A 109,077-nucleotide genomic window follows, 5' to 3' on the forward strand; every position below is an offset into this window, starting at 1 on the left:
CACCCTAACCCTTCAAATAAAAAAATTAACCCTAACCACTAAAATAAAAAAATTCCCCCTAAACCCAAAAATAAACAACCTTAGCCCTAACCCCAACAAATAAAAAATAAGGCCTAACCCTACCCCATACAATTATAAAATTAACCCTAACCCTAAAATAAAAAACTTAGCCCTAACCATAAAATAAAAAGAACTTAGCCCTCACCCTTCAAATAAAAAACTAAGACAAAATACTTAGACACTAACGTTTCTAACTAACGATCAACACCAATGTCACTCAACCTCGATTGATCCACTCCATTTATTTCAACTTCTAAATGTAATTTTATTTCATTAGAAGCACACATTCAACAAAAAGTAACTGACGATTTCATTGAAGACCAACAAGTAAATACATTGAACAAAACCTAAAGCAATACAAGTCAGGCATGTAACATACATAAATCAATTAAATGAATTACTCCCACGGTCAGATTGCATTGGACATCGACGCCTATTGTGCCCTTCAGCTCCACATCTACTACATTTTTGTCGGTGGTCAGATGGTTCGACCCAATCCATCTCATTCCTTATCCTTGTTGATTTTGGCCGACCTTTCGCACGAATTGTAGTTGGGTCAGGGATTAGTGTCCATGCCTCATCAGAAGGAGGAATTGCCGCTTCATTCCCAAGAGGCCACCACTGTGCGGAGTATGCTTTTAAGATGTGCTCATTGGTGTAAACAACATCTATATATTGGTAGTAGTTCATGCTCACGTAACCACAAGCTGCAATAATGTGTGAACATGGATAGTGAAGCGCAGAATACCTTCCGCATTGACAGTAATGGCCATTCAAGTTAACTGCCCATTTTTGTCCGCCACGTTGCGTTATAGGATTGAAGGTCTCCTCTACTTCAAACCTTGTCGAGTGGATATCATACACGCGAACGATGTGCGAACAAGCTTGTTCTTGATTTTTCCTAAGTTCTGTAACAAGCTTAGAACAATAAACTTGGCCTTCTCTTAATTGTCTTTGGGCTTGGCGACCACGATCAATAAAGTACTTTCGGCACCTACTATATGTTGACTTCACCAACGCTGTTATTGGAATGCTGCGACAATCTTTCAACACCTTATTCACACATTCTGATAAGTTGGTTGTCATGTGACCATATCGTCGTCCAGATGTATCGTAAGCCATGCTCCATTTTTCCTTTGAGATTCGATCAATCCATCTTGCTATAGCTGGACTCAATTGACGAAATTTTTCTAAGTTTTGATCAAACACATGCTTGCAAGGAGTGTACGCTGCATCAAATTTGTTATCATCAACAGTTGTACGTAGACATGAAACTCAAATTAAATTAATGTATAAAATAAACCTTACCCAATTTCTTGAACATCTCTTTTTGTTTCGCGTTGTTGAATTTGCGATTGAAATTGCTGGCTATGTGTCGGACGCAGTACACATGATAGCCGTGGGGAGGTTGCCAACCAAGTGCTTCATTAGCGACAGCAGACTTTATACTCGCGTGACGATCAGATATTAGACAAATTCCATTCTTATCTGTGACGTGTTCACGCAAGTGGGCCAAAAACCATGACCATGCTGTTAGCGTCTCGCCTTCGACCACGGCGAATGCTAGAGGAAGAACACCACCATTTCCATCTTGCGATGTGGCCATTAATAGGGTCCCACGGTATTTTCCGTATAAATGTGTGCCGTCAACTTGTATGATTGGCTTACAGTACTTAAAAGCCTCCTTGCATTGACCAAATGTCCAAAATACTCTATGAAATTGACGATGTTCGCGACTCACCCTATTGCCAACAATAAAATCGTCATGTAGTATTTGAAAGTAAGAGCCAGGAGAATGATTTTGCATGTGTGTTAGCCATGACGAGAGTTTCGCATACGACTCTTCCCAATCGCCATATTCAATTGCAATCGCCTTTTGTTTGGCCATCCATGCTTTTCTGTATGAAACCTTATAGGAAAATTCACTATTTATCCTTTCTTGAATCAAAGAAATTTTTATTGATGGATCTTCTCTGATCATGCCTGTAATTCAAATAAGTAAATAAAATTACAAATTAAAATAACAAATAACACAAAAGTAGGATACTATGAACATAAAAAACGTACCTACTACGCAAGTCGCAATTAAATTTGAATCAAGCTTCTCATGGTCTTGTGTCATAGTCATATTTAGACATGTGTGCGGTCCACCCCATTGTGTCACTTTCCATGCATCAGTTTTTTTGGATAAAATTGCCCTCATATAAAAAGGGCAAGGAGACTCTTCGGTGTTGTTGGGGCAACAAACGATATATTTGTGTGATTTCGTTTCAACAACCTTAAAACTTTGATGCACCTTCATCACATATTGTTTGAGTGCATTTTTGACTGCATCTTTACTGTCAAAATCCATGCCAACATATAATTCTTGTCCAACATTAAAAGTCGTTGGCATGTCTAGACCACAAATGTCCTCCTCGTCCGGATGACTCCAGTTGATATTATTATAATGGCTAGCATCATTCCAAAATGGATTTTGAATTTCTGGTACACCTAATAATTTATAAAATAAAATCACGTCAACAAACTACTCCTATTTAATTACCATTAAATACAATTCTCATAAAAAGATAGATGTATTCAACTAATTTTGTATTTCACAAACATTTACCTTCGCTTGGGTGAACAATTGAAACTGGTTCAACGATGTCAGTGACTTCATCGTCTGTATGAGATATTCCATCATCACTATCATCTTCATCGAAAGACTCTTCAACGTATGAGTTAGATGCAAGATAATCATCATCATCATCATCATCATCTTCATCAACATGTAAATTGCTTATATTTTTTGGCAGTTCCGACTCATAATGAGATACATTACGTCCACATGACGTAACAGAATTTGCAGCATGAAACATAGAACCACCAGCAACATCCTTTTCTACGTACAACTCTAGAACTGACATTTGTTGTTGTTGTTGAAAACTTTCGATCATAGTTTCAACATCTTCGTCATCACAAATTTGCAACGCAACATATTTTCCTGAAACTAAAAATCTACAACTTATAGTAGAAATAATTTCATTATTTTCTAACTTTACCTTATCTCCAATTTTTTTTTTCAAAGCATTGAAACTAATTCCGCGTTTAATCTGAATGGCCTTTTTACTGCCTTCAAATATTACACCATCATTGTCTTCAAATACTCTTCCGTTGAAATACAACACTGTAATAATTGAATTCATGATATACCTACATCAACAAAATTCAAAATAAATAATCATAACAACAGTCTTTTTAAAATAAATAAGTGTATCTGCTTGCTGCATCTACTAAACTTAAACTTGGGATACAAATTAAAATAAGTAAACATTATTAAAAAATTACTTCAACGTAAAAAACCTAATTACAAATTGGCTTAAACTTCACGTGTTAAAATTTGTTTCTAAATAAAACAATTATTACTTCAATTAACTATTTTGTGAATCATAAAAATAAAAAAATTTATTTGCTTCTTCTAGTAAACTTAAATAAACATTGAGACGTCATTCTAACAAAAAAAAAACAAAATTACTCATACGTCAAATTAAATAATTCAAAAAAAATTCCTTCAAAAACTTAAAGACTCACATATAATATTTATAACCGGAAGGGTCACAAGTCAAATTTCTTCTAAGCCACAAAAACCATGAACAAAGAGGATTACAAATAATTAGTCATACTAATTTTAAAAAAAAAATTCTAATTAAAAAAAATTCACTTAAACTTTACCTTCAAATTTTAGTCTAACAAATCAAATTATTATTTCAATTAAATATTTGTCAATGATACAAATATAAACTATTTATTTGCTTGCTCTATTAAACTTAAACTACACATTCATACTTTATTCTAAAAAAAATTAATCTAATTAAATAATTTATGAAAAATTCTTCAACTTTACCAAAAATTTCAGACACAAAATAAAAGGATTATAAATGAAAGGATTACACTTAAAAAAATTTTAGACGGAACATAATTAAAATTACAATTTTTTACACGGAACATAATTAAAATTACAAATTTTTTATTAACTTATACTATATTTTATAATTAAAATTACAATTTTTTTGTTGTTAACTTATACTATATTTTATCACAAGTAAAATGAAACTTCGTTTTTAACTCTAAACAAACCAGAAAATAGTTAAGAAATAGCATCTAATTAGTTTTTGTCTTAAATTAAATTATATTTCAAATAATACCAAAACAATTCTATATGTCAAATACGGAAATTAAATTCATTCACAAAAACAGTTAAAAAAAGGCTTACAAATAATTACTGCTAATAATTTCTAAATTAAAAATCTAATTTACAAAATTAATGCAATTTGACCTCCAAATTTTATTACTTCAAAATAAAAAATTTATACATGACAAATAAACAAAACTAAATAAGACTTATTTAAATAAATATAAAATACTTACTATACAATCAGCAAATTTCAAACTTCAAACGAACCTCTTTCTTCCTCTCTTCAGTTTCTTACTCTCTTTCAGTATGAAATTTTGCAAGTATTCAATGTCATTGCAAGTGTTCTATTTAAACAAAATTTACAAGAAGAAAGCTGAAGCTATCTCTTAATTTACACGCCATTAAACTGTATGCATGTGAATATGGTGTAGCATCTCTGAACCCCTAACCTGTGAACATTTACAGCTAGTTATAAGCCCTATTTCAGACCTTATGTTTAGTCTCATCATGAACAAGGAGAGCATGCGCAACCTACAGCTAGCTTTGAACCCTATTTCAGACCTTATGTTTAGTCTCATCATGAACAAGAAGAGCATCTGCAACTTCATACGTTGAGTATCATGCAACTGCTTTATTTAAACAAAATTTACAACAACAAAGCAATGCATGTGCCTCTTAATGAACAGCGCCAATCCCGCCAGAAGGGCTAGCGGCACCAGTCAACAGGGAGCATCTCGCCAATGCTAACGGCGAGATTGCCCTTGCCCTATCTCGCCATCACGGTCAGCGAGTCCCAGCCTCTCTCCACCTATATCGCCACTACCAGTAACGATACCAGCCTCTCTCCACCTTTGCCGCCATTGGCAATGGCGGGTTACACCCAAGAACAGACCCCCTCCGTCATTAGTTTTAAAACAAACCCCAATCCGTAAATAGTTTTTAAAATAAGCCCCCTTACGTAAATTTGCCTGCCAACTTGCACTGAGTTTATACGAACGAAGTCTCTGAAGTTTACTCATTGCTTATCGATGTTTGGCCAAAAAAACTAAGAATTTGCATTAAATATTAAAAGATAATAATAAATCTTTAGTATATTGTCCAATTCCAAGGTGCCTACTTAAAAGAAATACAATTTTAGACGTATATTGATTGTTAAAATTTTCTTTTATACTTTTAATTTATCATAAAATTTATTAAAGAGGATGCTTACTCGTTCTCTAGACAAAAAGATCGAATATATTCTTTAACCTATTAACAATATAATTTATATTTATTGATGGAGTTAAAAAATATTACTTGAACTACGAGTACGTAGTGTGATTAGATATAATCACACCACTCCACCACTTTAAAACATTTAATTCTATAAATATTTCTGAAATAAAATTTAAATTTACTTCCACAATGTTATTAATTATTAAAATAACTAATTTAATTTTTTTTAATGAATTAGTTATTTTTTATTAAAAAAACAGGAGATAGTATAAAATTCATATTCGATCCAAGGAATCTTGAAATCCAAAGAAATCAGCAACAATTTTTTTTATAAAAAAAAAAGAAGGAAAAAAGTCTCAAAATAAATAAATAAAACAAATATGTGATTTCTAAAACTTTCAAAAGAAAAAGTAGCACAAACCTAAATACTCCCTTGAACTTAAAAGATAGTTTTAAAGAATAAGTTTCAACATTAGTAGGTTAAGGCAGAGCAAGTTGACCCTTGACCTTGAAAAATATGACTGCTAGCTAGCCGCAACATAACTCCAACAATAATGGGCAGGGAACCAGAAGTTCCAAATTTCTTGCATGTGCCATCCTTGTTGAGAAGGAGATCAGACGATTCTATTATTACCATTTCACATCTTAAGAAACCTTCAAGGTTCATTTTCAATAATTGAATATTATTGCTATCAAACTGGTACCACACACAAGTGGAGATGTTATTGTGCCCAATAATATGATTCACTGAATCAAGGTAAGGAAAAAAAAATTAATGTTTCAATCTCAAAATCCGTAAACATCGTTAGGACTCCTATATATAAGATATTATTCATTTAAGTACTCAATGACCGTCATAATTTTATCATGGTAAAAAACATCTTCATAGATTAAAAGGAAAAAATATTAATAAATAACACATGACATTAACTCTTAAGTAACTGAGACTATACAACTTATAAGAAAATAATTATTAGAGTGAAATTGTCACGGAAATAATTATAAAACATTTAATACTAAAAAAATGTTTATTCAGCTATTTTAAAGATAAAATCATTTTTTAAAAAAGAAACTCGAAATAATAAGATGACTATAATTCATTGCACCGAAATCATTAATAGCTACTGATGGTTATCGACCATGACAAATGCTACGAATCTTCTTGCACAACATTTGAATATTTAGCTTCACCCTTGTTGAATACTTGCTAGTTGGTAGTAAAGTTGCTACAGACATTTCTACGCGTTAGTCGTTGTTTTCTTGAAGAATTCTTAAGAGAGAGATAGTGTGACATACCATTCTTTATCCTTCCTCCAGACAAATAATGTGTTTTTCACGTAGTGCCGTGAAAAGACGGGATGTGTTTTTCTCTATATTTACCCATGTTATTTTTTTTTTCTATTTTAAGGTTTTTTGTTTTTTGTACTGCATAACGACATGACAGAAGAAAATCCAATTTGAAAAAAGAAAAAAAAAATCCCTTTAACCCCATGTAGTTATGTACAATGTAGAACGAAAATATATAACCTCCCATTTTTATTATATCTGCAAAGCAAAGCTTAAGAATGATACGGAGAGTGGGTTGAAGCCAGCTCACTGCAACTTCAAGTAAATGCAACTAATGCAATTGGAAGAAGATTCGAAAATTGGAATTGCTCAAAAGTCTTTGCCTTCCATCGATCTAACTGTTGATAATTGGCTGAGAAGTGACCTATTATTCACGCTGCAAATTAATGCCACCCCATAATATTATTTTATAGTATCTCACTCTTCTCTTATTTTACTTTTCAATGCAGTAAATTGTTATGTATTTAAAATTTCTCTTTTAGACATTTCTTCTGTGAATGAAGGATATTTTCGTCTTCTTAGAAAGTAAAAGGACCTGACGCTTTAAAGGCTCGTTCCAAAATGACGGCATTGTAGCCGTTTAAAAAAAAAAATCAAATTTACAGATATTTTTATTCTTTAATGAGATACTAAAATATTTATTCTAATTTTACTCTGTAATAAATAATTTTGTTTTAAGAGATTCGATAATATTTTTATTTAAATTAAGATAGCGGATAAAGATATTTTAATAAAATTGTTTCCTAATAAAATACTTGTTCTCTTAGTTTTTGTGAAAAAAATCTTAAAGTCATTATGTGAGGAAGGAGTAATAACTTAAATATGCTTTTAACAAATTGCAATGTTTCACCGTTTCTTGAATTCGTTAATCAATGAACCAGAGCAAGGTAATGAGGTAATCTATTATGAGATTTAAGTTTACGAACATATACTATGTTTTATACTTATTTTTTTGACAGCATGTTATATATATATATATATATATATATATATATATATATATATATATATATATATATATATATATATATATTCAAAAATGTGGAAATCCGCAAATGGGCATTCACATTCTGCCTGCTACAATGCTACTCCTATTTAAGCAACCAAATGATCAATAATGCGTATGCAGTACATATTCCCGATGTGAAAGTGGGAACTGTGTGAGATTCATCTGTCGACCATGGCAAGAAATGTCTACGCATACATATAATTTTATTGGGAACCAAAGTATATGCTTATATGTAGTGGATCGGTGATATGATTTTGATTTGGTTCGAATGTGTCAGTAATTATTCAATGGGGCATCTAGTTTGATATGGAAATTGGTGTTCAACAGATGCAGAGTACCTATGAATTAATAATGATCATTCACCACCCATCGCCTAATTAAAGGCAAGCAATATATTGATGTCCCTGCTTAATTATACAAATTTAGAAGGGAATTTACTTATAATTATTATTAATAGTTATATTAAATTTGTCCAGCTACTGGACACATGCCGACCGTTATCCAAGGTTTCAGTCATTTTTTTCCTTCACTCTCTCTGCTGAGTTTTGTTGCTCCTGAGTGACCAAGGATGCAATACACGCGGGTCACTTCCTAGTATTTATAAATATAACTATTTTTATCTAATTAATCAATATCATTTTGTTATTGAAAAAACAGAATGATATACTCGTCCTACATTAATAAGGAGTAAAATTTAAAATATAACACTAGTGATTAAGGACATTATTTGATTATATAAGTATTTGAATAATTATTATTTGATGTTTGATTAGCACATATCGATCTTTTAGTTAGTATTTGAATATTTATAATTTTTTTTTAAAATAAAACTTAAAGATATCGAGATATTTATAAAAAATCCTCTAGATATTTCAACCATTTTTTAAAAACATTTTCAAAATTTATATTACTTTATTATTCAACTTGTGAACCAGTCCATTAACCCATAGGATGATAAGAATGACCACAAAAATGATCATCACGATAATCACTAAGTGAACTGAACATAAAACCAAATAAAAAAAAGTCTATTTGTGGTTAAAAAAAAATTAGGTTTAATTCTTACATAATATATTATTAGAGACAGATAAAGAACTTCAAGTGAAATTAAGCATTAAACAAAAATTAGTCTAGACAAGATTCGAAGAATCGAAACTTATAAAAATATCTAAAAGTTTCGCCGAGAAATAAAAAATCTTAATTACTATACTTAATATAAAAAAAAGATAACCTCAGTAAAAAAAACTTACAAAAAATATTCCCAATCAAGGAATTTTTGGTAGGAATACTAAGTAATAACCAACAAAAATAAAATTGTCACAAAATATCTATTAATCATTGTTATCAAATAAGGTGTCAGACTAAAATTCAAAGTTTTATATAATTTAAAATTAAGATTAAGATAGAATATATAAATAAAAACAATCCGGCTCAAATTTATTTGTGGAAAAGAATAAACAAAGGTTAACCAAAGTACCAAATGTTTTAAATAATTGTTTTTTTTTTTAAATAACTGTTTAGTTGAACTGTAAGTCTGTAACACTGTAGTCAACGAAATGCTGGGTCACCTTTGACTTAGTAGCAACAATGATTTGCAAAAGGCCGGTGGGGTCAATTTGAAGTGCATTCCACCTGGTGTGTAGTGTGTACTGATTAAAGATTAGAACAGCAACTATTTGCAGAGACGCACGCCCATATCCATATGCGTGCCCTAGATCAATAATACTGTTCTTGTTCAGATAAGCCTAGTTGACATCTCCTTCTACTGCTAGAAACCCTGTTTAAGATAATCATTTCTGTTTTCCTGATCCTTTCCAATTTACAATGTTTATGTCTATCTAACTAACATTAATTACAAATTAAATTGTTTACACTGAATTGAAGGTGCTTCATAAGTACCAAAAGATTTCCATTTATTTAATTTATCGGTTTAGAGGACATGAATATTGATATAAAAATATGAGGACATGCATATTCATATAAAAATATGATAAGAAGGTATTTAAGTTAGTTGGTTGAATAACTTATCTAACTATTATAAATCTTGTCTGATATTGTGTTTAATTACTATAAATAAAAAAAATTAAAAATATATTGGTATAAAAAATACGAGAAAAATGATTATGCTTTGATATTGTAAAAAAAGTTTACAAAGTCATTAAATTATAATTTATTTATGATAAACTTATCAATTTTTAAAATAATTATCTTAAAATAATTTAAATAATATTTATAGTTGAATGACATTATAGATTATTCACGCCATGGCTTGATTCGACGGATTTTTTTTTCATAATGACGACATTATAGCTTGATATTATTGGATTTACAAATTAGAAAACGAATTAATGTAAAAGTAATATTATCTTAATAAACTTTTTTTGTGTGTGTGTACAAGACAGCACTAATGTTTCTAGAATTATATTATCTTATACAAATTATCCAGAGCTTCCATTACTAGGCCAGTCGTAAAGAGTTTTCTGTTTTAAATAAGCTTAATAACTATTTTAAAATAATAATTTAAAAATATATATATATTAAAATTCGTTTGAAACCTATCTAGATATAAATTAAGGGAGACTTATGCCATGTTGATGTTCATGAATGAACTTACAGACTTCAAGTATATCACGTAGCAGCCTTTATACTAATTAATACCCAATTCATTTAAATCGATAATGGAAAACGTATAGATAATTTCTACCCAAAAGTCATCCACGTAAGGCACGTTTTTTAGGCCTGGAGACCACAATTTTATAAGGTTTTGCTCACGACTCTGTCATACTCAAAACTAAAACCATATCTAATTTTATATTTTGTTAGGCTCATAATGGCAGGGCCTAGCCATCCCAATGAATTCGAGGCCTCAATAGTCCAATATTAAGCCTTCCCATTCACAACATGGTCACATTCCCGTAGCTACTACGTGTCGTTCTTTGTTTTGTAGTCTTTTTTTGTTTTTTAATTGAGAATCTTCCAAAATAAAAAATAGCTGACTAGAAGAAAACTTTCGGTGTCATATCATATCATGCAGCTGGCTAGGCTTCTTGTGAATCATTGAATCCTTTCTCTCCCAAACCAACTCCAACATATCTTGCAGCAGTTTACAAAGTGATATTCAAATTTCTTAAATAAGAGTCCCAATGACCCATGTGTCTACTTTATCAAACCCCTTTTTTAGTGGTGGAGGTTTGCCTTTGCCTAAGGAGGGTCCTAGTTTGGTTTCTGAGCTAAGAATATTAGTTTCATTAATTCTTGGAAGTTCAATTCAATCCAAAATTGAAAACTCCCAACAAGAGGGCCAAGAAGAAAATAGACATTTTCTCACTAGAGAACATCAAGATGTTGATATAGATTTATAGGAATTGAAGTGTCTACGTAACATCTTTAACTAGAGTGTTTTCTTCTCCTTGATGGGTTTTTACTCCGTTAACGAAAAAAGTTTGGCTCCTTGCGTGTAATGTTCTATTATTGAAATAGATTAATTAATAGATAAAAATCTGTTTAAAAAAAAAAAGCTAAAAATATAATATTTAATCATTATATTATAAAAGTGAAATATAATTACATTGAAGAAAAAGACGATTCATTGTCTTAATTTTAATCGACGACAAACAAGACAATGTAAAAGAAAATAAGCGTGATAAGTGTTAATATAAGAATATGTAAGTTATACCGTGTCGTTTAAGGTAACATGTTTACATTCCTTTGATAAATAACATGTTGTACATCTTGTGAAGAATTGCCCTAATTAAGTCCATATGCGATTCTAGTGCCAAGGCCTTATCATCATAAAACCAATTTCATTTTAGGAATATTATCTTAAGAGGAAACAAAACAAATAGCTAATGAGAAGCTTAAAAAAAATGACAATCTCCGATATTATATCTTAAATTAAAAAAGAAAAATATTATATTATTTATGATCTTTTTTTGTGTTTTTCTATAATTTTATAATAAATATTTTTTATTTTAATTTCTTAAATAATATCGTAAGGGCAATGATTAGCCAAATAAAAAATATAACATTCATTTTCGAGAAATATTTATTTACTTTAGATTTATGCCAAGTCTAGAGAAATAAAAGGATATTTAATTGTGTTTTTATTTTTTTGTCTTTACAAAATTTACACATTATTTTCAATTGTTTTTTGTTTTAAAAGGTTCTATGTTTTAAAAGAATTATACAAAAATGGAGGAAAAAAACAAAAAAAAGGTTGTTTTTAATGTTTCATATACAAATCTTTAAAGACAGGAAACTGACCGGAAACATGGTAACAATTTCATAATAAAAGAATAAAAATAGAAAATAGAAGCACATATAAACATCTCCTAAAAACCACTTTACTAAACATCTGTAAATAAAACTAGAATAAAATAAAAATAATGAGGTACAGTGGATCTTCTTTTCTTTTCTTTTTTTCTCATTTGCAAGTATTTAAAAGAAGTAAATAGTGTATAATGTAAAATATTTTTACATTTTCTTCCAAATATAAATTATAATGTGCAATAAATCTGTTTTTAATTTTTATAATAATTATATTAAAAATTATAATTTAAATTGATAGTAGTCAAATTGACCTCTGTTTTGGTATTCATTTTATCATTGTTGTTGACGAAACAAGACACGTGGCAACGGATAGTGGATCTCGCCATTGTTATTGGCGAAACAAGACACATGGTAGTGAATTTTGTCACTCTTGTTGGCGAAACATAACAGAAACAGGACAGAAGCCGGACACTATATTTCATCATTTTTGTGGTGAAATACTTTCAGAGTACTATAAGCTTAAAATGGTGGTAACTTTTAATAGAAATGTTCGTTTGAGGACCGTAATATGTTAAAATGCTCGAAATTGAAAGAGGAATCCCCTGACAAATTTCTAAAGGGGATTTGGTCAACTGATTTTTCCAAAAATAAGATTTAAGATTCGACCACCCATTTTTTTAATCTTAAATCCTATTTTTTAGCTACCACCCATTTTTTTAATCTTAAATCCTATTTTTTTAACTATTTAGAGACATTTTTTGGAAAAATGTACTACCCGTATGCATGATTGTATAAAAAGTTTTTATATTTTTATTTAATCATAAACTGTTATTAATAATAAATTTATTTTTTAATAATAATTTTTTATCATAATATTGAACAATTTTTCTGATTATAATTTTTTGTTAAAAAATCTGATTAAAATCTTTTATTTTAAATATGTTTATTTCACCTACAGAATTTAAAATCTTATTTAAAGAGATCAAATTGTTTTATTCAAACTGAGATGTTAATTTATACTAATTACATTAATGATAATTTGTATTAATTGACCTATATAGAAATAAAGCTCAAATATTTATCTCTCTCAAAAAGTATTTGTTAAAAAATTAAACACGTCAAAATGTTAAAAAAACATAATGTTTGATATATTCTAATATTCATTTTACAAAATAATACTTAATGTGTTTTTTTTTATGTTTTACTAACAAGTTACAAAGTTGATAGTAATTCTTTTTTTCTTAATTTGTTGCAGTTAATAGTTGATAAAAATTCAGGATAAAATAGAAGTAGATAGAAATAGAAGAAATGCGCTTTTTCTCATCCAGTACACCAAAAAAAGGAAATTTGAAGAAGGGAGAAGGGTAGTTTGGTGATGTAAAAGTGGTAGTGGATTAAGTGATGATACGTGGCAGAGAGATAGGAATAGAGGACGAGAAGTCTGTAAAAAGGTGTCAGTGGAATTAAAACGGTTCTTTTATTATTATGTTATGTGCAGCCCACAGCTTTGTTAAACTGAAAGCCGTTGGATCGCAATTCTAAGGGCTCAGGCTCAGCGTCCCCCTCCATTCAGCTTAACTAACCCAACTTAACCCTCCCCTCTCACTCAATTTTCACCTTTTGCTGTTGCATCCCTGCCCTATCTTATTCAAATACTTCCTCATTTACAATCTTTCTTTTTCTTTTCCTCCTTTCCTTTTTTATTCAGAACTATTACTCCTCAAAAGTTTAGATTCTAGCGCTTTAATTAATTTACTGATCAAGATTTCACACACAAGGTAATCACTAATTACTTCTCAATTACACTTTTGAGGAGTGGATTTTCAAAGCAAATTTAACTGTTTTATACCTTAATCAAATGATAAAAAAAATTACCTTCATCCTTTTCAGCACTAATCTCAATTAATGACTGTGCATAGAAAAAAAAAACAATGTACAATAAGAGACGATAATAACAAAGAGGCGCAAACAAAATCAAGAATCAAGGGGCCACCAATACAATTCCACAAAGTAAATACCCCAACTAGAAAATATCGCGAATCTTTGGCTACACTCCATAGCCAAGTGTTTCAAAAGTCTATATATACATAGCTCGAGTAAAGCTAGGTTTGCCAAACCAAAGAGCCGAACCCGGCCTTTAGGGAAAAAAAGAAGAAAAAAAAAATCCCTTCTCTTTTTGTTTCCCTCTCTTCTCTCTTCCATGGAAAAAATGGCGGCAGCTTCTAGAAAACCAAGAAGCGCAGTAATTGGATCCCTTTCTTCAACCCCTAGGTTCTGCAACTCTCACTCTACATCATCATCTTCTTCTTCCTCAGCTTTCGCTTCTTCCACCTCCAGCTTCACCTCTCGCTCCTCCTCCTTCTTTCACCGCTCTTGCTCTCCAACACGTGTCAACCTCTACGGTTCCACCGCTCCCTCCGTCCGGTTCTCCCTCGACCGTTCGGTCTCTCCGAACCGCTCCATCTCGGTGGCGCCGCGAACCGGCGCTTCAAGGCAAAGCAGTAGCCCGCACCACCAGCAGAAGCGGACCTGCATGTGCTCGCCTACGACGCACCCTGGCTCCTTCCGTTGCAGCCTCCACAAGAAGAGCCACGCTCCGGCGCCGTACTCGCCGCACCGCCTCAACGCGCGCAGATCCGCGATGACGAACTCGCTCGTGAGAATTCGCGGCGTCGAAGGAGATCTCGTGAAGCGAGCTCTCGCCGCGTTGATTCGACCTTCCTCGCACCAGCAGAGAAGGCGAGGAGACTTTTACCCGAGGCCTAGCAGGCTCTCCGTTATGTCCATGGCAGAGAGAGGTCATTTGAATTGAACTACTTCCCCTACCTCTACCGTTTCCGGCCACCGCGGACGGCGACGAAAACGGCGGCGACGGATCCAACCGAACTGGTTTGAGATCTAATGGATGCGCGGACGGTTTCCAAATCCAAGCGAAAACTGATTATGTGCTTCGTCTCTGTGTTTGCGTGTGTCTGTGTGTATATAATACAGAACTTATATATTCAGTTGCAGCCATTGATGGCCATTCTTGGAGCTTCTGGACCTAATTTTATGGAAAACGATTTTGATTAAAATTTAAAAACAAATAACTAATCCTCAATTAAAATTCAAAACTATATTCAGTCAAAATTTTGGTTCATTACAAATGTTCCACTTCGTTCAATTTTTTCAGTTCAATTTCAATGTCACGTCTCTTTTTTATTTCTTCTATAGTTTTCGTTTTTCTTTTTTAAGTTTTTATCTTCTCGTCGTGACGTGGCGTTTGTCATAAACTTTTCCGTGGTATCCGTTCGTCAACTTTGCCTTGTATTTATTTGTTGTGCGTTTTTTCGTAATCGTGTGTATTTCTCCGTATTTTTCACTGATATATTCCGTATTTTTCACTGATATATTTTCGTGTGTATTTGTTTACTTGGTGAGATACGTTTACAACACGTATTAATTCTTTTTAGTTTGATTTAATTATTTGTTGTTTTTATGCTATTAATAATTGTTTCTAGTGTTTGTTTTGCAGGGAATATATCTTTGGTGGCAACTGGCAAGTGGGGGGGCCAACACGGGACACGATAACGCATAACGGGATTGGTTGGATCCAACTCCAAGAACAGGATAAAGCTTTGTTAAGATTAGAGTGCAAGACACAATGTTTATCATCATCAATATAATCATATAATGATGCACCATTATTGCTGATGGAGTCTCTGGTAATGACGATAGAGACCCGTTTCCATTCCATGCCATAGACTGGATGAAAATTGAAATGATGAATGGCAGTGGCGTGAATATATATTTGTGGAATGTGACGTCCGGCATCAGAATTAGGATAGATAATGACTTGACCCTCAAAAGAAGAAAAACATTATGGCATGAATACTTCACACGGTACTTTACAGTTAAATGGAAATTAAAGTTAATGTTATAAATTTAATATCAAGATTTTCAAAAAATATAACTTATTTTTAAGTTATTCATTGAATATTATAACTTCATAATATAATAAAATAATTTCAAAAATTTAATGGTAGAGTTAATTTGTTATAATTTTTGTATATTCAATAATTAAATTTAAATTTTTTATCTTTCAATAATCAATTCATCACTATCTCACACTTTTTAAGGGTCAAAATAAATATTTAAAATTAAAATTAAACTTTTAAATTTTGTGGGGTCTAAAATATAAAACCTCACCAAAATGTTTGACAATTCAAATTATTATTTTTTATAAAAAAATACAAATATTAAAGTAAAATTATTAATAGTGGATTGTTATAATGAACTATACATTAATACAAATTTAATATAAATTTATTAGTCTTTTTTATATTTTAAACTATGTTTTTGATATTTATATAATTTGTGAAACACACATTTATAACATATTGTATAAACAGCATGACATACTGGTTGCTATGATTAATGACTAAACTTTTATAATTTAATAGTTATAAGATTCCATACGACTGTGTATATAATAGATAAAGAGTTGAAATTTAGTGCAGAGTTGAAATAGTATAAAAGAAAGTATCATCAGATTATGCAATGGCAAAACTTTTTCACTCTAATAAAAAAAGTTGAACTGATTTTAAAATAAAATATACTATATAAGTTATTGATAATACAAAAAATTATATGATGTTAGTAGTACTTAATAGTTAATACTATATTAAAATCCCACACAAATAACAACTTGGCCTAAGTTTGTGAAAAAATGGAGAACAAAGACTGGAATTTGAAGTTTGAAAGGGGTGGGGTTGGGGAACGGCCCTTGAGATGCACAGGGGGCCCTTAAGTCAATCGGTTAATATTATCTTGAATATATATATTATGTGTATATTATATGTAGGTTTGAAATGATTAGTAAGTGCGAGTAACATAAATTGTAGATTGGTGACGCATATTGCTGCGCCAGTCTTCTACGGCAATGTGAAGGCTTTCATATTCATCTAATTCAACTAGGCGCGTAATATACTTAATGCTGGTTTCTACAAACGCTTTCAACTAACTAGAGCAAGAAAGCAAGCCCATGCTTTTGCACGGCGAAACAACCATCAACTGTGATTGGACTTTTGAGTGCTCCACAGAAAAACAAAATACAATATATTGTAGGCGGAAAGACATTGCATTTGGGATTCATATCTGTTATGATAAGCAAAGATCTACGATTTTAATTAGTTTAAAGGTTTTTATATTATTAATTTAATCAGTATGAATAGCTATGTATTAGTATAAGATAAGATTATGTATGATAAAATTGACCATATAAGATAAGATTTTCCATGTTCAATTTAATCTTTGTATTTAATTTTAAAAAATAGGAATTACGTACATCCATCTCACTTAAAAAAATAAGTTAAAGTTTTAAATCTGTAATTTATCAAATATGGAACTCTCGTTTACTCTACTTAAATAATATTTTGAAATTATTAAATATACATTCTTTTAATTTAAGCTTATCAAAATTAACTTGAGACAAACTGAGTTGGTAAGGTAAAAGTAAAACGGCTCTTGAACCCAATACATAGAAGATAACCCGTAACTGAGTTCTCAGCCCAATAATTACTCACCATTCACCATAGTTATACGAAATTAGGACGTATTCGCAAGAAAAAGAACAACGAGGGCCCCCATTATTATAGATTCACAGCACTATACCATAATAATAAAGTTATAAAACTTGCAGTGGGCAAGGAAGTGAACGAACAAAAGTGGATAAGCTGATAATGTTGAAGCTCTCGAATGCGACGTGACTTTATGGACCAACGCTTTTGTTTCCTTCTATTGTTACCACTTCTGGCTATTTGTCGTTCAACTTCAACATCGGTTCTATATCTACACTATACATGTCGTCAACTTTTTCTTTAGTACTGTTTCCAAATATGAGAAATGTCCTCATATATTCATTAACTGGGACGCTGGTAATCAAATAATCGCGATTAAAGAGAAAATTCTAGCAAAATGAATAGATGATTTTTCGTTTTTCATACCATTCCAATTTATAACTCGTGAGTGATTAATTTCTTGCAAATGTTAAAAGATAGAAGGATACATTTAGTGGCAGATTATAGTATCTTAAACACGATTTTTTCTAAAGAAGGATATATTTGAGAGAGAGAAAAAATAAAATTGCATGTTTAATGGATAAATCCTTATACTTTATCTATATTTTCAAAAAGGTCCTTATGATACTATAATGTAAACTAATGACATGTCGCGAGCAAAAGCAAAGTTATACTAAAAAATAAAACATAAAGACTTTGCTAATAATTTAAACTTAAAAGAATTTATATAAAAAATAATATAAATTCATTTCCTTTTTTATTTATCCTTTTGTATGTTATAATTGTTATGCCATGAAATCACATGCCACTACTTAAAGTGTTTATTGTATTTAAGTAACATTGGACTTGTTGGGCGAACATGAGATGGCCCTTGACCCTTCTAAGTTTTAACAACTCCAGATATTTTATAGGGTGAAAACTAGGAGCACTAATTACTAGAGTTGTCATTGTTCAGAATTATAAGATTTTGGGAACCCTTGTCAGGAAGGCAGTACACAACGTGAAGGCCATTTCTCCACGAGCAATAGAGCAAGATGCTCTTGTACAATAATTGAGATTTAATCGCATCTTAATCTGCTGCATGCCTGCTTTGACATGAAACTAATTAACAAACTATTTATCATATGGGAAAAATTGTTGATATAAGTAATTAAACACTTCATACTTAGAACTTAGATTCTTTAATCAGAATTTGAGATTTAACATCCAGCTTGAGTACAAGAATATAGAATTACAACTGAAAATATCATTTTATTTTAAAATAGACCGACAAATTAGGTGCCAACTAAAAAAATCTCAATAGTTACACCAAAGAAAAAAAAAACTAATTGTTCTACCATGCTTTGAGTAGAAGGCATAAACTCAATTTTCCATTCCATCGGAGTGGGACTCCTATGTGGCTGTGTCAAGAAATTTCAGTATAGATGTTATTGTTTGTTTGTTACATGAGAGAATTGAAACCATAAACGCATTAGTTTTGGTTTGGTCAGAGAAAGTTTACAAAGCAACGGTGGAGTGGGTCCCACTCTTAGGAGGGCCCTTATGTATTTGTGTTTGGGATTTCATGGTTCACTACGTGGCAATGGCATGTGCAGATACCGGTTAAGTCCGCGGGGTGCTTGATGTTTGGATGTGAAGACGGTGTTTCTGTCTTCTTATATTCTTGGGCATATGATTGCATAGAACAAGAGATAGGGATAAGAAGATTTTTCCCCCATCAAAATAGCAACAGATTGTAGAGATATGGAACAAGAGATGTGGTTTTTCAGATGTGTTCTTTGACTTAGAAGCCACTTCTATGTAATAATTGTCATAACTTAGCATGGTTTTGATTTGGGAATATCTAATTGATAGTTGTTAATAGTGTTTTTTGGTTTGGTTTCAACTAATGTTTATGTAGAAAGTCATTCAATTCAAATTTTATGTTTTTGATTCGGTCGATTATTTGATTTTTCAAAGACCATGTCTACTAAATAAAACATTAGGATCTAAATTATAAATCACTTAATAAAAAAATATAAAACACTATGGTTGAGAGAAGAAACTCTATTAAAATTTTACAGAGTATTTATTTAAAAATTTAAGTTTTTTTTTACCAAAGTAATCTTAAATTTTATAAATATAAGAAATGTTCATATACATTTTTTTATGTCATTAATTTTTTATGATTAATTTTTATCAAAAATCATTGATTAATTCACCTATTATGAGATTTCTTTTTCTAATTATGTTTTTTTATCAACAATACTCAAGTTAAAGATTTTGTTTTAGAAATTCAAATATAGTCTTATTCGACAATGTAATATAGGTGATCATACAGAAATTTAACAAAACACACAACAAGATGTTATTTTTCTTGTAGACATAATTTAAATAATAAGACCTAGAATAATTTCATAAGAATTTACCTATATAAATAAATTAATTTAGAAAAGGAAATTAAAATAATAAAACGTAACTTATATAATAAGATTATGGGAAAAATAAACAGATATAGTAATTTCATAATATTTTCTTAAATAAGTACAAGTGGTATGATAATTTTATAAATAAAATTACAAGTGCATATAAATTTGATTTAGGCTATCGTGAATCAGTTTTCAAAATTACATCTGCAATTTCACTCGGTCTACTAAAAAGTTTTGGTTATTTAAATTTTAATTTTTAATTTTTTCAGTTTTACAATTTTTTTTTTTTTTGTAATTTGTATTAAGCTAGATCGATTGTCAACACCTCCATTTAACGTTTCACAAATATGTCTGTTCAATTCGTGAAACTTTTCTTGGAACATTTTTATATTAGTAGTATTATCTAGTATGGTAACATTTTCTGTTTCTAATTACAAACGTTGAAACCAAATAAACCTTGAACTTGAAGTATATATGTTCGCATTAATTTAGAAAAACCGCTGCTACTACTTAGGCCAGGGTAGAAGGTGCAGGAGATGGATCATTCCAAAATTTTGGGTCCAAGAAATCATAAGCCCAAGATTGTTTTTGTTTTGGACCTGGATTTTTGAAACACAGACTTGGGCTATTTCAAGACAAAAAACAAAACCCTTTTACTTATTTGAAACCTGGGGTGTTTAATATCGAGACGGCTTCTAATATGGGGAAGCAAAGTAGGTTGTGTACCATAAGAAAGTGTCTTTGACTCTCAGATTTTATATTTTCAGTAGAGAAACTTTTAAAAGAACTTATGACTTGTATTCAACATAATTTATTCATAGGGGCAGCAGACCGTGTCTCATCCGTAACTAATTGTTTTTAGAAAACAATAGTACCAATTAGTTAGAGACAAAGAGATGAACAAAAGTTGAAAGAGTCTCGATATTTTTTTAATAATTTTAATATAATTTTATTTTCTTACAAAATGGATCTAGTCATAAAATGAAACTTAACAAAGTTGGAGAAGACATGAAGTACACATGGATTCTTAAATTAATTGTTATTATTTTGTAAAGAGATACCCTACAGATGAGACCACTTAATCTTTGCTCATGACTTGCAATGCAAAATCCATCCAAGGGCAAAAAAAACTTTAATATGATACATAACCTACTTCACTTTCCTATGCTAGAAGCCGTCTTACCAAAACAATATATTTATTGGTTTGCAACACCCTTTGTTTTATGAATACTACAATGGGGTTGCATTGAAAATTAGGAGGAGCACCTCAATTAAAAAACAATCACTTTTGATTGTTTAGCCGGCACTACTTAGAATTTTCCCGACGGTGGTTTCCAGTTTAGGTGACAACCGTTAGCTGAAAAAGACTGAAGTCTACTGAGAATTTGTATCTGTAGGATAAATTTTTTACAAGTTTTTGCACAACAAATATTGGAAGATAATAATAGAAGAGTGTGTGTTAAAATGATTAGTGTAATGGAAAAGGATAAAAAAATATGAATAATGTAAAACAAATCTAATTATAATAAAATTTACCTTCTAAATATTTTAAAAAATGGGTATTGTATGTTCCCGAACATGTGGTAAAAAGTAATTTAAAGCATTTAATAAGATGCATTTAATATTTTTTGGGTGTATACATTTAATACTTTTATAACGTGTGTGACCATTGACCACACAATTGAAATTCCTGGCCTTTGGGCCTCCACTGAGAGAAATAAAAAACAATTGAAATTCCTTAAAAAATAATATAAGCACTTTACTTGCATATTCTTTGTTTGATTTTTCAGACTACCTTCTTACCCAAAATATGAAAAGAAAAAGAAAAGTGCTAAAATGAAAATCCCTCTAACATCATTTTTTGTTTCTTTTTCCCTCTGACGCATGAATTTTGTAATCGTACCAAATATCACACAGTTAAATATTCTGAGTCCCTTACACTGTCTAATTACATTAGTGTAGGTCTTTCTCCATTGTCACAAAAAAACCAATATGTAAAACGATTTTTTTTTTTAGGTTAACAAGTAATGCTGTATTTTTTTTTACGTAAGTAATTCTTTTTAGATTTATTGTCATAAGATTATAATATATTTTAAATTAAATTAAAGATGGTACACTCCATTCACTTTAAAGATAAATTTACTTCCAAAAATTTTTATTAAGAAAAATAAAATTTTCCGTTTGCTTTGTAAGTGATTAAGAAATACATTAGTGAAGTTTGAAATAACAAGGATGATAAGGTAGTTCCCGAACTACCTTATCATCCTTGTTCGAGTATGGAGTTGGACTTCTTATGCGAGTAGTCTAATGTTAATCTTACAGCTGAACATAAATTTTATTTTAGAAAAATTTAAGAGAACTTTATGTTTAGATCGTTTTTGTATTTAATTATTTTTAAAAATTATAATCGGACCGACAAAGAGTTGATAGTGTTTATTATTCAAATCTGTATAATCAAACATTATATAATAATCTCAATAAACAAAATAGGTTTTAATAATAAATAACTTTTCGAAACTTATAATTAAAAATTAAAATTAATTTTTGGTTAACTTTTATTTTCTTATTTCATACAGTATCTAATAATCTATTAATTTAAATACAAAAATAATTAATACAAATAATTTCGTAAATTATTTACCTTGTTAGATTATAGGTTGACATATAATTGGAAATTATTAATTTTTTAATATTATATTTAAAATTATATTTTTAAGATGATTTTTGATTTATTAATAAGACAAAAGTCTTTACACTGACAGGATATTGAAATAAAACTCTAATTTCATTTTTTTATAAGTTTACTGAAAAATGATCTTGTAAAATAATCAAAACTATATATATATATATATATATATATATATATATATATATAATATTTAAATATACAACTTATAGAAATTGTCACTAACATTCTTTATTTTTTAATCCAATCTGAATACATTTGATTAGAATAAATACCAATGGAATGCAGGAATGAAACTTCCTTGGCGTAGTGGCCCAAAAAATTGAAAACAAAGTGTGTCACGACAAGGGCGTAGTGTGTCAATATAATGTTACCTTCTCTTTATTAATAGTATTGTCGTCATTATAAAAATAAAAAAAAATCTACTCACTACGTACTTTATTCAAATGATTTTGTACAGAAAATAGACATAAAATTTACTAATTTCAGACTCGTCAACTCAACATCTATAAATAACAGAAGCCAAACCTATGCAGGTTTGATATCTTCTTTCTTTCTTTCTGTTGCTCAAATTAAATCATACTAATATGGATGTTGAAGTATGTTCATGCGAAAATATGCCTCTCAACCACTTAAAACACTATTGATCCACGCCACCACAAAAGCATCCTAAAATCACCATACACATCACACGGAACGGACTAGTATTTGCCCAAAAAGCCAAGAAACGAAACTAGACATAGGAGACACCCAGACATTTCGGTACTGACACAAATTAACAAATGCTAGTTTGAAAGGAAGGTGCATCTCACGAACACCATATTATGAGAAAGCTCCACACTTTTGTTCGCATGCCAATTAGTACACCAAATTTAAGAAAAAGACTGTATTTTTAAAATCGACACAAGCCTTCTCAAAAATACATTTATCACATATAATTTATTTATTTTTTGCCTTTATTTGGAAGTCTTGGCACGTTTTTGCAAGTAGGCTAAAAGTAAATGGTTGGTCCGTCCACAGTAACCACACAAACTTTATTTCTGTTCTGACTCTAAAACTGATTGATTCTGACCCTTTGCCTTGATTCCTCATTTTGTGAAGCCAAGGTGAGTTTTTTTTTTTTTTTTTTGTTAAAGGTGAGTTTGAACACAAGTGAGGGAAATAAAAAATGTTGCGAGTGAAGGGAGGGAAGAGACCACCTTGGGTGGGACTTGGAGCTGCAGTGTGGGTTCAGATTGCTTCAGGAAATGGTTACTGTTTCCCTCTCTATTCCCATTCCTTGAAATCCGTTTTGGGTTTCAACCAGAGCCAGATTACCCTTCTTGGTGTTGCCAATGATATTGGTGAGAATGTTGGCATTCTTCCCGGACTCGCCTGCAACAAGTTTCCTCCTTGGCTCATTCTCTTCATCGGTGCTCTCTTTTCTTTCCTTGGTTTTGGTGTTCTCTGGCTTGCTATCACCAAAACACTTGATTCTCTTCCTTTCATCTTGGTAACTTCATCTCATCAAATTTTCTGTCTTTTTCTTCTTTCTGGGAGCATAGATTTGATTCTGTTCTTTTTATTGGTTGTTGGGTATTTAATATCTTATAGACAAACTTGATCTGAGATAAAATCAAAGGAATTATGTTGGACCAGGACTTGTTATTCGAGAATAATTGTAGTATGAGTATCAAACATTTTCAAACTTGTGTGAAATTTAGAATCCTTGTTATTATTATTATTATTATTATCATCGTTATTATTATTATTATTATTTCTTCATTCATATTTTTTTTTTCATTGTATTTTTGATTCATTTAGTAATGGCTATTAATAGTATTGTTTGTTAAGCTGTACATGGAGTTGAAAGGGCCTAGTTAATTATCACCTCTTTCTATCTATGGTGTTACAGCTATGGTTTGCACTTGCTGTTGCTACCAACAGTTGTGCATGGTTATCTACTGCTATTCTTGTCACCAACATGAGAAATTTCCCTGTCAGTAGAGGCACAGTTGCAGGAATCCTGAAAGGTTATTCGGGACTCAGTGCTGCAGTTTTTACTCAAATTTACAGCGTGGTTTTTCACAATTCTTCATCCAAGTTCCTTTTGTTTCTTGCCATTGGTATTCCTGCTTTATGCTTCAGTACCATGTTTCTTGTTCGGCCTTGTACTCCTGCTTCTGGTGATGATTCTGCTGAAAAGGGGCATTTTTTGTTTATCCAAGGTGCTAGTGTGGCCATGGGTTTATATATTCTTGCTACAACTCTACTTGACAACTTTATCCACATAAGGGACAGTGTTTCATATGCTTTGTTGGCTGTGATGATTCTTCTTCTCTTGGCTCCACTTGTTATCCCTATAAAGATGACACTGTGTCCCAGAAAAGCCTCTAGCACAGAAATTCCTGAGGAACATGTTGGATCTACAGACTATTTGGTTCAAGATGGCAAAGACAACGTAGAGCCATTGCTATCATCTTCATCAGCTAGTGGTCTTGGAAGTTTTAATGATGTGGTGGATGGTTCAGCTGAGGTGGCTATGCTTCTTGCTGAGGGTGAGGGAGCAGTGAGGAAGAAGAGAAGGCCCAAAAGAGGGGAAGATTTTAAGTTTACTGAGGCTCTAGTTAAGGCAGATTACTGGTTACTATTTTTTGTTTACTTTGTTGGTGTTGGAACTGGGGTTACTGTACTTAATAATTTGGCTCAAATAGGCATTGCACAAGGTATGGAAGATACCACAATCTTGCTGTCACTTTTCAGTTTTTTCAATTTTGTGGGTCGGCTTGGTGGAGGAGTTGTTTCAGAATATTTTGTCAGGTAATTAATTATGTTTGGTAAAGTTAAGATTTTGCTCTCGCGCTCATATCAGTTAAAATCTTTAAGAGATCAGTGTAATCATTTCGGATAATTGGATGCCATGGTACTTTGACTAGCACTTGTTATTTGCACACTACAGTGGTTACTCCTAACATATCTAATGTGAAAGTCAATTGTGTTTAAGTGTTTGTTTATTTTGAGATTTTTCAATCAATAAGAAAATCATCTTCAAGATAATTATTTGATGCTAGTGTAATAGGTCTTTATACGCATTTACTATTTGTTCTTGGTTTGATTACTCATTTAGGCTTTACATTTGTACAATCACTACATTTAAGTCATGACATCTAACAATTAATCGTTTTAGTCCTGACACATTTTTTAATCATTTTTAGTCTCTACTCATACAGCTGTAATCTGTTTTAGTTCCTTCAATTTTGGACAACAAAGACTAAAAATTGTGTGCAATAAATAGAGTAAGTATAAGCATCAAATCAGTAACTAAAACCTTCATTCTTATTCTTGTCATCTAAAAATTAATTGATGTATGAATAAAGTTCAATTGTTTTGACAATTCGCAGGACAAAAACGATTCCAAGGACAATTTGGATGACATGCACGCAGATAATTATGATCTTCTTGTACCTTGTGTTTGCCTATGCTATCAAAGGAACCCTTTATCCTGCAATTGCAGTTCTTGGTATCTGCTACGGCGTGCAATTTTCCATAGTGATTCCCACTGTTTCGGAGCTTTTTGGTTTGAAAGACTTCGGTCTATTGAGCAACTTCATGGCTTTGGGGAACCCACTTGGTGCATTTCTTTTCTCTGCTCTTCTAGCAGGACATATATACGACAATGAGGCAGCAAAACAACACGGTGTAGGCCTCATTGCTTCAAGTGTTGCATGCATGGGTCCAAATTGTTTCAAGCTAACTTTTTTTACTCTGGCTGGTGTCTGTATTGCGGGAACCATCTCCAGCATTATCTTGACTATTAGAATTAAGCCCGTGTACCAAATGCTTTATGCTGGGGGTTCTTTTAAGCTACCTCAAACTTCAGGCCACTAAAAAGTAGTGAAGTTGAATAACACAAACAAATAAAGCAGATCACTCCTTGGTTTCTTTTCTAGACAACCCTGTTTTGTTTATCTGCTATTTCCTGGTCTTCCAATATATGCTACATGGCTGATCAACAATCTGTTAGTCAAGGAATGTTGGCTTCGTAGGTGTGACCATGTTGGTTTAGTTAGTATATAACTCGGTTCAGAATTTTGGAATTTTACCTTTAGAATGCTTGTTTTAGCATGCATGTTGGGATATAATGCTGACCACTGAAAAGTGATAAAGGTAAATGATCTGATACGTGTGATCTGTATACACACATGGTTGTAGGGGAATTAATCTATCAGGTGCTTGGAACTATCACATATTTTAATATATGTGATGATAATGATACAATTAATGAGCTTATTAGCTATTATTAAATGTATGATTTTGGTTTTAATTTGTTGAAGTCTGAAAGTGATCTTTGGACTGTAGTCTCAATTCTTTTGAATGCATAGCATAGCTTCCCCCGCCCCTCCCAGAAAAAAAAATAATTAACTACTGTAGCTCAATTTTTATGTGTTTATCACTATATTTTTTCTTCCTATTCCTTCATCTATTCACCAAAAGACATACACCGTCTTAATATAAATAAACTTAATTGCTGTTCATCGACATCTGGGATTGTTACTTTATAATATGATATTAGGACCTCGTAATGCCGTTGTCAAAAAATAATAATGTATAAACCAGTGGCTGTAGAATAAATACAAGAAAGTGTTGCAGCAAAACATGACATTTCATATCATAGTTGCTAGATGTTACGTTCCTATTATGATATTATCTATAAAATTTAAAAAATTAAAGGTGTAAGCGTCACTCACCAAAAAAGAAATGACAAAACAAAATCAAGTTGGTTTGAGATCTTGGAACAGTGAAGGCCAGAGGGTGTGATCATCATCATCAAAATCAAAATCAGCTTTGGGCTTGTTATAAGGACTGTAACCCATTGGGCTCTCAGTTTCAGCCCTTGCTGCATCCGAAGGCCGTGGCAGTCTCGGGCTTCTATTCTCAACCAACACTCTTGGATCCAGAGGCCCAGACACTCTTGGACTCTTAGTTGTGGCCACAAATCTTGCATCCAAAGGCCCAGGCATTAAAGGGGTTCTACTATTAGTACTATTCATCATCATCATTCTCTCATGCATTCTTCCATCAAGTGGTCCAGATAGCTTCAAGGCCCTGCTGTGGACCATTTTCTCATGATGCATTCTACCACCATATTCCAAAGGTCCTGAAAGTGCTATGGTTCTGCTTCTATATATAGGAGGCACAGGGAAAGGCTTCTCTTTTTTTTCTTCCTTAAGTTCCTCACTCCCTTGTTGTTGCTTCCTCACAAGTGACCCTTTTAATTTCCCTTGATGGTACCAACTAATCTCATGTGGTGGTGGTGGTAGTGGTGGCGGCACTGACACATTCACCATGGAGCATGGCATGTGTTTGACTGCATGATGATCATGAGAAACAACAAACTTGTTCATGCACTTCCTTAGGCACTTTTTGATGACCCCAGAGAGCTTCTTATTGGGCCGTGCTGCTCCTCCTCCTTCTTGTTTCTTCACAAGCTTGAGAATCTCTAGCCTGTGCTTGGCAATTGAGATTCCCATGCTCTGAAGAAACTCGTGGTTGAAGTAGCAAGCATCTTCCAATTGGAGCTCGTTGCGGGCAAAGGTGAGGCCATAGTCGTAGATTAAGGAAGGTTCAAGAGTGGTTCTGGATAGCCAAGAGAACCAGTCCATGGATGATGATGATGATGATGGGGTTGTGCCAATATGGTAGGATATGCTAAGGTTTGAAGTGGTCATTGTGATTTATAAGGTATAAAGATATATAGATAAGGAGGTGTGGACATTGAGATGTGAGAATCAGTGCATAAATGATAAATGTGGTCGGTACGTGGGCTATTTATTTTTGGTTTTTTCAGACCATTTGCACTACCTTCCTTTTTTTTTTTAAAAAAAAGATGATGAAATTTGGATGGTAGTTGAGATTGAGAGTGACAACAGCCAATAAATTTGTTACGTGGAATTTTTCGGCATATTATAGTAAGGAAGGTTCACGGGTATTAGATAGTATGGGTTATGAGAATATTACAAAAAGCCAAAAAGGTTCAAATCCTCAAAGTTAGAACCTATTGCAGACATAATATTATATAGGAAACAACTAACCACCAGTTAGCACTAGGAAGTAAAATATGAATTGGGATAAAAATACTACTATCAAATAAGAGTGTGTCCTTGTGGTGCTTGATCACGTTAGATTAGGACAGTGCAGCACTTAAAGAGTGAGTAGCATGGATTAAATTAAGTTAAAGGAATCGAGGGCCCATGAAATGGGTTCATGGGAAGTAGTTAAGGCAAATCAAATTGGTAACCAACCTACTACCTATTTTTCCGATCATAGTCTAAGAAAAAAGTCCAAATGACCCACACCTTGAATTTTCGAGCCTAGTAATTAGTAGCACATACCTGCCGCTTTAATTAGAAAACAGTAATGAATGTATACTAGAAAAACAAGAGGGGAAGAGAAGCCATATAAATTGACATGGAATAAATATAATAACTGTTTCGGTAAGCATCCCATGTAGGTCTTGGCGATGATGTAATACTGCAATGCAATGAAGTAATTTTGTTCAATGAAGTCACAATTGGTGGGGCAATTCAATTCAATTGTCCTTGTTCCAAATACATACATAATTGATGAGAGAAGATGAGATGGTGGTAAAATTACTGTAGCAAAACCAATGGCGTCCAATTATTTCAGAAGCCAAAGAACACGGCAAGTTACCTGCAGAGTATGCAGTTTACATCCTCTGGTTTGGTTCAAATCAATGTTGTGCTGCACATGCCACAGTCCTTAACAAAAATGAGAAAGATTTCCGCTCTTGAATGAGAACACTTCTATTTTTGGTCTTAGAAAAAATTATTGTCATTTTATGAAGTTTAATCAATAAAAAATTCATCAGCACAAATTTCATATACTCTGATTATAAAATAGAATTTAATTAGAATTTACCCACTTGCTGAATTTTATAATAACAACTTCAAAAATGATTTTTTATTAGTTCAATAGTTGATAATCTGAAAATCTTTTATGCTTGATAAAATATGGCTTATAAGTTATAACTTAAACAAATTATCAAAAGAAACTGAATTAGACTCAATAAAATGTGGCTTATGACTTAACAAATTATCAAAAGAAGCTGAACTACAAACTATTGCATGGTCTTAATTTAATCATGGTCGTCACAGTTGTGTCAGTAGCCTTGGATCCATTCACCTAAGCACCATCTACATTGATTTCCTTCAAAGTTCTAACTAAGCCATGGTTGGTCTATGGTTCTGATTTGTAAATTTTATGCCTTAGCTGGAGTTGACAGTGAACTACATATCAACGTGGCCGAATCCAACTGATATCCCGTGAGATATTAAATGGTATATTGATTGTTTGGGTCTGGATCAAAATTGCAAAGGGGGGGGGGGGGGGGCGAGGGAGGTGCGCAGTACTAGTACTAGTAGTTCCTTTAATCTTGACCTATACTATGGTGCATATTTTACTAACTCATACTTTCGGCATTATAATTTTTTTAAAACAAAATAACAAGTAAAATCTACCAAAATTTATGATTTTTAAAAAAATTATTTAATAATAAGAAGTGTATTAAAAACAATGTGTTATGAGCATTTTACTAGGATTATTAAGTATTTAAATAATTACCTGTTGGTGTTTATTATATATCAATTTTTTCTTAGTATTTGAATATTTATAATTTATTGATATCAAAAGTTAGAGATATTTAGTTATTTTTGTTGACTATAATATATATTGATACGAATTTATTTTCATGAGAAGTATTAATTAATTTTTATTAAAGATCATGAACACATACAATATGAGTTATTCTTTTCCAACAAAGTTTATTTCATATCTAAAAGTTCATCATAAATCAAATTTTAAGTTGTTAATAGTTATTTTAATTTATGCAACCCACTCTGCTCTATGTAACTTATCTCTCTGTCTGTCACCTGTTTATAAATATTGTGTTCTCCCACTTTCACATTAATCTCAACTCAACTTTACGATGTTTTCTTGGGGCAGAAGATTCCAACTCTCTCTACGGCATAGCATAAGGCCGTTTGGCAGCCAATCACAAGCCTCCACGTCATCATCATCTTCTTCTTCTTTCAGCTCCTTTGGTGGGTCCGGACATGGTGACAAGAGGGTCAGAGACTTTGAGGTCTTTCTTAGATCAATCACTTCTGGGGTTGTGATTGTTAGCTCCACCTTAGGCTATTGGTATTGGTCATCTTTGTCTTCTCCTGGTGCCAATTCTCTTCAGTCATTTGCTGATGATGATTATGCTAACGAGGAGGATCAGCTCCAACAAAACGATGAAAACAAACCCAAGTTCCTCTTCAATGGTACATACCCTCCTTTTCTCCCATCACTTACGTCGCATGTAGCCTGCTTTATTACATTTATTTTGTGATTTTAGTGCTTTCAATTTCTATTTGCAATGCTGAATGTTTTTCTCTTAATTTAGCCTTCAATAAATTTTCATAGGCATCATGGAATTGTTAGGTTGGATAGAATAGAAGTTGGTTTTAACCTATCATTCAAATACTCTCAAAAAAAAAAAACTATCATTCAACTATGGGTTGACATGTAACTGAAAAATATTGCCTCAAGTAATAATTACTTAAAAAGTTATATCTGTACTGAATTTTAATTGGTTGATATTGTAAAATTTTAGTGTATCAAAATTAAACTTATAGAACTTTGCATTACAGAAATATTGAGGATATAGACTAATAGACATAGGATTTTTGTAGTTTAATTGTTACTTTATTTGCTTTGTTGCAAATATTTAGATTTGTTGCATGTGTTCTCATTTGATGCAGATGGCTATAGAAGAAGAGTATTCTTCAATTATGAAAAACGAATTCGCTTGCAGAGCCCCCCTGAAAAGGTAATCAATTTGTCATTATGTATTTGTATAATGATCAGCCATGTTGTTTCTATAGCTTCATTAAAGAGAAGCAAATTGTTACTATGGGATATTCACCATGTTTAAGTGCAGGTTTTCCAGTACTTTGCCTCTGTTCGATCCCCTAGTGGTGAGGTTTTTATGACACCTGCCGATTTGATGCGTGCCATTGTTCCTGTCTTTCCTCCTTCTGAATCAAATCGTGTTAGAGAGGGTTTCCTAAGAGGGGAACTGGTTCCTGGCGAGTTGCAGTGTGAACCTTCAAAAAATTTTATGCTCTTTGACACTAACAATGATGGACTCATTTCCTTTGTTGAGTGAGTGTTTGTTGTCCTTTTTATTTGCTTAAAACTTTTCTGTCATGTCACACATTGTTTCTGAGTTCAAGTGCTATGTAATTTGGATAACAAAAACTATTCTTTCTCGACACCACACCAGGTACATCTTTTTTGTTACTCTCCTCAGCATACCAGAGTCCAGTTTTTCAGTGGCTTTTAAAATGTTTGATATTGACAACAACGGGTAGGATTCTTCTCCTTTCCTTCCAGAACATGTCATAAGCTGTATTTACTAATTACATGAAGCCTTGGCCTTCAATTTCGTTGATGGGATTTGAAATGAGCTTCGGCCTGTTGTGCTGTGTGTCATCAATGATTCTTTTGGCAATGTATATACACATGCTAGTGAAATTCATGATTCTTTTGGCAATGTAAACACACACGCTAGTGAAATTGTTCATCATTTAGATATGGATGTTTCTATAATGAACAAATGATTTTCTTCACTATTATTTAGTTAAAGAATCAAATGTAAACGTCTATCTTTTGGCTACATCACTACAACGAGTTTTCAATTGCTCATACTCTAAAAGTTCAACCATATTAACTGTTTAAGCTAATTTAATATGACATGCTCCGTATAAAACATAGCACATAACGAGTTGAATGTGTTAGACACTTCAGACATCAATTGGAACAGACATGAAGACAGACAAATGTATACAAGATTTAGTTACAACTTACAATATCAACCGGATTGCAGAAATGGATTAAGATTACTAGTCAGATCTGTCTGTATAAAAATTTGGATTTTTGTTTTAGGTTTTTGGACTTCTGAATATTTTAAAAAAGAGTTTGTCAACAGGGAAATAGTAAAGCAAGAATTCAAGAAAATGATGGCCTTGATGAGATCACAAAACAGACAAGGGGCTAATCACAGAGATGGACGACGCCTTGGCGTTACAGCTTCTATAGAAAATGGGGGTCTCTTGGAGTATTTTTTGGCAAAGAAGGAAATAAATGCTTACAGCATGAAAGATTTGTTCAATTCTTAAGACAGCTACATGATGAGGTATGTGAGTTTCCCGTATGCTGTCTTAGAAATGTTTTAATGGTGTCCTAAGTGTTGGAGTGGTAAGTGAGGGTGAAGTCTGGCATTAAGTAAGAATAGACATGTTGAGTAACATATAAAAGGGAAGAACTAGTAAATCAAATGCTTTAAGATTTTGAATTAGATATTGTGTAAAGTTTACTTGTGTGATTTGTTTGTCGCCCATTTATGGAAATCTCTCTATGTTTATCCCTCGTATTCTGTAACAATAAGACCCAATCATCTAGGTAGCAACTAGAATTCTTTCGGCTGAAAATTCTACTCAACTTCACCAAAATATGTTGAAAACTTTGTGAAATTTTTAGTTTGAATCAATGTAATTATGCATCCTTAAAGATTGCAAAAATCTTTTGTGATTAACATTACACTGCTCTTATAATTTAATTTACAGATCTTGAGGTTAGAGTTTTCCCATTATGACTACAATAAAAAAGGAACCATTTCAGCCAAAGATTTTGCCCTGTCCTTGGTTGCATCCGCAGACATCAATCACATAAACAAACTATTGGATAGGGTCGAAGAATTAAACAGTGTCCAGAACCTAAGAGACAAAAGAATTACATTCAAGGAGTTTCAAGATTTTGCAGAATTACGCAAGAAGTTGCACTCCTTCTCTCTGGCCATATTCAGTTATGGAAAAGTTAATGGGGTCTTGACAAAATCTGATTTTCAGAGAGCAGCATCACAGGTACTAATACCTCCCTCCCTATGCCAAACTAAACGTACACCATTTCTAATCCATGATTAATTTCTTACGGTATTATATTTCTATTCATGCAGGTGTGTGGCGTCTGTATTTCAGATGAAGTGGTTGACATAATCTTTCATGTGTTTGATGCAAACCGTGATGGAAGCTTAAGTGCAAGCGAGTTTGTGAGAGTTGTACAAAGAAGGGAAAACAACAATTCATCACGTCATGGTGGCTTCGGGGGTTTAATATCCTGCTGGTGGAACTGTGTAAAAAACTGTTCATCAGCTAAGCTTCAATTTTGATGGAATACGTTCATAAGTATCCATATTGTTTTACTGTAATGAATTCAGCCATATACAACATCATTTAGGGAAACAGGCAGAAGATTCATTCCCGTAGCAGTGGAGATTTGTTGTCTAATATTTTGGTGGCCAAGTCTTCATGTATGAATATCTGTACATACTCACTCCAGCTACCTTAAATGTTAATTCTCGCCTTTCATAGAATCATAGCTTTAGTTTTATTTTGCCATCCTACAGTGTTGACACTTTATTTTTATTCAAGTGTTAATACTTGTAATATGACTTTATACTGAGTAGATTAAGTATGAGAAATTTAATTATATCTGGCTCTTTCTACATTTTTTTTTCCCTAGGTGAATGTCAGTGTGTAAATTCATTACACCTTTCATGTAAAAAGGGGGACACCTTTTTTTTTTGGACGGCAAAAATAACTAGACAAATCCCAGACAAATTCTCCCATTTGAAATAAAGCGATTGGATCTTTCTTATAACTCGGTAAGAATAATTGGAATTTAGTTTCATTGCAGATTTCTTTCTACTCAAACACTTTAATCATGTGAATTTTTCTACCTAACTCTAATGCATACACCTTTGTCATTCAAAGGAAATTTTTTGATAACTTGCTCCTTACTTATTAACTAGCAGTTTCAGAAAAAAAATCCTAGGATATGACAAAATGCTACTACATAATGGAACTGATGGCCATAGATGGTTTTCAAACAAGTTCACCAATGAAACACCCACTAGTTCTTCCAACATTCATTAATTCATTTTCTCAAGCTCAACCTACTCAAATGCAAAGCAAGTGCATCTCTCACCCTAACAGCACTCTCATCCTCCACTCCATCAAACGAAGGAAGCCCCTCTTCCTTTTCCACCCCTTCATCCGGCATTGCCTCATTGAACTTGAGAACAAAATTATGCAATAAGCAACCAGCAACAAGCACAAAGGGCAAATGCTCAACACAGTCCCGCTTCCACTTCCTGGAAGCCGCGAGAAGCCGCCAGCTGGCACGAAGCCTCGCAAACGCATCCCCAAGCAACCCCATCGCATTGTCATGCGCAGTATTGAAGGCCCTCTCAGCGGAACCAAAACTATCTTCCTCGTTCACTCTATTATAAGGCGTCAAAAGCCAAGGCAAAAGGGGAAAACAAGAATCGCCCAGAATATACTGCGGAATCAAACAACCCTCGCTGAGATTATAAGACGGCCCATTCAACAATTCCTTGGATTCTTCAACCTCACGATAAAGCTTAGTCTCACGCAAAATTGTTTCGGGTTTCATGGTACTTGGCCACCCTGCTGAGACGTCCAGGAACCTTCCTTCGGAATCCACCAAGGCTTGAACCATTAAAGCTCCATTTTCACCCAATAATGAATCGTCGATTTTGAACCTAGCGAATCCTAAAACCCCGAAACAGTTGGGGAGGGAGCTGAACCCGAACCCCACCACGACCCTCTGGGAGTCGGTGCGGAGCTCGAAGAGGTGGCCGAGGTTGTCAGCGAGGGCCTTACAGACGGCGAAGAAGGCGCGGCAGGCGTCCGCCGGGGAGATGGCGAAGCGGCGGGAGACGGCGGGGTAGGGGGCGGCGTGGGCGAGGCGGAAGAGGGCGGCGGCGAGGACGCAGTCGGGGGCGATGTGGGGGAAGGAGGGGGCGAGGGAGGGGGAGAGGAGGTGGAGGAGATGGGAGAAGGTGGGCTTCAACATGCGGAAGGCGTGGAGCCATTGGGAATCGGAGACGGAGCGGAAGCGGCTGAACCAGGAGTCACGGTGCGGCGGAGAGAGAGGCGGAGAGGGAGAGTGGGAGATGATGGATGAGATTAGGGATTCGAGACGGAGGGATTGGGAAGGGAGGAGAACAAGGTCGTTTTGGGAGAGGAAGGACTCTGCTGAGTGTGTTACTCGCCAAATCAAAGCGGCCACGTTTTGGCTTTGGTTTACATTGTGATTCTGGGGTTTCTTCTTGGGCTTGCGCTTTTTGGCCATGCCAGAGGGTGTGGTTTTGTGTTGCCAATGCTGATTTCTTCACTGTTGAAAATGTAGGGATCACAAAACATATAAGGTGAACGACTTCGTCATGTGATTTACTGTGGATCATTAACTTTTAACCATTAGATTTATCAATAAAATCATTAAATAAATTTGCTGATTTGTGTAAAGCAAAAAGTAGTTTGGAAGGAAAATACTTGGGACATTAGACTGGAGAGACTAGTTGAATGCTACTTGGGTAAAGCCAAAAATGACTAATGTAAACAATATTTGTATCTTTAAAGAAGTAGTAAAACTTAATGGATTATAAAGAACTGAAGTCTTTGTGAAAAAAACAAATCAATATAAAATCTTTGTGTTATTGTGTTTTATATCGTTGTGAGACATGATACATGGAGAAGAAGACTTTACATAGAAGAACCTTTGAAGATACAAGAAGGCACCAACAATCTACATAAATTATTCTTGTAAAGTTTCTTGAAATTCTTATAAAGATACAAAGTTCTCAAAATACCTTCTATACCTTGAGAGAAAAGATTAAAAGTGTTGAGTGATATATTTGTCTATAAGACAATCATATATTTTAGTCAGTGTGCAATCTTCTAACAAATTTTCTTGATTTTTTTAAACCCAATAGTGAATTGGTAGGATAAAAAATACTAAGTTTGAGTTAGAGCTTACAAGTGTAAGAGTCAAAAGTGATAGTAAAGAATACTTGTAACTTTGATAAGTTAATCGAACCTTAGTGATTGCTAAAAACTGAACATGGTCTCAAGTTTGAGACAAACCAATATAATTCTTTGTGTACTTCTCTCGTTTGCTTTAACTCACAAAGGATTTGAATTTTTTATAGATTTTATATCCTGTTTTGTTTTACAAAGAAAACTAATTTTATCTCTAAGTATTTTAGGACTTTTTACATCAAACGATAAATGTGCTGTTTGTTTTAGATAAGTTTTTAAATTTCTAAAAACACAATTTCAAAAAACGTTATTGATAACTACGAAATTGCAATTAATTTAATAGTCAATTTTGGCTACGAATGATTGCAATTTCTTCACTTTATTGTTGCTTTTTATAAAATAATGAAGAAATTAATATCTTTGCAGTTTTTTATTAGCAGAACTCAAAAGAAGCAGATTTTAAGTGCTTTAGAGGAAAATTAAGGGAAAATGTGAAGAAAAAGTTGAAAATTGAGACAGTTCGCTTAGCGCAAAAGACAGGCCTAGCGTGTCTCTTCGCTTAACGGTCAGCTCACACTTAAAGCGAAGAAAGCCCACGAAGAAGCCTTAAGGCAAGCTTAGCGTGAAAGCCCGCGCTAAGCACAATGTCACCTGGAAATTAAGTTACCTTAGGCCTATAAAAGAAGTAAGAAGCAAAGGAGAAATACACACCAAGACATCGAGACTTAGAGCTATCTATTTAATGCAATGCCAATTTTTATTATTTTTTTTTCTGTATTTTATTGTTACTGTATGACCTGATCATCCATGCATTGATTTTAGGGGTTATAAATTGGGAAATGGTAATTTCTAAAGAAATGGGAAATGACATCTAAACAATTCATTGCTAGGTATAGAGTGATTTTGTTTTGCCCCTGCGTACATCTTCATACTTCATGCAATTTACTATTTTATCCTTGCAAAGGGATTTGAGTGAGAGAATAGATAAATTTGGTCTTCATCATGAGGAATCAGGGTTGAGTGTCTTAGTATATGTGGGTGGAAATTAGAAAAAACATTAGATAGAGAAAAATCATCAATATTGTATCAAGGGTAGTTAGACATGCTAGTCCTAACATATTTTAAATTCTGAATTTATCTTTAAGCATTATTATCTTTATCTTTTATATTTCTTATCTTTTATTCTAATTTTTTATCTCTTTAAATTTTTTATCTTATCTCCTAATCTTCTATTTTAAATTTCTTATCCTTCTTATCTCTTACTTTCTTTAAATTTTACATTTAAATTTCTTATCTTTTACTTGTAAATTGAGTTTTCATCAATCTAAGTACAAGCAAAGTCTATGTGAATTTGATACTCGGACTTCTGAGTACTTTACTATTTTGGACAAATTGATACACTTGTCAAGTAACATTTCAAAAAATGCTAGAAGCTACTAAGAAACTTAAAAAAAAAACTTGTTTACCAAATAATTAAATGAACTTTTCAACTAGTAAAAAAAGTTAAAAATTAACTGAAATGTCTTGCCGAACGTAATCATAGTAACATGACCTTTTTACGTGGGAGCGAGAGGAATAAATATGAATAATTAAATTTTATCAAGAATGGTCAAGATTGAAACATACTAGTACAAGTTATGTAAGTTTTTTGAAAAGTCATATGAATTTTTTAAAGTAATCACATGATATCAAATCTTAACCATTTATGTATGGTTTAGGAATTATGGTCTAGACTGACTTCTCTCACTCTTATATAAAATTGACTTTTTCACTAGATATGTTCTATATACTTATTAACATATTTGGTAAAAGCGTGAAAGGTAATAAAGTAATTTTTTTTATATTTTAATGATAACTAGTTGTGTAAGAAAGGCTACACCTAATTGGCATATTCTTCACATATAAATAAAGGATTCCTAGCATAGAACTATAAGTGTTAGTGATAAGTCACTCCTTACAACTTCACATTCCACACTTGACATTGTTTGTGGGGGTAAATAGATTAATTCATGGTGAAATTGAAGATTGGGGGAATGTGGATCGGGATTCTAGAGGTGGAACTTGAGACATGGTCGATCCGTATGTTAAGGGAAGAGGTTGCCAAACGATCAAATTGCAACCCTAACTCTGTCAATTTGATATGCGCTGGCAAGATTCTCAAGGATGGTGATGGTCAACACAATTTGACCCAATTAGGTATCAAGAATAACGCCAAGATTCTTGCCACTCGTATCTGTGTCGAACAAGGCAAAGCTATCAAACAAGAGATCATGGCCGAGGAAGAACACTCTCACAAACTTGCTAGGGTCAAGTAAGTCTTTTTATTTTTTTGTACTATCTAAATTTTTCTTGCTAGGTTTTCTTGGTTTGGTTCAATGCAATGAACCCAACCACTCAATCTAAATTAATTAAATTGGTTCAATTTTTTCTTTGATTAAGTTTGACATAAACCAAAATCTAGTCGAATTTGACAAGATTTGATCTCTGTTGATTTAGATCTGACAAGATTTGATCTCTGTTGATTTAGATCTGACAAGATTTGACCTCTGTTGGTTTAGATCCAGCAAAACTTGATCTCTATTCATCTAGATCTGACAAGATTTGATATCTTTTGGTTTAGATCTAACAAAGTTTGATCTTTATTTTTTTGGCATAGGGTTTATGTTTCATAAACCAATCCCCAAACACTTTATCTAATTGTTCCTTTTTTTAATATTTATTTATTTATTCCTTTTGCTTTGTTATTTTTTTCTTTTAAATTTTCCCAATAAGATCTAAATTAGATTTAAAATAATTTTAAATTTTGATTTTGGATTGAGGATTGAGGATTTTTTAAAAATAATTTTTATTATATTATTGGAGCCAATAAACCCAAATTGAACCAACCTATCCTTGATCAAATTTGTTTGGTTTGGATTGATGGAAAAGTTTATCAAAATCATGCCAAACTAAAACTTCTTGTTAGTTCAATTTTCATTCTCGTATTAAATTGAGTAAAACCAACCTATGAACATTCATATAATCCTTTTTTTATTTTTCATTTTTGATAGTGATTAAATCCCAAGTACTTCAATTTGAGTAAATTAAATTTAAATAAGATAGAACCTATTTTATTAATTAGAAAAATTAAAATTTCAAATCTAAATTAAAAAGAAATAAACTCCTTACAAAAATATTTCGTAAATTATTGACTAAATTGTAGTTTTGGTTCCCTTTGATGTTTGATTCACGATTTTGGTCCCTTTATTCTTTTGTGATTTTAGTCCTTACATTTTTAAAAATTTACAAATTTGGTTCAATCATCAATTTTTCATGTTTATTTTTTTATATATTTTAATCAATTAAATCATTTCTTGATGATATCTTAAATAAATATGTTAGATCCAAAGTTCAAATGGACCAAAATAAAAGAGAAAAATGTATGCAAATTGAATGATTAGACCAAAATTGTGAATTTTCTAAAATGTGAGGACTAAAATTACAAAATAAATAAATAACGGGACCACATTCACAGACCAAGAATTATAAGAGAGTCAAATTTATAATTTAACCTAATTTATTTTACTCATTTGTAAAACTAAAATCTAAGGCTAGGTGTTAACTAGATTTTTTTTTCAACTTAAAAGTTACTTTAAAGTATGGTTTGTAAGAACTTTTCTTTAAGCTCAAAAGAAAGTAGTTGTTCCTCAAGTTGGTACCATCAAGGTCATCACATCCAAACTATAGTCTACTTTGCACTCGATGAATCATCATGATTTTGTCCTTAAATGGAGCCTTGGTGGGTTAAGGGAGAATGAAATTTATAAACTATCTTTGGCCTTACTTCATAAGTGATGTGTACTAAAACAAGCCCCCCAATCAAAGTCAAAGGACAAGACTAGCATGGACTCTTCTTCTAATGTCAATATATTGACCTCAAGTATGTTAGTATAGTTAGTGTCATCACATCTTAAGTATTTTTTTATTTTGATGGGATGTCACAATTTTGTTCTTAAAAGATGTCTTGTGAGTTAAGATAAAAGTGCATTTATAAATTAGATTGGTCTTGATTCCTAAGTCATGTATAACTTTTTGGTATGTTAGAATAATAATGAAAGAAAGATAAAAGAGTGAGAAAGAAGCAAGTTAAATCTATAATATCAAGTAAATTTGATCTGAATTATTTAAATTAATAATATTTATTTTATCTATATTAAGTATAGATGTGTTTTATAAAAAATTATATAATAATATTTTCTTACTCTATTTCTGTCAATCACATTGTGCACATCCATCATATAACTTGCTAAATCTCATTTTTATTTTTTTCTCTTAGTGTTAAAATTTGTTATACAGCTAGTTTAAATAATATTTATCTATTAATTAAGGATTATACACAAAACTTATAAATAAAATAAATTTCATTGTTTTAATTTTAAATGTTTTCTAAATATAAAAATATTTTTTGAATAATTTTTACTTCATACATGATAATAGATTTCTAAATTAACCCACTTTCATTAGTGAATATATTCTAGACATAATGTTCCTTCCTCCTTAATCAAGAATTTGACAATATATAATATTTATCGTAACTCAATTATATTTCATTTTATTTTAAAATCATTTTGAATTTTGGCGCAACCAACCCACTTTTTTTTTCAAGTTTATCCACAATATCTAATGATTGATAAATTATGGGGAATTTATATATTGGCTAGCATCTCTGTAATATTTAATCTCAAACGCAGTGCTTAAACAATGATAAATATATCTTTTACTGTCTCTACCATTTTCATAGCCAAGTAGTTTGATGAGCAAGAAAGAACATTTGATTTTTTTTTCTCCATTAATTTTGCTCTAAAGCTTAGTTGCATCTTACAAACAGGGCAGCTGCCATTGCAGTGGCCAAAAGGCATGTAGATGATCTATTACCTATCGAAAACTTCACCACAGAAGTTGAAGGTCAAATGGGGAAGAAAATAAAATTAGCCTCCGAGACTGATCATCAGAGGTATTCATCCTTGTCCATGTCATGAGCAAGCTTTGTATATATATATTTAAATTAATTAGAATATATTAGACATTTAAATTTTTTCTACATTGTTATTCATAAGTTTTCATTTGATTAAAAAACAAAATTCATAAAGTTTTCATATAGGATAAGATTATTGATGTGTGGTAAACTTTTAATTTATTTATTTATTTATAATATAAAAATCTTTCTATCATAATTAAACTCTATATTTTCACTAACCAATTGATTTGACATAAATAAATAATATGTAATCAAATCGTTCGAATATTATTTAAATTCAGCAAAAATCAAACTTTATTTATTCCAACCAAATTTTAAATTAATTTTTCCTTTTGTCAACATGTTAAGACCCAAAAAAAAAAACTATATTTTCACTATTCTTATGGTGCTGCATTTGACATTGGCAGGGCCATAATGACGGGATTGGTGTTAGAGGCAAATGGAAAGCGTCTAATTCGACAGGGAAAGTATAAAGATGCATTAGAAGTTCTAAGCATGGCAGAGGTCAGTTCCTGATGAGTGAATGAATTACATTTGTTGCAAATGTGTTTTTCAAAGTCCTAAACACATCACATCACTTTGTTTTTCAAAGTCTAGAGGACTTTTAAAAACTCATTTACTCTCTCTATGTGTTGCTGTGGCAGAGAGCTCCTGAAGCCACACTTCATGACCTCCTCTATCTTATCATGTTTTGATTTTTCTTTTTTCCAGAAAATGATTATTTTAATTTTTAGCTATGAAGTTAGGTCATAGGTGTTACACTTAACATGATATTGCAGTTGTTTCCTTATTGTTATTATTTGACATGATAAACTCACAAAGTCAAGACCTGATTTCATTTGCAGGAAACATTCTCTCTTTGTGATGATTCTGACACCCTTGAGGTGAGTTTAAAATCATGGTAGCAAACTCGTGTAAACTTATTCATCATAAAAAGAAAAGAAAGAGTCGCGTAAACCTCTTCACTTCCAGAAGGATAATTTGTTAAAAGTAGTGACACTAAACTCTAATAAGATGTAGGCCTATAGGAATAGGCTATTGGTAAGAGCTTTGACTAACTTTTTATAAGGTCATAGATTCAAAGCTTGCCACTGCCATTGTGGGGAAAAAAAAAATCCTCTGGTAAGGTGCTTCTTAGACTTGAATGAATTGTGTACCTTTGCTCTCTCAAGATTATAAGAATGATTCCTAACGTATTTTTCTCATGGTGTAAATTTGAACCAATTTATGGCTTTCTGTCCATTCAGCTTATTGACATCATTCCGATAATGCAAATAAACATGGTGTGGTGCTACTTTATGATGCAAGACATCAGTTCGTTATCAGAGGCAGGAAAACTTCTTGCAAAGGCTAGGGAAGGACTTGAAGATGCTTATGGGAAGCATGCTCTACGCGCCAGACTTTTAAAAAGTGGTTGCTTTCTAGAACTTGCATGGTGAGTTCTTACTCCTTTCTTGCACTGCACTATTAGGATTTTTTTTTGTTGAATAATATTTGGACTTTGTATAAAGGCATTTGAGACTGGAGCTGCTCGAAGGAGTGGTGGCCTATTATAGTGGTCAATTGGATACAGCAAGAGAAGCACTGCTTTCTGCACAAGCAAAATTTGAAAAGGTTAATAGAGCTGAGAAAGCATATTGTGATTCAATATGAGTAAAAACAAGTATATGTATCATATCTATTTAAAATTTGCTAGTTCCGAGAAAAAAGTAAAATTAGTGAAGCCCAAGCTGCAAGAGAATTAAAAAGCTAACATTAAATTGTGAGGATTTAAGCATAACATGTATTCTGCTTGGTCTACTTGGAGACAACTTACTTCTTTCTCTAATGCAGTTGCAAGTATCTGATGAAGATCTGTCGCTCGTAATGAGCATGGGCTTCACCAAATGTGATGCCAAGAGGGCATTGAAAATGAATCTACAAAACATTCAAGCTGCAGTCAATTTCCTGATTGAGGAAAATGCAGAAAAAGATCAAAAGCAGAAGGAAAGAGAAAGTGAAATCCGGTAGGTGACACTTGATCTTTTATTTACTGACTTCTATTCTCTTTTTGTATTCATGAGAAATTCTAAATAGCTTCCTCACCCAGGAAGCAGAAACCTGTAGATCTACAAAGATTGAACGAGCTGGAATCTGTTGGGTGAGTATCATTTTGGTCTTGTTTCTACTACTTTGTGATTTATAATAAAGTCATTGCCTTGTAGGATTAGAACTTGTTACTACGTAGTTAGTAGTAATTACTAACTACATGTCATTCTCTATAACTTATATATATATATATATATATATATATATATATATATATATATATATATATATATATATTGTGACATATGTTGTTGCACAACATTTATAAGGTTGGCACAATGGTTGCATTTCTTCTTGTAAATTGGTGCCAAATGATAATGAATAATGATCCATGACCATGAAATTGCTCCACAGAACATACTATATATTAGCTAGTCAAACTTTATGACGTTGATTCTATCAGGTTTGAGAAGGACATTGCAGCTGAAGCTCTCCGAAGAAACGGAAATGTTTTTCAGAAAGCGCTGAATGATTTGACACATCCAGAAACTTTTTCTGCTTTACAGGTTACAACTCACTGTTATATATTAATTTGTCTTACTGAAAGTTTGATATAATAATTTAAACAATGTTATCTATCATTACTGACTCACACCAACATGAAGGCTTATATCGAGTCAGAGAAAGGGAAGATAGTTGAAGAGATAAGAACTTCTGCAGCTCTTGCTGCTACTGAGGCTGACCCCAACATAATACAATTTGAAACAATGGGAGGAAGAATGACGACAGCACGTGTGAGTCGTGTGACAGACGCCAACATGCAACGTGAAGTAAATCCAAGTGGCGGTGCAAGTTCATCATCCTCTTCTTTACCACCTCAGATTAATGCTTTTGTTTGTGATCTTCAAGATCCATCTAATAAGAGTGAAGCACAAAAGAGAGATGTAGAGATGGAAGATGAACTTTCTGCAGATATAGCTGAATCATCAGATGCTTTGGCTGACTATGACATCGAAGTGGACATAGAAGGGGCAGCTATAACTGAGTACTTGTCTTTGGTGGAGACAGCAGCAGGTGGCAGAAGGAAAGAGGAAGAAGAAAACTATTCTGTTGAGTGATTATCTTTTTGTTAATGTAATAAGCAACATGGTATATGATACTTTTGATCACTTGGTGGGTGATTTATGACAGGGGAATGGAGCCTTGAAAACTTTTTTTTTTTATAATAATTTTGTGAAACCTGGAAGCTCATTTGATCCAACTCATTTGAGAATTAAGATAAGAGAATGAAAGCTCATTCGTGGAAGTTGACTTTCTAAGTTTATTTCATACATTTCTTACTAAACTTAACTTCCATTTTTTGAAATGCAACACAGGGACATTGTCTCTCTGGTTATTAATTTGCAGCGCATGGGGTCAAATCTAATAGATAAATGTTATTATTATAAAAAATGTGATCGATTAATCATATTACATAATTAAATATATTCTTATTTTTTGTTGAAATATATTTTCACATTAAAAATTAATTTCATAATTTTTTTTTTAAAAAGAAGAAAAATAAACCTCCTTGAATAATGTATTTCCTGCTTAATATGTATGAGTTTAGAAGAAAAAAATTGATCAAATGAGTTTATATTGATTTTTTTAAAAAAAATCGACTGAGCTTTTTTAATATAGTTATAAATTCAAAAAAGAATGTTATTTAATTGTAAAAAATATATGGAAATTGTTGTGATGATATTGATAGGTTAGCTAATTATATGGAATTCATGAGGCAGGGTCTTGTATTAAGGAACCTTTCTTTAGAAAGAGATTTGATCTTCTTAGTCATAGCTTTTTATTGATTGTGAGTTTGGTTTGGGCCATGTCTGTTTCTTCTGTTACTCTGCTCTAGAGTGTACGCGCACACGACACACGACACACGACACACGACACCCACAAGTATAAGAAAACAAATTCCCCACTCTCTCCTCTTGAGCTGAAACAAAACCTCATCCATGGCTTCTCTTCTCCGCTTCAACGGCGTCTCCCTCTTTCCCTTACCTTCCCAACCCACACGTGACCCCATCCTCCCCAAACCGTCACGCCTCGTAACGGTGCGCGCGGAGGTGAAAGAGACCTCCGCACCCGCCGCCGCCACATCCTCCGACGAAAAGATCCGCGAAATCCTCCGCAACCGTGACTACGACAAGAAATTCGGGTTCAGCGTGGAGATCGAGTCCTTGACGATCCCAAAAGGGCTCTCAAAAGAAACCATTGGTCTGATCTCGTCCCTGAAGGAGGAGCCCCACTGGATGCTCGAATTCCGCCTGAAGGCCTTGGATAAATTCCTCTCCATGAAGGAACCCACGTGGTCTGACAACACTTACCCTCCCATCGACCTCCAGAATATCTGCTACTACTCCGCCCCCAAGAATAAACCCTCTCTTCAATCCCTCGACGACGCTGACCCCGAGCTTCTCCGCTACTTCGAGAAGCTCGGCGTCCCCCTCAACGAGCAGAAGCGCCTCGCCAACGTCGCCGTCGACGCCGTCCTCGACAGCGTCTCAATCGCCACAACGCACCGCAAAACCCTAGAAAAGGCCGGCGTTATATTCTGCTCCATCTCCGAGGCCATTAAGGAATATCCTGATTTGGTGAAAAAGTATTTGGGGAAAGTTGTCCCGTCAGACGACAACTACTACGCCGCGTTGAACGCTGCGGTCTTCAGCGACGGGTCGTTTTGCTACATTCCTAAAGACACCAAGTGTCCTATGCAGATTTCGACTTACTTCAGAATCAACGCGTTGGAGACAGGACAGTTTGAGAGGACTTTGATTGTCGCCGACGATCGGAGCTCTGTGGAGTATTTGGAAGGCTGCACCGCGCCTTCCTACGATCGGAACCAGCTCCATGCCGCGGTGGTGGAGTTGTATTGCGGCGAGGGGGCGGAGATTAAGTACTCCACGGTGCAGAATTGGTACGCTGGGGACGAAGAAGGGAAGGGTGGGGTTTACAATTTCGTGACCAAGAGAGGGTTGTGTGGTGGTGCAGGTTCGAAGATATCGTGGACGCAGGTGGAGACGGGTTCGGCGATCACGTGGAAGTACCCGAGTGTTGTGCTGGAAGGAGATGGTAGTGTTGGGGAGTTCTATTCTGTGGCTTTGACGAATAACTATCAGCAGGCGGATACCGGGACCAAGATGATACACAAAGGGAAGAACACGAGGAGTAGGATTATATCCAAAGGAATATCGGTTGGGCATTCCAGGAACTGTTATAGAGGGCTTGTTCAGGTTCTGTCCAAGGCTGACAATGCCCGAAACTCGTCACAGTGTGATTCTATGCTTATTGGTGACAATGCTGCTGCAAATACCTATCCTTATATCCAGGTTTTTTTTTTTTTACTTTTCTTGTTTATCCTTCTGGACTCATTCTAGGTACCTTGTTTTGACAAACAAAAAAATATGGCATTGTGTGATCTATGTAGGCTTTTGTTGCTGCTCTTGTTTTACAAACAACGATAGAATAGGAATGTGGGAATGCAACCCTGTTTGCATAAGCTTCTCCAAAAGCATTTCTAGCATAAGAAAATAAATTAAATAAGCTTCTCCGTAGGCTAAAATTAGCTTATGCATAAGTTAAAAGTGTTTGTGAACATCAAAGAGGAGGTCATCAATATTATGGAGTTATTCTGTCTTTTCAAAAGCATTCTTTTGCAATTTCTCTACCTGACTTAATCTCCTTACTCCCTGGTTTTCTTTTTTCTGTATTTTCTCCCTGCTTCTCTGTCCCTAATGTCCAGAAAATTGCCATGATAGATACTTTTGTTGTGCTCATGGAATCACACTTATTTTACAGGTGAAAAATCCAACCGCAAGAATTGAACATGAAGCTAGTACATCCAAAATTGGAGAAGATCAATTGTTTTATTTTCAACAAAGGGGAATAGACTATGAAAAGGCAATGGCTGCTATGATCTCTGGATTTTGCCGTGATGTGTTTAATGAGCTTCCTGATGAATTTGGTTCCGAAGTGAACCAACTCATGAGCTTGAAGCTTGAGGGATCAGTAGGTTAAACAGCATATCACTATTTGGAATTTACTCAGGCCATTTGTTCTTGAAATTGTCCAAGTCCTTAGAGGTAGTGTATTCGAAAGGATGTGTACATGTTGTATATAGATACTGTCTTCAACTGTACCGCAAAAGTGGCCTGAAACATTACCAGTTTTGAATCTTAATAAACAATCAATGTCATCCTATAATTTTGTTTGTCGATTTACTCTTGATTTATATTCATGTATCCCTATAATTGCATGCTTTGATTCAGTTATTTCTGGATAAGTAATTGTTTATTTTTAAAGCTCTCTCAAGAAGGTAACAGAAATGCTGTTGTCATCAGAAGGTAAATGAGAATCTGACACCCATACATACTTATCATGAACTACATATTGCAATTCACACCCTGGTGTTGTTAGGTGCACCCAGCATTTTTTAAAAATGTCAAAACTGCTCCTGCATTTTCTTCGCATTTGTGATGCGTGTGCGTGAGGATGGTCTGTAAATCTTATGGATCAACTTGATTCGTAAAAGGCTTACAAATTAAGTTAATCCCTATGTTGATATTAAGCTCATACGGATCAACTTGATCTGTAAAAGGCATATAAATCAAGTTGATCCGTATGCCTTTTACGGATCAACTTAAAGGTTTACAGATTAAAGATATTTCAGTCTTTTCCCTTTAAGTGTTGGGTGCACCAACAATAATGTTAGGTGCACCTAGCATCACCCTTCACACCCCCACCTTCCATCCAACAAAAGTCATTGGTAAAATTTTCTTTCATTCAACAATCAACACTAGTCCTTAAACCCAATTGAAGGTTAGCGTGGACTACCTGGCCCAATGCGGGTTGTTATTCCATCCAATTTAACCCATTTTAACATAACCAATTCTCATGATAAAAAAAAATATTTCTCATTTAATACACCTCTCACACACCTGCCCTGCTGCTCACCTAGAGGCGCACACGGCACGGTCATCTAGATATAAAGTTTGTGTTGGGTTTTACACTTTTACTATTCTTTTATTTAATTATAAAAATTAGTAAGTTATTGAATATATTAAAAGACAAGAGTTTAATTTAAAATTTATTTAATGTTACGATAAAAGACAATCCTAAATTATTCGCATCTTTAATAAGACGACCATAATTTAAACTCTCAAAAGAAACAATCCTAGGAAAAAAACAACACTTTCAACTCTGACGCAGACCAAATTGCAAGTCCTCATAAACAAAAAATAAAAAACCTCAACGACGAGTTCAAGGCTTAATAATCCTAATTGATAGTGGCTTCATCATGAGTGCAATTCATTTTGCTTGTAAAAATGCCTGCAACCTTCAGAGATCACGAGGTAGTGGACGGAACGTATGAGAATAATGCTACTTTTGATGCTATTTTATTTTTGTTATAAACGAGAACTTTGATGTTTGACCTATTGTGTAGAGAGAATCTAAGCGAAAGAAAAAAAAAGACGTGTTCTCACTTGAATGAGTGATGAAATTTTTGGCCATGAAGGAAGGAAGGAAGGAAATTAGTACAATATTGTTAAGCATGATGCTTGCATGAACACGGTAATACACTAATTACATATTTATTTACCAAATAATTTTTCATATGGAACACTTCTCTATGTTGAACCCATCGACATAATTAACTGTCACTACTAAAATGTGCCTTTGAGACGCAGTTTTGAAAGTGGGTCCTTCGATATAGAAGTATCAGAACGGTTTTGGTTAATACACTCCCAAGCTATCCTGGACTGCACCTACACATAGAGGAAAAATACAGCTATTATTATACAAGAATGTATGGTGTTACAACTGCAAGTACTAAATAATAATCTAAGAAGCCACAATGATAATAATATAGTGAATGAAAAAGTTTTACACTGATAATATATTGATCATTAAACTTTTATTTTATCTGAATATTGATTATTTTGTCTTGGTTTAATCTAGTTATGTGTCAAATAGAAAGATTGAATTTTCGTTTTTGTGAGATTCCTTGCTTGAGATTTTCATTTATAAATAAAAAAAACTTAATTATTTCCTATCTCCACCTTTATATAAGCAATTTTAAGCAACAAGAATCTTCTGTAGCAGAAAAACTGCAGAATGTAGAGTTTTATAAAAGATTACTTGTAGTGTAGTTCTCCTGATTCTTTCTTTTTTCTAACTGTAGGAAGTAGGAAGGTGTAGAGCTACCAAGAATCAAGAATTAGAACTTAAGTCATTACTTTAGGGGCAAGCAAGCATTGCCTCACAAATGCGGTTTGCGGTGGCACAACACAACACCAACATATATAGTAATTACCAGATACTTCAATTCCTTTATCTTTTTTCCTCACTTCACGTGGTTTTTTCTACTTTTCCTATCCTCCCCTCTCAATGGCAAAATGTAAGGTGTGGGTTGGGTCCATTGAAAAATTATCTACCAAGTAGTAGTACCAACCAATCTCTCTCTTCTTCTTTTTGCCACTGCTAAATATTTATAAAATTTAATAAAAAGGAGATGAAGCAATTTGAGAAAGCGTTGGTGTCCACTAATCACCAACGTGTTGGCAATGTCAACCAAGAATGTACAATTTGTTTATAAAAAAAGTGCGGAAATTTTGTTACTTTTTTTTATTAGAATTTAGAATGATGTGTTATGTTTGTTAAATTTAATTTTTGTATGGGTGGGTAATTCTATCATTTTGTCTTTTGTTTTTATTTATTTTATCTCCCTTGCCATCTGTCTATGTCACAATGGCTTCGTTGTGAACATATTTCATTATTCTTTTTACATTCATTTTCATTTAAAATAACCCGCACACAATTTCGTTTATTAGTTGAAATAGGACCGTAACGGTTTAATACTAATAATACTAATCTTTTCAATTTAATGATGGTTGATGCTTTAATAATTCAACTATCTAATAGCCTTTATTTTATTTTTTTTTGAAGAAATCTAGTAGCCTTCTTATACTATACTATTACCTACAAATGTGACAAATTGAGTGTCTCTAGATGATGTAACAGTCATATTTTTGTCTGAAAATCATACCAAAATTAGATGAGAACCACGTGAAATCATTATTGCTAATTAAATTGAATGAGAAAAAGAACAATCGTACACTTTATGTGAAAGTCTAACTTATGTTGTTGTCGCTTCCCATGATTATGAAGCTGGTCAATTAATGGTTAATTCATTAACACATAGGAATATAGAATGGGACCCGCCAGATAATAACACTAATAATAAATATAAATAAAGAAAAAGAAAAATATATTGCCATGGGATTTCTCATTTCAGAATCTAGTTAAGAAACTCGCGTTATGTGATTTTTCTCAAATGCTTTTTGTGGCGTTAACGTCAAGGATATGAAAAAGCATTCTTCCACGTTACAGAAGAACAACACCACTTGGTTTTCTTCCATTCCAAACTTCCTTGCTGCTTCGTCGTGTTTGCGTTTTCCTTGCAAAGTTTGAAGCTTTTTCCCATAATTTGTCACCCAGATAAGTTTGTTTCTCTTCCCAAATTCTGGGGTTTTGTTTTCACCTTTGAATCCCAGTTGGGTTGTCCATTTCCGATGCCCCTCTCTGAAATAGTATTTGTTTTAGCATAAACAAATCCTAATTGAGAGAGAAGGACACGTTTGTGTTGAATGTGTGGAATCTTCTTCAGTGGCACCACTTTGAGATTTTGAACTTGTTTGAATTAAAGATTTTGTGCTTGAACTTTCACCTGGGTTTCATGTTGGCTATGTTTTATGTATGAAGCTGGTCAGCTTGGTTATAATAAAATGCTTGTTTGTTGTTATCTTGTCCATCATTTCCTTGGTTTTTGGGTACTTCCATGTTAGTTATATCTCAAGTTCTTTCATGTGAAATTGTCTGCATATTTCCTTTTCTTGTTGGAAGGCCTTGTAATTGGTTATCTTGTGCTCTTGGTTTGTCTGGAATAAATTTTGAGTAGTGTGGTGTAAGAGATTCGTGGTTGTTTGGATTAGTTTCTTTACTGTTGGATTGAAAATGGGAAAGAAAAAGAAGCAAGTAGGAGAAATAGAGGAGGATGGTAAAGTTGGAGATAGCAGCCCCAGAGCATACGATAATGATACTATGGTGTTTATATCCATGTCTCAAGAATTGAAGAATGAGGGGAACAAGCTGTTCCAAAAGAGGGATCTTGAAGGAGCTATACTGAAATATGAAAATGCCCTCAAGTTGCTTCCCAAAAATCATATTGATGTGTCCTATCTGCGGAGCAACATGGCTGCATGTTACATGCAGATGGGACTCAGTGAGTTCCCAAGGGCAATTCATGAATGTGATTTGGCTCTTCAAGTGACACCGAAATATAGTAAAGCTCTGTTGAAGAGGGCAAGGTGCTATGAGGCTTTAAATAGGCCAGATTTAGCTCTGAGGGATGCCAGCACTGTTGTGAAGATGGAGCCAAATAATGTCATGGCATTGGAGATCTCAGAAAAGGTGAAAAGTGCACTTGAGGAGAAAGGATTGAGGGTAAACGATACAATAATTGAGTTGCCTCCAGATTATGTTGAACCTCCTGATGCTTTGCCTCCAGAAAAGGTATCGAAAGAGAAGAGGCGGAAGAAGAAGAAGAGCAATAAAGAGGAAGAGAAGGCTCCTGATGACAAAATTCTAGAAAAGCAAACCGAGGAGAAATTTGAGGAGAAGAAGGCTGAGGGCAGTATTGTAGTCGTAGAGAAGAAGATCAACACGTCCAAGAAGAAGAAGGCCAAGGGAAAAACTAATGAGAAGAAGACTGATATTAAGGAAGTTATAGAGGAAAGAAGTAATGGTAGAAGGAATCATGTTCCTAAGAAATCCGCTAAATTTATTTTTGGTGATGATATAAGATGTGCTGAACTGCCAATTAATTGTAGCCTTTTCCAGTTAAGAGAAGTTATTCAGGACCGATTCCCTAGCCTGGGAGCTGTTCTTGTCAAATACAGGGACCAAGAAGGCGATTTGGTCACAATTACTTCTGATGATGAATTAAGATGGGCTGAAGCAGGATCTAATGGTTCTATCCGACTGTACATAGTAGAAGCTACTCCTGAGCAGGATCCACTTTTTGAGAAATTTAAAGTGAAGGAGGTGGAAGTGGTTGGCGTTAACATCGCACCTGAGAATGGTTGTGTAGGAAAGGCAAAGGAAATTATTAGCTCTTCTTGCATTGAGGATTGGATAATTCAGTTTTCCAAACTGTTCAAGAACCATGTTGGGTTTGAATCTGACAGATATTTGGATTTCCATGAACTTGGGATGAAGCTCTATTCTGAGGCTTTGGAGGAGACGGTTACAAGCGAAGAAGCACAAGGCCTATTTGACATTGCAGGAGATAAGTTCCAAGAGATGACTGCTCTTGCATTGTTCAACTGGGGAAATGTGCATATGTCTAGGGTAAGGAAGAAAGTATATGTCACGGAAGATTCTTCTAAAGAACATCTTTGTGAACAAATCAAAAGTTCATATGAATGCGCACTGGAAGAATATGCAAAAGCGGGAGAAAAATATGCAGCAGCCATTAAAATTAAGTCAGATTTTCATGAAGGCTTCCTGGCACTAGGGCTGCAGCAGTTTGAGCAAGCAAAACTTTCTTGGTATCATGCACTTAGTAGTAATGCAGATTTACTTACATGGCCTTCCACTGAGGTTCTTCATCTTTACAACAATGCTGAAGAAAATATGGAAAAAGGAATGCAGATATGGAAAGAATCAGAAAAGCAGAACTTGAGTAAGACATCTAATTCAAATGATGTTAGATTGCATTTGCAGAACATGGGGTTGGATGGGCTTTTTAAAAATATATCCTTAGATGAACTTGCAGCACAGGAGGCACATATGGGGTCTCAAATAAATCTCCTATGGGGTACCATGCTATATGAACGCTCATTTGTGGAGTTCAAATTAGGGCTACCGATATGGCATGAATCTCTAGAAGTTGCAGTTGAGAAGTTTGAACTTGCAGGAGCTTCTCAAACAGATATAGCTGTAATTTTGAAGAACCACTGTTCAAATAATACTGCGGTAGATGGTATGTATTCAAGATAATTAGAAACTTTTTAGCTATGTAGATATAATGATATATACTCATATATGCTAACTTTTTCACTGACAGGTCTTGCCTTCAAAATTGATGAAATAGTACAGGCATGGAATGAGATGTACAAAGCTAAAAAGTGGCAGAGTGCAGTTCCATCATTTCGTTTGGAACCCTTATTTAGAAGGCGAGTTTCAAAAACTTATCATGCCTTTGAGCTTGCATGAGTGCATATTTTTCTTCAAGTACTTGAAGAGTGACAGAGCCAACAGTCACTTAGGCTGCTTCTGTGCCTGAGATGCTGTCGTCAGAAGGTAACTGAGAATCTGACACCCATACTAATAACATTCATTTTATTGATGTTCTTTAAGTAGTAGATCATTTGGTTGTCTAAAACATTTAATAATCTGCTTGATTAATTTACTTATATATTTATTTGTGTAGTAAGAGTTTATGACTGCATCATGCAAAAGTGTCTTACAGATTTGAGTATTCATAAGTAGATTTAGAAAATGTTGGCAGCTGCCTAAAATGTTTTGCTGTTAATGGTTTCAACTTTTACTTGCTTTCTGCAAATTCATTTTAAAATGCACAAGCTTCTCAGTATTTCCATTGCTTGGTAGCAGTAGAGAATGGTTGAAAAAGAGTTTAAGATGCTATTTCTAATAAATATGCTCTTCAAGCAAAATATAAGTCTTAATGATTCTAGAAAGTAATATATGAAATGTTTTAATGCAGCCTTCAATAGAACTACTTTTACTTTCATTAGAACTAATGAATATGTTTATAATCCAAAACCAAGTCTTCTCTGGGGATATATAAAAATATATGGTTCCATTTTGTTTCAGAAAACATTTTCTATTTTTATATAAAATTTTATTTTCATTTTCTAAAATATGTCATCATTTTCAAGTTTTCATATTTAGAAACATGTTTGTTTGCTATTATTTCGGTTTTCATTTCGTGTGGGAGGATGAGTGACTGGTGTCTACTGTGAAAGCCAATTAGAAATGAAATCCAAAATATTGCAGTTCACACCCCACCTTCCATCCAACAAAAGCCATTGAAAGCCAATTAGAAATGAAGTCCAAAATGTTGCAGTTCACACCCCACCTTCCATCCAACAAAAGCCATTGATGAGATTTTCATTAATTCAACGTTATACATATCCGTAACCCAATTGAACCAATCCTCTGCAATTACCAAAAGCCAAATTGACCACCTTCGTGTTAACTGATAGTCTATAAGCATTCAATAGCTACAATAATTGTTCAAATACTACAAATTCCAGTTAATCATCACCAATGTAGCGACTTTTCCAATAAAAAATATCCAGCATCTTTTCGGAACAATTGAGAACACCATTGAAAAAGGAGAAATACCCAACATTACACATTTATAGCTCTTATAACCATCACCTTCATGTGTCTTTCTCGACTTAGTGGAACCATGACACATCTTTGTAGCCATTGAAATTTGTAGCTACCATCACCATTGCAAATGGTGACTATTTTAGATTTGTCTTATCTTCTAATGAATCATATCTGCATTATTTAGATGTTTTTAACATGAATATATACTGCCAATTTGTACTGTTGTCATTGTTTATGACTCTATTTGTCTTGGTAGAGGGACCGATTATTAAATAGCTAGATTATTGAAGTTCTCTGATCTGGACCTCTAAAATTCCATTATGTTTGTTGATATCATGTTCACTACTCCACTGCAACTTAATGCTCACAAAATCTACATGACTGTCATTGCTTTATTATATTATTTACCCTCGAGTTCTTTCTGTATAGTCATCCATGATCTTTGATGACAACCTTGGTTTGTCTATGCTGCAGGTTATTCTTGCTACTTTTATGAATTTGGGTTCAACAATATACTTAAAAACACCTTTTAAATAGAGACGTCTCTGTTTAAGTTGCTACTTTTATGAATTCTGTTTAAGTTGCACATCCCATAATGTGTTGGGGTCTACAATTAAACTCAAGTGCTCAAAACGTCGTAACTGTGGCTTACTGTAAAGATTTCAAACGCAATAGAAGCACCTTGTGAGAATATTTGAGTCCATGACTAAACAATAAGTCTCTCCCTTTTAGAACACCTTACGGTTTTACCCAAAAATACATGCAATGTATTGAAGCATAGTTGTGAAACTAAGTGACATGCAACTTGCTTAAGTCCTTAGTAAGGATGCGGCTAAAAGACTGGCATCAAGAGTAATTGATTTTGACAGGATAAAAGAACAAACACGCCACATAACAAGTAATAATGTTATTTGTGCTCACTTGTAACTTCTAACATTTCTTTTATTTTGCTGTGCTAAACAAAATGAGAAAATAAGTCATGCATGAAAGTGTAAAACAATTACAGCATTATTCAATCACAACATATCATATATAATAAGTTTATTGACTTTTTAGATGATTACTTTCAAAGACATGCAAATTCAGGAACTAAATTTTATTTTTTTTCATCTTTCAAGAACTAATGTCATGAATTACACTTTCAAGGGCAAAATTTGATTTTTACCCGAAACAAAACCCCAAAATAGGGTTTGCATGCAGGAGCCGCTGCTCTAACTGTTTACCACACCGCAAATATTATTTTTCTTTTTTTTCTTTAAGGCAAATATGATTTCTAAAACATGGTCCTTATTCATGAGCAAACAGCACAATAAAAAGCCAGTCAACGGGAACAACTCTATTCTCAGTCAAATACAATTCATTACTATACGAACATAATAATGAGCACCATCACTCTGGTCCAAACATCTTTATTACACTTACATTATGCACATACTTTAGATAGCCCCACCAGGCATATTTACCCAGAGGAGAAAGGGAGAAAGAAAAAGATTTATGTACAATTTTTCTTAGACGGGGAAATACAAACATGCAAAATAAAGCATAATTACATTCTTGCATGCCATTTTTATGTACATTTTTTTATCCAAACAGTAGCCATAAATATGTACAGAGAATTGTTCAACAGGCAGATAACAGAATTCTCTTATTCTCCTGATTTATTCTGGCCGAAAGCTTATCAAATTTGGAAGATCAGTTGACTGAAGCTTCTTAATTTCAGAAGCAGTAACCTTGCAAGACTCCAAGGTAAGAGTGCGTAAATTCTTCAAAGGCTTCAAATACCGTAGTCCTTCATTGGTTATACGAGAATTTGAAACATTTAGCGACCTCAGTGCTGTCATTCCTGTATTCAGATATAAAGATATACAAACATGTGTTAACCAAAGCAGAACAAACTTTTACTTGATCCAATTACAGGGCAAGGGGAGGAATTAAAAACCGATACAAAAATATAATATTCTCCATCCAATTTTTATTTTCTGATTATCCGAGTTTCAAGGGGTATATAAAGTATTGAAGGCAAGCAAAAAAATACCAGATATCAATTCCAAAGTTTTATCCGTTAAGTTGCAATTCTGGGACAGGTTTAGCTGTGTCAGGGAGACAATCTCTCTGATATTTTTTACACCGGCATCAGTTAATCCTCCGCCACATATTTCAAGGGATTGCAAGATCTTGAACGCTGCAAGATGGAGAACAAAAGAGGAACTAAAATTTAAGCCAGCCTTGGGCACAAGGTTATGTAAAAACCCATATTTCCCTATTATTTCAATCAGTGATAATTTCTTACAATACACTAAACAAAAGAAAAAAAAGTTACTGTTGAATGGGTTTCCAAGTAGTACTGCCTCTATATATTGTGTTTTGTATTGGGCCATTACTCATTACACCGTTTGCTCTAAAGTATAGGCATAACGAAATAAACATGAATTTATTGCTGATTTCAGTAAGTTAAATGATGACATTATGATAACTAAAAGAATAGACTTTAAAATCAAAATTTCCATTCGATTTACATCAATTCTAGAGTCAAACATGTAAAGTAAGATTGTCATCATAGTCTACAGACAGAAACTACTTGTAGAAGTAAGGTAGCTTGGTTTGGCACCACTTGTTTGTCCAGTTCAGAAGTTTTAGATTTTTCATATAACAAAAATATACAATAAAGAACAGAAGCATACTATATAGCTTCATTTATTCTCACGAGTCTGGACTAATTATAACATTTTCATGAAAAAATCAAAGTGTGTGACCCAATACCTATATGATAAACAATTGAACACCAAATATCCTAAAAAGTAGACTATGACTATGCAGTTATATCTTACAAGTTAACCCCTATTATGACTGATGCATTCCCATTTCAAATTGCATAAAGTCATACACCAAAAAGGCAAAAAGGAAATCAACTGCAGTCTAAAATTGATATATACGTACATCGTAAAAATGTAGTTCCATTGTCTGAAATGCGTGCTCCAAAGAGATCCAATGCTATCAATCCACTCAGACCTGCTAAAGACGAGCCAATCAGACAGCTAGAATTGAAGCTATATAAGCAAAATCAATTACAGCTTGCACAGACATTCATGTCAATATGGACAATCAAACAGTAAAAAAAATATCTTATAGCTGGCACCTAATAGAAAAGGAACATGATCCTGGACAGCTCAGGGTAAACACAATATATGATTGGTTTGATGCAGTTTTGGATTTGAATTCATTGTATACACAGGGAGTGTCAAATTAAAACCTTTATTTCAATCAACAATCTAAATCAAAGATCTAATGTTGCAACTTGCAATATGTTGTGGGTGGCACCATGCCTTGGCAAGGTCTAGGTATCAGACTCGGATTAAACAGTAAAGATTGCTGATAGGTTTAAGCAGAAGAATTGCACCTCGGCAAGAACTAATGTTGATGACAGCACACGACTAGGTACTACCCTCTATGCATACACAAAACTGTTCATATGACAAAAGTAATGATTTTTATTTTTCTTAAAAATAATACCTCAGGTGAATCCACATAAAAGAGGGGGAAAAAAGCTTAATTGTACTTTTAGTTCCTCAACTATAGCTAATGCATGCTTTTGGTCCTCCAATAATTTTGAGTGAATTTAATCTCAATTTTTTAATTATTTCAATTAAGTCCCTATGTCACTTTCCTTTTACTTAAAACTCTCAAATTCTCCTTTTTCACTCAAAATCTTCACAAGTTGAATTAAATAAACCATTTTCAACATTCTTTTGCTCCAACCTCACCAACTAAAATGTCAAATTTCACCAAAAAATAAAAGAAATCCAAAATTTTCCTCTTAAATTATTCCATGTCCTAAATCCATCATAAATCCCCAACTGTTTGGAAAAAACTTGGGAAACTAAAATCACCATGTCTAAACTAGAGGGGGGGAAAGTGTAGTTAAGCCCGAAGAAAATAGTTGATACATGAATGCACACATCCTTACTAGTAAGATTTGCAAGTCCAGCATCGGTAATCTGTCGGGCATCCAGATTAAGTGATTTAAGTTGTGTCAATCCTGACAGCCTTTTCAGGCCATGATCAGTTACTGTGGTGAATGACAAATTTAAATCCTCCAGCTTTTTTAAACCTGGATAAAAGCAAGAACCAGATAATCAACACATGCATTTTATGTATTGCCTTGTCTGTAAAGGTCTCTAACAACACAATGTGTCTGCGTGTTTTTGTAGATGTAACTACAAAACATCCACAAACAATATTCAGAATTAGACAGTATTTAGTTTAAGGAAAGTAGTCCTGGATTGGTAACAGGCAGCAACCTCATCTTAGCACTGTGGGGATAGATTGGTAACATACTAACATAGAGATCGCTAAAAATAAAAAAATAAAATAAAACTTATATTTGGGTAACTCAAAGGGCTTTCTGAAATTTATCTTCCAACATATTATACAACAGTCTGAAATATAACAATAATGGTATATTAAAAGATACAATGTCGATTTTTTAGTACTTCAATATTTTCTAGCTGTGAAACATAACCAATAAATATAGTAACATATCAAAGATCTAATTAGAACTCGTCTTCCAATAAACTCACAGTAATTATAGAGTTTATATTTTTATTTGATAACCATACACAAGATTGTGTCACAAACCTGATATATGACGCAGCCCGCTGTTCCCAATGTCAGTGTCAGACAACACTAGACTTTTCAAGAGAGTGAGACCTGAAAGACCAAATAACTACAAATTTCATACCATAGCTGATACTTCAAATCAAATTATTTGATTCCTAAAATCTCAAATTTTCATAACAATCAGAATATTTTCCCCTTCAGAAAGCATTATGATAAACAAATTAATTAAATTAAAAGAAAAATTATTAGAAAAACTGAATTAAAAGCACCAGACCAAGCATCATGCATATCTACATTCTAAACACAATGTCAAGGCTAAATGCGGGCTTAAATTCCCATGATAATTTTGTAAATCTAATTCAAATATTCCAGTTTATGCCAAATTCCATATGGCTCTATTCCATCTCAATTTTTACTGCCTCATAAGATATGAGGTCTTGAATCATCAAAGTATAAAGGTATAAAGCCTCAATGCCTCATGTCATATATCCCGAAGCACAGATCAAGATAACATTGAAAAAAGTATAACAGATCTGTATAAACTTTGAACAATGTAATGGACATTTAAATCTGCCAAGAGGAAAAGGTAAAATCTAGTGCAAACCTGTCAAATTAGCAAGCCCGTCATCACCTATCCTGCAATAATCCAGATTCAAATACTCCAAATTCGTTAAGCCTGCAAAAAGAAAAAAAGATTAACAATATAAAGGATAATTGGAAAATATAGAACAGTGAACAAGTTGCGTGCATGATGATTGATGATTGTCAATGCCCCAGCTTGTGAAGTATATAACTAGTTTTATCCCAGAAGTGCTTAAGAATGTTTGAGGCAAACAATAATAGTGGCAATAATTTTCCATGAACAGTGAAGAGATATTTGAGGCTAACACTAGACTTTCATACTTTTGTATTTATTTACAATACATTTACTTCAAAAATTGCATTAATTCATTTAACATTATCAGTGTTTGAAGGACTCTTAAAGAGAATTTATAATGTATAAAATGTTTCCTACCTCTCCTTTATGTCTATAACAGCTAGGATATTTTGCAGATAGAAAAGAAGCATGTAAAATTATTGAAAGTAAATGGATTTAAAAAACAAAGGTAAAAGTCCATCTCAAACATGTTTTCAACATCTGAAAAGTGGAGAAGAAATTAAAGAGACAAATCCACACAAGTATTGTAAAAATCAAGAGTCTTCTTAATTTAGGGAAGCAGCATGTGGATAAAATAGTCACTCTTGTGAGATATTGATGTCCCAAGTACCTTTCAGATGAACTAAACATGCGTCTGTGATCCTGTTAAAAGCCAGGCTCAACCTCTTCAAGTTTTTAAGTCCTGCAGGAAAGGGAGTGCATGCTATAAAACCAAGAATCCAGTGATTTGCCATCCTTAGAACAACAAGTAAGAACATGAAACCATAAGTCCTCAAGTTTGGTCATTATAAATCAAGAGTTACCAGAAATTTTCTCAAATCCATCGTCAGAGAGACCACATCTGTTGAGATTTAAGCATGCCAGGGAAGCTAAGGCTGTACAAAAAAAAAATATATATATATATATATATATATATATATGATTAAAGAACTAATTAGGAAAATTTTAGGCACTGGAATAATAAGCAAATAGGAGTTTCTAAGTTCAAACATAGTCTTTGCCACTTTAGCACCATTTGATTGCGTGTTGGACTATTCAAATCCTTAATTTTCCAAATAAAAATGACAGAAAGCTTATGTATTATAGAATGACTTCCAGAACAAACAAAATTGCTGTCTAAATTAAGAATAATTAAAATGAAATGACACTTCAAAGAATAAAATCAGAATTTATTTTTACCATGAATAAACTCTAAACATGCAGCAGTAATATTGCATCCTTCAACATTTAATGTGGTAAGCATCTTCAAACCTGTAAACCAGAAAGGAATACCCAGGTAATGTATACTGCAGAAAACAAAACAACATAATACATAAAGCAAACTATGTTATGAACTTATTACATATACTAAACCTCTATTTTGATAAAAGTAAGAGAATAATATTTTCATTTGAGAGTGGACATTGACAACTAGAGATATGCTCGTGTCATAATCATGTGCATAAAATAGCAGCAGAAGTTATAGTCATCTTAATAGACTTGTAACGGATGATAAACACTGGAAAAATACCTCTTAAATAGGTAATTCCAATATCAGTAATACTGCTGTTGGAAATTTGTAACTCCTTCAAATTTATAAGCTCTGAAACATTATAGCCAACAGTCAGCTCAAAAAGATCATGACATAGCTTCCTGATTCTAAAGTAAGAAAGAACTGATAAATGAAGGAATTGATTTTTTTTTTTTGCTCAGCCAAAATATAATATATTCATTAAAGAGTACCAGAGGTACTAATCAAACAGATTTTAGAATACAATTGATTTAAGTTGCAAAATCACATGTTCCAGTATAAACTCAATTAAGAAAAATAGGATCAACCTTAATACCACCATCTTATTGCCAATTCATTTTTTTATTGTTTTTGGGGGGCGGGGGGGTTGCAAAAGCACACAAATACAAATAGTTGTACACAGACAGACATAACTCAGAGCACTTGTAAAGGACTTACATTTACCTCAACCCAAGACAACAACAAAAAAAAAGTTCCTAGGTTTTTTTGTATAAGAAATTTACCCCCAATCAGGAAGGCTTCCTAACTCAGAGTGCTTCTAAAGGATTTACATTTACCTCAACCCAAGGAGACAAGTAGGGGCTTAAACCAGGAAATTGTCAAATGCAAAAACCTTGTCTTGCTCATTCAACCAACCCCTTGGGGTTAAAGTTTTTAGAAGTCTAAACCAAAGATTTCATCAGAAATAGTAACCCCAAACCCAAAAGACGCATCAATGAATATTAGAGTATTATTTTGGTAAATACACAAGACAAAATATTGTGGCATGTGCAGTTAAGTGGTTGTCTAGTGCATTTCTTTATCACCGGACATATAGCAGATGGGTTTTTGTTTACTATTTTACTTTTATAGATTGGGCAGCCCTAAAAAAGGAAAGCAACCAAAAAATTAGAAAGTGAGTCAAATTTGGAGAACAATGTTCCCCAAACTAGTTCTTGGTTTAGGCATCCTATTACCCAAGTAGGAATAAAGATCAATGCAAGTAAGACACTGGATATCATATATGTCATACAAAAGCCAAGTTCAGATAATTAACTCATGAATGAGACACAATAATTCTTCCTTTTTACAACACAAATAAACCTGAAATGCAATAACTAAGATAAAAATCATACCATTTTATGATCATTACCTGAGATAGACTTCATGTCTGAATCCATAACACATTTACAGCATCCAATATTAAGATACTCAAGCTTTTTCAAACCTGCATTTAAACAAAAACCAAAGGAAATTTAATCTATAATGTACAAATTCCATAATTAAGTTTCTATAAAATGGCACTCTAAGCAGAATAGCATCTGAAAAATATCTAAATAATGAGTCCCTTAAAGAAGCCAATGAATGTGGCTCGACTGGTAGGATCAAACAGCCTTGACTCAAAGGTCCAGGGATCAATTCCTGTTGGTAGCCCTTCATTGGTAAGTCATTTTCATCCTCCATTGGCAAGCCCTATCATTGGCCTACGGCAGTGCGTTAAAATTAAATTGTGTTCATTTTCAAGTTCAGTGCAAAGCAACACAGAGCTGTGTCAGTTTTATTATGTATTTTACATGGTTTTGGTTGCCTACTGTGGAACCACCACCAAACCAAACACCCCATATGTCAGGCCACCCAATCAGCCATTCATACCTAACTATATATTAACAATTTTGTTTCAGATCACCAGATGTGAGATTGGTTTATACAAAATTACAAATATCAACTACAATAGGAATAAGATAACTTCTTGCATATAAATGAGCAAGAAATCAAGGATAGAAACCTTTAAGATGAACAAATCCACCATGAATATCTGAACACCTCTCAAGGTCCAACTTCTCCAAATTAAATAAGTTGGAGAAAGCACGCATTCCATCAGGTTTGACAGTGCTGCTCTTCCTGATGCTCAAGGAAGTCAAGTTTGAAAGACCTACACATAATTGGCATTGATTGTTTATGTTAATCAAACAGGACTCTTTAACCTTTAGCAAGTTAAACCTACTACGTTTGATGTCTCAGAACAAATAATGTTATTATTGTATTGATTGCGCATAATTCCAATTTTACACAATGTTCAATTAGGTTCATGTCAAAACTGAATTTCCTTATTTCCATTCATTTTACAACAATTATATGGAAAAATAAAAATAATTGATCCCTATGAATAATTCTGCACAGAATGCTACACACTGCCACAAGCAATGACAAAAAAAAGGACAGAGAAAATTTACATAACTAAAATCAGCCTTTGAAAAAGTTTCACTAGAACAAGACATTTAACGTTAATATCTTGAAGACACACCCTAGCTGTGCCTGTGTCAAATAACTTAATATTCAGCAATGCAATCAGATATACTTTTGTAGGCGAGCACAAGGTAGCAGTTTAAATGAGGCTGAAAAGTATAACAGGTATAAGTCTCAATTACTTTTGAATAGATCATGAAAAAATCAATCAGAATCATTTGATAATTAAGGTGAATTCTATTCAAACATGAATGAATTTCTCCATTTTTCTTGTGTAAGAAACACCAAAATCTTTCTGAAAGCACAATAGAGTAGTTGTTTAAGAAAAAGAGAAAGATAAAAACAGCAATACAAGACTCATAGTTTTTATACATTAACCTCAGCACAAAGCCCCACCAATCTAATTTGAATCATTTGTATGATCTTCCTATGTTTGTAAAATAATAGACGCATTCTGGTGAGAAAAAATTAACCATAAGAATAGTAACTGTACCACTAATGTGCTTAAGCCCATATTCTGAAAATTGGTCACAAAAATTGAGAGTCAATGCTTGAAGATTTGAGCAATCCTTTAGGAATCGCAGTCCGTTATCTGTCACCTGAGAACCAGAAACATCAACTGAAAGTAAAGACAACCCTTGTGAAGAGATGACATCCATCCAATCATCGCTCACTCCCACATATTCGCCTAAATCAATATCCTGCCATGTGCAGAAGACATGTCAGATAAGAATTGAATACTCAAATCTAGGCAACACTTGTAACTTGAGCAATACTAAAATTTTAGTACGGTACCTGAAGAGCACAATCTCTAAAAGCCTCGAGTGACAGTTGGGTCAGGCAGTGAGAATCAACCAATTCATTGAAGATCTGCTGGCTTATGTCTCTTGGAAGAATCGAAAATGAATTGTACTTATGAAAATCCTGTTATAACGCAAAACATGTGGATCAAGCAAGCAACCATGTGAAAAGAGAAATAGCCAAAGCGAAACAAGTAACAAAGGTGGCAAAAAGATGCACCTCACGCATCTTGTTTATGCACAAATCCATGAGGGAGGGGCATGTTCCCCCTCCGGCACAATGATTGGGCTTAGCACGTAAACTTCTGGCCCTCATCCATTTTGTGCTGCCACTCCTACAATACCTCCCCGAGACTCCTCTGTGTAATTCATCTTCCACAACATGCTCATGCTCATCTCTCTTCCTAGAACAGATGCCCCCCATCACTTAATTTGATCATATACAAAATGATTGTGTTGTTGAACTGAACTGCATGAACGAATAAAATAAACAACTGTAGTTCAAGTTTAGGGGAAAAGATCATTGCGGAATTAATCGTGTTGATCAAACAATTAGAATAGCAGTACCACAAAATACTCATAGTAACAAACAAAAAGAAAAAAACACCTTATTTATATACAGTGGCCACCAAGTTCGATTACGGAAAGATAGAACAAGTTCCGTACGATCAAGATGATTCCTTCATCCGTTGAAGAAAAAAAACTAAGGATAAAGCGAGAAATGAAAAAAGAAAAGGTGGAGTGACGAAGTGAAGAAGAAGGAGGCAGTGAAAGCGGAGATAAGAATAGGGTGGGGTCATTCTCAACCATGCGGGTCCCACGTCCGCCACTTCCGCCACTTCCGCTCTCTTCTGTTGGATCTTCCTCCCTTCCAAATCCTATTTTCTAACAATAGTCTTATACTTGCAGACCCAACAAATAATTAAAAAATTATACACGTAAAATAATTTATATAATATTATATCTTATGTTTATTTATCTTCTTTATTTTATTATTTGTCATATTTTAAAATTTAAACTTATCTTTATTTTTATTTTTTCTTTTAGTTGTATATTTTATTATGTAGGTATAATTTATCTATAACTTACAACTATGAATTATTAAATATTAATATAAATAACATTAGTAATAAATTAATATTAATAATTATATACTATTTTATATTATTCATTTATTAATTTATATTGTAATATATACTAATAGATTATAAATGAAATAAGCTACAAACCTTAATAATATTATGTTCGATAAATCATTTGAAATTTTTTAAACACCACTTAAAAGTGATATTTTTTAAAATGTTAACTTTTAATTTTTTATATTTTCTTCTATTTTCATCCTAATATAATTATCAAATTTTCTTATTATTTTTTAAAAATAAATTATAATTTTATTAGTTTTATATTATTTTATATTTTTTAACTATTTCAATAATTAATTTTATCAAATATTTATAATTTAATAAATTATTTTTTAAACTTTTTAAGTTAGTTTTTCAACTATTTTTACTAACATAATCTTATTCTCTCTTTTCCTCGTATAAATGGTGATGACGAGGGCTGGTATGGATAGTAATATCTCATATTGATTGATATTTTGTCACCAATTCTCATGAGAAATTGTTGAGTGTATATCATGAATTTTATAAAATTCCATCTATAGTGGGTGATAAAATAAACTTTATTGAACTAATTATTTAATATTTTTTTTGGGGGGATATGTTCATGAATTCTATAAGATTTTATGTTCTTGTCACATATTTTTTCATATGAAAAGTGATATTGTATTGAAAATTAAATATTTTAAGATAAGAGATAATCTGGTGGATTTGTCAAAAAAAAAATTAAAGGAAATTGTCACTTGAAAAAAAGTTAAGGGATGATTTATAAAGGTGATTTGTCTCTCCAACATATTTTTATTGTTTTTGTTATTATCGGGGACAAACTAGTTAAAGGAATTTGATGGAATAATACATTTTTGCTGAATATATTATTATTTAATTATAAATTATTATTTGCACTAAATTTATTATTTTTCATAATAATTATTTATGTTCATAGTTATACTTATTCTTGACGGGTTAGTATTTTTTTTACATTAACATTACATAAATATTAAACTCTAAATTACTTTATTGTAAATTTATTTTAAATCAAACTTTCATAAATTAAATTTATTACAAACAGTCAAACTTACACTGATCTCACAAGCGTACACCAGATTCGAGATGCGGTCACTTCTAAGTTCTAACGCAAGAATGTCACCTTCAAACATTTATTATGGAAATTTTTCTTAAAAAATTGTATTTATTTTTCCTACCAAGGATGACGAAACCAAATTTGGGATTTGGATTTGGATTTGTATCCAAATTCAATGAATGATGAACGATATATCAAATCCGCTTTTTCTGGCTCTAAAAAATGTCTCACTGCGTAATCTACACTACACTGCAAAGTGCAAAGTGTAATGGCTCTGAGAGGTAAAACTTTCAAACTCCTTATTATGTTTGGCTCCTTCTAGTTTGGTGCATGCTTAAAATGTTTGATTCTTTTATTTATATAAATGATAGATGAATTGTTCTTCGTTGACATAAATAATTTCGTTTTTTGTATTCTTTTGAACAAATCAATGACAATTTTAAAGCTGAAAACATCACAATTTTACTTGGTGAAAACCGATCAAATTTTTCTATCAAATAAAATCTTGACAACGTCATTCTTTGTCAATATGATCAAATTGGTAACGAGATCATTATAACTTGTCATTTTCTCCATGAGTCGTACAATTTGAAATTGTGTCCGTTTTTTTTCTTCTGTTTCTCTTTATTATAATTGGAAAAATACCGTATGGATAATTATAGGAAAAAATAAATAGTTATTGTCAACTTAGTTAAATTTATTCAATTATGTTATGGCATTTACATCAAAAACAAAAAACTAGGTAAAAGGAATGATTTCCAAATATATTCCTAAAATCACGGGATTAAATTATATTTGTATTGTCGTCTACACACACAAAAATACAAAAGATTTATACACTATAAATGCATATATTATTTGTTTTTAATTATTAGAATAAACTTTTCAGTTTTCACAAGTTTTTTTAAAAGGAGGGGGTAGGAATTTTTTTTTTTCTTCAAAAGGAATGAAAACAACAGCAAGAAGCCATACATAAACTACAGATCGCTTTAACTTTTTTGCTAATAACTCAGGCCTGCGGAGCAATGGCAAATGTTTGCTCATATCAAGCAACAGTAAAAAGTCACCTTCATACTTCATTATGCTTGAAATCTTAATCAACTAAACTTCATTAAGTTTCTTGTATAAATAATTATTAATTTGTGATTGAGCAGGTTTACACGCACGACTAAGTAATCTAACTTATATAACTTATACATTTACGACAAATTTCATTGAGACTTTACCTCAAAAAATTAATAATAATCGATCGATGGAGTTTAATCATTAAGAATGCGTGTAATGCACGTTAGGATATTATTAAACATTTTCTTTCACATAAACGTGAAAAAATGGCCCATTAAAAGTTAAATTGAGCGTGCCCCTAAAAAACAAACAAAGACAAATATTAACTTGTGCTATTAGGATCTTAGGAGATGAAGGAAAAAATACAAATATTTTTATTGGAAAACAAAAATTGTTATTTATGATTTTTTTAACGTTTTTTTTATAATTTACACAATCGATATTTTTTATTTTAATTTCTTAATTAATACATACACGGGTGAGTGAAATTCAAAACAAATCAAAAGAAATAGTTAATAATCCCTCTATTTTATCTGAAATATAGAAATTGAAGTTCGTGGAGCCTATACCGGTGGAGATATGTCCAAGAGTACCTTTAATTCTATAACCAAATTTAATTTCATAGTTATAAAGTGTGGACTCATTTTTCTGTGACAAGTAACATATCTATCCGAATTAAAATAGGGACAAAACTTAAATGTAATTATATATATATATATATATATATATATATATATATATATATATATATATTACTATTAATTTTAATTAAAATTGGAATTTAATCTCTTAATTTTAGTATACATTTTTTTACGCAGATTAGCGAAAATAATTTTAATTGAAAAACTGCACCAACATCTATATGTTCGCATCTAAATATCCTTAAATATCTTCTCACATATGGAAACAATGACCGTTCACCTCTCATTGTCTTTTCCTTCTACTCGCGGTCATGGTTTCTCATCATTCACCTCTATTCGTCATTTTTTTTTATTTTTTATATTAGAAGTAGCTTTCAAAACAAATCAAATTATAATTCAACAAAAAAAAATCAAATTATAATTTTCCAAATCAATTTTAACTTTTGTAAGTTCAAAATAGCAAATAAATCAGGAAATTCGGAACAACATTAAAATGTGTAAAAATAAGCTGACCTTAAAAAGGAAAAACTCCGTTAGTTTCTAACTCTGTTTTGTTTTGTTTTCCTTCATTTTCTTCATGTTTCTTCTTCTTGATTTTTAATACTTCTTTAAACTAATGTTTAACCCCACTTTTTATTAAGGAGGAAAAAAAGCTTTTAATAAATGAAGTCAAATATTACTTTATATGTACTGATTTAATTTCATAAACTTTCGAGTACAAAATTAATGTCAAGTAATTGTTTGATGAAATAAGGAATTTAGTGTTTTTAAATAAAGCAAGATAAAATATTAGTATTGATATTAATTTTAAAAAATAATAATAAAATGTTGATATTATCCACTTCTTAGATATCTATCATTGAAAGGAATAAATTGACAATAGCGATCACCAAAAGCAGATAATAATGTATATTAATATTGTAACAAAATGGCCAGCAATAGTATATAGAGACACATCGCAAAAATAAATGTTGTATGACAAAAAATTTTATGGTTAAATTACTCTTGAGTTCTTATAATTTCATCAAATTTTTAACTAAAATTTTATATTCTAGAAATTTTTAATATAATCTCCATATTGGAAAAAAAAACACCACTCACTTATAAATATTATAATTTCATTAGTTTCCATCAAATTATAAGAGCTTATTAAAAAATTTGAAAAAAACTTAAATTTTTGTAACAAATAATAACATAATTGAATATGCTTTTATATTATAAAATAGAATATATATATATATATATATATATATATATATATATATATATATATATATATATATATATATATATAACTTGTGAGACATATATATACTGAAAATTATCAAATGAAATAACTTTAGCCTTTAATTTTATTATTTATGTATATTTGTAAGGTTAAGTTTAGTTGTTCTCATACAAAAATGACTTATATACTAGATATTTTTCACATATGAAGATATATCTAATGAGAATGTTAATTTTATGATAGTGGGTGAATTAAATTCAAACCATATAATATACAAATATATAATATACAAATGATTAAAATTTAATATTATGTGACTCTAAAAAAATCAGGAATTCTTTTTAAAATAGTGTGATTCTTTTTTCAAAAAACAAACTCACATGACTTGTGTTTAATTTTGACTATTTTGAAAAAGACTATTAGTCAATATTAATTTCTTTTACTTTTAGGTAAAAAGTCTCTCACTAAATATAAGTTACATGTGTAAAAGTAAAAAGTCTCTCACTAAATATAAGTTACATGTGTGTTTGTGTAACATAAACAATTGATACTAAGTGTTAAACTTTTTCACTTAATAATTTTCTCTAGAATATGAAGTTAATCAATCTTATCACTGAATGCAAAGTTCTTATAAAGTAATTTGAGTTTATAAAATTTCGAGCAGATAATAAACTAATTGATACTTCATTCCTTATTTATAATCAAAATTTATTTGAATTTTTAAAAAATATATTATCCGTCAAATTATTATCATTTAATGAAATATTAAATAAATTTAAAAATTTTATAATAATTGTTAACTACATCAATAAGAAATTTTAATTTAACAATAGAATTAATAAAATTTAATATGTAAGAAAATTTATTAAAAAGAATAAGTTGTACCAGTATATATATATATATATATATTTGTTTCATCCGCACACTAGCAAGTAGCAACCGCCATAGGAAGGAAGGGGGGCGGGACCTCTAGGCTCTAGCAAATACATTCGAATTTCATACATAGATTTCAAGGCTTATCATCTTTAAAATGCAACTTAAATTAGTTACAAAAAGTAGAAAGAAAAAACGATAAGAGGACGACTAAATGTAACAGCACAAAATTGCACATGGGGGTGTGGTAGAAAAGAGCCACAATAAATTGAATTAACGTAAACCAACCCAGATGTGTGCCTATGTTACATTACAGGTTAGGTTCAAACACCAGACATGTATGTAAATATCATGATGAGGCTGTAACAGATCTGTTCCGTCCAAGGCCAAGACCCAAGCCCAAGGGAACGTTGTCATTTCTGGTTTTGCCATGGTTATTATGGCTACAATGCGAAGAATGAACATGACCATTAATATGACCATGATGTATTTTGGAGTTGGTACTGTTGGAATTGGAATCCACATTAATAGCATGATGGCCATTTCCATTGCCTCTTGCATATTCAGTATGGGTGTGCGAGTCTCCATTTGCCAAGTTCGAGCTTCTTGCCATATGCATCATTCCTATACCCTCCTCTGAGTTACCTAATTCTTCAATGCACTCAACGTCTTCGTTGTAACCATTGATCAAGAAATCAGAACAGTTCTTCTTGATACCATGATCATATGGGTTTCTAAATCTACCACCTGGACCTCTGAGGTAACTATACCGCATTGCATTTGCCATTTCATTTGTTGTAATATTGCGTGATATCTGCGTTATGAAAGACAAAGTAGAAGAAAAAAAAACACGTGCTTCAGATCAGAGGAGAGAATTTCTTGTGCATAAAAGAAAAAAACAAATAAGATCTTCTAAGACATACCTGACTAGCCTGCACAACTGTCAAAGTAAACACACCAAAGAAGAGGAAAAAATCGGCTATTAGAAATGATATTGCACCAATGTGATTGTTAGCAACATACTGAATCCATGCCCCAAATGAATGAGGTGCAAGTGGATCAGTTAACACTCCTGCACGAAGAAATTTATTTTTCATCAGCAGTATAAATTGCAGTAAAATGAACAATGTAACTCAGTAACTCTTATGTCTCAGCAGACACATACTTGTAAGACAAACTCCACCAGTAACCAACATTGCCAGAACTTCAAGAACAAGAAAAACAAAGAAATCCCATTTGTTCTTCTGCAATCATAAAGTGAAACAAAATCAGGTTAAATCAAATCAGATTAATAAGTCAAAAAAATAATAATTGCTTGACCAAAATTAATGATAATGAGAAAACATGGGAGTAAGCAGGATTAGTAACCATCATCATAACTCTAACGACAAAGTAGGACAAGATTAATAATCTAACCTTACAAATATTATTAGCCAATCCTACAGATATGATGTACTGAATTCAAATGGTATATTTTAATTTTTATGAACAAACTCATTATTCATCTTAGACAAGTAGATACATTTTATTTGTAGCTATAACACAGATTTATACTAAACAGTCACTAGCAGACTGTTCAGTCTAAACTGTTCACACTACAAAAATCCCCATGTAGAGTGTATTGCCAAATAATGAGTCTTCTTTGGCAATAAGAGGTGTTTTAATTAATACGTGGCATGTCACATGCTGGAGGTTCACAAGGTGGCATGTTCCATACATAGGGTAGAGACCAGAAAATAACAAAAATGTCCTAGATTAATATCCCCCCTCTTTAAGTAAATGATAAATTGAAAAGCTTAAAATATTTAACAGTCAAATGCAAAGCTTGTAAAAAAAAAATATCCAGAAGTACCTTGCCGATGCAATTGGATACCCAAGGACAATGGTGATCAAATTGTTCCACACAACGATCACAGGTGGAACAGTGTTTTGCTCGAAGAGGCCTGACAATCTGAAGAAAAGACAACATAAAATTGTGTGCAAAACAATTCAAAGCAAAGGAAAGACCGGCATCTGCAATCTGTGTATGCAAGACATTGATCAGCTTTACAGCAAGAAGTCAGACAATCAAAAGAAAGCAAAGAACCTTGCATGTTGCACAAAGCTGGGACCAATTTCCAGCTAGCAAAGCAGGATTATTTATCTCAATCTTCAAGAGAGGCTCCTGCCATAACCACTCAATATTTTTAGGTCAATGCAAAGGGAAATAGAAGTTATAAAATCCTCGGTAAAGAACCAAAGTAGAGATTAAGTGGCAGAACAAAACTCACGTCATCTTTTGTATCCTGATTGTCATGCATATTCATCCTGATATAACCAGGATCCTTGCTGTCAAGAGAGGGGGAAAGAGACAATAAGAAAAAAAATAATAAACTAAATTAAAAGTGTTTTCATAGAATACGGCAGGTGTCTACAAACAATTTGAAACTAGATATTCACTCGACTGAAAATGAAATATGATAGACAGTGCATGTCTATTTGTGGGTTGTATATTTATCATGTATTGAGCACCATACATTACAAACCTTATAGATGTGTAATAAATTGTTCCTTAAACTTGAGTTCGACTTGTATCTTAGGCCAATTCTAGCATGGACCACTAAGTCATGTGGTCCATTATACACAGTTTTTTATAACCGTTAGATACATCAAGTTGATAATATTATCACAGATCCTCCACACTGTAACATCTCTTTCTCCTCCTTCCTCACTGTTCTGCCATCACTTTCGTCGCCATCACCGCCAAACCAGTGCTCCTGCAGGTACCACGGCCTCTTTGAAGGTCTGCATAACCCTTTCTCCCATCCATGATTGAAGCAACAACAATCAAACAAGGTTCAATCTAGATCTACTGTTGTACATCTGGAAGATCTGGTGTGGATATGCTTATATAGATCTGCGACATTTCAGCCTCCCTCGCCGCTGACCCCATGTGTCATCGCCGGAGGCGATTGCCAGCAGTGGCATTTCAATTTTTTTCACTCTTTTCACATTGACTTTGTCACCGACAAGCCCATCACCCACCCACCAAATGGTGTTTCAGTCACACACCCATCAAGCCCCAACGACCCCGTCGTGCACCCACCAAATCCTGACGATCCCATCGCACACCCACCAAACCGCTATCGCACAAAATTGATATGTTTGTGATTGCTGTCTGATATGAACTGATTTGCACCCAAATAGTGCCGACAAAACCATGGAGGCAGGAAGAGCTTATGTTCCTCTTGGGTTTTTGCTGTTGTTATTCCCATTGAGAAAACCCCAATTTGGTTTTCTCCCGCATAACCATGGTTGTTAACAGCGGTGATGATGAGAATGGCAAAGAGGGAGAATGTTTGTTAAGTATTTTGGTTTTAGGAGGAAAGAAAAAGATTAAAATCAATGAAATGTCGTCACTAGAAATCGTTGTGGCGGCGTCAAACTGTGGTTGCCAACAATAGTTTTTTTTTTTTGAACTGCAAATATAATTTATATTAATGATAGAAGTACCAGTGGTACTAGAAGATACAGATTAGGATTGACTGTTGCAGAGAACTAAACATACAACCAGAATTACATAAAACACAGCCCTGCCCTTCCTAGAAACATTAAATAAATGCTAAAGACATTGCTGAAGCCCACTGGAAAAAAGGGACATTAAAGTCCCTTTCCCACCCCTTCAGCCAGGTCCACATAAGAAAAAGAATACTATCTGCCAGTTTAGAGATATCAAAGGATTGACTATGGAAAATGATATCATTTCTAAGTTTCCAGATTGCATTTGTAGCTGCCATAACACTATTAGTGGCTGGAGAGAAGGAAATAGGTAGTATTATTGTGCAGAGAGTACACCATAACACTATGAACATCAGATCAATCTAAAGGTCACTGTTCATGGTTCATAATGGACCACCTATCAAGTGGCCCACCAAAGCAATGCCCTGTATCTTAATGTCACAGATAACACCTGAAACATTCCTCCATTTCATACATCCCCACTCAAATCCTATGGTTTACACTTTACATTTCCCTTTATTTCTCCTCTACACAATTCATGTGGAGAAGAGAATTAGTACCACACTACCACCATAACAATTGCATTAACTTGCATATCACTACAGAATTAGAATTGCACAGCTCAAACCACCAAAAATCCACATCCACCAATTTCAAAATCATATATCATTCAAACTCCCATAGAGATTTAACATAACAGCAGTAAAAAAAAAACCTAGAAGAGTTTCAAAATAAGATCTGGTCCTTGTACATATAATGGCCTAGAACTGTAAAGTTTAAGTCCACATCACTTACCTGCTACACCTGTAAAACATCACCAAACCAACACTTGCAAGAAAAACTCCAAACCATGCAAGAAGGCCAGCTGCAGCTGTCAGCTTTGGCATTTTTGTTGCTGCAATAAAAAAATTGATACAAATGATAGTGAGACAACCATCAAAATAAAAGGATAATTATGCATGCAAGTGCTCACATGCACACGTATTGATTTCATATGTGGAAGCCAAGATAGATACCCAAGATGACTGAATGAATATACGTAACCAATAGCACAAGAATTATGCACCAAAGGACGGGAGCAAGTCCTAATTTGGAAATCTTTCCAAGGCGGCTGTTCCCGTCACAGCGTTTGTCAAGCAACCTTCGGGCATTTCCCTACACATTATCCATAGTTGGTTAGTATATAGTAAATCCACAACCATTCATTATAACTATGTAGCAACATTTATAAAGAATAACCCATAATAGAAATGTAGATGTACCACCACTCAGATACCAAGTAAACTTTGTTTTACGAACTCTCAGACAACTATACTCACACAAAATATTTAAGAGTCACTTTCCAGTGCTCATGATCTTATGATAACAATGAAGTTTATGGGGGAAGAGAAAAGTTTCACTTATTCAGCATTTGCACTTTCAGCAATTACCCTTTTTTAGTTCCAGAATAGTAGGAATATATATTTTATAAAGGCTATACGAGTTTGTTTATTTTTAAAGGCCAATGTTAGTTGTTAATTTGTTAGTGGGAGGAATTCAAACCCATGACCTCTCCCTCCCCCCATCTCCCTTCAACCACCAAGTCAACCTTATAACTCCTAAGGCTATACAAGTTAAAACTCCACACAACTTGTAGGAGCAATAACTTTGATATGTCACTTTAAAAAGATCTGAAGGAGTTTTCAAGAGATCAAATAAGATAAGAAATTAAAAATAATTTTTTATATTTCGTTGGGACATAATCAACATTCATCACTCACTCATTTAACCAATACCTCTTCAAATGAAGGATGTTGATGCTGCGATATGTGAATTTAATAGAAGAATTTCAAATGCATTATTATCAATGATCTAGACGTCAATATGCATTGTAGCAGAAGCATGTTCACATTGCTAAAAGTCTAAAACCAGAATAAGAAAGGATGCTGAGTAGAGTTAGCACATCAATACTCAAATAACATTTCATCATAAAGGAAACACACATAAAAACTCCACTCAAGCACCTATCCTATAAATTCAATGAAGTGAATGAACACAAATGATTTTCAGGGAAGTAAGCCAGAGCCAGTCCAATTCTCAAAATCATTGGGGGAGGGAAAATTTTGAAAAGATGGAAAGCAAGCTGCCATTCAAATGGCATTACTGATCAAATCAAACTATGTTGATTATGAAAGACCTACAAGGAAAAAAGCAACTTGTCTGTGATTCTTATCAGAAGCAAGCTGTGCCGGAGTCAGGCCTGTATTATCAGCCAGCATAAGATCTTCCTTCTTGCCAGCCTGTACTAGCACGGTACAGGCCTCCAAGTTGCCCCTAATAGCAGCCCAATGAAGAGGAGTGCAACCTGAACGAATAAGGAAAATAAAAACTAGAATAATGCTTTCAAAATCAAAGATCAATTCATCATTTAGTGCATGAATAATTTGAGGGGAATAAATGGAGTTCAGGATAGAGCATTAGAACATACCCCCCGTATCTTGACGTCCCCTGTGTGCATCAAGAAATAACAGAAGACGTATAGAATCGGCAAAACCTTTGTATGCAGCCCTAAAATTCAAGAAGGGAAGAATCTATTAAAGCACTTAAAAAGTGAAGAATTAAGTAAATATTTCACATAAGCAGAACCATTCGAAATTCTAAGTTGAAGGGAAAATACGCATGTGAAACCAGAAATTTAGCACAGAGGAAACTAATTTATTAACATTGTACATTTAAAAGTTATCAATGAAAGGAAAAAAATTTAAAAAAAAATATTAGTGCAACTTTGTACAATATTATCCTGAGGAACAAAAAAACATAGGCAAAATTGGATAAAGATATGACATTATGACCAATATATTAATGAGAGAATTCCAAGTATAAATATAATGAACATGGCTACAGATGTAACAGAAATGAAGTTTACCATGCATTATTTTGCCTACTAAATTAAAAATCATCCTTCATGCTGTGTAATAAATGTGCCAAGAGAAATTAGATGATGTTCATTACAACCATTTTCACATTAGAACAATTAATTAAGAACAATAAGACTTAAAAATCCAACTTGCCATTTTCAACTTGGGCTAATTGGGACCAGCTTCCTAGATGGTGTATTTACTAAAACTCTACCAAATACATTTTTAGGTTCATGTTCTGTTTTCAAAGAACAAACCAACGACACTTGCAGTTTGCTTGAACTAAAAGAAGACATCATAAACCAACCAAAAAAATACCTAAGGACACATACTCAACAAAGAATTTGTCAGCATATCAGCTCACAAAATGGGGGCTTCACTGCAGAGCAGAGTGCAACAAATAGAAAAGGGAAAACATCCATTTCAATAGAAAGAAAGGTTGAGCGGCAAATTGTTGATTACCAATGCAAGGGGCTTCTTCCATCATTATCAGGAACATCAGGGTCAGCATTCCATTTTGAAACAATGTGGTAAAGGAAAGCTGTCTGACCATATTGTGCAGCAACATGTGTTGTCTGCATCCAAGCAAATCATAATTAGTAAAATTAGCATTTACAGCTGCACACCTGTGCTTCAAGTAAAACAAGAACCCAAACTACCAAATTAGCATATGTAACCAGATACAGACAGCCAGGTATAAGAGCTACATAACATGCTCCAAATGGCTTACCCCAGCAATCTCTTGAATAAAGGGAAAAAGGAATCACACCAATCTAACCTGATATCCATTCATATCGGCAGCACTCACTCGAGCACCCTCCTGGAGTAAAAGCTCTGCAGCCTGAATAGCACCCCGAACCGCACTCCAATGTAAGGCCGTCTGACCAGTATGATCTGTTGCATTTACATCTCCCCCATGCTGCCAACCACAAATCAACCAATTAATTTAGTACATGTCTAACTCCACACTTATTGCCAAGCCAATTTTTAATACATTCAATTGTAAAAAAAAAAAACACCACATTCAATTTCCATTTCAATAACACAAGCATGGCCAACAAGCAGAGCTGAGCTGAGCTAAGCTAAGCTACTGTAACAAATTCAAAAAAAAAGCATCATCATAATAACAATAAAATTCTCTTCTCTTGTACATATATATCATTCCCTCCTTAAACAGCAATAAGTAACTCGTTCTTACATTTTTGTTTTCTTGGAGTAAACAAATAGTAACGATTCAGTGAGTGGCAAAACAAGGGATGCATAAGGGACAAGCTCAAGTAAGCAAAGCAAACGCAATTCAACAAACCGATCAAAGAACCTCAATGATGTACTGAGCAGCGGCAGTGCGGTTGTTAAGTGCGGCCCACTGAAGCGCGTAGTAGCCCAAACCGTCGGGCTCGGAGACGGGGCAACCCTCTTGCTCCACCAATCTCTGCAGCCTCTCCAAATCCCCGTAAGCCGCCGCCGTGTACACGTCATTACGGAGGCTCTCCTCCGCCCCCGATTGCTCGTCGCGGGACTGCACCTCCTCGACAACCTCGATCTCGGACGACATGGATCGAGAATTCTGAAATCCGCGTTGACTTGGAAGGAGGAGGAGGTTGCGATTGAAATAGAAATGAAAAAAAAAAATCGGGGAAATGGAGAAAAGAAGATTGGATGGTTTTAATTAATTTCTAGGGTTTTCTGGGAAGGTGAGAGAGAGAATGAGAGGGTTTGGGTCATGGCTGACCCTCTCAGGACGAAACAACGAAGGAATCAAATTGAAGAGATGGATGGGTCTATAGATAGAGATATCATATGATGATGGCAGGCCACGCCACTTGGAGTCACTTTATTCTTTTCAAATTCCCCCTTAACTTTATTCGTTCGTTCCTTCGTTCACCCTTTCCCCTCAAAAAAATATCCACAGTATTTTCCTTGCGTCAATATTTAAATTTCTATTTATATATAGTCTTAAATATGTTAAATAATCTAATTTTATTCTGATTTTTTAATAATTTGTTTTGTTATTAGAGTCTTCGATATATTAAACTTTAACCGTGTTTGACAGGGAGAGAGTGAAAAGGGATAAAAGTTTAAAGGAATAAAAGAGAGTGTAAATATAGTATTAAGTTAGGGTGTGTTGTTTGAGATGAAAGATTTTAATTAAAATAGTAAGTAATTAATAAAAGAAAAAACTAAAAAAAAAAGATGGAGCAAATGTCCATGTAACCCTTTTAATCTATGCACGTTTTTTCTTTAACACACCCTTAATAATATCGCCTGTATTCTCATCTATTCAAACATTACCAGAGTAATTAGGCAAATTATAAGTTTAATAGTGATGTATTATCAAGGTAAACAAAAAAATAATTAAAAAAATTCTTAAATCAAACTTAATAGTTTATCGTATACATGACATGACATGCAGTTTAACGGGTAATGTAAAAACAATTGTAGTTTTTTTCCAAAATTGATTTACATGATTTTTTATTAAAAAAACTAACAAATTAATTTTGATTGAATTAGTATACTTAAAACGTCTAATATAGTGTTTGGTTAGAAAAAATGAAGGAAAGAAAGAACAATTTTTATAAACTTTTTGTTTTTTTTAAGTGTATTGACTAAAACATTCTTATCTTTTAAAATCCAAAATTTCAAGGGTATATGAAAATAAATAACTTTTTAAAAATCTCTTATATTTTATTGTGAACCAAACAATAAAAGAGTTGGATTATCTCTCATCCCCTCCTCTTTTTTTTATAGGATGTCTAATTAAAATATCTTATCCTTGCTTCGTTTGAACCAAATAATCTCCATAAAAAATATTAATGTCAAATTTAAAATTCACTTTGCTTAATGGTTAATAAGGCAAGACGGGTGTAATTTCAATTTTTTTTAAAATCATTTTTTAATCTCTCGGTATCCATTTGTGAAGTTAAAAGGTGAGAGAAACTTACTGATAGAAACAAAGGTAAGAGAAACTTTGTCTCATGGTTAAGCTTAACCACAACCACCTTTTTATATAATTTTCCAATTCATAGTAAATGTATATGTGCATCAAGAGTTTTATTTTGTTGATTTTGCTACATTGGGCTATCCGACGAGATGTCTTTGTTCATTATTTCATTTTTTATAAACTATCAATTTATTTATTAAAAAAACTATCAATATGTAATTTGTAATAACCAATAGTTATAAAAATAGGTCCTTACGAATATTCGTTTTATATAAATGCGTAGAATGAGTGCATAAACACGTAACGATGAAAGTGTTGAAATTAAGCATTGTATCTAGCTGTTTAATTTCCATCCCATTAAAGTAATTTGTCAATGAACTGCTGATTATCAAACACTAATTTTTTTAGGATAATCAAGTTTGGAAAATTACCTTTAGTAGGAGAAAATAAAAAGTTTTACCCAAGTAAGTTTCCTTATTGCGTGTGAATTTTACATAAAAGTTCATAAGAAATAAAAATGCTACATATTTTGGTTCACAAGAAATATTTTCATAGATAATAAGTTTCCAGTAGATATTTTTGTCAGCAAATACAATAATATTTGCAAGAAATTAGCTTGACCGGATGATACAATCCTAACTGGCACATAGTAATTTTGACCCCAAAAAATACTAGGCCATCCTTGAAACTCCATAAGTACTGCACAATGACTTAAAAATTAAAATAGTTCAAGACATGACTGTAAAGCTTGCATTTATAATATATAGTGGCCATGAATAACCTATAAAGCAAAAGACAGTACATCAATTAAGAGCTAATTAATATTCTCAACCAGCTATTCTCTGAAGTCATGTGAACAATTAAGAGCTAAGAATTCTATGGTACTTCAAGATGCAAAACACTAGAAATAACCTCTACATTCAAGTTATTCAGAACACAGTAATGCCTGTTGGAGTTAAATTTTACTTAGAATATGAAAGTAGTCCCATCCTTTAATTTCCATATAAAAGAGACAAATAAATTACACTCTTCAATTTGAAATATCTACATCTGCACTTTTACATGATTCAACTTTAGCTTAATCACCAATTTGTCTAAGATTCCCCTGAATGATACATCTTTTGTGAGTTCAATACCTTCATAAGAAAAGTATGTGTTGGAGACAAATAAGTATCCTCCTAGGAAAAAAGGACAATACTTAAACGAGTTCAGCAACAATGCTTTAAGCTTCTGTCACCCCCTTCTCTTGATCCCTTCGGGAACAATGCTTCCTATTCTCATCAGCATCGCCCAATATGTGTTTTTCTCTTCATAGCAGTCTTGTATATGGAGAGACTAAGTTTATTTCTTCTTTTTTCTTTAACTTGTTAGATTGTTTATTTCTCAAATCAACACAAAATACTTTTACTTAACACATTATTTTTTTAACTAGTTTGATATATTTGGCCAGAGAATATAAAAAGTGTTTGACTGTTTGTTCTTCTTAGTTCTTACTAAAATAGAGGTCCTTTCATTGTAAGGACCCATGATATTTGTTTTGTCTGTTATTTATTTTTTTGTTCAGACCAAGATGGGGTTTCCTCAACAGTAAACTAAAACTTCTGCCACCTCTGCTCTTTCTCATTGTCAGTGCTATACTCACAACAGTACATAGATACCCTGATCCAAATCTCTGGTGGTTTTGGTCTTTGTATATTTTGAAATATACGGTGGATTTCCTCCTTAGTTAGGTCAAAACAAACTATAAAAGTAGGAACAAAAGTAAGGTGTAAAACTTTTTTTTTTTTTTTATCAAATTTTAAAATTTGAGGGATATAAAGTACATTTTGTCCTTTTATAGAAAGTAAGCAAAGAAAGTAAAAGTTGTATAATCTTTCATGGAAGTAAAGAAATTGATATTGTAACTTTTTTTTTTCAAAAAAAGAAAAAAATATTATAGTAATTTGATCCATCATGCATCTATCCATAGTATATTGTTTTAACTTTAATAATGAAATATGTGGATCAATTAATATAAATTGTTACAGTTTTAATCACTGATCACCCGCCAATAACATTAGTCAATTGATACATGTTATTTTAATTTTGACCACCGATTACGTGAATTAATTAATGCTACATATTATTGTATTTTAGTTTTGACTACCAAGCATGTAGATTGATTAATACTCTTACACTTTATTTCAACCTTGACCACCAAATACATCAACCATCTGATACATATTTAGTATTTCAATTTAAGGGTCTGGAAATTAATCGTTGTGTAAATACTAATTCAAAACGTTTTTTTTTTCATCTATAATAATAACCCTAACCGACTATTGCCTCTTGGCTCTTGCATAGGATTTTGCCCAAAAAAAAAAAGCTTGTGAGTGACAAGAACAATTTTGGTCAGAAAAACCCTAATTGGAGCAACACAAGGGTTTATCCTAACCGGACCGAATTCCTTCTTTCCCCACTTGGACTCTCTCTCTCTCTCACTGTCAGAGTCAGATACTCCAACCCAACGTAACCTCTTTCTCTTCTTTCTCTCTCACTCAGAATTCTCTTCTCTTGGGTTTTTATTTCACTTTCAATTTTCAATTTATAGTCTATGACTATGGAGGAGCTATCTTCTCTTAGCTCGGTGGAGAGGAACATTCACATAGCCTCTGTCCTGGAAGCCATGGCGGTGGACACTATTTTCGCCGCTGCCAAATCTCTCCTTTGCTTCTCCATTCTGGTATTCCTCAAACCCTCTCTCCTTTTAATTTCGAGTCTTATAATACCTAAACCGTGTTATGTAATTCTCGTTAATGGCGTCACGAATTGGTATTTCCAGAGAATTACAATAATCTCGTGCTCTTTCGTACTCTTTTTTGGTTCGTCAAAACCGCTTGTGTTTTTCAATAAGCCTGGATTTTAACTTCTCTTTCGTTCGTTTGTGTATTGTTTTGAGAGCAATTTAAGGATTCTTTTTTCCTGAAATCTTACCGTTAAGTCTTTTGGTCAAAGTCAATGGGAGCTTATACTGGAAATTACTGTGAGGATTGGGGGGTGATTTGGTTGCAGCAAAACCCTATTCATAAATGTTCTTCCTTGATGTTGCTACACTGCAGGGGGTGGGGGGTGAATGATTGCAGTGCTTGCCCTGTTTATTTGTGTTCCAAAATCCAAACAAAAAAAATTCATAGTCAAGTGCGAAAGAATTGCATTTTGTTTGTTGTTTCGTGTAAGCTATTGATTTTTTTTTTTTCTAATCAAGGGTGTTTGAAACATTGTCTTTGTTTTTTTATTGGTTCAGATCAAATCAAAGGCAATCAGATTAGTATAATCTGTTTAAGATTATTTTTGACATTTAAGCTCATTTCTTCTGCAATGCTAATTCTTCTGCTTGGTTGCCTTTAAGTGTTGTGCATTTGTGCCTTTGTGTGTGTGTGTGTGAAAAACCTGTTTTTTCCATGGTTAATGATGCTTTAGAAGCTGAGGTTTCATTAAATCATCGCATTGACCAGATGTTCTCTTCAAGATATTAACCAATGATTCTAGCAACACATTTTGGCAATGCTTGGTAGTAGGAGCGTAGGACTGTTTGCTAATGTGGGGTCTCATGCAAGTTGTGCCTGCATTAGTTGCATTTTTTTAAAGTTTGTTCTCCTTAAATTGTGTGGAATTTATGTTCTGCATTCTATGCTTGGAAATGGCCATGGATACGATATTCTATTTTCTTTCCCATTTGTCTTTGTCTTTTTTTATCTGGGTCTTGTATGACCTGGATAATTGGATTTGTTGTCTAGTTGGAAAATGTGTTTTATAGCTTAGTTTGCATTGTTGCCTCTTGGTTGGGAAGCTATTGATAAAGCTTCATATTTCAATACATGTTAAGATTTGTGTATTTCATGAGCTTGCTTGGTTTGTTTTGGACCTTTTTGTTCATTTTTGTGAAACTAATGTATAATTCCATTAATACAGTTTAAGTTTTCATATAAAAGTGGCTACAAATGATTATTATGTCTTTATGTTTGTTCGTAACCCAGACTGGATCTCTGCTGACTGACATCAATCATTCAGTGTCCCCAAAATTGACCCCAATGGATGGAAGGTGAGAATAAGTTTTATGCAACTCTTTGGAAAATGTAATTTGCTTTATGTTTGGAAAGTTTTGTAGTTCTGATGTATGCCGATTCTTCGTTTTCAGATTTGCTTTTGATGATCTCTGCAAGGGAAAACATACTTATCGTTTAAACAAGGATGCTAGTGATTCAGATGAGGACGAGGATGAAGAAGACGATCATGACACAAATGATCAGAATGATGAGGAAGGAGATGAAGACTTCTCAGGTGAAGGTGAGGAAGAGGCTGACCCTGAGGATGATCCTGAGGCCAATGGTGCAGGAGGAAGTAATGATGATGATGATAGTGATGAAGATGATGATGACGACAACGATGGTGATGATGATGGAGAAGATGAGGATGAGAAAGAGGGTGAAGACGAAGAAGATGAAGAGGAGGTTCCACAACCACCTACTAAGAAGAGGAAGTGAAATTGTAATAGTTGGTAGGGTCTGTTTTTTCTTCTACCATGTAATGTCCTGGCCAATCTTAGTTCTTGGAACATGAATACTTTCAAGTGGACCCATCTCCACATATAAAAGTTCAATTTATGCATTGCCATTGTTATTTCAGTTCATTTTCGCCAACATTATTTAGTAGTATGTTGTGTTGGTTAAACCATAGTATTTATTATTAAACCCTAATTGTAATATGTAATTGATCAAATATTATTTGAAAATAACTATTCTGTTCATAAATGAAATAGTGTAAATGTTTTTGAGAAAATTTTCTTCTAATTGGACCCATGTGTAATTAAAACTAAGTAGCAAACGAAGATTGAAAAATGGGTGAGGCAAGAACTTCTTCACGGAAATTAATGGAGGGTAATAAAGAGAAGATTAGGGAATATGTCGATAGTAAACTAATGTACCTCATTTTGGTACGAAAATGTTAAGGGAAGGATATGATTAAACTTATTAAGTGCTAAGAAAATAACAAGGTTCAAGAAAATGTTGCCGCAGTAGAAGAGGAATATTTTGATATACTCTATTCACACAAATAAAAGAGGCATGCAAAACTACAGAAAGATCAAACTCACAACTCGTAGTGAAGTGATGCGAAGACGGTGGGAACCTGTCTACAATGGCTTGCTTATGTGAGAAAATGATGGATAGACGCTCCAACGAGGAAAATGATCAAATAAAAATTGTTTGATTAGAACTGGTAAAGGTATATTTAAGAAAATATTTAGGAAAAACCATTAAAAATATCCCTGCTCAAATTCATTTTTGTTGGGTTTGATCCCAATACAGTAATTTTCATGATAAATACTACCAATTTATTCTTTTTTATCACACTCTTCATTAATTGGATCATAAAATTTATGCAAATCCTACTAAAGTATGAGTTTCATTCCTATTTATCGAATCTCTTCTACTATTTAGTAAGACTCAGCATTAACTTGCTTGTTATTCATGTGATTTCCCAAAAATAAGTCATACAAACACACGGAATGGAATGAGCACAACAGCTTTTTATCTCCTTACCGAATTATATAGTTTTCTTCTTTTAAACTATCAGGATCAAGATCATTTTACTTAGTTGTGGCAGTGAGACTGTTTCCTAGGATTAAGCATTGTTCCACAAGACAAAATAATAACAACAAAGCATGAATCTTCTCAAATTGCGTTTGCCTTCAAAACTTAAGCAAACCAACCATTCAAAATTTATAATAAAGATGGTCAGTCTTAACTCGTCAAAAAAATGAGACTATTGATATAAAATAGTTACCCGAGAGTTTAATATCTTTGAAAGGCCAGTCTATTGATAGAAACAACAAATCAAACATACATAAACAAATGAAATAGACACAACATTATGAATAACAGCAATCAACTAGGTTCATGACATAAGTTTATCTTTATTCTCCTAAGGCAGAAATTTGACTCACTAAGGCAGTTTCCCAGATCGAAAGATGGCGAATTTGGAGGCAGTGGAGTAAGAATAATTGATTTCATTCTCCTTCAAGAACTCCTCAAGGAGGCGTTTAGCTCTTTCAGGATCAGAACTCTCGCATTCGATCTCATAGAGTGTTCCAAAATCAAAACTGGTTTCATCCACCTCCAATTTCAAACCCTTCCAATCATACACACTCCTCAAATTCCCAAACCCTCCCAACCCCACCAATCCTTTTTCAGTTCCAAATTCCTCTTGCACCCTCTTCAAAACCCTAGACTCCACCGACCCCAACTTCGCCGGCTCCGCCACGCATTCGCGCCCGATGCTTGGGTCCAGATCCTCCTCGTCCTCCTCCACGCGGCTCACGCCGTCCACCAGCACCGCCCGCGCCTTCAGCGAAGCGACGCAGCGCTCGTCGTCGCCGTAGAAGCGGAGGCGGAGGACGGCGCGGCGCGCGGAGAGCTCGGAGGCGGCGCCGTCGAAGAAGAGGTTCTGCTGGCGGTGGGTGATGACGTGAAAGGGGGAGAGTAGAGTGGTGACGTGGCGGTGGGCGTTGGCGTCGGCGAGACGCAGCTTGACTTCGACCTCCATTGGGGAAGAGAGGAGGGAGAGTGCGGTTAGGGTTTTACGAGGAGAGGCCGATGCGATGGGCCTTGGAAGAGGGATCTTCGCCGCCGCGATCCAGCTGACGGAGGAGAGCAGCGGTGCCAGCGGGGGCGGTGGTGGTGGTGGCAGTGGTGGAGGCGTTGCGGCGGCGAGCCTCCTCGAGTTCTTCTTTGTCTTCGATCTTGACTTCGATTTTGGTTGGCTTTCTTCTCAGCATTTTGTAACTGATGCTCATTTCTCTTTCTACGTCGATTTCAATTTTAATCTAAGTTAGCCCTACGTTCCGTCATTCACAATCGGGTCGGGTCGAGGCATTCACACCGTCAATGAAATTGGATTCCGCACTCTCCTATTCCATTTGAAATTACCTTATTATCCTTAATGAATTAACACCACTTTTCCCAATCCACCCGTGAAGGTTGCTCCCTTCATCCTTTGTCTCAAGCCACACATCCTTATTCTCTTTCTCCTTGGTCATCCAAGGTAAGCTTCTTTCTTTCTAGTGTGGGTTTGAGTTTTGGTGGAGGTAGTTTCTGATGTGGATGGGTCGCATTATGGAATGTTGATTTCGTAATCAAAAAATATTTTTAAGATAATCTTTTCATAAGTAAAAAAAACTTCCAGAATGATATTTTCTTAAGCAAAAAAAATTCATGAATGAGCTTTCTATAAGTCAAAAAAGCTTTCAGAATGACAATTTTTGTAAATAAAAAAATTTCTAAAAGTACTTTAGCTCAAGGAATGACTATTTTGGAAGCAAATTTGTAAATCTAGAACATACTTATCTAAAAATGTATTTTAAATATTCTAGAAAGGGGGTTCCGAAGATCAGTATTGCACTTACGAAAAATCTATTCTAAAAGTAACAATTTGAATCCAGAATAGTCTTTCCAGAAGGGTATTTTGCATCTTTCGAAAAATATCGTTTCAAAAAGTACGATTTTGACTTATGGAAGAACCATTTTATGAACAAAAATTGTAATTCGGAATAGTTTTTCAAAAGTACATTCTGAAATGTTCGTTCGAGATAACACTATTTTTGCTTATGAAAAAGGTGTTCCATCAAACTTTCTCTTTTAGAATGGTCATTTCGTAAGCAAATTTATTTCCTTACGAAAAATCTGTTCTAAAAACAATTCCACAACATGAATGTGAAATGTGTTAAAACTTACTCTTGGAGTGAAGAGTTAGAGAAGGAGAAAGATTTTTGCGGCGTCGAGTTAGACTTGCTTTGAAATTTCAATGGTTGCGAAAAAGAATAGAAGAAGTGGAAGAATAATTGTAATGTGAGAAGAGGTGCAAAATTGGAACAAAGTGCATGAGAAAGAAGAAGAAGGTACAAGGTTGGTGTGGGGGTGGGGGGGAATGGAAGGTACAAAATTTAGTTACCAAAAGTGAAATAATTTTGTCAAATTATAATTTTGTAATTATCGCCATAGCCATAATAAAAAAAAGTCTAAAATGTAATTTCCCCCCTTCCCGTTTTCTTAAATTTATGATTTTAGTTCTTTTATTTTTTAATTGAGATATTTCATCACTTATTTTTTAAAAGTTTGTAATTTTAATTTCACATTTTTTTTAATTGAGATATATCGTTGTCCGTTTTTTAAAAATTCATATTTTAATTCTTGTGGTTAATTTTAAACGTTGGTTTATCTATTATGTAAATGTTTGTTAACATGTGTTTGTTTATTATGCATATGATAAATATTTTATTTAAATTATTTAATTGCTAACAAACTTAATTTATTGAAAGAAGAATTAAAAAATTAAGAGTAAGTTTGAAATTGATCAATAAAACTAAAATTGTAAATTTATAAAAGTGATGAACGAAATGTCTCAATTAAAAAATAAAGAAACATGAATTTTTTAAAAAGAGAAGATAAAATATCTTAATTAAATTATAGAAAACTAAAATCATGAATTTTAAAAATATAAAAAAATGAAAAAAATATTTTAGCCAATAAAAAAAGTTATAACTAGTAGTATATTATGTTTTTTAAATGTAAAAACACCAACCCTTAACTCCAAAACAACGAAATCAAGAGCAAAAACATAAACATGAAAATTAACATCAACACCTAAAGCGTGTTTAGCTAATCTATCAGCAATCTGGTCTATTTCTCGCAATATGTGATTCCAAATAATGTGTCCCAAATGAGCATGAACCGCATAAAATTAGTATTAATGACTCGTGTTTTTGGTCTTTAATTCTAAGTTCTAACTTAAATTTTATTTTATTTTTTAAAAATTATTCCTAACTAAAAATAAGAATTTGAAAACGATAGATGGAAAGAAATAAAAAATTAAATTCAACTCATCAGTTAATATTAAAAATAAATAATATATCAAATACATGTTATAAACATATTTAAATTTATATTTCAAATTAATTTATGATATTTAGTTACAATTTGTTAAACCATATAGTTGATATTAAATTTTAAAAATATATATATAAGATGATTTACCACGTGTATGTCAAAACTTGAGAGTGAAGGTCGCCACTTTAAAAGATGAAAAAATATTCAAACGAATGAGAACGAAAGAGAGAATAGAAGCTTGAATGAAGATTGATTTGAACAAATAAAAATCTTGAAACTTAATTGGCTTAGCTACAATCTTGTTTTAGGTGATAACATTTTTGCTTTTATTATATATATATATATATATATATATATATATATATATATATATGAGAATGCTAATATCCATTTGAGTTGAAATGTATTCGCATTCAACATAGAAAATTTTGGATTATAGAATTATTAGTTGTTTTGTTTTTTAAAATTTAATTAAAGGATATTATTGTATTTTATTATTTAATTTTTTAAAAATAGTTTTTTTTCTCTCATATTTTTCCATGATTCTCTCTTATATTTATGGATTTTTTTAAGATAAATGATAAAATATAATAATATTCTTAAATTAAATCTTAAAAAACAAAAGATTTAATGATTTTTTGTTCAAAAATTTTGGTGTTGAATGACTTATATTCATTTTAGATATTAAATCACTTTTTTTGATAGAAAGATATTCATTAATTTTAGTATTTAATTGTTTGTACAGTATCCAACACCGCATATTATGTTTTTATCAAAATATTATAATAAGTTTCGTTGAATTATTTAAAATGTGTTTAAAAGAGAATTTATACATTTAATTTAATTTTAAATGCTATTTATTTTATAAAATTTATTATAATTAACTTAAGATCAATAAAAAATGTTCAAATTACAAACTTTATTTCAAAAATAAATTATCATTAAATTCTTAATGTGATATAAAAGGAATTATATTTGGATCCTCATTGTTGTGATTATAAAAAGAAGACTCATTTATTTTATTTTTATATTTTTTATATATCTTTTTTGTCTTTAATTTGATGTATTTTCGGGAATAGCACTAGCACATGAATGAGTTTATTGATTTTTTTTTATTATAGGATAGATAGTCACTTTTGTTATTTAATGTGTAATTTGTTGATAAATGTATCTTTAAAAGATTAAAATACAAGATTTAGTTTCAGAAAGTGTAAAAAGTGTGAAAAATATATTGGGACGTTAATTTTCATCCGTCACCGTTAATAAGATAGCCTACGTGACACACACAGTGGAACAAATTTATCACTAAGATGATTGTCAACATTACCATATCTAATTATATGGACATATTTGTCATAATATTTTTTAACTTTTTGTTTTCCCACCCGCTGTAGTGTTCTGAAAGATGAAAATGAAAAATTAGTCACCTAAAATGTAAAAAGTGCGACAAATATATTGTATCAGTGTGTCTGTGTCTGATTATGATTGATTATTATAATTTTGAAAAATTTACAATGACTGCAACAAAACTTTGGAAGAGCTATATCATATCAGTGTGTATGTGTCTGTTTCCGTTATATAATTTTAAGCTTCATCAAAGGTTGAGACATGCATAACATATCACTAATGAAAGTAAATTTTTATTACTTTAACGAATTCTTCTTACTTTTCTTCAACTACAAAAAAAATAATCATTTGGTTGTTAACTCTTGAATAAATACTATCAACATAAAAAAAAGAAAAAAAAATCTTGCTATAAAACGATAAGAAAATCATTGTTTTTGTTTAATCAAATACTATTTATTTAATTATTTTTTTTATAAATTTTTCATAATAAAATATGAATGTTTATTAGTATATGTAATAACATCAAATTACAAATTACAATAAAAGCTTGTTGATTTTTATTTTTTTTAAATCATACACAATTATTTTTTATTGACTAATCATTTAAAAGATCATAACCGTAAAAAAATCATTCCAAAGAAGGTGAGTATTTTTTAGAAATTAGGAGTGTCGTTGCAATTGTAATTTTTCTTAAAAATATTCATGAACCTAATTTAACTATAATGTCTTACAATAAATATTTTTTTTTACTTGAAACTTTTATCAATTAGAGTCTATAAAAAATTATTTATAATTTATAAAACGTGTACTTTTTTTTCTTTTAGACTCAATCTAATTTACGAGTTTGTTAAAAAAAATTATTATAATAATTATAATATAATAATTAATCATAATCTACTATTAACGTTTTAATATATTTGTCTCATTTTTTATCTTCTTGGATGATTAAATTTTGTATTTTTTGAGGTAAGCACGATACTATTTAGCCTTTATTATAACAATGAATTTAATTTATGTATCACGTTTCATGTCGTGGATTTGTTTAAATTAAACGTTTCCCACGATGACGTGGAAACTAATAATTCGCCGTTTCCACATCAATTTGAATCCAAAAACCCTAACGGGACCAACCCCAGTTTCCCGCACACACTTCTTGTCTCTTCTCTCTCTCTATATTTTGGGTTTCATTGTTGGGTGCTGAAGCAAATTTGCGGTGTAGCAGAGGCAATGGAGGTTCAAAGTCTCAGCTTTGAGAATAACATTTTGTGGGTTGGCTCTTTTGTGGAGGCTTTGGTGCTTGACACTTTCCTTGCCACTGCCAAATCTCTTGCTTGCTTTGTCATCTTGGTATTGCTTTGAAAAAAAAAATCCCTTTTTTCTTTCGTTACCAGACATTTACGTTTTCCTCAACTATGCTTATCTCAGTTGCACAACTTATATATATTTGCAACAATTTCAGTGGAAAATTTCTTTGCTTTACTGGGTTTACATATATTTGCAACAGTTTTCTTTGCTTATCTCATTTTTTTTTTGTTCATTAGTTTTAGTTCAATTCTTTTACTAGAATGTTCCTTATCGTTATAGTTTGTATGATTTCTTTGATGAAGTTGTCACTTACAAGATTAATAACTTTTTATATTTCTTACGAGATCTTTTTGCTTGATTTTTTTTGGTATATTTAGAACTGTGTTAGTTAGAATAAGAGTCAATAGATTGCAACAATGGGACACAACTCTTACTGTTGCTTGATGGGTGCCTGAGAATGGCAGTCTTTTCCGTGGAATTCATGAACAAGGCTTTCGTTGTGTATTCTTGCATAAATTAGTATTGGAGAGTGGCTAGGACACAATTTGAATCTGAGTATTGAACAACCAGCACTGAATGGAGCTAGATCTTCTTTTTTTTGTTTGACATGTCAACTGATTGCCTCAGCTTCCCACACCACTCATGCTGCTGCTTCTTCTTTCTTGTTAGCTTTTAGTGATGTTAGTATTGCCAGCCTAGCCTGCTACTCAATATGCTGTATGTAGTTCATGATGTGCTTAGTACTAGCTATATCTAATATGCTTTTTTTCCATCACTATTGATACCTTTAGCACCAGTAGTTTATTGAGCAAGATGTCGACAGGGATTCCAACTAGACATTTGTGGCTAAGTTTAGGAGATTTTTAATTGTCTTGAACAGGGAATTGCTATGATTGTGTCTGCACCACATTTTCTCGATGGCTTTGCAATTTCAGCTTGTCAAAAAGTGAAACTTTTGCTACTTTATTTTTATAGCTACTGTAGGTTATTTTTTAGTTCACTGTATTGTACCCAATTGTCCTTCCATCCCTCTATTCTTTGTGATAAATTTTATTGAAATTTTTACCTGTTACAAACTCTCTGGCTTTGTGCATCATTGCGAATATGCTTGAAGCTGTGCACAGATTATCAAACTGCAATGTTGAGATCATAGTATAATTGCATTGCACCTCCGCTTTGTGTATGCCATGAGCTTTGTTACTGGCCTATTTTTCTCTGTGACATTAGAACATTTTCTTCACTATACAAACAGTAACATTTGCATGGAAGTAAAGATTCTTGTTTTCTTGTTTGTGTTTTCCCCAGACTGGATCTCTCCTTACGGATGTCAATAATTTAGTGTCACCGATGGTGGATGGAAGGTAACAATGAACATATCTTACTTAATGGTGTTGTGATTGTTTTGATTTGGTATATCCAATTATCCTGATTTGTTTTAATTTTTGGATAGGTTTCCTTTAGACCAACTGTGCAAGGGAAAACATACTTCTGAAGAAAACAAGGATGCTAGTGATACAGAGGATGATGATGATGATGACAATGTGAATGATGGAGAGGACGACAATGATGACGAAGAAGACGAGGATTTCTCTGGTGATGATGGCGGGGAAGAAGCTGATTCTGATGATGATCCTGAGGCCAACGGTGGAGGTGGGAGTGATGATGACGATGGGGATGATGACGAGGACGATGATAATGATGAAGATGATGGAGATGAAGATGATGAAGATGAAGGGGATGATGATGAAGATGAGGAGTCTCCACAACCACCTTCTAAGAAGAGGAAATGAGAATTATACTAGTATGAAAAAATTGTCATCTTCCTGCCTTTTGTAATGCTTTCTAGTTTTTAGTCAAATTTAGTTCTTAGGACAAGGATTTACCAGCTTGGACCTGTCACCCCATGCTTTTATTGTCTAATATCATAACTTATAAACATTAGTATATTCTCATGTTACGATGTTGTTAGCTTTGGAAGGCATTGTAGTCTGTGGCAAAAATGGTTCAGGTCATGGTACTCATTTCCTTTTTCGTTGGGCTTGTAAGTCTGCCATTTCTAGAATTACACCGACCTCCCTCAGTTTATTACTTATTACATGCCACTTCTTATTTAAAATTGTATTTCTTTTGTCTCTAATCCAATGCTGTTATTGATGGTGTTATTTTTTATGAAATTCCAAAATTACCCTTGCAATTTAAGCCAACGAAAATTTGGTCTCTCACTCATTTCCTTGTGTGTAGCCTCTGAAATTCGAAATCCCCAAATGTAGAGTGTTAGGGTTTGCCAAATTTTTTATTGGTCGTCGTGTTTGTCCAAAATCAGTTTTTAAAAACCTCTTAAAAAAATTATCACTCTTCATTTGGGAAAGATAAGACATCACCGCCCAAGACCATCTAAAAGTACCCAACAGCACCCCAATGTAAAACACAAACTGAAAAAAATTGCACCTAATTGAAACTACAAATTGCATTAGATAGGAAAAAATGCATTCTTTAATCGTGTTTCCAAGTGGATGAAAAAGAATCAAAATGAAAATGCAATTATGCTAATGTAGAGACAAATCAAGATAACCCACGAAGTCGACCCTAAACGCATGTGCATGATCAATTTTCATTGACGGAATGAGGACAGTGACGGAGCAAGGGGTGTCAGTGTAACGAAGTTACTAAAATAAGGAGAAAAGATTATTATAATTATTTTTTTTCTATTCACATCACATTGCTAGCGCTGTGGCCACCATGTTAATGGCAGCTGTCATCCCTCGCCATGCCATGGTGCAGCATTGACACTTTGTTTTTTGTGGGCAAAAATATTGCAAAAAACATAACATTAGAGAAGAATGGAGACACTCACATGCTTGTGTTTGATATAGAAGGATTCAAAGTTAATTTTGAGTTTCAACAGTTTGGTTGGCTTGGTTACCATTCTTCAAACAACTTCTAACAGCTTTCATAACTATTCCACCCTGAGGAAAATGTGAATGTTTAGGGGGCGAATAATATATTGTTAGATAACCTTTATTAGCAATTGATTACGGGTTAGTTAGTCAATTAGTGGGTTACTTATTGAGTCAAGTGGACCATGATGCATATAATTATATAAATAGAAAGAGGGATTAAGAAGAATTTTATCTTATAATTTGCAAGGAAATTCAGATTGTTGCAGAAAAGTTTAAGCCTCTTAAAAGTCCCAAGAACCATTTATACACTTTTATGTTAATAGAAGTTTTTCTTCCTATTAAATATTTATATTATTTATTTAATTATCAGTATTTTTTAATTAGTAATTTAATTACATTAGTATTATTGGATTAATTATTTGTTTAGTGACGAAAATAATTTAAATATATATTTTAATAATATAGTGGGAATGTTACCTACCATTCCTAAACAAAAAGATTGTTGGAGGCTACCTAACATCCCCAAACAAAATTGGGGCTACTTAGTTGTAATATTTTTTTTATCCTCTATAATTTAAAACATTTTATGTAAAAAATAAATCTCATTCTGATCCTTAAAGCTGTAATTTTTAAATCTTTTTAGACATAAAACCTTTAAAATTTCTACAAAATTAAAAATGATTTTTTTTTGCAGTTTTTTCACAGCCAGTTTAAGTTTTGAGGCAATTTTAAAGTATATGGATGTAATAAAGTTTTACGATTTTAGAGCGATGACCAAAAGATTAAAGAAACAAATACAATCATGAGATTAAACTACTAACAAACGTAAAGAAGTAATTAAAGAACTTATTGAGATGAATCTTGATCCTTACAAACTAGATCGATAAAATGAAAGCAACTTAGATTATTGAAAAAGATATTTTTGGTGGATGGAAAGATAGTGCATGAATACATCTCCTATGGAAAGAAAATAAATGTTGAAAAACTCTAATTGAGAAAGTAAAAATAAAATAAAATACTCACTCTCAAAATAAAAAAAAAAATTAAGAACGAATTTTCATATTTAAAATAATTTAATTATATATATATATATATATATATATATATATATATATTACTTTGAGATTAATATACCAGTAATTATATATTATACATATATTAAAAGTAAATTTAAGTTGCAAATAATAACATTAAATACCATCAGAACTTAAACTATTTAATACTACAGGTGTTTTTAAAAACAAAATTTAAATTTATGATATTACTATTAATTAAAAGTAACTAATTTAATTGTTATTAATGTAATTTTGATGAATCTTAAAAAATGGGAGTTGCTAGGTGCACCTAACATTATTGCTGGTGTATCCAACACTTAAGAATAAAAGTCAATAATATCTCTGCTTATTTTTTTAAAAAGTTTTGCACCCACCCACACGGTTTTTCTTCTTCCGCGCTTCATCTTCTTGTTCCGCGACCTTCTTCCTTCTTCTGCAACCCTGTGGCCTGTGCACCTAGCAATCCAGCGCTTCTTGGTTTTCTTCTTCCACCCAGCTCCGTTCTGCAGCGTCGTCTTCTCCTTCGCTCCTTGGCCCGTTGCTTTGTTCTTCTTCTTCTTCTTCAGAGCATTGACATTGTTGAGGTATGCAATCTTCTCCCTCGATGTCGTTTGTGTTTCCATTGTGGGGTTTTTGTGTAGTGCTTAGGGTAGTTGATCCGCGTATGCATTTGGCTGATTCGTATTTGTGTTATACTTGATCCGCAGTAGTCATAGGGTATGGATGCAGATGATCCCCGTAGGTTTCAGTTGATCCGCACTTGGTAGGATTCAGGCGCGCTTCGCGCGGATCAAGTTGATCCGCAAGCTTAACGTGGATCAACTTGATCTGCAAGAAGCACGCGGATCAACTTGATCCGCAAGAAACTTTTTTAAATTTAAAAAGTTTAAATTAGGTTACAATTAACGAAAAATGGTTTTTAATAAGGGCTTAGGGTTACTTTTGAAGCTTTTAGCCTGAAGTATGATATTGTATAATGGTTGTTTAAGTTATTGTTTTGAAATTTGGTTTTGAGGTTTTTTGGTTTGTACTGTATAATGTATGAAAGTATAATGTTTGTTTAAGATATTTTGTTTGGTGTGAATTTATATTTTGAAGGTTTTAGTGGTTTATTACTTTATTTATATCATGCATGGTAGTGAATATGCAATTGAAAATAGGAACACAAACTATTAGGGTGTAGCTTTGCTTTGAACACAAACTATTAAGTTTTGCTCAAAGTTTTTCCTACTTATGTGTTTCAAGCCGTTAAATTTAGTCACTCATTAGAATTCCAAAAGGATGCTAAAAAAAATTAGAACCTTGTAATCTTTTTTAAGGGCTTTTCATATGGTGCTTCTCATGGGCCAAAAAAGGATTAGAATCCTTAAATTTAGACAAGAATTTGTGATGGTGCTTGTCATATGCCTCAAAGCAGTAAACTAATTAGGTCCAAAACTTCCTGAAGTTGTTGTATAATAGATCATTAACCATAAAATAGAGTCATAAACTATGTTAGCAATAAGATAAATAAATGATGCCATTTAGTGATGGAATTTGTGGTAGACACTTGCATATCATGGTTAAGACTAGAGGATTAGGTTGTGATGTAGGTAGGGTTGTTGGAAGAGGTCTAGGGAAAGGGAATGGTGATGATTCTGATGGTGCTCCCCAGCGTCGAAGGCTGACCGCATCAACACGCAGGCAACGGGTACCTGTCATTGTTACCGATGATGTGGCTGCGGTACCTACGGACTCACCTGTAGTACCAGAGGCTGAGCCTGTTGTAGTTGGCGATGAGTCGATGGTAGATGCTGGCACACAAGACACCGGTTCAGAGACTGACTCACAGGATATCGGTGCAGAGGATGCTGCAGATGAGGCTGAGGGATTTCCTGGTGGACCCAGGGACCCATCAATGCTTACGGAGTATGCTGAGCATGTTGCAGCCAGCTTATGGTCTGGAGAAGTATTTATAATATTCAATTTAAGTTATCTGTTAAGTATTATTTTTTATTGAGTTTTTGGTTACTTTAAAACATTATTTGAACAAATTGTCTGTTCCTTTATACTTCAATTCAGGAACGTCTTGAGTTGAAGTTATCCTCCCATGGGAGGAAGGTGCATAAATTAGGCATGCCTGTTCCTACAATTGAAGAGATGGTTGCTAGGACAAGATTAAGTCATCTGATCGCGTGTTTAGTAGACACCGGCGATCGGGGACTTATATTCTCGTTTGTCGAGAGGTGGCATCGGGAGACGAGCACTTTCCATCTTCCAGTAGGGGAAGTATCCATCACGTTGGACGACATCACGTCTCTTTTTCATCTGTCGATCGTTGGCGACTTCCATGCCTTCCAGCCTCTACACATCAACGAGGCGATGCTGATGTTGGTTGAGTTACTGATGGTCTCACCAGAGGTAGTCATGGCCAAGACAGTACATTGTTGCGGACCATACGTACACCTGTCTTGGGTACGAGACATTTATCAGCGTATATGTCAGACCCAACACTAGACAGTTGCAACTCGTGCTTATCTTCTGCATCTTCTGGGTTGCACTCTTTTTACTAATAAGAGTGCAACCCATGTTCATGTTGTGTTCTTAGACGCCCTACGTGACCTCACTCAGACTAGGAGGTATGTATGGGGAGCTGTTGGCCTCGTCCATATGTACAATCGACTTAATGATGCTAGTATCAGCATCAGCCGACAGGTTGCTGGTTACATCACGTTGTTACAGGTAATTAATATGTTTTTCATAAGTTAATTACAAAAATATTTTAATGAGGGTGTTTTATTTCAGACGTTCATTTGAAATTTGTATGATTTTCATGTAACCTTTGTAGTGTTGAATATATGCGCACTTTTCGTCAGTTGCAGAGTGCAATGCTGATCCGAACTACGACGAGGTGTCACCACGTGCGTGTCGGTGGATTGCCACAAAGAAGATTGTGAAGAAGATATCTACGGCGATGTACAGGCAGCGCCTGGATCATCTCAGGATTCCAAATGTTTGCTGGATGCCATATGCGGAGCACCGATCGGTCCAGGAGTTTCATCTGATTTCATGTTTCTCAGGACAACTCCGTTGGGGGCCTGTTGTTGTCAGATACAGACCGAAGAGGGTTATGCGTCAGTTCAGATACGTCCAGTGCATTCCTGCACACCCTGTCGATTCATGGGTGTCATTTGATGACGTAGACGATAGGTGGACGCATTACTCAGACCATCTGGCGCCAGCAGGTGACATATGTGTTATGCCACTTCAGTGTGCACCCGACTACATCGACTAGTTCTTCGTGATATCGCATCCATTCATGACTGCGCCACAGACATCAGATCCTCTTCGAGATGCATCTGCGACGCAACCCAGACATATCCCTCAGGTGCCAAAGTCACGTATCCCTAAGGAGTCAACACCAGCATCGACACATGCGGATTCTGATGCGAACGAGCCCAGGCATGCAACGGTAAGTGTTAATATTTGGTTACATGTATGTCATTTACTTGAATTATTTTAATACTAATTTGTATAATTCGTTTGTTTTCAATTTAACAGGAGGCTTGCCAAGCCATCGCAGAGACGTTGGAGCATCATCTCAACCTAAATGAAGTCACGTCGGGCACATCGACACATAAGGTCATCCAAAAATGCCTCAGGATTGCCAGGGGTGTCACAGAAGACCGCAATGTGCATGCCAAGTCTTGACGTAGGCGGCGCACGGATCAACCATAGTTTATTGACACCTTTCATATTATTAGTTTTGAACGATGTATTTGACTGAACATTTTGTATGTTTTAAGTTATTTTGATTAATAATATTAGTTTATAATATTAGTGTTAATGTTTACATGTTATTTTTCAATTATGTTTAAATTACTTGATCCAAAATTTATTCCAAATTCATTTGAAATTCATCGAAATATTATGAATGGAAGTAAGTAAATTAGAAATGTTACATTATTATTGCCTTAGTAAATTAGAAATGTCATTTAAAATTTAAAACATATCTACATTATTTATTATTAATTAATTACTCTAATGATAATCCGTTTTAATAAAATTTAAATTTTTTTAAAAATTCAATCTCTTATGATCAAGATGATTCACAAAAGGAAAAAACACAAAAGACACTTATGGAATTATTAAAGGATACTGAGTGCACGGACAATAATACTATTAGTGGATGCACCTAACAAAAGCCTAAAAAAAATCACATAATGAGGTGGTGGAGAATGTTGGTGTTACCTATCTTTCCCATGAAAATCACATAATGAAATGAAAAAAGGTCGTTGGAGTCTACTCCTGATCCCATTAGAATAAAAAGGTGTTGGAATAGAGGGAAGAACGTGGAAAGTGGTTGACGAAGAAGACGAAGAAGAAGAATGGAGAAGTCAGGGAAGAGAGTGTTGCTTACCTCCAACGGCGACGACATTTCTCAAGGCATTGCCTTCCATTTGGTGAAGCAAGGGTGCAGGTGGAACTCTCCCGCTTCCAATCACTTTCCGTTTGTTATTTCTTGAATGATGAATTTGTAATTTGTTGATGGATGATTGATTCAGGTTGGTTTTGCTGGGAGATCAGAATTCCCTGCGGAGCATCGCGAACAAAATCATGGATTCCCTCTCCCTCGCAGACAGAGGCACCGTGCAGGTCGTTGGATTGGACATGGAGGATCAAAGCGAATCGACTTTCCATCATTCCGTGGATAAAGCGTGCCAGATTTTGGGGAAATTGGATGCGTTTGTCAACTGCTACGCTTACGAAGGTAAAGTAAAAGATTAATACTAGTATTATGATATTTGATGATTCATGTATTGCTATTGCGGCTTAAGGAGTCACTCTTAACAGGAAAAATGCAAGATCATCTTGAGTTAGCTGAGAGTGAGTTCAAGAAAATAGTGAAGATTAATTTTATGGCTGCGTGGTTTCTATTAAAAGCTGTTGGGCGAAAGATGCGGGAGTTCAACACCGGGGGCTCCATCGTCTTTTTAACCTCCATAGTTGGTGCTGAAAGGGGGCTTTATCCAGGTGCTGCTGCATATGCCTCTGCCTTGGCTGGAGTGCAGCAGTTAGTTAGGGTAAGTAACACTAGTTACAACCTTCAATTGACCTAATTTATATATTAAATATGTTATTTATCCTTGTAATCTGTTTCTATATTGGGGACTGCTTTTATTCTCAGCTTACATCAATTTAAAACTAAAGCATGTGATTAGAACAAAACGGAAGAGTGAGCAACATGGTGGCAAGATTCAGATTTGATATATGAACAAAGGATTTGGTGATTGTTTTATTAAATTGTTTTAATTAGTTTCCGAAAGCACTGTTATTTGATCAGTTGACATGATTTAAAGTCAAATTGGAATGCTTCTGGCTGGTTAACAAAATTGTGTGGCTACTATAGAGATGCTATAAGGTATGATGATATAATTCAGCATATGATAACGTTATCTCGAATGACAAAAGTGAACACTTACTACTGTTTCTCTGTTGCTGCAATGAATTTACCTTGTTGCACTTTGGCTTGAGTTATGCCCATATTAGTAGTACAATATGCTGGAAGTTCCTGTTCTTCAACACTGAACTTCTGATATTTTAGCATTTTACTAGGATTGGGTCATTCAAGATCTCATATATAAGCATCTGATATACACTATTGCTGCACAATTAACTACCAGGCTATCATACAATCCTAGATTGCATTTCACATTTGGAGATATTGAAAAGTCTGGTTAATAATACTCTTTGATGTTGTCCTCTATATAACTACAATACATTTTAAATTTATTTGTATTGAATACTAGTTGTTTTTCTTCAGGCTTCGGCTTTGGAGATAGGGAAGTACCAGGTCAGAGTTAATGCAATTTCTCGTGGCCTGCACCTGCATGATGAATTCCCATTATCCGTGGGAAAGGAAAGGGCAGAAAAATTTGTGAAGGATGCAGCACCACTTGAGAGATGGCTTGATGTTAAGAATGATCTGGCTTCTACAGTCATCTACCTAATCAGTGATGGATCACGCTACATGACTGGAACAACCATATATGTTGATGGGGCACAGTCTATAACCAGGCCTCGGATGCGATCCTTTATGTGATTTTTCCTCACATGCTGGCAGTCACTGAAAGGATTTTTTTGCAAGGAATGATCGATCTGCCATACACTTCTGTTTCATCATTGTCCCACATTTCTTAAAACGAAAATCACATTCGATGGGCTTACTTGCAATGTTTGGCATCTAATATTATAATTTATTTGTATGTTAAGTTGCTGTTTTGTTAACCAAGTTTGTGGAGAAGATATAAGAATCTAGTTTATGTATTAATATTTGTGTAAGAAGAGAGATAGAGGATGCATCTAGTGAGAGAAATTTTTTAGTCAAAAATAAACATTGATTATTAGGTTTTATAATAAATTATTAAGATTAAAATACACAATTTATGAGTATTTTGAAAAGTTACATAATTATTTAAAGTGATCATGCAATTGGAAATCTTGATAATCATGTGATCCAAAAAATGATATGCATATAAGATAATTTTATAGTCATTTAATCATAAATGATTATATTATATATGATAAGTTTATTGTTTTTTTTTATAACTACTTTAAAAGTCATAACAATATTAATTTGTAATTAAATGATAGTGTAAGTGCATAATTATTAAATTATTTTTATACATATTCAGCAAAAAAATACTCTTTTTATACATTTAATTGATATAAATAGAAACATTACTACTACTTTTTAATCTTCAATAATATATATAAGTGAATATTTAAGAATACAAATAGTGTTCCCATATCAATTTTTTCTAGCCAAAAAATAACATTTTTTTTCAAACAAAATAACAAATATTTTGATACTTAATTTTCCCCCATTTTTTTGGTGCCTTAAATAATCGTTAAAGAATTACTGATTTTTTCTTTTCTTTTAAAGGAGCTTAAACTTTAAATAAATAAATAAAAATAATTATAATCAAAGACTAAAATCAAACATAAATTAAAATGATTTTTTTTAAAAATGCAAGTAATTAATAAGCCTTAAAAAAGGTTACATTACGGTTGAGTGTTATAAGGGGAAACACTATTTCAGTGTTTGAATTCGTTTTACCAAAAATATTTAAAATTTTCAATTAAAAGCATAAGAAAAAAGTTTATGATAGGAACACATGCGGTTACCGAATATTTAAATATGATCGCATTTAACAACGTGGACTTTCTTTTTCAATGTTATTTTTTTTATTCACAAAAAAAACCATGGCATTCTCTCTCTCTCTCTCTCTATATATATATAAGTTTTTGCATAGGTTATGGGATGACCTCTTATAGACCTTGAACTAACTTTTTTTTCAAGTGCTCTAAAAAAAAAACTTTCTTTTCAAGTGAGTTGTGTAGATGCAGAACTGTAAAATCCTTATATTAAATGGGCTAAAATGGAGAGAAGAATGGAGGAGGGGGTTATTAAGGTAATAGATGAAATTCTCCAAAGACCAACCTAATTACTTGATATGCTGAAAATGTTATGTTTCATAATTTTTCAGTGCTTGTCACCAATAGTGAAATGCAGAGGCAAACTTGATCTGCAGGCCAATACATAAACAAAGCCTAAAGATTGACTGCCTTAGTGAACACATAGATATTACATGGATAAGTTTTAGACCAGTATATGTCCTAAGAGAGATAAAGAGTTACTGCAAAGTCACCAATACCAGGACAAACTGCAAAGGCTTTCCATAGACATTGGTTTAGACAAACTGATGAGCACTCAGGCTCAAACCTGTGAGGTCAGAGGAAAAATAAATTCCTTAGACTATGAAACACGAAATATTCAATTTATATTGTTGTTTTATCACAGATTTAGTAGAAACCAAATAGTAACAAATGATGCAGTCAAGTCCTTTTGAGTTTTGACATATTATGCTAAAACTGGAGAAAAGAAAGCAGGGTCGTGGATCTTAATTAATGAATTTAACACAACAATTTATTCAAATTTCCCACCTAAGTTTGACTATGGAAAATATTTTTTTGGCAAAACTAAGCATACATTTAGTGCGTGTTTGATTTACGTTAAGACATTCAAAATCATGTTAAAATATGAGCTGATATAATTTTAGGTAAATGTTCAGATGTCTAGTCTCATGTTCAAGAATTGACTCTGAACTGAAGTAAATTTAAGTAACTTTTGTGTTGGATCGAAAATTTCATACTGAATTTTACAATTAACTTTCTTTTAGAATAAAAATACCCAAACATAAATCTTCACTTTAAAATCAATGTTACACTAATCTATTGGATCGCACCTCAAGATTGACAAATCAAATACTCTTCTCTGCAAGCCCATTCAAATTTTCCAAATTTGCTTCTCTCCATATTGCTTTCACTTCATCTGTCCGGAACCGCTGGGTGAACGTAGAATCCTCTAGTGGAGTTGATGCACCATGAGCAAATTCAAGGAGGCCAGTATAAGCTATCATTGCTCCATTATCAATGCAATATCTATCATCGGTGGCAAACAATCTTCCGCCGCGTTCAGAGCACATGATTCTCATCATCTCTTGCAACCGCTCATTGCAACCTACACCACCAACTATAAGCACATCTTTCGTGTCACAATGAGCCATAGCCCGCTCCGTTATCTCCACAAGCATGGCAAACAGTGTCTCCTGCAACATACTAAAATACATCAACTTGCAAATTCATTTATTCATTAATTTAATGCAACAGGAGAAAAAGGGATCAGCACAAATTGAATTCACCTGCAGAGAGTAGCACAAGTCCGCAGGAGTGCACTCATTATTCTTTAGCTTTTCAGCAGCGGTTGCTTCAATATAGCTCAATATTCCACTAAAAGATACATCCATCCCTTTAACAGTATAAGGCAGGTCTATAAACTTCTCTCCTTTTTTTGCAAGCTGAAGGATAATAAAACTACATAAGCCAAGTTGAGAAAAAAAATTCATATTTAAGGTAAGACAATTCCATTAAAAAGGATAACAAAAATAGCCCATATATCATATCATGCACATGGCCTAAACTATGTAAAACAAGTCAGTCTTTGTTTGAATAAACTTCTCGATAAACACTAGTAGAATAATAAAATAAAATGAATAAAGCTCTCTGATGAGCTAAAATCAACTTATGCACTTAACTTTTGTAAAAATTCTCTCACTTAACTTCTTCAAAAGCCGAGCTACATAAGTTGATTTTAACTTAATGGAAAACATCAATTCATTTTGCCTTCTTATCTTTTTCTCCTACAAGTACTTACAGAGAAGTTTATTCATTTTCTTCTCTTACAAGTACTTGTGAAAAAGTCTATTCAAATAGGGTTTTAGTAGAGCACCACCTGCTCAATGTTATATCCGGGGCTTGGATCATTGGAAAGCGTCAAGACCCTTGCAAAGCGATCCAAGCAATTCCCCACAGCAATGTCAATAGTTTCTCCAAAGATTCTATAACGCCCCTCGCTGTAAGCAATGACTTGAGTGTTGCCACCACTAACATACAAGACAACAGGGTCATCAGCACCGGTTACAATCCTTCCCATCTCGATGTGTGCCACGCAGTGATTGACAGCAACAATCGGCTTCTTCCAAAGCTGTGAGAGAACACGGACAACAATGGCGGAGACTTGCAAAGGAGCTCCCATGCCGGGACCCTTGGTGTAGCAGAGGCAGTCAATGTCCTGCGGAGCGATTTGTGCGACTTCCAAAGCGGATTTGACGAGGGGAAGAACGTGTTGTAGGTGGTGCTGTGCTGTCTCTCTGGGAAGAAAGCCTTGACCAGGAGGGGTGATGTATGTGTGGCGTGGGTTTGACAGAATTGTGCCATCTAAGGTCACTACCCCAACACCAATCTTGTTTGCTGAACCCTCAAATCCCAACGCTATCATTCTCTTCATTTTCACTTTCGGGGAAAAAATAAACAAAAAAGCTGATTACTGGTTATTCATTAGGCTAGAGTGTATAATCAGAAAACCCAGAATAAAAAAGAGGGAAAAGAAAATATTTTTTTGAGCCTAGAGTGTTACAAACAAAGAATTGTTCCGCATCATTCACAGGGTAGTGAAAACATATAGCAGTGTAGCCAATTCACGGGGAGAATAAATCAATGATACATAATGATAAAATCAATTTTTATTTATTTTAAAAAAGGCTTGAATATATCCATGAGTCAATTGGGAAAACCTGTGGCTTCGTGCGAGGTGCGACGCCGGCAGACGGAGGGTGTGTTGACGGCGACGATGCTGTACTGCTGGGCGTTAGGGTTCAAAGGGGGTTTTAAGAAAATTATGGAGTATATTTTACTTTTATTTTCAGAAAAAATATTTTATTTTCAATTCTTTTGAGAATTAGAAAAAAAAATGTTTGGTTTAGCTTATTTTCAATTTTCAGTAAATAAAAATATTAAAAATGTGTTTTTTAGGTAAGAAAATGTGTTTAGTTTGATTATTTTCAACAAAAGTTCCTGAAATATTTTTTTATACAAAGTTTATAATAAAATTTTGAATAAAAATATATTTATATCTTTATTAATGAAGCTTTTTTTACAGCATAGGCTGGGAATATATATTTATTCATTAATTAACCTATGAATAATTTTTTTTATTACCAGCAATATAAATCTTTATCAATGTCCAACGATAAACACTGAAATTAATTAACTTTTTCTTAATCCATAAATTGTTAAAATATTGTTTTTTAATACTCGTATAAGATTTTGTAGAAACTATTTTGGTAGTTACCTTGAAAATATTTAAATGATACCTATAACTAATTTAATATTCTTACAATTGTTTAAGAAAGTAAAGAAAATATCAAAAGAAATTTGATATTTTATGAACTAATAAGACATTCACATTTCACAAATCAAATTTAATAAAATGTGAAGATAGAACAATGTTTTGGTTGGGTGAGGCTATTGACATTTTAATTAATTCATCATAACAAAAAATGTGAATCATTTAATTTTTCTGTATTGGTAACAATTTTGTTTCTGCAGTTAAAGCTTAAATTATGTTTCGTTTACTTTTTTCCGTTTAATTGATATAATCAGAAACATTACTTCTACAAAATTTAATTTTCAATGATATTTAACAATACAAATAGTATTACCATATCAAATATTGTGTAACAGAAAAAATAACAAACAAGTGGGCTCATAACTTTCTTTCTATTATGAAATTACATACTTGCTGTCAGTAACGCTTGCAATTTCCAAACGAAGCTGTTAACATAAAACCAAAGGCCAAAACTACTGCAGTTGCATAAATTGCCAACTCAACGTCAACGAGAAAGTTGGTAAAATTGATGTCTTTCCTCTAGAAGTGAACCTAGAGGGGCGTGACAGGCATTCTGACCCAAATAAAAAATCCTTCCAAGTTCAGTTTTTTTTTTTTTTTTATCTATTTGTAACAAAAATTCCAGCTTTATATATTTATTGTAAACATCAAAATATTAGTAATATGTTTGATAAAAATAATATTAATATGTTGGTTATTGGGCAGGTGCATATAAAAATCTAACGCGTGCTGGGTTCCCTCAAAGTGTTCCCTTTTGGGTCAAAGGTTTGAACAGCTAATCCTAGAGAAAGGAAAATAATGGGTCTCATAAACGGGATGCATGCATAAATATACGTTTCAAATATTAAAGTATATGTTGTCGATATTGTTAATTATGATTTATGAAGATTAATGTGGTGTAGTGGGTAACAGATGAGGTAGGAAAAAATGCATTTTTTTTTTCAGTTGTAACTTTTAAGGTCAGCTTGGACTGAACTAATACTTCACCAAACAATGATACCTTTTCCTTTAATCTAAGAAATAAAAGGAAAAAAAAAAACAAATAACATTGCTGTAGTTGATTGCGTAGGCCCTGCTCCCATTCATCCTAATCCAAATTGTCTCAAGTTGTGGATACGAAGGATATACTTTAAAATTCAAAACAATATGGCAACATCAAAGATGGACCCAATAAACCAATTATATCCATCAACCCTAGTTATGTAGATGCTTTTTCGGAGGTGCATATGAGAAAGTATAGTAGTAGTAGCTCAACAAATTAATGCTTTAGACCTCAAGCTAATGCTAATGGAGTAGATGAACTCATTTTCAATCTGGCATGTATAATTGAGTGAGACACTTGCTACTTGATTAAATTGGAACACTTTTAGGCTTATAATTTCCACCCAAATTAGTTACATTTATGCACTAATCCTGCAAAACAACAAACGTTAGGTGGGCACGGCACCAATTTGAGGACTTCTTGTTTTGTGGGGCGTTACCCTTTGTTGATATTTTGGGATGTTATCGAGTTTGATTCTTTTTACTAATAACATTAACATTTTGTTTTGTGGGGCGTTACCCTTTGTTGATATTTTGGGATGTTATCGAGTTTGATTCTTTTTACTAATAACATTAACATTTTAATAATTAATATTCATTGATAACTTTTTTTGAAGCATTATGTTTATGCATTATCGATTGGTCTTCATTTATGCCAGCCAACTATTTTACTCATCACAGAACGTGGACCGGTAGGAAGCTGTTCTCATTTTGTATGTAACAGAACCATTTGTTGTTAGACACGTGCGAGGAATGTAATAGGGCTCTTTGTTTTTAATTCTTTTTATAATCATAAACAAAAATGTACTATGGACTAAGGTGGATACAACTCACAATCAAATAATTTTTCATATACTAGTATATAATGTTTTTCCGTAAGTACTACTGACATCACGTTAACCATTTGCAATATTTTTCAGTTTCCTTTGAAAATTAGCATGCAAACACCAAGTACACCACGTGTGTTGCACATTACATTACAAATTTAAAGAAAGTTATTCTAGTTTTAAGAATTTCCCGTTCTCAGCGTTACTTGTGAATTGAAAAATACCTGCTGGGCTACGAGCGCTTTGTTTAGCATAAGTATTGGAAAATTAAAGGGGAATAATGAGTTACATAATTAGAAGAAAACAAAAACAAAGTGATTGAAGCTTCAATCAAGACCTTCTTTAAAGTTGTTTAATTGTTTAACACAAACGTTTTCTGGTCCAAACCAATCTAAGACAACACCACTTGTGGCTTTGAAAGCAATGTCACAATGTGAAAAGATGCCAATGCCTTACGCTACCAATAATAGTACCGTCGCATGCCCACCAAATTAAGCCTTCCTCACTTAGTTCATCCCAAGTCCAAATCACTACCAGCTATTGACATTACCCT

The 109,077-nt window shown here is 33.1% G+C and overlaps 15 protein-coding genes and 1 pseudogene across 21 annotated transcripts; 10 read left to right on the forward strand and 6 right to left on the reverse strand.

Annotated features, from left to right (window-relative positions):
- The first annotated feature begins 14,170 nt into the window (after positions 1–14,170).
- Positions 14,171–15,770, forward strand: LOC114393772. Its single transcript, XM_028355209.1, has one exon. It carries the CDS (start codon positions 14,278–14,280, stop codon positions 14,887–14,889), a length of 612 nt encoding a protein of 203 aa, XP_028211010.1. The 5' UTR covers positions 14,171–14,277; the 3' UTR covers positions 14,890–15,770.
- Positions 15,771–23,652: 7,882 nt separating this feature from the next.
- LOC114393393 (protein NUCLEAR FUSION DEFECTIVE 4-like) lies at positions 23,653–27,066 on the forward strand. The gene is made up of 3 exons (XM_028354723.1): positions 23,653–24,221; positions 24,624–25,528; positions 26,110–27,066. Exons 1-3 carry the CDS (start codon positions 23,898–23,900, stop codon positions 26,594–26,596), a joined length of 1,716 nt encoding a protein of 571 aa, XP_028210524.1. The 5' UTR covers positions 23,653–23,897; the 3' UTR covers positions 26,597–27,066.
- A 225-nt stretch (positions 27,067–27,291) lies between these two features.
- On the reverse strand, positions 27,292–28,500 carry LOC114393394. Its single transcript, XM_028354724.1, has one exon. The coding sequence runs from the start codon at positions 28,435–28,437 to the stop codon at positions 27,481–27,483; it is 957 nt and encodes a 318-aa protein (XP_028210525.1). The 5' UTR covers positions 28,438–28,500; the 3' UTR covers positions 27,292–27,480.
- A 2,147-nt stretch (positions 28,501–30,647) lies between these two features.
- On the forward strand, positions 30,648–34,306 carry LOC114392221 (annotated as a pseudogene).
- Positions 34,307–34,496: 190 nt separating this feature from the next.
- LOC114392222 (protein ANTAGONIST OF LIKE HETEROCHROMATIN PROTEIN 1-like) lies at positions 34,497–36,182 on the reverse strand. Its single transcript, XM_028353272.1, has one exon. The coding sequence runs from the start codon at positions 35,987–35,989 to the stop codon at positions 34,769–34,771; it is 1,221 nt and encodes a 406-aa protein (XP_028209073.1). The 5' UTR covers positions 35,990–36,182; the 3' UTR covers positions 34,497–34,768.
- A 2,439-nt stretch (positions 36,183–38,621) lies between these two features.
- Positions 38,622–45,002, forward strand: LOC114393254 (NEDD8 ultimate buster 1-like). Its single transcript, XM_028354527.1, has 10 exons — positions 38,622–38,986; positions 41,543–41,668; positions 42,100–42,196; positions 42,538–42,576; positions 42,940–43,127; positions 43,204–43,306; positions 43,526–43,698; positions 43,782–43,832; positions 44,184–44,286; positions 44,386–45,002. Exons 1-10 carry the CDS (start codon positions 38,685–38,687, stop codon positions 44,836–44,838), a joined length of 1,635 nt encoding a protein of 544 aa, XP_028210328.1. The 5' UTR covers positions 38,622–38,684; the 3' UTR covers positions 44,839–45,002.
- A 549-nt stretch (positions 45,003–45,551) lies between these two features.
- On the forward strand, positions 45,552–47,996 carry LOC114393402 (UPF0051 protein ABCI8, chloroplastic-like). The gene is made up of 2 exons (XM_028354740.1): positions 45,552–47,094; positions 47,564–47,996. The coding sequence occupies exons 1-2, from the start codon at positions 45,721–45,723 to the stop codon at positions 47,780–47,782; spliced, it is 1,593 nt and encodes a 530-aa protein (XP_028210541.1). The 5' UTR covers positions 45,552–45,720; the 3' UTR covers positions 47,783–47,996.
- Positions 47,997–51,066: 3,070 nt separating this feature from the next.
- On the forward strand, positions 51,067–55,922 carry LOC114392607 (protein PHOX1-like). Of its 2 annotated transcripts, XM_028353802.1 has the most exons (4): positions 51,067–53,507; positions 53,589–53,807; positions 53,892–54,127; positions 55,661–55,922. In XM_028353802.1, exons 1-3 carry the CDS (start codon positions 51,779–51,781, stop codon positions 54,038–54,040), a joined length of 2,097 nt encoding a protein of 698 aa, XP_028209603.1. In that variant the 5' UTR covers positions 51,067–51,778; the 3' UTR covers positions 54,041–54,127; positions 55,661–55,922. The 2 variants fall into 2 exon arrangements, with proteins under 2 accessions (XP_028209603.1, XP_028209602.1); XM_028353801.1 differs by having other exon boundaries at positions 51,067–53,807.
- A 591-nt stretch (positions 55,923–56,513) lies between these two features.
- LOC114392608 (dynein regulatory complex subunit 6-like) lies at positions 56,514–65,865 on the reverse strand. Of its 4 annotated transcripts, none has more exons than XM_028353807.1 (16): positions 65,605–65,865; positions 65,218–65,466; positions 64,993–65,121; positions 64,691–64,898; positions 63,737–63,883; positions 63,104–63,178; positions 61,972–62,043; positions 61,641–61,712; positions 61,265–61,336; positions 61,072–61,143; positions 60,408–60,479; positions 59,822–59,893; positions 59,151–59,294; positions 58,124–58,195; positions 57,222–57,368; positions 56,514–57,029 (listed from the first exon to the last, which is right to left on the reverse strand). In XM_028353807.1, exons 2-16 carry the CDS (start codon positions 65,419–65,421, stop codon positions 56,845–56,847), a joined length of 1,743 nt encoding a protein of 580 aa, XP_028209608.1. In that variant the 5' UTR covers positions 65,422–65,466; positions 65,605–65,865; the 3' UTR covers positions 56,514–56,844. The 4 variants fall into 4 exon arrangements, with proteins under 4 accessions (XP_028209608.1, XP_028209605.1, XP_028209607.1 ...); XM_028353804.1 differs by having other exon boundaries at positions 58,124–58,198; XM_028353806.1 differs by having other exon boundaries at positions 58,124–58,198; positions 65,218–65,461; positions 65,605–65,864.
- A 5,237-nt stretch (positions 65,866–71,102) lies between these two features.
- LOC114392515 (protein S-acyltransferase 24-like) lies at positions 71,103–79,223 on the reverse strand. Of its 2 annotated transcripts, none has more exons than XM_028353680.1 (13): positions 78,717–79,223; positions 78,177–78,317; positions 77,861–77,973; positions 76,969–77,048; positions 76,682–76,845; positions 75,518–75,656; positions 75,297–75,396; positions 73,274–73,331; positions 73,090–73,167; positions 72,856–72,954; positions 72,169–72,247; positions 71,927–72,075; positions 71,103–71,817 (listed from the first exon to the last, which is right to left on the reverse strand). In XM_028353680.1, the coding sequence occupies exons 1-13, from the start codon at positions 78,951–78,953 to the stop codon at positions 71,353–71,355; spliced, it is 1,902 nt and encodes a 633-aa protein (XP_028209481.1). In that variant the 5' UTR covers positions 78,954–79,223; the 3' UTR covers positions 71,103–71,352. The 2 variants fall into 2 exon arrangements, with proteins under 2 accessions (XP_028209481.1, XP_028209482.1); XM_028353681.1 differs by having other exon boundaries at positions 78,705–79,223.
- Positions 79,224–82,677: 3,454 nt separating this feature from the next.
- Positions 82,678–85,003, forward strand: LOC114393356 (acidic leucine-rich nuclear phosphoprotein 32 family member B-like). 2 transcript variants are annotated; one of them, XM_028354666.1, is made up of 4 exons: positions 82,678–82,847; positions 82,930–83,061; positions 84,356–84,420; positions 84,517–85,003. In XM_028354666.1, exons 2-4 carry the CDS (start codon positions 82,933–82,935, stop codon positions 84,860–84,862), a joined length of 540 nt encoding a protein of 179 aa, XP_028210467.1. In that variant the 5' UTR covers positions 82,678–82,847; positions 82,930–82,932; the 3' UTR covers positions 84,863–85,003. The 2 variants fall into 2 exon arrangements, with proteins under 2 accessions (XP_028210467.1, XP_028210468.1); XM_028354667.1 differs by lacking the exon at positions 82,678–82,847 and having other exon boundaries at positions 82,854–83,061.
- Positions 85,004–86,119: 1,116 nt separating this feature from the next.
- LOC114393355 (triphosphate tunnel metalloenzyme 3) lies at positions 86,120–87,190 on the reverse strand. The gene has a single exon (XM_028354665.1). The coding sequence runs from the start codon at positions 86,919–86,921 to the stop codon at positions 86,322–86,324; it is 600 nt and encodes a 199-aa protein (XP_028210466.1). The 5' UTR covers positions 86,922–87,190; the 3' UTR covers positions 86,120–86,321.
- Positions 87,191–91,683: 4,493 nt separating this feature from the next.
- Positions 91,684–94,033, forward strand: LOC114392508 (prostatic spermine-binding protein-like). The gene is made up of 3 exons (XM_028353674.1): positions 91,684–91,954; positions 93,218–93,273; positions 93,363–94,033. The coding sequence occupies exons 1-3, from the start codon at positions 91,835–91,837 to the stop codon at positions 93,700–93,702; spliced, it is 516 nt and encodes a 171-aa protein (XP_028209475.1). The 5' UTR covers positions 91,684–91,834; the 3' UTR covers positions 93,703–94,033.
- Positions 94,034–97,425: 3,392 nt separating this feature from the next.
- LOC114393540 (protein MAIN-LIKE 1-like) lies at positions 97,426–99,141 on the forward strand. The gene is made up of 4 exons (XM_028354893.1): positions 97,426–97,815; positions 97,929–98,285; positions 98,424–98,568; positions 98,723–99,141. The coding sequence occupies exons 1-4, from the start codon at positions 97,426–97,428 to the stop codon at positions 99,139–99,141; spliced, it is 1,311 nt and encodes a 436-aa protein (XP_028210694.1).
- A 909-nt stretch (positions 99,142–100,050) lies between these two features.
- LOC114391404 (3-oxoacyl-[acyl-carrier-protein] reductase FabG) lies at positions 100,051–102,286 on the forward strand. Its single transcript, XM_028352407.1, has 4 exons — positions 100,051–100,326; positions 100,412–100,617; positions 100,701–100,930; positions 101,671–102,286. Exons 1-4 carry the CDS (start codon positions 100,235–100,237, stop codon positions 101,947–101,949), a joined length of 807 nt encoding a protein of 268 aa, XP_028208208.1. The 5' UTR covers positions 100,051–100,234; the 3' UTR covers positions 101,950–102,286.
- Positions 102,287–103,334: 1,048 nt separating this feature from the next.
- Positions 103,335–106,152, reverse strand: LOC114391787 (probable tRNA N6-adenosine threonylcarbamoyltransferase). Its single transcript, XM_028352743.1, has 5 exons — positions 106,043–106,152; positions 105,202–105,761; positions 104,612–104,767; positions 104,156–104,518; positions 103,335–103,632 (listed from the first exon to the last, which is right to left on the reverse strand). The coding sequence occupies exons 2-4, from the start codon at positions 105,754–105,756 to the stop codon at positions 104,171–104,173; spliced, it is 1,059 nt and encodes a 352-aa protein (XP_028208544.1). The 5' UTR covers positions 105,757–105,761; positions 106,043–106,152; the 3' UTR covers positions 103,335–103,632; positions 104,156–104,170.
- Between the last annotated feature and the right edge of the window lie 2,925 nt (positions 106,153–109,077).

This window comes from Glycine soja, chromosome 17 (assembly GCF_004193775.1).
Source record: "Glycine soja cultivar W05 chromosome 17, ASM419377v2, whole genome shotgun sequence".
Taxonomy (NCBI): domain Eukaryota; kingdom Viridiplantae; phylum Streptophyta; class Magnoliopsida; order Fabales; family Fabaceae; genus Glycine; species Glycine soja.

What these genes read in the sequence shown, in the direction of transcription:
- LOC114393772 (XM_028355209.1), top strand. Translation starts at nt 14,278, where the DNA reads ATGGAAAAAATGGCGGCAGCTTCTAGAAAACCAAGAAGCGCAGTAATT.
- LOC114393393 (XM_028354723.1), top strand. Translation starts at nt 23,898, where the DNA reads ATGTTGCGAGTGAAGGGAGGGAAGAGACCACCTTGGGTGGGACTTGGA. An exon ending in ATTCTCTTCCTTTCATCTTG is followed by an intron (nt 24,222 to 24,623) that starts GTAACTTCATCT and finishes ATGGTGTTACAG; the next exon opens with CTATGGTTTGCACTTGCTGT. An exon ending in GTTTCAGAATATTTTGTCAG is followed by an intron (nt 25,529 to 26,109) that starts GTAATTAATTAT and finishes GACAATTCGCAG; the next exon opens with GACAAAAACGATTCCAAGGA.
- LOC114393394 (XM_028354724.1), bottom strand. Translation starts at nt 28,437, where the DNA reads ATGACCACTTCAAACCTTAGCATATCCTACCATATTGGCACAACCCCA.
- LOC114392222 (XM_028353272.1), bottom strand. Translation starts at nt 35,989, where the DNA reads ATGGCCAAAAAGCGCAAGCCCAAGAAGAAACCCCAGAATCACAATGTA.
- LOC114393254 (XM_028354527.1), top strand. Translation starts at nt 38,685, where the DNA reads ATGGTGAAATTGAAGATTGGGGGAATGTGGATCGGGATTCTAGAGGTG. An exon ending in CACAAACTTGCTAGGGTCAA is followed by an intron (nt 38,987 to 41,542) that starts GTAAGTCTTTTT and finishes TCTTACAAACAG; the next exon opens with GGCAGCTGCCATTGCAGTGG. An exon ending in AACGAGCTGGAATCTGTTGG is followed by an intron (nt 43,833 to 44,183) that starts GTGAGTATCATT and finishes TGATTCTATCAG; the next exon opens with GTTTGAGAAGGACATTGCAG.
- LOC114393402 (XM_028354740.1), top strand. Translation starts at nt 45,721, where the DNA reads ATGGCTTCTCTTCTCCGCTTCAACGGCGTCTCCCTCTTTCCCTTACCT. An exon ending in ATACCTATCCTTATATCCAG is followed by an intron (nt 47,095 to 47,563) that starts GTTTTTTTTTTT and finishes CTTATTTTACAG; the next exon opens with GTGAAAAATCCAACCGCAAG.
- LOC114392607 (XM_028353801.1), top strand. Translation starts at nt 51,779, where the DNA reads ATGGGAAAGAAAAAGAAGCAAGTAGGAGAAATAGAGGAGGATGGTAAA. An exon ending in AAATAATACTGCGGTAGATG is followed by an intron (nt 53,808 to 53,891) that starts GTATGTATTCAA and finishes TTTCACTGACAG; the next exon opens with GTCTTGCCTTCAAAATTGAT.
- LOC114392608 (XM_028353804.1), bottom strand. Translation starts at nt 65,421, where the DNA reads ATGGGGGGCATCTGTTCTAGGAAGAGAGATGAGCATGAGCATGTTGTG. An exon ending in TGGAATTACCTATTTAAGAG is followed by an intron (nt 61,713 to 61,971) that starts GTATTTTTCCAG and finishes TCTGGTTTACAG; the next exon opens with GTTTGAAGATGCTTACCACA. An exon ending in ATGTTTAGTTCATCTGAAAG is followed by an intron (nt 60,480 to 61,071) that starts GTACTTGGGACA and finishes TTCTTTTTGCAG; the next exon opens with GCTTAACGAATTTGGAGTAT.
- LOC114392515 (XM_028353680.1), bottom strand. Translation starts at nt 78,953, where the DNA reads ATGTCGTCCGAGATCGAGGTTGTCGAGGAGGTGCAGTCCCGCGACGAG. An exon ending in GACAAGTTGCTTTTTTCCTT is followed by an intron (nt 75,657 to 76,681) that starts GTAGGTCTTTCA and finishes GATAATGTGTAG; the next exon opens with GGAAATGCCCGAAGGTTGCT. An exon ending in ATCAGGATACAAAAGATGAC is followed by an intron (nt 73,168 to 73,273) that starts GTGAGTTTTGTT and finishes TGGTTATGGCAG; the next exon opens with GAGCCTCTCTTGAAGATTGA.
- LOC114393356 (XM_028354666.1), top strand. Translation starts at nt 82,933, where the DNA reads ATGACTATGGAGGAGCTATCTTCTCTTAGCTCGGTGGAGAGGAACATT. An exon ending in TCCTTTGCTTCTCCATTCTG is followed by an intron (nt 83,062 to 84,355) that starts GTATTCCTCAAA and finishes TTCGTAACCCAG; the next exon opens with ACTGGATCTCTGCTGACTGA. An exon ending in TTGACCCCAATGGATGGAAG is followed by an intron (nt 84,421 to 84,516) that starts GTGAGAATAAGT and finishes CTTCGTTTTCAG; the next exon opens with ATTTGCTTTTGATGATCTCT.
- LOC114393355 (XM_028354665.1), bottom strand. Translation starts at nt 86,921, where the DNA reads ATGGAGGTCGAAGTCAAGCTGCGTCTCGCCGACGCCAACGCCCACCGC.
- LOC114392508 (XM_028353674.1), top strand. Translation starts at nt 91,835, where the DNA reads ATGGAGGTTCAAAGTCTCAGCTTTGAGAATAACATTTTGTGGGTTGGC. An exon ending in TTGCTTGCTTTGTCATCTTG is followed by an intron (nt 91,955 to 93,217) that starts GTATTGCTTTGA and finishes TGTTTTCCCCAG; the next exon opens with ACTGGATCTCTCCTTACGGA. An exon ending in TCACCGATGGTGGATGGAAG is followed by an intron (nt 93,274 to 93,362) that starts GTAACAATGAAC and finishes ATTTTTGGATAG; the next exon opens with GTTTCCTTTAGACCAACTGT.
- LOC114393540 (XM_028354893.1), top strand. Translation starts at nt 97,426, where the DNA reads ATGGTTAAGACTAGAGGATTAGGTTGTGATGTAGGTAGGGTTGTTGGA. An exon ending in CCAGCTTATGGTCTGGAGAA is followed by an intron (nt 97,816 to 97,928) that starts GTATTTATAATA and finishes ACTTCAATTCAG; the next exon opens with GAACGTCTTGAGTTGAAGTT. An exon ending in AGGTAGTCATGGCCAAGACA is followed by an intron (nt 98,286 to 98,423) that starts GTACATTGTTGC and finishes TTTACTAATAAG; the next exon opens with AGTGCAACCCATGTTCATGT.
- LOC114391404 (XM_028352407.1), top strand. Translation starts at nt 100,235, where the DNA reads ATGGAGAAGTCAGGGAAGAGAGTGTTGCTTACCTCCAACGGCGACGAC. An exon ending in CAACTGCTACGCTTACGAAG is followed by an intron (nt 100,618 to 100,700) that starts GTAAAGTAAAAG and finishes CACTCTTAACAG; the next exon opens with GAAAAATGCAAGATCATCTT. An exon ending in GAGTGCAGCAGTTAGTTAGG is followed by an intron (nt 100,931 to 101,670) that starts GTAAGTAACACT and finishes GTTTTTCTTCAG; the next exon opens with GCTTCGGCTTTGGAGATAGG.
- LOC114391787 (XM_028352743.1), bottom strand. Translation starts at nt 105,756, where the DNA reads ATGAAGAGAATGATAGCGTTGGGATTTGAGGGTTCAGCAAACAAGATT. An exon ending in CCGGATATAACATTGAGCAG is followed by an intron (nt 104,768 to 105,201) that starts GTGGTGCTCTAC and finishes ATTATCCTTCAG; the next exon opens with CTTGCAAAAAAAGGAGAGAA. An exon ending in ACTTGTGCTACTCTCTGCAG is followed by an intron (nt 104,519 to 104,611) that starts GTGAATTCAATT and finishes AGTATGTTGCAG; the next exon opens with GAGACACTGTTTGCCATGCT.